Source organism: Gobio gobio (assembly GCF_949357685.1).
Source record: "Gobio gobio genome assembly, chromosome: 7".
Classification (NCBI taxonomy): Eukaryota; Metazoa; Chordata; class Actinopteri; order Cypriniformes; family Gobionidae; genus Gobio; species Gobio gobio.
In genome coordinates, this window is record NC_137103.1 from 36387020 (window position 1) to 36508170 (window position 121151).

Below are 121151 nucleotides of genomic sequence, written 5' to 3' on the forward strand. Positions count from 1 at the left end.
GTTGAATCACATAGAGAGAGACGTATGGTACCTTTGAGATTTTTTCCCACAGTGGCCCCAACATATTTTTAAATGCCACTTTCTGTAAAACACATTTACATTAGATACAAAATATCAAACCAAATGGCACCTGCAAACAAATGATGCCAGACCTGTGAGCAGAACTAAAACTTCTTTGAAACTTCATGTGATATGAACAAGCTTAGTGATTCAGCCCTGGGTCAAAATAATTATGTATTTTAGAGAAATATGAAATATTTATTTGAGCATCACTTTTTTTTAAGAACTCTTCATCTTATAAAGCTAACGGTTTTCCTTGGTGTGTCCTTGTGGTAGTTTTTATGGTACATTATGCAAATCTGAATCAAATGAATAATATTAAGGCTAAATTAATATTTATTAAACAAACCAAAACATGTACTTATTAACATCTGCATTTCCCATAAGGTGTTATTTTTAATATCATATTGCACTTAAGTGAACAAAGCAATTAAAATACATTGCAACACTGATATTTCAGAACACACACACAAACTTGGTACACAAACCTCTTATGCCCACACAATAAAGGCTAAAGTAATAAAACAAAAAACACAAATAGCAGCACAGTTTCAAGTTAAAAAACATATGGAACAACATATACAAAGAAACGTCTATAGTCTTTTTCTCTCTTTTTTGGTCTAAAATCATATATTTCTGGTACTGCATTCCAAAGCTTTGATCTGTAAAAGTAGCATTCCTATGTTCTCCATAACCACAATGAACAATACAGACATTTTATTTGCTGTCATGTATAGAAAAATCAAAACATTTGTGTTTACATTTCTTTTATTCATTTGCACACAGCATCTGTGGATGTAGTTTTTAAAAGGTGCTACAAAGCACAGACCAGAAAAAGGCTTCTTCCTTCTTCTTTTTTAACAGCAAGTGGTTCAGGGATTTAAAGACCACTAGCGTTTCATTCCATGTGACTTGGAAGTCCTGGCTTCAGAAATATTCTCCCAGACAGTAAAAGTTTTAATGAGGACTATACAGAAATGTGTGAAACAAATACTGACCCATTCATTTAGTCTTCCTGAAACTGTCTTGCTGCATAATGAAGTTCCATACTGGATTGGTGTACAAACATTCATAAAGTCTTTATACTGCTCCATTCCAAGTCAAATGGGAGCTGAAGTATTATAACCATCATAATTAGACAAGCAATCGAAGTATGAACAATTGGGTGCAATCTTGTGACTTTTTTTGTGACGTGAATCTTCCTTCACCTTTAGAGGGCGTACGTTTATTCAATATTTGCATGGCCTCTTATGTCTTGAGTTAATTTACACTTTTAACACACAATCTCAATCTCAATTGTTTTTTTTTTGTAACAATTACTTAATCTGGAAATCAATAAACCTAAGTCCCCTTCTTACAGTTATGGCTTAGGGAACAGTATGGATGTCAGTTGATTTTGTTTTGTTCATACTTTTATTTGCATTTGTAAAACACGGAACAGCATACTTACTATCTTTTTTTTGTATAAAAAAATTAGTTGTGCAACTCATCAAATGTGACAAAAAGAAAACAATAAAGGAAAAAAAAAACATTTTAAATATTTTACAATGTTTACAGTAGCAACTGCAAAATGTATATTCTATTGTATATGCAGATGAGGCTCTTGTTGTGGCGGCGTCTGCTAACCCTGAATTGTATAACATATCATTGAGAAACTACCAGAGACTACAGATTCTCAGTACAGACTGTCTCCATGCTGCAAGTTTGCTTTTTTTTAAGAGAGAGAGAGAAAGAGAGTGTCTTCTGAGAATCTCTACTGGCAACAGGCCTGGGCATTAAGAACTTGTCAGCATTTTTTTCCATTCACTATATCTAGCTGTTTTTGAATGCAAGAACACAGCTTGAGTGTACACCCCTCAGATTGCCAGTGTTGTAACTTTATATAACTCTGTGGTGTAGGGTTTGTTCCTTCACAAAGATGTTGCTTGGCGAATGAGCACAGATCCACCCTTTTCAGCTTTTGGATTGCAGTCTGTGTACACTGCAGTCTCAATTTCATTGCAAAAGAATCAGTAGAAATCTTGAGAAACCACACTGTAAAAAAATAATAATTCTCAAGTCAGTATTTTTTTTATCGTTTTATAATAAAAAAAATTTGACACTTGAAACAAGATAAAAATGCAAAATGTGTCAGCTTAATGAGTAAATGTAATAGTAAATGTAATGTAAAATTGTTTTGCTGCATTACATTGGTTCGGGAGTTTTTTCTGCTTAACTAATTTGAATATTAAGATTTTGAGAGAATGTTGAAAAGTTTGGGGAAGTACATTTTTTAATAAAAAATTTTTTTGAAAGAAATTAATACTGTTATTCAACAAGTATGTAATAAATTGATCAAAAGTGAGAGTAAACACATTTATAATTTTACAAAAGATTTCTATTTTTTTAATATATATATTTATTACAGAATCAAAACTGTTTTTTGTTTAACGTTATTAAATAAAAAATCAATACAACCATTCCAAAATGTGTTATTACTATACTATAAATGTTTATATTTTAGACAGGGCGAAATGGTTTTCACAGGAAATTGCGTACGTACATAATTCGTCCATGCGTGTCTCGTCACATCTGTAAATAGAGAAACGTTTCTCCAGCTATGGTGTTAGAGTGGCATAGGCCAGGGGTTTTCAAACTGGGGTCCTCCAGAAGGTTCTAAGGGGTCCCCAAAAAATTTCAGAGAATAAAAAAACACAAAGCAAATACGGACAAAGTCTACCGAACATTCTAAAGGTTTCATTTCTAAATGTTTCTCTCTTTTCTTGCCGTATACATACTTTCCAGAATTGTTGTATAAGTTTGCTTTGTATCTTTCTAGTGAGTTTTTCTCACTATAGTGCCTTTATCTCGCTCACTGGGGTTGTAAGGCGGTATTCTTAACGCAGTACGTGAGCTGCTTACATACATTTATTGTGAAAGTTGCTTATACAAATAATTTTTAATAATAATAAATAATAAATACTTTGAGTTTATACATCTAACATTAAGCATAGCCGATTTTGGAAAGCAGTTTGGAAACAATGTGTTGTATTTATAATGTCACACTTGCTACTTATCTAACAGTTTCAATGTTTTTTTCATACATAAAAATATCTAGATGGATTTTAGGAAGGGGGTCCCTCATATTTGGGGGTCCTTGGCATCATAAAGTTTGAAAACCCCTGGCATAGGCAAAGCCAATGGAAGGCAAGTCTGCAACCTCCGGCTGGGAAGTATGTAGATTTCACCTTGTTAAAAAGTTCCGCCTCCTCCACCATCCTGACTCCTCACTCTAGGCTGGGATATGGGGGAGTACTCTGGGTTTGGACAGCATGCCGAATACGCTTATTTTACATGTTTACTCTATTCAATAATTTGTAAGTGTGAACCTGTGACAACAACTGCCACAGGTAATAGGCCATTATTTTCTTATTTCTTAAAGATTTATTTTTGGCGTTTTCGCATTTTTTCAGGATAGGACAGTGAGTAGACAGGAAGTAAAGTGGAAGAGAGAAAGGGGGTGGAATCGGGAAAGGTCCACGAGCCGGAAATCAAACTCGGGTCACCTGAGCTGTCCACAAGGCTATCAGCACAGACGATGGGACATTATTTTCAACTTGACTGCAATGTTTTATTCTCCGTCATTCAATGCATTTTGCCTGTACACAAATTATGTTATGTCATCACAGATTAAAATCTATAAATCAAAATATGTATTGTATTTATAAGGGGAGAAGTCTCAGCACCCAAGGCTCTATTGCCTATGGTGTAGCCTACAGTGTCTTTGGGCGGATTGCTAAGGCGGATTGCCAGCAACAGCCATTAGGATTGTTTGTGATTTGGTCTTAGTGACTTAGGAGTCCTCTTGACTACCCCTAACTTTTCACAGATTTAAGAGCTGGTTTTAGCACTATAATGCTTTGAAGAGCAAAAATTTAGGAGTCCTAAAATTTGGACTGACACGCCCATTATAGACTTTCTCCTAAATCTGCAAGTTAGGAGTTACTTTTAGCCTTAAGTTGTTTTGTGAATACGGCCCCAGTTCATTTTCTTCTGATAATATTTACTGGAGAACAAGACAAAAATACTGCTCAAGGCAATGATTGTTTGCAGTGCTACAGGCTTCATGCCAAAAGAACTCATTAGAATGCTAAACTGAAAGATTCCAAAATGTGACCTACTCTTCCTCAAGTGGCCCGTTATGTCCTCTGTGTCCTAGTGCATGTTTCCAAGAGGTATCACCAACGGACCACTTGGCTGGCATAGTCCTCAGTTGTGGTGACCTGAGGTGGGTTTTCCACACTGGGCTGTTTTCTCTGGTTGACTCTGCGCTCCCTAAGCCAGCGTCTCTCTTCCCGCCTCTTCAATCTCTCCTCCTGTCGCTCACGCTGGCGGATGAACTGGTATCTCTGCAGGAAGAGGTCCTTGGCAAACTCGTACAACTGCATATCCAGGAAATTCAGTTGCTCTATACGGCTGCGCATGTCATCGCGCAGCTCCACATTGGCGGCGCGCGTGCTGTTGATCTGTGTAAAGGCTGAAATGAACCGCAGACGGAAAGTGCGCTCGAACAGGTACTGCGTCTTGCGCTGGAACTCCGTCAGGCCGTAGAAGGCCATGTTCTTCAGGTTACTCTTGGCGCTGGCCAAGAGAATGGGGTTCCGTTCACTCTCGTTCATGGTGGAGAGGTTGTAGCAGCCCACCAGGCTGAGATCGGCCAGCATGCGCACCTGCCGGTTGTTGGCCAGGTTTGAAGGGCAGTCCATGAACTCGTTTAGAGTGACCCCCGACCAGTCGTCTCCGTTATAGCAGGTGGGCAGCTCGTCCTGTGTGGGAGAGCGGCCGTCACACATGTGAAGGGAAGTCTTCCAGGTGGCACCACGCTGCACGTGCTTCCATTCACTCAGGTAACGTGACACAGGGTCTCGCAGCATAGTGATATAGTAGAAGTTCCTGGAATGATAATCACAACGTTACTTCAGGGAAGTTCTCTCCTTATTTTCTCTTTAACAATTAAGTTGTAATTCATAGTGTACAACAATGCGTTAAAATTCTCTTAACTAAAGGTTAGGCCTGCATGATTTGGGGACAAAATCTTCTATTTTTGTTCTGTGCTTGTTTATAGGGCTTGACAATTTAGCAAACATTTTGTGAACATATATCAATATGGTAATAATAATATTATGTATTATTATTACTACTACTATAACTACAACTAAATAAAAACGAAATAAGAAATATTACTATTGTATTATTTTACAGTAAAAAAAAATATATAATAGAAATAATGTTATTTTACATTACAACTGTGAACCTCATTACAAGTATGGGAAGGTTGGTGCCACATTGATGTCACATTCCCAAATGCATGTTAAAGCAAATTTGTAATTGATGTTATGGAACAAAACACAAATGTCTCTTTGAGTAGCGTTAACCACAGGTCTTATTTTAGTCATAAACTAAAAAACACTGAGTGGGACTTAAAGGGTTAGTTCACCCAAAAATGAAAATTCTGTCATTAATTACTCACCCTCATGTCGTTGGACACCCGTAAGACCTCCGTTCATATTCGGAACACAAATGAAGATATTTTAGTTGAAAGCTGATGGCTGAGAAAGGCTTCACACAGGCCTCCATTGGCATTCAGTACATTGACACTTCCAAGATCCATGAAAGGCACTTAAAACGTCGTTACAAAGTCTATCTCACCACAGTGGCTCTACAATAATCATACAATGCGATGACAATAGTTTTTGTGCGCAAAAAAAAATCAAAATAACACCTTTATCCAACTTGTTCTCGACTTCCGTGTGTGCCTCCACGACGCATGCGCGAGAATATGACGTAGCGCCGGTGTTCGGGAATCGATGAAATACACACTTAAGCCCCATTTTGAGCACTACGCCGAGACCTAAAGCACGATCAATGTAGAATTCAACAGCTTAGACACGCGCGTCTTCCTCTGCTCGTAAACAAATCGCTTCTGGGTCATATGTCCGAACGCCGGATCTGCGTCATATTCTCGCGCCTGCGTCGTGGAGGCATACACGGAAGTCGAGAACAAGTTGGATAAAGGTGTTATTTTGATTTTTTTTTGCGCACAAAAACTATTGTCGTCGCATTGTATGATTATTGTAGAGCCACTGTGGTGAGATAGACTTTGTAACGACGTTTTAAGTGCCTTTCATGGATCTTGGAAGTGTCAATGTACTGAATGCCAATGGAGGCCTGTGTGAAGCCTTTCTCAGCCATCAGCTTTCAACTAAAATATCTTCATTTGTGTTCCGAATATGAACGGAGGTCTTACGGGTGTCCAACGACATGAGGGTGAGTAATTAATGACAGAATTTTCATTTTTGGGTGAACTAACCCTTTAAGAATGGACTTAATCGCTAAATGTAACGTAAAAACATACTTTATTAATACATTGCTAGAACACAATTTGTCAGGCTGGTACAAGTCCTCTTTGCAAGTTGCTAGCAATTTAATTATTTTATATTGTAGAACAAATGTTTCTTCAAGAACTGTAAACCACAGGTTTATTTTACTCTTTACTGAAAGCTGAAATAGTAAAATGAGTCAAAAGATTCCAGAGGGTACCCATGGAGAATTAGCCTTTCTGGTAAGCAAATTAGCATAATGAACGAACAGCTCTATTCTGCTGAGCTTTATGTGTTATTCTTTATTTATGGAAATCTGTGATAGCCCTTATCAACCTGTCATCTAACCTCAACATTTTCAGTCATACAATGTAATTCAATAGCAATTTCAGCACAGAGTGGCTGCAAAATGGAATATGTTCTTTTTATACACATCACAGCGTCTCTTATAGAGAAAGACCATGTTCTCAATCCTTGTAGGCCAGAGGACAGCCACAGGAGAGTGAAAAAAAAATTAAACATCAATTCATTTGTCTTCAGCATTGCAGCATGGAGGATATTTGTACGTTAGTGATATACTGAATAAATTACGTGAACCAAGTGTGCCGCACAAGTCCTGAAAAGTGAAGCCAACACGTTTAGATTAGCTGGTCCCAGTATAGGTCATAAACCCCGCCCTCGCCATTTAATCGAATGGGATGTGAGACAAACTAAACAATCGAATAACACTTCAATTACATTTTTTTCCAAAGATTTTAGGTCGTTTTTATCATGCTGAAGTTTAAAAGTTCAGGGTTTTTTTTAAATAAGTTTGGTTTTAGTAAGTTATTTGATGCTATAAAAATGTGACGTCATAATTGAAATCTTCTCTGAGCGAAGTAGTCACTGAGGCACCAACGGACTTTTTTTCGGGATTTTTCAGGAGGAGATTGGAGCTTTAACTTTAATTTCTATATTTCCATAACTGTTTATTTCAACCGACATAAGGAGTTTCTGCGGGACTGTGGGCATGGCCTTGATACCGCGGCTCCACTTCAATCTCAAGATGCGCAAGATGTCGTGCCATATTGGGACATTGGCGTCTGCAATGGAAGAAAGTGAAGGTGTGTCACAATTTATATGACAAAACGCAAATTGGGACACACCTTATGGGGCGGTCACACTGCACTTTTCGTTCAATTGACTTCCATTCAAATGCATGTTTCGCATTTCGCTGCTTTCCAAAGTTGAAGTTTGGTGAACTCTGACCTGCGAATTCACATCACGTGAAGACGTAAGACCAGTAGAAGCTCGATACATCATGGTGTGACCTCTTGGCTTAATTAAAAGAACAATATTTTTCAGTAAAGTCGAGTAGATTGTATATTTTTTTTTGTTACATTCTACCAATTTGGAGTCTTTAAAAAAAGGTCAAAATTGTGAGACATAAACTCAAAATTACCTTTTTATTGTTTTATTGCGTGGCTTAGAGTGCTACTGCAGAACTGTCATTTTCTGCCACCAGGCTCTGCCCACAAAACACGTCATTGATGTTTGCAAACACCTCATTGGTCTATTACTATATGTTCTATGTTGAATTCATTTTTATAAGACGAGAACACAGAATTTCCCATTTCCAACCCATTTTTACAGAGACTACAATAGGCCAGATAGGCCTCAAATTAGCAAGTCTTTCCCACGACTTAGTCACTTGAGTACAACGTGGCCACAGTTAAACCAAAAAAAGGGAACATTTTAATCAAATGTGGCCATTATTTTTTTGTGCTGGGCTCTTGTATTTGATACTATAAAGAACAGGCAAATATACAGCCACAGATCTACATTCAATAAATTAGATCCCTGTTATCTTTTGCGCTTACGTTTGAAAAACACGCGAGGGAACAGATGCCACCAAAGTGTTATTAACAGCAGGCCGATGCATTAACGAAGAGAGAGGAACCAGGCACAGTCATGGTCTGATGGAGAATGGGACTGAAGCAGGTGGCGACTGCCTCTGTGCTGGGAAGAATAGTGAATGAGGCAGCTCTGATGTTCCCCCAGAGATGACAGACACATGGGATAGAGAACACAGCCTCTCTCTCACCTTCTCCGACTCCAGAAGCTTTCAAGGGCTTTGACTAAACTGTACCTCTGACAAGATAGTTTGTGTTTTCTAGAAATGTGGGATTAATTTAATACCAGTCCATGTCAGCCAATGATCTGCAGGATTTGTATTACAGTTCTAAATTGAACTGTTATTTTATTATTATATACTATACTATTATAGTATTTATTAATATTTTGAATTAGCTTTTATTTAATATTTTCAGTTTTCTAAAATATAAATATTGAAAATATACATTTTCAAACTTGCGCTTGTGTTATTTTTATTTGTTTTTTATGTCTATTAGCTTTCATTTATTTTGGTCACACTATATGATTCATTTTTCACTATTATCTAACTATTAACTACAACCTTTGCCTCAATAAATTACTGCTATTAGTTAGATTAAGGGATGTAGAATATGGTCATGCAGAATAATCCATTAATGTGCTTTATAAGTGTTAATAAACAGCCAATATCCTAGTAATATGCATGCTAATAAGCATCTAGTTAATAGTGAGAATTGGACCCTAAATTGTAACCCTAAAATGTTAACTTTATTTTTATCTCAGTTTCAGTTTTAGTAACATAAACTTATTTCTATTTTTTTTTTTTACGTTTTTCAACTATTGTAATACAACTATTTGTAATAGTTTTAGTTAACAAATACAATTCTGATTTAGCCCATTTGAGGAGTTTAAAGTCTGTGTGAACCGGAAGTTGACTTTAAGTATTTGGACGTATTTCCAAGTGAAAAGGAATACTGAATAGAAGGCCAGTTTGATTTTAGGACGTTCACAGATGTTTTATCGTCAATCCGACATCAGAGAAGAGATTAAAAAGACATTCTGTGGATAGATTTTCATGTGGGCTAGTGATGAAATGGCTAGTTATTGAGAACAATTTTGGTTTCATGCAGACTTTATTGGTGAAATATGTCATTTACCGGTATTAGCCTTCCTTGTTTCCCTTTGTTCAGACAAACAAACACACTGTTGGCTGAACCAGAAGTTGACATGCCAAAAAGAAAAAGAAAAGTTGATATTATTTGTAGTGATGTTTGTAAATTAATCTGGATTGGAGGAAGTATTCTAAAAAGAAAGAAATTTTATGAATTACTTTTAAATATGTGAAAATACTACAAAGAATATGGTGAGGAAGTATACATAGAAAGTGATGCTCAAATTTTGTAACTGTGTCAGTGGAAAATCAGTAGCTAGCATTACACAATGATAATGTTGTGTGGGAGGGGAGACATGTCTTGGGTTTAACGCACACACATACAGTATAGAGGGGTGTCAGGCTGTAGGGTGTGATTAGAACCCTGCCGGCAGCAGCTGTATCCGACTCGTCTTTTAGTGGGTGGAGTGCAGACACTCTCTCATTAGCCTGTCCCAGGGACACAAGCACATGCAGGAAGCGGTGTCAGAACAAGCCGACTGCAAAAAGGTCATAGTGAGCGCCATCAGCGTCACAGTATATTAGCCTCAAACGGCTCCAGCCTGGCCCTTAGAAAAGCCAGGCGCAATTGTGGTGAGCCGTGCTCATTTCTTTCTGCTCGATGATAAATATTCAAGTCATAGCCCACAAACATTCCACGAAGCACCCATTTCTGCCCACAAAATGTTTCTGAATAACTGTGAAATGTCTTAGAATCTCTCTTGAATTATAGTCATAATCTCTTGACTTATAGGAATAATTGAAAAAAATCAATTCAGCGCTTTTCAAAAAAAAAAAAAAAATTACGGCCAAAGTGCTCCAAATATGATGGCACCCTTGCAAAAGACTGTCTTCTTAAAATATAAAGACATATGTTGTACTGTGCAGGGGGGAACTTTTGATATTAAAGTACTTTAAAAATTGTATTAAATGTACAATGTATTAAAGTATTAAAGCCAAACAAAATTATATTACAGAAATATTATTAGGAAAATACCAGTTTGATTCAAATAATTATTAATCATTTAATTTCATATGGATAGCACTTTTCACATCAAATATTAATATGAAATAATATATTATATTTAAAAAATGAATTTAAAATCCCCCTTGTGATCCTTGAAACCAAGTTTAAAACCCCTGCACTATTAGTTTTCAAATCTCATTTATGCATTCGTATTGGATGCGTATATGGACTCTATATCCTTTCATTGTACACTATACATTAAAAAATGTGTGGTCGCTAAGATTTTTCTTAAGAGTTTCATATGTTCACCAAGGCTGCATTTATTTGATACAAAAATACTGTAAAACAATAATATTGTGTGCTATATTATTGCAATTTATAATATAAAGTTTAAAAAAATACAAAAATAAATATAAAAAATATATATTTTTTATTTTAAAATGTAATTCGTTCCTGTGATGGCCATTACTTCATTTCTTCTGAAATCATTCTAAAATGTTTATTTGATGCTCAAGAAACATTTTTATTATGATCAAAGTTGAAAATGGTTGTGCATTTTTTGGTTGATAATTTTTTTTCAGGATTCTTTGATGAAAAGTAAATTAAAAACAGCATTTATTTGAAATGGAAGTCTTTTGTAACCTTTGATCATTTTAATACATGCTTTCTGACTAATTAGGACATTTAAGTAGCTTTTATAAATGTGCCTTAGAAAAAAAACATTACTGGTGTTGTGCATCTTGAGACAAAACAATGCCATTGACATATTTGACATGTCAGTTCAAGTTACTTTCAATTAAAACAGCTCAAACATGCATTTTAGTCTGGGACTAGACTTAAGCCTTGTCTGTGAAACCAGGGGTAAAAGTTTTAATTTCTAAAAGTATTTATATTTTTTAACAATATAGTGTATGCAAATGTAAAAACATCAATCGACTTTTCTGAAAGAAAGAAAAGTAATTCAGGTTTGGAACGACATTAGGTTGTTTAGTTTTGAGTGAACTATTTATTTGAGGAAAGTTTGCAGCAAACAAGCAAATATAGCCCAATCGTTCATCTAAAGTAGACAAAGGCAAATGTGTTTAGAGATAACATTTGGTTTACCAAATGTCTGAACTCAGAATCCCTGTGAAGCTCTTCAAATCCAGGGAGAGCGACTGTGGAGTGGAACAATATGTCTCAATAACACTCAGTTGTCAATTGACTTGAAGCGACACGCCAAACACTGCTCAGCACAGCAGATTTCACAGAGTGCAGTAACTACAGGAAGCGTGAAAACAGGTAAGACTGAAGAAATGAAATGTCAAAGAGCATTAATGAGTGATTCTAGAAAACTCCTCTGAGAATCTGCAAATAGACATGTGACGTTCAAACTAATGTGGACCCTTGGTTTTAAATGAAAATACCAAAAGTGCTACACATGGAAAATAACATCATTAATATCTCAATTGTCTCCTATACAGTACTGAGATTAAACCGAGAGCAAATGGAGCGTTTCACTTGCATCTTCCGCTTCTCAGATTGTTCTATGCACCATCACTTCAAAACTTTATATTGTAATTAAACAACAGAGAACTCAATTAAATCTCCTGAGCTATGAAAGTGTAAGTCTTTTATACTGCTACCCAACTAAATGCAATTAACCGAATAAGGTACAGTACCAAACAGGAACAAAAAAGTACTTTCTAATAGCATTATGCTAACTGAAACTGTCCAAACAGAGCTCTCCATTCTCTAGCTGTGTCAGTTTCAGACCTATGGGGTTTAAAAGCCTGTAATTAGCCACAATGGGACAATCACACTCTGCTATTGTCTATCCAATTATGCTACCAAAGAGCCAAATATGTAGCCTATATATGCTTGATACTAATCTTTAACTTTCTCTTTTGACTTGACAAATGCTTACTGCTGAGGAAAAAGGCTCGAAAAAGCCCAGTCTTTTGTCTGTTGCTTGAAGTGTTGAGACTTCTTAAGTGGCCATATCAGCTAAGAGAGAGAGAGAGAGAGAGAGAGAGAGAGTAGAACAGACCATTTGCTTTAGTACTCCTTACAGGAGGCATTTCATAGCTTATTACTTTTTGTATGTGATACAGCAGTTTGATGCAGCTGCAGAACACCTGTTCTTCTGCAATAAAATGTCCACGAAAACTTGGATGTGCACATCTTTTCATGTCTGACCTTGCTGCATGAGATGCAGTGAAGTTCACAGCCGTCACACACACGAACACCAGCAAAACACAAAAATACACACACAAACATCTGTAGGGCCTAAATAGGGTGAGGCTTCAAAGAGTAATACAATCTACCAAAAAAAACTAACTATTTTCACTTTTTGTACTGTTGAATTTTTGAAAATAAATGTGCATAATAATATAATAATGTGCTATACAGTTGCAAGACAAATGTGAACCGCTTGCAGAATCTGTGAAAATGTGAATCATAAACAAAATGCATTTTATTTTTTATTTAGTACTGTCCTGAATAAGATATTTTACATTTAAAAAAATTTACATATAGTCCACAAGACAAAAAAATAGCTGAATTTATTCAAATGGCCCCATTCAAAAGTTTATGAACCATTGATTCTTAATACTGTGTCATTACCTGGATTTTTGTTTCGTAATGTAATTTTTTTCTTGAGTCTCTTGTTTGTCCTGAGCAGTTAAACTGCCCAATGTTCTTCAGAAAAATCTTTCAGGTCCTGCAAATCCATCAGTTTTTCAGTAGGCTACCTTTTGCATATTTGAAGCCTCTCCAGCAGTGACTGTATGATTTTGAGATCCATCTTTTCACACTGAGGACAATTGAGGGACTCAAAAACAAGTATTAAAAAAATATTCAAACGTTCACGGATGCTCCAGAAGGAAACACGATGCATTAAGAGCCGGGGTTGAAAACTTTGTTGAATTTGAAGATCAAGGCAATTTGTACTTAATTTGTCTTCTGTGCCAAAAATACTCCTTCCGGTTTCTCACAAGTTTCGGAAAAAGTTTTGGAGTATGGATCTGCGTGACGTCAACAAGGGCAGAATGTCCTTGTACAGGCCGTACGGGCTCTTCTCCCGGAAGGGCCCGCACGACCAAAGCGAGAGAGCAAATGCACGCCCATTAACGCGATTTGCTCGGCTTTAGGGAAGCCGGCTGCGCTGCAGTCACAGGACTTCACGAAATCAACAATGTCACCAAAGAAGTGTTTTTTTGGTTGTCAGGGCAAGACAACCCTGTACAGCTTCTCAAAGAACCCAGCGTTAATGGGACAGTGGATGGAGTTTGTTTTTCCGGAGCAGCAACGGAGTTGTGCAAGTGTTTTTGTTTGTTCCCTGCATCTCGACGACGATCGTTTTATAAACAATGCCCAGTTCGACGCTGGATTTGTAGCTCGTCTAATGCTGAAAGATGGAGGGGTCCCAGCGATTAAGGTTCACGGTCGTGCGTTGGAAGAAGGCGGTGAGTAAAACTGCTTCAAATGTCTTTGATTTGTTAGCTATCAGCGTGTAAGTGCACCACAAGTAAACAACATGACGTGCAAAACTGTTCCGCTTGCTACTGCTAACTTTAAGTCCTTATAAACCTGGTTTATGTTCTCATAAACCATGTGTAAACACACACAAATGTTGTAAAACTCATGCATGACAAGCCGCTAAGCAAATATGCACAGTTACAGTACATACTACATTAGGGATGCGTGGTATACCGGTACTGGGAAAATACCGATATACATTTTATTTCAAACGGTACAATATCATGTTTTTGCTCATTTCGGTATATGCTGCCGTTCCGAAGTTGCTGCCACCCAAACTGACGCGAAAATGCCAAATGTGGCAACAAAGAACAAAATGAATACAGCAGTTGAATCTCACTCAACACGCCCCAAAACTAATAAATAAAGAATGGAGTAGACGTGAAATTTGGAACTTTGCTTATAGAACTGATGAAGAACCATCAAACCTTGCCAAGCATTGGTCACTTGCCCATCCTGACTTGTACAAGACATTAAGAGATAGACAGGTTAGACATTTATTTTCTTTTAACACTGATCAACGCACATATAAGATTGTATCGTTTAAATATAATGAAATCTCCAGCGTTCGTTTTTTGAACCAATGACGTTTAGATTTCATCATATTTGCATGCATAGCAGGCTACTATTGCACTATTTACATTCGCGTAAGACCTAACCGACTGCGTTTATGTGACAACTCACTTTTTTTTACATAATTTTGTGTGTATTTGACTAAGGAAAAACAACTTAATTTGGAATACGCAAGCTCTTTAGGCCTGTGTGTGCTTTGTTGGTATGAGCGCAAAGAAAACTCTCTTAAAGAGCTCCCATCCCATGAATTAAGAAATCGCTTGCATGTTCAAATTGGCAAGGTTTAAAAAGTCTTTTCCGTCTTAATTAAAAAAAATTCCGTCATCTGTCCTGAAACGAAAGCGAAAGTGTTGAATCGGAGCTTGCAGATTGCTTTTATATTTCAGGTGCGATGTCTTTTTGAAGCAATTTGCTAATTTTGAGAGCTAGGGAAGGGAGTATTGCTGAAATTACTTCGCACAAGAAAAGTTTTCAAATGACTGATTTGATGTGATTCATTTAATAATAAACTTTTGCGTTAATTTCCCGCATTATAAACCCCAAACTTGCAAGAGTGAGTAAAATGATGCGCAATATCTGTGCCAAAATTCAGACCCTGCATGGTATCGACTTAATATCGGTACTTCGGTATTAGATTGTGGTACCGTACCGAAGCCAAAATTGTGGTATCGAGCCATCCCTATACCACATAGAGATGTCCTGCTGTAGTAGTTGCTGCTGCTGCTGCTGCTCCTGTTCAATTTCAGCCTCCGGATCAGATTCTGGATCATATATATGTGTGGTTGAATCTGATTGATAGTCAAAGTGAATTTAGGATAACGTTTTCTTAAGGATGTCACAGCTTTCAGACGCCCTCAACGCAATAGCTGCACGCACTCATGGCTGTTTAGCTCCACCCACACGATGCGCCTCCAGCCACTCTTTTTTTCCGGAAAGACTCTGTACAGCGTATCTTTTTTTTTATAAATATGATAAAACTAAAGACTTATCGGAGATATGAAGGATGCAATACTACTCTAAAGGTATTCAAGATTTACATGAGATTGACTGAAACTGAGTGTTTCACCCCCCCCCCCCCCCCAAATTATTCACATTTTCACAGATTCTGCAAGTGGTTCACATACTTTTCTTGCAACTGTATAATAAAATATATGGCTTGAAGCAGACAGACCATTTAATTTACACTTTAATGTTATGATGATAACTTATACGTTGGCCAATATCATAAATCAAATCAGTTTTGTCTGTTTTGTATACATATTTTCAGAGTTTTACAAGCTGCAAATCAGACATCAAAACTACTCTAGAAGGCGCAGGCTGATAGGTCCTTAATTCAATCTGCTTGCAATCATTCTCAGCTGATTGGTTCCTGCTGTATCAGTAGCCAATGAGCTTGGTTCTCAACTTGCCAGTGTCTGTTATAGCAGTCTGCAGCACACTTTCAGAAACCCTCAACCTTCCCCAGCTACACCTGTATAGATCTGCTACAGGTAATTAATGTATGCTATTGTGCAGCAGCAGTATGTCTTGCTCACAGCAGCGTGTCTTTTATGTATTGGCAGTAGCAAGTCCCGTACTAGCAGCGTGGCAGATCTTTTCCACCAAGACCAAACATATTAACATTGCCATATCCTTTACAATGCCAAACACTCAGTGTTCTCATGACAGAACTGGTTATTACCTTTTGAAACCTGCCATAAAAGAAGAGGATCACTTATAGATATATTAACAATGTATTTTGCACAGTCAAAACCTTTGAACACAGTTTGCCTAATAACTTTTCAGTCGATTGTCTGTGGACAAAGGTATCTGGCACATCCGTTGCAAATATGACAGTAAAGATTTTTGCTTAGGGTAATGTGTCTTCTTCAGTCACCTAGGGAGATGTATTTACAGTACACAGAGACAGCATTATGATTGAGGCTGAGAATGCACTCAGCACCTCTATTGACTTCTGCCCTTTCCTCATTCAGTTTTCTTCCTGAGTCTCACAGCCATCAGTTCTCCAGTGGGACCTCAGACCTTTCCTGTAAAGGTTGCTGGATTAATCACGCCTCTGATTCTGCTTTATTTCACACAAATCTGACCCCACCCCCCGTCGCGCTTCAATCTCCTCTCCTCTGCTCTGCATCCATCTATCACTTATTCTGTCATTGTCCTCGTCTCCTGTTCTATTTCCTTAATTATTGGTATCAGATATGACATTTTGTCTCAGTACAGGGATATTTTCTGTGAAATTATATTCGACCAGAGTCATACTTGCTGATAAACCTGCGGATAAGGAGGATCTTTCAGTGCTGTCTGAAGCGAAGAACAGAGGATAATAACAGTACTAAAAATAAAAGTGATTTTCATTGTAAACAAACTTGAGCTCAGATCTGTATCAGAAATTAAAGTGTTGCTCATGAAGACACAGTAGCAGGAAAATATATGTATTGTTATGACAAAAAAAATATCTGTCTCCATTTTGTCGGTGGTATCTTTCCTGTCTCCATTTCCGGTCCTAAAGAACCTGCCACTGTAAAAAAAAAATAAAAAAATAAAAAAAGTGGCTGCCTTAATTTTTTAAGTACAATCGACTTGGATGTTTAAGTAATTTTAACATACATTTACATTACATTAAACTGACTTTAAAGGTGCAGTGTGCAGTGTGCAGGTGCAGTGTATAGCGGTGTGGTTCACTAGCGCTCTGTAGAGAAGTTTGTCCATTTAGGTCTACTGTAGAAACATGACGGCGCAAAATGGCGATTTCACTGTAAGGGGGACCTGCGTTGTCTAAAGATTGAAATGGCTCATTCTAAAGTTAAAAAAAAAATAACAGTTCATATGTAAGGTTTTTATACACCACTGAAAATGTATATTAGTTATGTATATTATATTGCATTTCTGTCAACAGATCCTCATAAATACTACACACTACACCTTTAAAATTAGTTGAATCTTGTATAACAAAAAAGTTGAAACTTTTATTTTGATAAAAGTTATTTTGATGATTTAAAGCAATTTAAAGACATGTTGTCAACCTATTGATCATATAATTTTTTTACAGGAAAAGTGAAAACCTTCTTAATAGTTTCTGTAGGATTCAGGATGTATATATTGTATTGTGTTGAGTTATATACAATAGATATTGAAGAATCTATTAATTCTGCGGGTCATATGGAAACTCAACATGCAAAAAGTTATACAGACTATTTCAACATTGGAAGGGCTACCATTAAGGCCGCTACATACTCCGCAAGAACAAGATGTGAGAACAAAATGACGTCATTCTCGACACATCGTCTGAGCAGAACTTTCTTATTGTGGGTGTCCGAGAACTATTGTGTGATTGGTCAGAATTTTTAAGTGGGCGGGGTTAATGCAGAGAAACTGAGATGTTCGGTACCTGCATTTCTCGTGAAGTATGCCAGAACGAACTTTGTTCTTTTTCTTGCCACCTTGAGAAAACGAACAAATTTCTTTGTTCTTGCAGAGTATGTACCAAGCTTTAACAAATGTATTTTCCCTTAAAGGGTAACTAAACCCTAAAACAACTTTTTTTAGTTAATGATCTGCAAGACTGGGGCTTTATTAGTGGTGTTCATTGATTCGGGTAAATGTTTTGACATTTGGGTATAAAGTGTTTTAATTCTACAATATATGGTGTAAAACGTAAAAAGTGCCGCCCTCTTAAGGTTGAACGGTGGCTACTGCTGTTGAATTTCCCTATTGGATGTTGTTGGTCATCGTGACGTATGTTGGCTCTTCCAACCGCTCACTATCCATGCCCCTGGCACGAGCTCACCACGCCCTAAGAAATGTTTTCCTGTATTGATCACATGAGAACGGCTTCACTCCAGGTGTCAATCAATCCGTCACTGCGGGTCTCAGGTGCACGCCCCCCACTCAGCCTGCTCTGATCAGGGGTTGAGTTACCCTTTTTTAAAGTCCACACGAAGCAGAAGTTGTGCTAGTCTTTTCTTCCCATATTGTTATGTATCCGAGAGAAACAAATGTATAGGGCGTGACTTGATTTTGTCCATTGGGAATTGATTGGATGGTTGCTGTGATCTCATGTGAGTGACAGGTTATCCCACCCTCGCGCCAGTAAACAGAGAAGAGATGTCGTTGCAAGAGGCAGGTGAAATAATTTTGATTAAAGATTACAAGGGAATACACATGAATAAAAAACAAGAGTTGTGAATTTTGATTTCATTGTGACTTTAAAGGGATACTTCAGTGCTGGAAAGATGAATGTGTATTTAAACTGGGTCATTTATGTAGTAGAAATGTGAATTTTTTTTTGAATTTGGTGGCTTCTAGACTGAGAAAAGACAGAATATGTATTTTTGTCTCATGTGGATGAAAGACAACAACTCCCAGAATGCACTTGCTTCGCTGCCCAACGAGGCCACTCCCAAAGCCGCAGCCACTGGTTTATCACTTGCCCACCATGACATCGCCCCAACCGTCGTTTTGATTTTCATAGTAATAAAATAATTTAGTTCGGTTAGAGAATAGACTCAAGAATTAAACAGAATTAACAACTGAACGTGTCTATTCAATAAAGTGTGAGTGAGCCGAACGAAAGTCACGGCACAGACGCAGCAGGAGTCAGATTTCATTCATCACAAGAGCGAAGAGCTGAGCAGAGCAGAGCTGAGGTAAGCGTGGCAGTCATTCACAACGCGCGTCCAGTCTGCCGCGTTTTCAGATCATGCCTATGGAAGCTTAACTTTCATTGGATTTCATTGAAAAGTTGAAACACTCACTTTGCTCCACACCGCTCCGTTATGAATGCCCGAGCTGAGCGGCTGTGCGCATTTACATTCTGTGAGCGAGATCCCTCCCCTGTGGGCGGGTTGATAACATGCGGAACTAGCTCCTGTAGTCTAGCCCCTGGACAAAAAATCCTCAGATGACGCAAAGTGACGATATTTGCGTCATCTGAGGATTTTTTCCAGAAATAAAATGCATAATTATCTCGTCTCAGGGGGACATGAGGGGGGAAAGTAAGATAATTTTAATATACTACCAGGTTTCTACTGATACCAAGCTTAATGCTAATCGCTGAAGTAACCATTTAACTGTTCTTTAATTAATAGTTAAGCTCAATTATGTTTTCAGCTACCAATAGAGTATAGTACTGACAGATGTTTATCAAAGGAAAAAAAAAGGGGAGACAAAAATGCTATATCTTTCATATTTCATCAACAAAATGGCCCAAAAGGATATAGGCTAAATAGTGGGAAAATGAGAACACTACACTCTAAAAAATGCTGCGTTAAAAATAACGTCTCGGTTACGTATGGTAACCCTCGTTCCCTGAAGGAGGGAACGGAGACGTACGTCGGACGTACCGACGAATTGGGATCACTTCAGGGAGCCCCTATCAGCTTCGAGATATAGAGAACAGGCCAATGGGCCATTGGCGTGCGAGATTTGCATCTCGCGCTCCGCCCCGCGCCGCGGGTATAAACAGGAAGCGAGAGCGAATGCACGCTGTTTTTCACTGAGGAGCTGAACTTAGTGGCTCAACCTGCAGTGATGGTACAGCAACTGTGGCGACGGGACATACGTCTCCGTTCCATCCTTCAGGGAACGAGGGTTACCATACGTAACCGAGACGTTCCCATTCAGTCGGTCACGTTCGACGTACGTCGCACGTACCAACGAATTGGGATCCCCTATGGAAAACGCCACAGTTACTACCACTTCCAGCGCCCAGCGATGAGCCCCTCAGACCCCGATCTGATGCGGGCGGGAAAGTTCACGCAGGGAGAGTCCAAGCTGCTGTTCCGCAAGACCCATTCAGCTGACTGTATTGGATAACGCTGGGAAAGCGTGCCTGTGAAGGCAGCTGCGGAAGCCACATCATGCCCAGAGGGAGTTAACATGTGGAGAATACACGTATGGGCTGGCCGTGGGCAGCACAAAATACGGAAGTCCCAGGGGTGGCCCCGGCCAATTCGTGGAGGGGGACAACACGTACCTGGGACGGCAGAGGAGACTCTGCCGAGGGAAAGACACGGGCTCGCCGTAGGGAGCCGTACCGTGGAAAAATACACATATGGGACCGCCGTGGGGGTCACTACATATGGAACCCAGCCTAACACAAGTTCCACCAATGCATACGAGTGTTAGACCTGGCGTCGAACGCTCCGCCACGTCCGACTGCCGCGGGTTGCGGAGGACTCAACAGGGTTCGCCGATCCGGGGAACTCGACTGGAGCAGAATAAGCGCACGCATCCGTCTACCATAGGGGAGGGAATGGCGCAGCAAGCCGACACTAGAACGGGCACTTCGGTGTTACTGACTATGGGAAGTGAGCACACAGGAAGAAACCGGCTCTACACGGAGGCTATAGAATCTAGCGAACGTGTTAGGTGTCGCCCAGCCCGCAGCTCTACAAATATCTGTCAGCGAGGCGCCACGAGCCAGCGCCCAGGAAGAGGCAACACCCCTAGTGGAGTGGGCTCTTAACCCGAGCGGGCAGGGCACGTCTTGGGACTGATAAGCCAAGACGATGGCATCCACTATCCAGTGGGCCATCCTCTGCTTGGAGACAGCCTTTCCCTTCTGCTGTCCTCCGTAACAGACGAAGAGCTGCTCTGAGGTCCTGAAGCTTTGCGTTCTATCCACGTAAGTCCGGAGAGCACGGACGGGACAGAGAAAAGCTAGGGCTGGGTCTGCCTCCTCCGAAGGCAGCGCTTGCAGGCTCACCACTTGGTCCCGGAAGGGAGTAGTGGGAACCTTGGGCACATATCCAGGCCGGGGTCTCATGATCACATGAGAGTTACCGGGCCCGAATTCCAGGCACGATTCGTCAACCGAAAATGCCTGCAGGTCCCCTACCCTCTTGATGGAGGCCAACGCAGTCAGGAGTATTGTCTTTAACGACAGAATTTTCAACTCAGCTGACTGCAGAGGCTCAAAGGGTTCTCTCTGTAGTGCAGTTAGCACCAGAGTTAAGTCCCAAGAGGGTATGGAGGGAGGACGAGGCGGATTTAACCTCCTCGCCCCCCTAAGGAACCTGTCGACCAGATCGTGCTTACCTAGAGATTTTCCATCTACTAGCTCATGATTAGCGGCGATAGCGACAACATAGACTTTGAGGGTGGAGGGAGACAGCCTTCGCTCCAACCCATCTTGTAGAAAGGCAAGCACAGAACCGATCGAACATCTTCGGGGGTCTTCTCGGCGAGAAGAGCACCAATCGACGAACAGGTTCCACTTCAACGCATAGAGGCGCCTCGTAGAGGGGGCTCTAGCGGAGTGATGGTGTCAACTACCGCTTGCGGTAGGTCACCTAGAACCTCTGCGTCCCGTCCAGGGACCAGACATGGAATTTCCAGAGGTCTGGACGCAGGTGCCATAGGGTGGGAATCTCAGCATCATCTTCATTTTGAACACATAACAGCCCTCTCTCCGATGCAGCGATTGACATCTGTCCTCTGCTAGAGCCCCAAATGAAACGCTGGGTCCCCTTTCAAGGACCAGCAATCCCATCTGTAAGCTACCAGCAGACACGTGAGACAGTGGGCGTGGCCGTGAGACGGCACACGGCGCGCTGAACACTCAAGCCCTTATGAAAAAGGCAAGACGAACAGCGCGCCGACGTGGCTATGCTCTCATGAGAGAGCATAGACCACCCACGAACACAGTCTCAACATGCTTGCGATGCGATAGAGGAGTGAGGGGCCTACAGAGATGTACGCGGCGGGGAAGCCTCACTGTAATCCTCAGGCCACCCAGGCTTATCAGCCAAAATAGTCCCCCCTCCGGTGCACCAGAAAAGAGACTAGATCGGGGTATAAGCGAAGGGACTCAACCCCGTTTGAGGCATCATAGTCTCGACCGCGCAGTGGTGAGATGACCAGCGCGTCGACGTGATCCCGTTCCCCTGAGAGAACATGGATCACCCACGACACAGTCTCAACATGTTTATGCGAGAGGGATCGTGGCCGTCAGGACAGGAAACAACCGCATCCAGAAACGCACGAGTGGAATGACGTCTTGAAAAAGACGCAGTGTCACACCCGTGTTGCTCTTTTGTGAGGAAACGCTCTTTAAACAGTGCTGAAGCACCCAGGGGAAGACCGCGGCAACACACAGGTGGTAAGTGCAGTCCTGTGGTGCACTCACTGAAACAAACGCCCTCACCAAACCGACAGTTGCTGTGAGAACAGCAGTTTGTTATGCTGATGCAGCGGTGAACATGCGGTCGCGCTGAATGTGCCTTTTCGCCAACACAGAGCGTCCTTTTCGTTCTCTGGAGCATCTCTCTTGCAGATAGGCTCTCTTTTAGAAAAGCAGTCTTGCTTCATCAACGCCGTTCTGCTCCGAAGTGAATGACAGCGTGCATTCGCTCTCGCTTCCTGTTTATACCCGCGGCGCGGGGCGGAGCGCGAGATGCAAATCTCGCATGCCAATGGCCCATTGGCCTGTTCTCTATATCTCGAAGCTGATAGGGGTTCCCTGAAGTGATCCCAATTCGTCGGTACGTCCGACGTACGTCGAACGTGACCGACTGAATGGGAACCCAAGTTATTTATAGGTTGAATTGGGTTGTTTTAACCCAGCGGTTGGGTTAAATGTTTCCTTAAAACAACCCAATTGCTGGGTTAAAACAACCCAATCGCTGGGTTAAAACAACCCAATTGCTGGGTTAGTCCATTTTCAACCCTACTTGGGTTATTTTTAACCCAGCATTTTTAGAGTGTACTTTCTCTGTAAATTATAGTGCTTAAAAATCTCTTCAAATAGTTCTTGGAAAAATCTAACTGAAGCTCTGGCATCTACAAACAAGCTACACACTTCTGACTGAAGAAATTTCCCAGAAAACTTAAGATAGCTTTCACAACTCTAACATCATTTTTTTTTCCAGTCCAGTTTGTTAATAACAAATCTTTGTGCTTTGTCTCCGTCAAATGGTTTAAGGCTGTTGCTTTTCATTGTTCTTCTAAATGTTGTGTCCAGCAGTCAAAAGGTTTTTTTATTCTTCAGATCTGCGCTTGCCTCCAGTGGATCCTCAGGCCAAACAGTAGCTGTAATCCCAATACAGCTCCTTAGCACTTCTTCCCTCAGGCCAGAAACTGCATTACCATCTACATGCTCAATCAAGTTCAAATGCTGAAGAAAACACAGTCCGATGCAAACGAAGGCATTTAAGGTAGAGTCAACATAACATGGCAATTGTAACCTATTTGACTTACACAACGTGACATATTTAGTGAAAAAAGATATACAAAAACAACAACAAAAAGACTGCATCATGAAAAGTTACATAACATGTGGTCAGAGGGCACTGATGACATCAACTAAAACAGAAAGTCTTTTTAAGAGGAAGAGCAATTTAAATTTTAATAAATATTTTTATGAAAGACTAAAAAGACAAACATTTTTCATCTTTATCATAACATGCAGCGCAATCGTCCTCAACAGAATCAAGACATGAAAATGATTTTGAGACTCGAGGATGATGGATACAAGGGTAAATGCAAAAGTAATGCATATTAAAGAAGTCATTGCACTTAAGATTTTACATTTTGCAGTGACATTATAATAGACGTGCTGCCCTAACAGCAGAAATGACATTCACGATCCTCAGTCTCAATATCATTAGTGCTCGTTCTGGAACGCAGATACAAAGGGAACCATATAAAAAAGAAAACTGACAGAATTTTCCTTGTACAATAACATTCGTATATATTGTAATGTCTCCTAAAAGCTCCAATTAACAGTTTCAGATGAATGTTAAAGAGAAATCATGACAAAAAGGTTCTTCTTTTAGTGCATTTGAATTAGCATATGGTTATAATTTATGGTTACTGCTGAGAGCTTCTGTCAGGTTTTACTGTGATAAAGTGAATATACATACTAAAAGTTTGGGGTCAGTAAGATTTTTAAGAAAATAATACTTGTATTCATCTAGGATGCATCAAATTGGTCAAGTAACATTGAAGACATATTTCAAATAAATTCTGTACCTTTCTATTCATAATTGCATCACAGATATATGACGGAATATATTGCCAATATCCTAGTAATATGTATGCTAATAAGCAACTAGTTAATAATGAGACCCTCAACGAAAGATTTACTCTTATTACTAATTACTTTCTAAATCTCATATCAACCTCGACCATAAACGTGTTTCTGATAATGTGTCATGCAATATACAGTTTAGAGATGATTGGACATTTGACAGCAGTATGCAGCAACTGACCAATCAGAGTCAAGTATTTCAGAGCCATGTAGCCTAACAAGTACATTTATCAACGAAATATTATTTGTGTTTATTTGAAATGTTGTTTTATCATGCTGCCTACTTTCACCAGTTATCAGGAAATTGTTTATTACACTATTTCAAAAGCAATTTAGCCCTTCCATTAAATTCTCATAAATGTCTTGAAAACCCCGAATGATATTTAATAACCAAAAGAGAGTTATATTTTGCTATTAAACATTCAAGCTGACTGAAGTTGTTTTATTTCCTACTCGTACTTATCCTCTTTATAGCAGTTTAAAAAGGCATACCAAATCTAATAAGCCATCTGGCAAATGGAAAATTAACCAAACCATGAGAAGATATGGAATCTGTGCTCATCTGCAAAATAATGGTTGATGCTGTCCCTAAGTGAAAGTTTCCCCAAAATAAAAATAATTGGATAAACTTCAGACACTTAAAAAATGTAGCTAAGTACAGTAACAAAGTAAAAATACTTTATTACTGTTCCCCACTGCTAAATATTTCAACATTAGAATTAGTCATCCGTCGATCTCTGCAGCTTCAATCACGACACAAGCCAGATGAAACTAACCTGACACATGACTGAATTGTGGATACAAATGTATCCAACATACGCTCATCGGTTTCTTCTCTGTAGTCTTACGCTGAAACAGTAATGCGCTCATTTCTGCTGCTCTGCAATCTTCTCCCGTTGTCGCTCTTGACAGAATGGAGTGAGAGCCTGGAAACATGCATTATTTGTAACGAATATCATTCCCTAATGGTGCCTGTACTCCCTCTGGCAGACCATAATGGACCGTTTTCCAGACTCTCTGAATCTCCTTCTGACTCTTTGATTGTGACGGAATGGGGACGGCATGTCACCTGGGAAGAAACAAGAGGAACGAGGGGCCCTTCATTTACTTGTCAGGAAGCTGGCATTAAGGTTAGCTGACATGGTGCGCATACTGAAAATGGCACTCGTTGGCAGTTACAATGCAGCAAGAAAAGCCTGCCCTTCGACCCAAGTGCATCACGACAACCGCATCACTGTTCAGAGCACATAAAGGTGGATTGGGTACTCTTTCCCTGCTGAAAAAAAAAACAAGCTAAATATATCTTGCTATTCTTAGCAGATCTCCCAGGGCTGAACGTCCATGTTCTTTGACTCATCCTGCTTTTACCATCATTTAAGTCATAATTAAAGGAATAGGTTCGCTCAAAAATAAAAAAATTGTCATCATTTACTCATCTATGTCGTCACAAACCTCTATGACTTTCTTCTTACAAATGTAGATATTTTAAAATGTTTTCTTGTCCATACAATAAAAGTCAACAGGGCTCAGTCAGTGTTGTTTGGGCAAAACCTTTGAAAACTTTTTGTGGAAATGACATGATGAGCAAATGATTTTTTTGGGTAAACTGCCCTTTAAAAGCAATTGCATGTTTGTCAGTTGGCAAAGATGGTGATTCAGGTTTGTATTCTTCAAATCCTAGGAGCACGGAGAAAATAACACAACGTGAAAGCCTGCAGTACGTGCTATATACATACAGTATTGTGTTCCCTTTGAGAGGAAATAAGTCTGCTTTTGTGTGAAACACATGAAAGCACTCAATACATGGTGATGGCATACTTTTGGTTCTGGAGGCTCTCACCACCGCCAATACGTTTTTAGAGACTCAAATCATCTCAAGTTTTCAAAAGGGACTGGACCTTCAAAATAACAAAAAAGAGTCAATCGCTGATTGGCAAAGTCACTGTAGCTGCTGTTAGAAGCTCTGGGTGCAATAGAAACAGCCAAGCTGCGTCCCAATTCACACACTATCCATCCTAAATAGTATATGAAATGATAATGTGTCCCAAATCGTAGTATGTTCAAATGAGTATTCCAAAGATACCCGGATGGTCTGAAATGTAGATCCGTGCTGCCCTTCAAAAGACCTACATTCGATTCAATTAGAACTACAAACACAAATAAAAAGTGTTAAAAAAAACTACCAACATGACGGATGTACGAGTCTAGCGGATAAGTAGAGAGGTTTAGATAAAGGGGTCTGAGTGATTATTTATCAGTATCTAACCTGACGAAAAGATTCAATGTTATCCACATTATATTAAATCTGCAACAGTATCGTGAACTTTTGTAGATGTTTGGTCATTAACTTTTAAATGCATCATTATGCAAATTGCAAACACATGAGGGAAATCTCTGCAGGGAAGACCCACGACTGGCAGATCAACGTGCTACTACATTTCTCAAGAGTAGGAAATTAAATTAAATTGAATGTGGAGGATTTTATCTGTGACAAGATGATTGACAGGGCAGTTTAAACGGTGACAGGATGCATGTAACTAAGTGACAGAGCGTTAAAGACGCAATTATGACAAAGTAGTATGTCCCAAAGCTGGCCTATTCTGCTACACACTACAGAATTCGACAGCACCGCCACAAACATGAGAGTAACAGTGTTCATTAATGCCTTCAGACACATTTTCTTTCTAAATTGTTTAATTCTGTTTATGCATCAGTGTATCAAACCAGTGACTAAACGATCAACTTCACATTTTTTCTCTTAGTAGCATGAACATTTTTTAAATTGTGATTAAACTACAGAGAGCGATCAAAGAACACTCTCTTTATAATGTTCGGAGCTGTCAATCACACAGCGCGAGTGTATCTGCACACTTGCCGAAACTGCCGTTATAATGAATGACGCTGTTACACTGCACAATGAAGCTCTTACTGTATTCATATCGATATTGTGTTTTCTGTTGGTTGTGGTGAAATCATTTCATGAGAGAAATGAGAAGGGTCTGACTGTTGAGCTGCAGAGCCACAGTTTTACCCCACAGCAGTTTTGCCTGAGCATGCGCATTTCGTCGTGAGAGTTTTATAAAATAATATGTTCACACTTTCAGCCTGCTTGAAATTAAGTTTTATTTGAGTTCAAGTTTATGCATTTATACCAGGCAGAATTCATCAACTTGAGGAATTAGAGTTAGCTTGACTTTAGACTAATAATTACCCTTTGAATGTCTATTCCAAAGATTGTTTGTTATTCCAGGCTTTGAAATATAAAGTGTGTTTATTATACCTAGCTGTTCGTTTTTGGAGAAAAAACTTAAAAGATTAAAGTGTTCATGACACAAGCATTGTTTTATTTCAGTAAAGGAGCCTGAAGGCCTGCGAGCAACAGCAGACGCAAAAAATAACAGCAGGAGCAACAATAACCATTAGACCACAGAACAGTCGCTAAGATTTAAAAATGAAATATGACAGCGTGGGCAAAACTACTGTGGTGAAACTGCGCATGTGCGGGCAAAACTGCTGGGGTAAAACTGTGGCTCTGCGGCTCTGCAGACAGATATTATTGGGAGAAATCGCGTGGCAATGACGAGATCACTGCATTCATGTGATAGACTGTCTGTCATCTACTCAATGCTCATCACTGCAACCTTTCATGTGATGGGAAAAGATCTAAAAAATAATGCTAAACTTTTCGTTAATCTCGACAGCTGTAATAGTAAAAAAACGTAGTAAAAGTATTCGCGAGGGGTTCCACATTGCAAAGATGTCAGCCAATCACAACAGTGGGTGTTAACACCGAAGTCTCACAGAAGACACGGCCCTTCAAACAGAGAATTTAAGCCAGAGGGCTAAAATCAGGATAGAAAAAAGCCTTTTATTTCTAAATTATGACATTTTATGATGTAAAAATCATACTAACACTATAAGTACACCTAGTAACATCGTTAAATCACAGCTAATATTTGCATTTTACCAGAAAAGACTGTCAGTTTTAAATGTGTATATCTGATTATGGTTGATTTTGTTGAATTTTAGTCTAAAGCATATAGAAAGTACATAAGCATTTGTAGCATATGAGACGCCTCAAAGCTAAAATACATGAAACATCCACAAGAAGTACAATTTTAATTTCATAGGGGTTTTAATGATGTCTCAAACAAAAAATTCTTTGTTGTGCGGGAACATGAATGTAATTACCTCACTGGTCATTTAGGCCCACTGAGGTCAAGGCGGGAAAATGAAAATGGCACATTTCACAGAGCAGCAGATTGAGTTTAGCTTCACTCAGCATAAAGCTGAGTATTTGCATGCAGTGTATTAGCATTCATTTTGCGTGGGAATCAATACCTTTGCTTACCTGCTATCAAACCACCAGTAAAGACTGGTACACAGAGAGAGAGAGAGAGAGAGAGAGAGAGAGAGAGAGAGAGAGAGAGAGAGAGAGAGAGAGAGAGAGAATAGAAGGATAAAAGAGGTTTAATCTGAGATCTGCGGCTCAGTCGCATGTCTGTTTCCTGGCAAATCTGTCGAACCGCAGAGCGCTTGGAAGGGGCTAATCTCCATCCCGCCATTTGGGAGGGGTGTGTCTGCAGTTTGGGATTCCTCAGAAGTAAGTCTGGCAAAACCTCTATCATGGGGACATTTTTAATTAAAAAAATTATAAATTTGCTAAAAAGCAACAACAAAAAGTTATGAATTTGAATGAATTTCCCACCAATTTGCCAAAATGCAAAATAGTTACAAATGAATGTTCACTGAACAATCTGTGTATCTGCATACTAGTCTAAAAGAATATTATAAATTATAGTAATTATAGTAAAAATTATAATCTTAATAATAATTAAGTCATCTTAATTAACAAAAAATAAATACAACATATTACAGTGTCAATTAAACAATCAAGTTGGTGTAAATAAAATTAGATTTATAACTTCCTTAATTAAGTATTTCATAGCTATATATAAAAAATGTGCAGCAATTATTTAGCTTAGTCCCTCAAAATAATCTATTATATTTGCTGTATTTTGGGATGCCATGCTTGAATGGTCTGCCTCACATCACTCCACTGAATGTCAATAAGACTGAGAGGTCAGGACTCTAACATGGCCATTCTGAATTTATTTAGTTTCAGCCACTATGTGTGTGATTGATTCTGGTGTTTTGGATCAATGTCATGATCAGCAACTTTTTGCTGGGAGTTTCAGTTGACAGAAAACACACCCAGCAATTATTTTAGAATGACAAGAATGTTGGTAGAAAGCAAGCAAGAATGCTGTCATATTTTCTGAATGCTTTCTGGCAGTCCACAATATGCCACAGTGCTTCTTGGGTTGACATTTCATTCTGTAACGTTGGGCAGATTTGAACTTATATGCTTGTATGTGATATTTTACATTTGCATAAGCAATCTCATATCACTTGTTTCTGCTTCTTGCCGTGTTTTGATCCAGAGATTCTGTACTATTTCAGAAGATGTGTAATAGCACTCCCACTGTATAACAGTGAAAACAAGGATAGCTAGAAAATTCAACCATGGCAGGGAAAGAGAAAGTAAATTATAGAATTATAGAAAGTCAATTCCTATATACACTACCTGTGGACTATTCGCTATAGCCTACACTAAAATTCCGATACTCAGAATTAGGAACATATCTGTTTTCTTTACAAATCAATATTTTCAAACAATGTAAGTTTATAAGACTTTAAAAAGTATTTAATAGGCTACTCAATCAAAAGATTAAACACAACTAAAGCCAAGTACACTTAGAATACTTAATTATACTTTTACGTATATCTCGATCAAAAGATTGAGTATAAGTATAGGCCAAAAATATACTTAGACTTTTCTGTATACTTAAGTATAAGTGCAATTTTAAAGAGATAGTTCACCCAAAAATCACCCTCAAGTCATCCTAGGTGTATATGGCATTGTTCTTTCAGACAACATACAAACGGAGTTATATCAAAAACGTCCTGGCTCTTCCAAGCATTATAATGGCATTTACTTGTTGGTTCCTTTTTGAAGTCCATAAAAGTGCATCTATCCATCATATAACTGCTCCACATATTATATTTCTGAGAAGTATATAATAATTTGAATATTTTTAGTTTAAAATAAGGATACTAATAACACACTTGAATAAACTTCTTTTTAGTAAGTGTGAGATAAGAGATTGATTCCTGAATCAAATTTTAATACACTTTATTTGTTGAAAACAGCCTTTAGTGCTAGTGTTGATGCTATTGATTACTCTTTACATCTGATATTATAACCACATATTTCCACATAAGTGCCCCTTCTCTGACATGCACACTTTCACCAAACATTTCTAAGATGATAAACAGCTCATATTTTCCAACAAACTCACTTTGTAGTCCAAAGAAAAGTTTAATTGTATGTCCTTCCCAGAAGGAAGCCTCAAGCAAATGTGGTAAAACTCAACTTTCTCTGCTCATAATTTAATTTTAATGAAAGTTACTACCCTCTCTCTGACCCTTATAATTAAACGGGCACTCGGGCAGTTACTTGCATTACCAAAATGTTCTGCTAAAAAATAAAAAGCACCCAACACAACATAATAATAATATAATAATAATAATAATAATAATAATAATAATAATAATAATAATAATAATAATAATAATAATAATAATAATAATAATAATAGTAATAATAATAATAATAATAATAATAATAATAATAATCATCATATTTAGCAGAACATAACTTCAGGGCTATAAAAAGATATGCTCACATGTGGCTGTCAAAACTAGACAGCCTGAGAAAATTGATGTTCCTAAAAGTACACACCTACTTCCACCCTAATCTCCCTGCTGAAGATAACAACTTAAACCAGCCAAAGCTATAGTTAGCTGGTCTCCCAGCCAGGCCAAGCTGGTCTGGCTGGTGGGTTTTAGAGGGGTTTGAGCAATTGTCAGCTGATCAGGCAGACCATCATAAACCATCTTAAACCATCTAACAGAAGAACAACTTTACCAGACAAACAAGATAATTGGGCATATACACTCCAGGACATATTTTTTTCATTTTATGGAGAAAAAAAACGTCAATTGTGAAACATTACCTTCACTCTACTTTTGAAATCCTACCATCTGGGCTTAGACTCACAATTCCTATGGCTAGAAAAAAATAGCATATGTACAAAAAATTGTCTGTTCCAATGGCCCGGAAACCATCTCAAGCTGGTTTAAGGGTTGTTGTTTTTTTCACTTAAGACTCTCCAACATCACTGAAAAAATTGGTGAGAAAAATTCTTTTTGGTGTTTAAACTACAAACAATTAAACAGATTAGTGTGGAATTCATCAAAAGGTCACATTTTTGGTGCCTGTGTTCAAGTCGCCGTCCCTACATGAGAAATTTCAAAAAAACCTCAAACAAGTGAACCATTCTCTCACAAATAAAGAGTCCTAGACTGTGGCCAACAACACAAGTCATTGATAATGAGAGAACAACAGGCTATGTTAAACACTGCAGTTATTGATGTTGTGTGGAGCGGTTGGGATTCGGGGATAAGCGATTTGTCCCTACGAGCTTGTCGCCCTGACTGCACAGAATACAAAAGGCATGAGTGGGGCCAAGAATCTGATTGTGACAAATGAAGGCGGTTTCAAGGTGTTCGCTGACATTCCCTTTGGAGCACTCAGATGTGCCCGGGCTGGCCCTTGCCTTATGCTCTCTGAATGACGATCTGCATCTTTATGGCTGAATTCAAATGAAGAAACAACTTCTAAATTGCCAGGCAGATCTATGGCCACCCTGTGGATGTACATTCACACAGGGCCTCGGCGTCAACGTTTCTCATTTACTTTGAATGGGTGACGTCATGCGTTGCCAAACTTGTGGGTTCCATTGTGGGTTCCATTCCATTGCAACTGGCGTTGCTCGCAGCAGAAGTTGAAAAGTTTTCAACTTTTATACAATTATAAAATATATATATATATATATATATATATATATATATATATATATATATATATATATATATATATATATATATATATATAATTTATTTATTTATTTTAAATACTTTTTATTTCACTGTAAAATATTATAATAGTTATATATGTTAATTTAGTAATAATAATAATAATTGTGATTTTTTTTTTTTTATAATTATAATTATTATTATGTTTCAGTCTTATTGATATATAATCACAAAATCTCTGGCCAAATTGTGCAGTTCTTTAAACAAGCACAGCAAACCTAGTGATTAAAAAAAAAAAAAAAGTATTTTAATCACTTTATTGCAATCACAAATTTTATCAGAAAGCAAATAGCAGATTTGTTTCCCAAATCATGCAGTCCTTTATGATATAAATTACAGGGTAACAGCATGGTTGAGATATGATATACTTTGTAAAGATAAAATCGAAACAAAACAATTAAAAATTTAAGCTGCAAGCAGTGATGAAAGGGCCCTCGCAAAATGAATTTTAGAGGTTTTGATTGGCCATTTTACCCATGTCCTGTAAGAAAGGGGAAAAAAAGATTTATCTCAGTTGTTTCTCCTAGACAACAATGAGATAAAATTGAGCACAAATGGAGATATTTACTTACATTTCCTGCTCCATTATAGATATGACGCATAACAACATGTTGATTATGTTAACCAACAACATTAGGTACAATTTAGATTTGTGTACTTTATGATAGAATATCTAAGCATATTTCAAGCACTTATACCTTCATGCACTAATTGCACATCCTTGAAAGAGCGTAGTTTTCTAAATTTCTTGTTTTGTTCAAGGAAAGGCACAGAACCCTTGAAGAAGCTTTGAATTTTTAGTATAATACCAAAGAATCTGGTTGCCATCCTGAGTCTGAACTTCCCCTGGACAGCATTTTCATAGTTGACAGGATGACCACAACATTTTTCCATGAGCTTGCATGACAAAGTCCTGTCTCATAAAAGCACATTTCAGTATCTGTTTTAGTCTCTTATCTGAAGGAAGTTGAGCTGAAGGTCTTTTAGAAGACATAGCTTCAGGTAAACATGAATCAAACTGGGATTAACAAAGAATCCTAAAAAAAAAAGGATCACAGTTTTCACAACTGCTTTCAACAATAGTAATAATAAGAAACGTTTCTTGAGCACCAAATCAGCATATTAGAATGATTTCTGAAGGATCCAACACAATCTCACAGCAATTCGTAACTATTTTACGTTTTGGCAAATTGGTGGCTAATTCAATCTCTTTTGTACTTTTTCATATAATCTGTTCACACCCCTGTGATGTGTAGGTTTAGGGTTGGTCCTTCATAATGACCTTTCTAAAACTTGTCATAATTTTTTGTACGATTCACATCATAAGATTTTATACGAAATCGCCACCTCGTACTGCTGTATTGCGAACGCAAGGCAAGGCAAGTTAACTTTGACCTCAATACCAAAACTACACCTGGGAAATAATTGGACACAAAATGTTGGGAGTTGAAATATTTTATCTCACTCACTTGAAATTAACGTGAAGCTTCCGCGAAGAAATGTTCGCAGCAAGTGGCTTTGAGCCAAAGACGAACAAACAAGTTCAGACAAGGCTGTTACGGGTGACATTTAAGGGATAATAATGTATAGGCTATTCATTACACATATTACACCGATTTTTTTTTGTTGGACAAATTGAATTGAGATTAATGTTTTAAATCATACCTTATAAATTCATTTATACAAAGCAATCGTCCAGACAAGATGATCACAACAATATTATAGTATTATTAATAGAAAAGTCCTCTGATTTCATTTTCAATACAATCAAAAACGGAGACGCAAGACGGCAAGTTGCATTTGAATGAAACGCGTCCGTTGTGATGCATGGATGTGTGTTATGTTATAATGTGTTGCTATTGACAACGGTCATTATAGGGAAGGAAATACCACAGAATAGAATCTTGCGTAAAAAAAAAGTGCTGCTTGTTTTATTTGTTGTTTGTTGATTTGTTGAAATGTTTTCAGTGTGTGCATCATTTTTTGAACACTTCTAATTTGAACAAAACTGTGATAATATTGATAACCGTGATCATTTTAGTCACTATAATCGTGATATGAAATTTTCCCTACTTCACTGTAAGGGGACCCGTGGTAGGCCTATATGTAGATAGAAATGGCTCATTCTAAGGTAATAAAAACATGTAAGGCCTTTATACACCACTGAAAATATATTTTTGTATATTATATTGCATTTCTGTGAATAGATCATCCTAAATATTACACAATGCACCTTTAAGTTTTCCCATGAGATTAGAAGGATCATGTGACGCTGAAAACTGGAGTAGGCTAATGGATGCTGAAAATTCAGCTTTGCCATCACACAAATGGTTGTGTGATACCCTCCTTAATGTCTGACCCTGATGCAAAGCCAGACACATGCCATCACACAGCCCCTAAAATAAGTCTTTTTCACTGTCTTCTCCTCAGTGAGCAGAAGTTTCAGTGGCAGCCTGCAGGAGGAAATGATGTCTGTGCTGCTCGGCTGTGTCCTTGAGCCAGACTGGATCTGACTCCTCCGAGCCTAATTACCTCAGAGCATCCATGCTGCAGAGCATTTCTTTAACTGCCCTCTCCTCCTCTGTCTTTCTCTTATAGCACTCTGAGTGCTGTTTGCTGGTTTTGCTTTGCTATTATTTTCTTGTCTTGACTAAGCTATTGTAATATGTTCCTAAAGGAGAGGTAAATGTTGTTTATCACCACGGCACCAATCCACTGCCGCACAAATGAACAACACAAATGAATGTTTTGTGGAAGGAACTCATGAAGTTTACTTATTAATTACTTCCACATCGGAGCGGTCTGTTTATCTTTTGTTTTGTTTCTTTTTCTGTCATGACTCATGTGTTTTCGCCGTCTTTTTCCTATTTCTCATAAAACAAATGGCCTTCAGCCTTTCAAAATATGGTAAAAATATGTCCAAAATGTGCAGTTTGGAGCAGAGCACATTCCCAAAATGCATTGCGTTTAAATTGACCATTTCCAGTGTGAAAAATAAACTGAAGTACACTGATAAAAATTATTATGTAGTAACCTGTTACTACAGAAAGAAAATTCTACATGAAAAAGTTAGTTAAAGGGTTAGTTCACCCAAAAATGAAAATTCTGTCATTAATTACTCACCCTCATGACGTTCGACACCCGTAAGACCTCCGTTCATCTTCGGAACACAAATTAAGATATTTTTGTTGAAAGCTGATGGCTGAGAAAGGCTTCAGATAGGCCTCCATTGGCATTCAGTACATTTACACTCCCAAGACCCATAAAAGGCACTTAAAACGTCGTTACAAAGTCCATCTCACCACAGTGACTCTACAATAATTTTACGATGCGACGACAATAGTTTTTGTGCGCAAAAATAAATCAAAATAAAGACTTTATTCAACCTCTTCTTGTCTTCCGTGTGTGCATCCACGACGCATGCGCGAGAATATGACGTAGCGCCGGGGTTCGGGAATCCATGAAATGCACACTTTAACCCCATTTTGAGAACTACGGCGAGACCTAAAGCACGATCAATGTAGAATTCAACAGCTTAGATACACGCGTCTTCCTCTGCTTGTAAACAAATCGCTTCTGGGTCATGTGTCCGAACGCCGGATAATTTTCATTTTGGGGTGAACTAACCCTTTATGGCAAGAATTTAAAAAAAAAGTAAATTCTATATTAGCAGAAAATAAAGCGTAAATATAAATCATGCACTGGGACTTGAATAATTAATAAGGTTGATTTTCTTGCTGTTTTCCAGCTCTATTTACACTGCTGTCATCCTTTGTTGTTATAGGTTTAGTAACTTGCCATTTTGTGACATTTGGAGTTAATTTTCTACTCAAAATGACACATTCATACTCAAAAATGATCCATCGAATGTGACCGTCATTGAATATTGAGCAAGTATTGAGGTCTCTGTGTTCGGGTAGGTACTGAATTTTCTATTATGCAGTGGATATGGTGTCTACACAATATCTACTGTATTATTTACTTAGATGTTTCTGAGTAAAGCATACACTTTGAACGTGTAGTTTTATTCAGTGTTATATTGTTACAGTAAAAAGTATTGCAAAGAAAACATCAAATAAGTAGAAATTACTCGACCTTTTACTGGCCAAGTTAAAATAACTTATGTTCTCTGTTAACTTAACTTAGTTCTTAACTTAGTAATTTCATATGTAAAATGTAATTAAAAAAATGTGTGCAAGCACTTGCAAAAGAAAAATTAAGTAAATTTGACTTATTGTTTTTTTCAGTCTAATACCCACCACGATTTTTACCATCTTTCTTCAGGACACATTATGTAATCAGACTGTGAGTTACAATTAACTTACATAAAATAGATTTTTTTTTTAAATCCACAATAAGCATCTTTATTTCTGAGATGATAACGGTGCCAATCACAGAAAGTAAACATCATTTTATAATTTCTCGAAAGTGCAGTTTTTTCTTTGTGCAAAACTTTTTAATGAGAAAAACATTACAGAGTGCACCTTTATTTAGGATATTATTGTGTTAAATTAAGGCTCTGGAGACAAATCTTGTGATCCAGTATAAATACCCTAGCAGGAACAATGCATATACCCTATTCAGCTGTTAAGTATAATTAAAAACTTTATTAATAGTGGGATTACTGCGGAAGCTTCAGCAGACCTAATTACAATACTTGTAACCCCGAATGAGTTTATCGTCCCTGACACAATTTCAGTACACTGTCAACAGTTAATTCAGGGAGACAGTCATTTACTCCCTGATGTAAAAACAGACTGTAAAATGTCTTTACGTGATGCAAAACTTCATACATATTAGCAGCAATGCAACGCAGTAACTTATTACCTGTGGGAATGCATTTTTGGGTGAACTTTAAAATGGATGTACAATTTAAATAACTTTATTCTATTTTAATATATTTTAAATGTAATTAATTCTTGATATGGCAAAGCTACATTTTCAGCAGCCATTACTCCGGTCTTCAGTCATGATTCTTCAAAAATCTTTCTAATATGTGACCCTGGACATAAGGGTCCGGGTTTTTTTTTTATTGAGATGTACACATCACCCGAAAGCTGAATAAATAAGCTTTCCATTGATGTATGGTTTGTTAGGACAATATTTGGTTGAGATACAACTATTTGAAAATCTGGAATCTGTGAAAATCGCCTTTAAAGTTGTCGAAAAAAAGTACTTAGCAATGCATATTACTAAAAATAATATTTTTTTTACAAAATATCTTAATGGAACATGATCTTTACTTAATATCCTAATGATTTTTGGCATAAGAGAAAAATCGATAATTTTGACCCATACAATGTATTGTTGGCTGTTGCCACAAATATACCTGTGCGACTTATGACTGGTTTGGTGCTCAAGCAAAATGTTTTATCATTATCAATGGTTCAAAAGAACAGCATTTATTTGAAATATAAATCTTTTGTAACATTATAAATGTCTTTACTGTCACTTTCGATCAATTTTATTTGTCCCACTTTTCAAACAGTTATTTACACATAAAACTCATTAAAAGTGATATGATCATCACACAAGACCAGTTAGCCCAGGAAAACTCTTCCCGAGCCACAGACACCAGTTTCAGCCTGTGTATTAAGAATTAATACGGCTCATCTGTCTATTGATTTGATGGCCGTGAATTACTGGTCCAGCTTTGATGTCATTGTAATGCCACTGTATGAAAGATTCCAGATAAAATTATTGAAGCTTTGGTACATAAGCCTGTTATTTCAGGGGATTACTGGGACTGAAGCTGAACGATCGTTTTCATTCTCTGTTGCAAAAACTGGATTACCTCTCTACAATTCTGCCCCCTTCCCCGGCAAAATCTAGAACTCATTTGATTTCCTATTGCGGTCGTGAACTCTCTCCAGTCTGCAAAAAAGAGAGAGCTGAAGTGTGCGTATGAGTGAGACTAGGACTTCCCAGCTAACAAATAACAACTTCCACATCAAAAGCATGTCAGAATATTCACCATCTGTTCTCATGTCACAGATATGTACTGAAGAAGAGACACTGTTGTCTTGTGAATAATGAAACACCTTCCTCATCTGATTTTATTGATTTGAAGAGGCTGTCATGAAATATTTTACATTCTGGAAAAGATAATGACATGCTCAATTCCGCACAATCTAACACACAAATTTCAGTCCTCTCACTATTTCAAAAATCAGCCTTAATGGTTGTCAAAGTATGAATCATTAACTCTAGCCGCCTCACATTTTAATTACTCAGTTACAATTAATGATGAAACAGCCCGGTCTCACAAGGGAAATTTTGCTGTAGGGATATTTAACTGCAAACCCATCAAAACAACACTTCTATTTGGATGTATTTGATAAAATGATTGTATTTTAACTAACACGTGTTTGAATATTAAACATAACATTAAATTAACTGCTGTTTGTTTCATTTCAGTGTTAGAAAAAGCACATAAACTTAGTTGCTCATCATTATTCCAAAACAAAAATCCCTTTTGTGGGGAAGGTTCCAACTTTCCATCAAACTCTGAACGTTCACTTTTTAGGAGTTGTTTAAAGGATCAGTTTTGCCACTCAGCCGATGTGTTGAAACGCATAAGTGTGAACGCAGTATGCATAAATATACATAATTTGCAGCTCATCTGTATATTTGTGTACAGTGATGACAGAGGATGGTGTGCTGTGTGCTAGTAAGGTTTGACGGCCTTGGGCAGTGCTGAGCGCTGTGACGACGATCCCCTCTCCTGTGAGCAGGAGATAATCCTGATGCATGCTGGAGACCTGGATGATTCCACAGCCCTGCAGAGCTGGCCCGTAGCCCGAACACAAGCTCACACACAAACACACCATCAAGAATGCAAAAAAATACACCGTTAAACGCTGTATACTACACACGTGCGCGCTCACACAAATAACTGATAAATCACACATAAACAAACAAACAAAAATGGTCCCATATGCACACAATCCTTCACAGATCATGACATCGGGGTAAAACACTCGCCATTTAAGTGGGAATATAACACCGCTGTCTGTGCATCTGCCATGCGCTTTCATTGCCGCCACATGAGGTGCCACAGCGTGATTCTCATGAGAGAGATTTGTGTGTGTGTGTGTGTGTGGGAAGCCGAGAGCCAACAGTGATGGTTCCTCCTTACCTCATTACACACAAACATCTCAGCTAACAGTCAGCAGGACAACAATGCCACTGCTGATATATTCTCCTATTTTCAGCTCTAACCTGCATCTCTCGATCCTTCATATATTTATTTATTTTCATTTTATAGCCTAGGTGACATTTACTCTCCAGCTCCTGCCTGGTATGATTGTGATTTGTGTGTAATTATAGAAAATATGTGGGCCGAAATTGGTCTTTTCCACAAAAGTAACTTAAAACGGGCGATCTTTCTCTGATATTAATAGTTTAATCTGATTACATCCCTCAAATGTTCCGGTAATTGATTTGAAATGTAATATCTCGCATCGAATTGATCCATGCTCAGTCCCCATGATGCTGCCCTCCAGAAATTGTGTGTCAGTGCTACCCTCAGAAACCATAATCGATACCAGAGAGGAATTTAATCCAACAATCTATAAAACATCTTGAGCAGGACTGGAATCGATAGTCCTCCAGTTGCATTAGAGGTTATACCACAGAACGGTCCCGAATCGCTAAAATGAATGCCAGCGAACAAGGACCAGAACAATCAACTGCATCAATCAGCCAATTAAGTAAATCAATCAACCTGTTACATATTTGAGGCGAATGAAATGAATTTGTCACACTGCAACAACCAGACAAATAATTCACCAGTGGTCGTGATCATGATTGTTTCCTCAGGACAAACATGACTGGATGGATGCAATAAGAAACTGTAACCATAGAAACTAAAGAAATTCTCTGCAAAATGCTAATTACTAACTGACGCCTGTGTTTGGCTAATCTATCATTTACTTAATCAACATAGTTCAGAAGTCAAAAAAGAAGGCGTCCTATTCAATAAGTGTCCTATTTGATCATTTTAGAAACAACCCTGTGGGCAGATTTACTAAAAAAGAATCACGTCCATCATTTTAGTGAGTTGAATCTTTGAATCTTGTTCAGTAAAATGAACAAACCTTTATTCAAGTAATTTCTTCTCGGAAATTAAATTACAATAGCCAAATTCCCCCAACAAGTCTACGTATGTCAACTTTCATCATAATCCGATTAAAGGGTACATAACACACATAGTTTCTGCCAATCTCATATTAATCTTGAGAAGCTACCTATAGAGTAGTATTGCATCTCAGAAGAGTCTTTAGTTTTATCATATTTATAAAAGACAGATACGCTGTACCAATTATTTCCGAAAACAGCCAAGCTACAAACACAATACATCATGGCATTATCCCTGGATAACTTTCGATTAACAATACGTTCGTGTTGTTTACATTATATGCACTTACGTGCTGATTGCCAACAAAACAGACATTTGATGCAGTTTCACTCACCACCTGCGGTTTCGACTCATGACCGAGAACAAACAATCACACTTGCAGAACTCCGTTGTTGCTCCGGAAAAAAAAAACTGCATCCACTGTTTCCTTAATGCTGGGTTTAGGAAGCTGAACAAGGTTATCTTTCCCTTACAACCAAAAACACTTCAGTGACATTGTTGATTTTGTGGTCAAAAACTGTCACAATTCACCAGTGTGAGTGCCCGACTGCCCGTGAGTCCGGGGAAAGGATTATGGGTAATGTAGTCTATGATGGAATGACAGTGCGGGTTGGAGTGCCCTCTAGTGGTGATCACGGGCACCCACACTGGTGAATTGTGACAAAAACGAAATGATAGTGCTGCCGACGGCTTCCGTAACCCGACGTTGATGGCTGTGCTTTTGCTCTCGTTCTGGTTGATGTGCACACGCACTCATCTGGGAGAAGTGCCCATACAAGCACTTTATGACGTCATACATACTTATTCAAATCCTGAAGGAGTGTATTTGGCACAGAAATACTCCATCATACAGCCAACTCATTTTATTTTTTATTTTTTTTTACCATGTTTAGCATGAGAATCCAACTCTTTAACAGTGTAAATAAGTCATAATAGCATTAGACCCCCCCCCCCCCCCAAAGGGAATCATGATAGGCCTGATTCCAGGCAAAGACGAATTTTGAGGAAAGATTAATAATTAATTCACCACTGAACTGCGTCTTCTTGTCTGAGTCGTTTGTTCATTGTTGTGTGACAGCCACATGCATGTACAAGAAACCAAAATGAACAGTTCACCTCTAGAGTCTACTTCTGTCCTAGTCAATCGTTCTTTTGATATGTGACAGCAACATAGGCTCTGAAAATGACAAAGAATGTATTATAGTTGACTATAGAAAGTCTGGGAGCTTGTTTTTCTCAACTCAAACTTGCCTTAAAGCAGGACCAATAATACCATACACAGTAAAAAAATATCACCCTTATAATCATTTCTGTTTTCTGCACATAGCCTAATCAATGAACTAATCAATTCATAAAAATAAAAAAATCTGCACATGTGGTCACAAAAACAATGAACGAATCACTCTATGAGAAAATCTAAAAGAGTTGTGCAAAATGAATGAATCATTCATAGGCCGCCCATTATTACCCCTACTTATTCGCCTGATTCAAAATAGGAAATCAGATAACTGTACAAACATGGCCTCAAATGTTTTGGGAAGTGTTTTATGAATAGGATGAACTCCATAATGAGCCTAATTTTTACATATAAAAATGTATGACAATTACTTTACAAAACAGCTTTGACAACACATGCGACCATTGTAATTAATAGTTACTGTAAGCATGCAATTTGGAAGATAATCTGCTTCCTCTACAAATACAAACAAATGCCCAATAAACCTAATACAATACAAGCTAGTTAAGATAAACTAGCTACAATACAACTTTCAATGCTGAAAGAGGTGAATTGAGACTTTTTAAAGATCGATTTTGAAGGGGGAAAAAAGCATTTTATCTCACTAACTCCTGTTTCTCGAAAGTTGAGTTTTAGCTTTGTGTATGTCCTTAATCATTACATTTTAAAGTTTTCATTTTGAGCCAAATTAACCTGCCAAGTGTAAGCCATCACACCAGATGGACACAGACGGATCCTGCAGCGCTTGGTGCATCTGCTCAATTGAGCTTCAGACGGAACGTCACACTGAGGTCGTTCATTACTCACACTCGTCACTCATGTATCCAGAACCCAGATTTAGACTGCTTGTTTGGCCCGAGATGACAGATCTGACGTACAAAGGCAGATGACTGGCCATAAAATTGGAGAAACTGGACAACCCTCCAACATGGCTAGGACTTAACAAACGTTCTTCAAGTTCATTTTCACAAGCTGTCAAGAACGCTGAGGGGAGCAACAGCACTGTACCTCTCTCTTGACAAAACGTTGACGCGAACGTACCCACGACTCCCTGCTTGTCTAAAGCCGCGTTACACCTATCAGATGTGAAAACTTAAGTATGTGCAGAGCAGAACAACTTGTTCAAGCAGAACATTACTGCAGGCATCACTCCTGTAAAAGCTGATGAGCTAGTGCTGGTTAAAAACCTTTGCTGTGGTGTTTAAAAATCAGAAAATTATATAATTCGGCATTACATTCTGCAGATTAGTTAATTGTATCTAATAGGGGGTATTTCACACATTTTAGGACCCCTATAAGAGCAAAAAAAGAAATAAAATAGGACGTTCTGTTCTGAATTTCGCTGCCCTGACATAACATTAATTTTCTATTGTTAACAGGGGAATAGTGCATGATTTGGTTCAAGAAGGTGCCTCAGGAGATGTCAAGTTCATCACTGCTTTGAGGTCAAGCTGAAGTGTTTGCTACCTAGAATAGACTAAAATTAACTCAATTGAGACCGCATTCAATGAGACCTATCCACTGCAAAGTAAATGCAATTTAAATTGCGGTCTACTACTAACTAAGGCCCAATCAGACATTACATATTTCTAATAGTGCATGCTAACAATTGAGTACATGTGAGCTTGTGAAGTTTTTCGTTTTAGTTAGGCAGAGCTGAGCATTAATGATTTTTATAATTTGATTTTATGCTTTTTATGCTGTGATTTTTGCTTGATACATTTCACTTAAGCAAACTTCAAGTATGATTCTTTTCTGGGGGAAAAAAGTGAGGTGGGGGAGACCGGGGCGACTGGGGAGAAGCTCCAAGAGCATCAATTCAAACACTGGAGATGCAATACAGTTTGCATCTCCCATCAATTCTCACCATCCAATGTTCATCTCTGCACTGTGAAATGCTTTAATGCTGTTGAATCTATTTATTTATGCTGTTATTTATAACTAATACATTTTCAATTTCAACTGTTTTATGATAATTTTCCCCTGCTATACGCAAGACTAAAGAGGAAATTGCATTTTCAATGCCTGTGAAGGCCAAGTCTTAATATTAATGTAGGAGAGAATAGACATAGGAGCTTGAAAATAAGGTATTAATGGAGAGGATGCTGTCACAGAAGACATTAAAACTTCAAAAAACACTCAATTGGAGAAGATTAACTTCTTGCGAAGAAGTGGAGTGACGGTGGAGTTGTGATGTCTTCTGGAAAAATAGAAAATGTCTCTACTAATGATCTTAACAGATATGACAAAGAAAAAACAAGGTCTAATGTAATTTATATATATTACAAGTTGTGATACAATTTCCCATCCAATTTTTCAGTGTAGTACAACTTTAAATGCCCATTAATTTGCCTTTACTGGTGCTTGGCAGTATATTGTCTACATAATTATCCTCAAATATTTCACCAGAGTGCCACTCTATTCTACAAAACTGTCTTCAAGAAACAAACTGCAAAGGGAGGAAAAGTGTTAAAAAGAAGATGGTTTTATTTCCTTATAAGCGGCTAGATTTACAGAATTTGTCTGGTGGATTGGTGGTCTTTGAGCAAGGACTCAACAAAAACAGTGGCAGAGAAAGTTCATCCAGCCATGAAATTGATTCTGTAATAACAAACAAGGGGGATCTGTTTCTCTCTACTGTTAATCAAATCATTTCAGAGAAGATGAAAGTAAAATCATTAGCTTCCAGCCATACATTTCATTCACTACTAACCTGTTGTCCCATTAACCCTGAAAACTGCTCAATAGCTAATTAAGGCAATTACTCTGAGCATGACATGGCACTTAATCATGAGTGACGGAACCATCTATATTGGTGGCTTCATTATCGTTGGCAGCTTTCAGTTGGAGCCATAATACCAAGACTGTGCAAAAAACAAAGAAGTACAAATGAATCCTTCTTAGCTTTAGGCCAAACAAGTAGTAGATGAAATTTTGGAATGTATCTGAATATGCAGCCAATAAGATGTAACCTAATTTTCTATCTGCCAGTGTATAATCTGAACATAATTACTTTAAATTCCTCTACTGGGACATCAAGAGCTGTATTTGCAAAGAAAATGCATCTAAATCGAGTTCAAACATCCCTCTTCTTGGTCCTGAAGAATCTGGTGCTGTCTTTGTATCTTTGTACTATCTAGTACGCCTGCTGTGGTCTGACATCACTGTGGTCAGCGCTTCCTCTGAGAGCACAGTGTGACAGACACTGCTCAGGGAGGCCCTGTTACAAACCATCCACAGTGAGAGTATTGATTTTTTTTTTTCTCTGTCTCATCAAGTCGCTCTCGCCAGGACTTGAACTCAGAGTTGCTCTTCATACAACAGCCCAGTGCACAACAAACCAAATTTGTGCTACAATGTCAGTGCAGCATTTTTTCACATCAGTGCTAACCCATTGTTTTTTGGACAAAGTACAGTTTTTGAGACACGTACCATGGTCATTTTAATGCTGTAATTGGGTTGACAAATTTCTCGATTTTAATCTTCATTGGTTTAATTGATGCGTGAACAAAACTTCACTTAACCTTGTTTGTAGCGCACCTCCCATCCACTAATCGCAATTAGCTTTGTGCTTTGCTACGTTTGATTTGAAAACCCTGCTGAAATATCTGCCATAAACCAGCATAAATTCCATGCTTTTCCAGGCTAGTGCTTGAATAGTGCTGTTCAAGCTGGTGAACGAGCATAGTCATGCAGGGTTTTATTGTGAGTAGGCCAGTTGTCTGTATGCACGCAGTGTTTTGGGGACAAGCATTGTTTTTGTTAGCACATTTCAATATTTAACACATTAATGATGTAAAGGAAAAACAATATAAGATTGAAACATTATTTATTGTCAAATCTAGTTTTGAAAAGTAGTGTTTTGAAAGTAGAACTGAACATATTAATGGGTTTAGTCCCATTAATATGTCATCTGAATTTTTGAGTAACAAAGAAAAAATTCAAACTGGTAAAATGTGAGGATTTGTCCCATTTCAAAGGATCTGTACACAAATCAGTTAAAAAGAGCTAGTGCACATTGCAAAATAAAACATTTAGAGATATGAAAACATAGAAAAATGCCAAATAAAACCATAATCATAAGCAATGACATTTGTTTAATAAAAGGGGTTACGAGAAGAGCTCATTCAATTGTACCTTTGAAAGAAATAAAGACAATACAATGGTATTGTCAATGGTTTGTCAAGACTTTATTAATAAATCAGGTAATTTGGTAGTCATGTCAAAACGTAATAATTTGATTATCTTACTCTGAGTATTTCATTTGTTATGTTGGTTGTGATGTTGAATAAAGCATTAAAAACTGAAGCAGAGTAACATGTCAGCGGGGAAACATCCGTTTCAAAACAAGAGCTTGTGAATAAAAATCGAAACATAAAATCTGTGTCAATACTTCTTGGACCACCATGCTAATATAAATATTATTCACAAGTATTTATCAGACTACATTATCATATTATCACCACAGTAGATTTTTATGACATGAGCTGTTTACAAAAAGTATGAACATGGGGGAGTTGACATACAACCACTAAAAAAGGTCTTGAAACCAGTCAGGCATCATTTCATAAATAAAAAAAAATGACCATCACCTTCATTGTATCATTTGCAGAACATCTTTCTCTGATCCCATCTTCACTGGTAACAGATGAATGCAAATTTTGGGGACAAAATGTCTAACGGTCATTTCAGTAGCCCTCAGTCTAGCGACAGTGGACACGGACAATAAATATTTCCAACAACTCCCAGACAAGATGCATTAGCAGAAGGGATGAAAGCCTTGCTGGACAGCTTTAACTTTGATCTGCCTTCATTAAACAGGAGCGCTGGACAGGTTTATTGCTGTGATTGCAAGTGCTGTGCAGTAATTAAGCGCAGCACGAGTGTTACCCTCCTCTGCATGTTGTTTGTCTTCTTTACATGGAGCGAGAAACCATTTATCAAAGTCAGGTATAAACAAGGTTCTGTCGCTGTTCATTTTGAGTTTCAAAACCCATAGGAACCATCTTGCAATGCCAGTGTTGATAAAAAAATTAGTTAACGTGGGCAGAAAAACAAACAGAGAGCGAAAGCAAACGCATTTCCTTTATTTTAAAAGTGGTTTATTATTTTATAATAGCCTAGAGAAAACTGTTCATCAGCATAACCTATATTTTACTATCCATCAGATAATGAAAGACTTCATATAGGCACTTTGCATTACTTCTTTGGAAGTGGATAAAATGTTAATTGTTTATTCATTATTATTTATTAATTATTAATTTAAGCTTATTTTGTAGATATACACTACCATTCACAAGAAGTATCTTATTTGATCAAAAACAGCAAAATTGTAAAATATTATTACAATTTAAAATAACTGTTTGTTATTTGAATATATTTTAAAATGTAATGTATTCCTGCAATGGCAAAGCTGAATTTTCAGCATCATTACTCTAGTCTTCAGTGTCACTTGATTCTAACATGGTGCTCAAGTTACACTGTATTCATATTATAAAATATTAAAAACACTTGTCCTGCTTAATATTTTTTGTGGAAACTGTGATACATTTTTTACAAGATTTTTTTGATGAATAGAAAGTTCGAAAGAACAGTGTTTATTTGAAATATAAATATCTTTACTGTCACTTTTGATCAATTTAATCCATCCTTGCTTAAAGGGTTACTTCAGCGATTTAGCATTAAGCTTTGTATCAGTAGAAACCCGGTAGTATATTCAAATTATGGTCCTTTCCCCCCTCATATCCCCCTGAGATGAGAGAATTATGCATTTTATTTCTGGAAGAAAATCCTCAGATGACGCAAATATCGTTAATTTTTTTGGCCGAGGCTATAGACTACAGCCAGAAGGAGCTAGTTCCGCATGTTTTCAACCCGCCCACCCGCTCATGAATTCCTATGAAAGTTTAGCTTCCATATGTGATCTGAAAACGCGCCAGACTGGACACGCGTTGTGAATGACAGCCGCGCTTACCTCAGCTCTGCTCAGCTCTTCTCGTGATGAATGAAATCTGACTCCTGCTGCATTTGTGCCGTGACTTTCGTTCGGCTCACTCACACTTTATTGAAAAGGCACGTTCAGTTTTTAATTGTAGCGTCTGTTCTCTAACTGAACGAAATTATTTCATTACTATGAATATCAAAACAAAAGAGGGGTGGTGCCGCGGTGGGCAAGAGATGTAGGCTAACCAATAGCCGTGCTTTGGGAGTGGCCTCGTAAGACAGCGAAGCAACTGCATTCTGGGAGTTGTTGTCTTTCATCCACATGAGACAAAAATACATTTTCTGTCTTTTCTCGGTCTAGAAGGCCCCACATTCAAAAATAATTTCACATTTCTACTACATAAATGACCCTGTTTAAATTCACATTCATCTTCCCATCGCTGAAGTACCCCTTTTTTTAAAAAAAAAAGAAATTTTAGGACAAACACTAGGACAAACCCTGCTACTTAAACATGACTCTATTAATTCTCCTGAGCTATTAAAAAGCTGAAACATTGTATTAGAAATCTCCATAACACTTGCATATGTTACACAGCTGCAAATAGTCACTTATGATTTTATTTTGTTCATGATAATGAAGCACTGTTTGAAGGGCTTCTTTGTTTTCATGCTACTAATAAAGAAAGCAGCCTGATGACATTCTACTCATCAATGTGGCAAACCTCAGGTGGCCATCTGGAGTCTATCTGTATTTGAGTCAAACAACAATTCTATGCACGTATGCTGAGCTAAACAATGAATTCATCACACAATTAAAAACTAAACACATTTTGCATGACTGACCATGCTGCAGGAAAGTGGCTTTTAACTGCTGTTCCCTACGGGACCCTGACACTCCCCTACTGAGATGTACAGCCACACGCACACAATATTTTCTTATCAGGCTGAAAGTCTGTACACCATGACTACACTTTCCTTTGTGATATTACACAACACTGATTAGTCCATAACACTGTACAGTATATTTCATGATAATGAGGAAGCTTATGTTCTGCAATGTTATGGACTGGTTTAATCCAGCAGTTGTTTTCTATGCCATTAGATGCCACAGACACACTGCTCATCTAGCATCTGATGTATGTTCCTAGATTCTAGTGGTGGGGATTGTGGTTCATCCCTAGTTACTCTTTAAAATCTTTTAAATCAGTTCACCAAAAAGATTTGTTCAGTGGCCCTTTCTGCAAGTTCAGATTCATTCATCCATGAAACATTCCATTAACGGATTCAAATTGCCACATACAGAAATACACGCTGTCATTCATATTCTTACAAAAAAAACTCAAACGATCTTTTCAAGCACATGAGGTTTCAAGCACATGATGAGGTTTAATTTGTCATATCTCAAGTCCCGGAAGTAGGCTAGGCCTACTAAGATAAAAGTGTACCAGCCTATTATGTAAACTAGTGTCAACATAATTTAACATGGTTATCTGACATACATCGCCATGTCTTTTTACTATGCATTAGTCAAGTCACATTTATTTATATTGCGCTTTATACAAAACAGATTGTTTCAAAGCAGCTTCACAGTAAGGAAAATAAGTGTTAATTTAGCAAAATTCATCAATTATATACAAATTCAGCTGCAAAGCAGCTCTACCGAAGACAATAGTATTCCGCTCAGTTTAGTTCAGTTCAATAACAGTGTCGAGACTCTCAATCATATTCACACAAACAGCTAGTCAAACTGTATTTGCAATATCATCTTTATGCCACAGACAAAAAATGTATCACAAAAGTACAATATGACAATAGGGCCCTATCATACACCCGGCACAATGCGACGCCAGGCACGTGTTTTTTGCTAGTTTCAGCCCAACGCAGTTATCATTTTCACGTCCAGTGCCACGTTGTTTAAATAGCAAATGCACTCGCGCCCATCTGTTCGCCATAGGCTTGCTGATCAGAAAACAAGGTATGTTCAGGCGCATTGTTAGCTAAATGCTATTTTGAGGCAACTGAAAACGACTGCACCATTGACCAACAAAAACCTGGACAATAGCGCTGTATTTTCTGTGTTATTTAAAGGCCGTGTTAGTAATATGCGCCTATAGGCGGATGCACAATGTGCGTGCACACTCTGTTTGTTACACACACAGGGTCGAGCAGCTGCACACAAACATTTTTAAATATTAAAAATAAAAGGATTCCCCTCTGGAGAAGCGTTCAGTCTTTCCGCCATGTAAATAGCGAATCCGCCATGGTGCATAACTGGCTTTTAAAAGGAATGGGAGATGAGACTCTGATTGGTCTTTTGCATGTTACGGCCTAAACACACACGACTCATTAAGAGACTAGGTACAACCAGTGATGGGAATAACGGCGTTATAGATAAACGGCGTTACTAACGGAATAATTTTTTTCAGTAACGAGTAATCAAACAAATTACTGTTTCTCCCGTTACAACGCCATTAGCGTTACTGAAAAAAAAACGCGGCGTTACTATAATTGAGCTCACTGAAGCGGTTTTCATCCGAACAGGCTCTGTCAGTCGGACCTGCAACGTTTTTCTTTCTCTGGTTGGTTGGTTGGTTGGTTGGTGTGTGTGTGTGCGCGGGCGTGCATGTCATGCACGTTGGGGGGTGGGTGGGGTGGTACACATAACTGATGATGATTGGTGGGTGGGAGACAAGGTTGCGGTTGATAGGTTGAGTTCACACACACACACACACACACACACCTATGACACACACGCATATGCACCGACACACACACCAAGTCCAAAGATTTCAAAGGTAGCTTTCGTAAACTGGAAGTATAAGCGCTACTTTTCCCTCATTGAGGTGAAAGGTAAGAATGTTTATGTAACGTGCAACTTAAGCCAGGAAGAAAGAGTCTCTCCACGTCGTCCAAAGACTTCAAAGGTAGCTTTCGCAAACTGGAAGTATAAGCGCTACTTTTCCCTCATTGAGGTGAAAGGTAAGAATGTTTATGTAACGTGCAACTTAAGCCAGGAAGAAAGAGTCTCTCCACGTAGTGGCTAAAAACCCAGGCGATAACGTGAACTCCACTACCAATGGAGTAGTATAGTACTGATAGGCTAATATTTACACAATATTTACACTATAGTAGGCCTACTGATAATATTTACAATGAAGTATTGAATTTGATAGGTGTCTCTCACATTGTCCCACAGCAACATTACAATAGTGTACATTAATGTACAATGTTTTATAACAATAATTTATTCTATTTAGTGTCCAATTCATTCATTTAACATATTTAATATTGGAGGCATCCAAGTTAAAAAAAAAAAAAAAAGTAACTCAATAGTTACTTTCCCTGGTAATTAGTTACTTTTATAATGATGTAACTCAGTTACTAACTCAGTTACTATTTGTAAGAAGTAACTAATAACTATAACTAATTACTTTTTTAAAGTAACGTGCCCAACACTGGGTACCCTTTTGAACCATGCGTCTAGCGCAACGCCAACCATTTTTTCCATTGTTAAACTAGTAAAAGAGGATTCGGACATGCCCTAAGTGCACCTGCACCATACGCTTAAAATAGGGCCCATAATGTTGCAAAACATTCCAACTTTTGATTTTGCATTCTTTTGCAAATAATTAGCCTAATGCATTAAATTATTTAATTCTGAAAGTAAAAAAAACAGGGTTCAATCGTTACCCCAGTAAATTAGTCTTTGCCAACCAACCTTTGCAACATCCTTAAAGGGGTCATAGAATGACATTTTTGTACAAGTTAATATGATTCTTTAGTGTCTAAATGAAAAGTTTGTAATATACTTTAATTAAAAATTCTCATTAGTATTGTAAGAAAACACTCAATTTACCTGGTCAAAACCAGCTCAGTTTTCAGCAAGTCATTTCAGTGTATGTGACTTTAAATGATAATGAGCTTTGCTCACCCCGCCCCCTCTGCTCTGTGGGGCGTTTGGTTCGACCCGACACAACACCACAACACACGTGGAGTGTTGCCTTGACAACATTTGAGGGTATATTTTCGAGAAATAATGGCAACGGGAGTCTCTGAAGACACATCTAAGCAACCTTATCAATTTGAACCGGACTCGGACCAGGAACAGATGACGAACCCATCGAAGTTCGAACAGGACGTTTCTGAATGGTTGGTTAACGTCATGTCACTTTGATCTATCTTTGTACTGGCAGAGTAGTGTAGTTGCTATGTGTTTACTGATGTGTTAGTTCATTGACAGATTGATGTTATGTTATAAGATTTTTTTTTTTTTTACATTACTTCTTAATCAGTAACAGACACCGTTATAAACCATGTACAAAAGTAAGCTTAGTGTAGTGTTACCACGTTAACTTTATCACCCGAGTACACAGTTTGTAATAACAAACATAACGCGTTGTTCATTATAAACGTGGGATTATGAATTATATTGAGAACGTCATATACAGAAAGCATGCCGTAATGTAACTTACCCTGTAAACTTTAGCCTCATTCATCGTGAAGCGTGCAAGCGATTTGCAAAGATTAATATAAAGGTTAATAAAACGTTACACTCACATCTTCGATCTTCCTGAGGTGCAGCAGGAACACGATCCTTTTTTCAAGAGCAGCTTATTAGCAAAACCTGCTTTATACTGACGCTCGTTTATAAAGCAGTCTGCTGAGAAATGATTGCGCAAACATTGACGTTGATCGGGGGAATATTCCCTTCTAAAACAAAACTCAGCACTGCAGCCACTGGGTCTTCAGCAGTTCGGATTTAGGAACATCAAAATGACTGCTATGTTCGTTATTACACCCAAGAACACAACACCACAATCGCTTAGACGCCATTCTGCTCCAGAGTATCAACAATGGCGGACTGATGACAGCTCGCTCAGGGCGGGTCTGTGTTGAAACGCTGCTGTCAATCAACAATCTTAGGAGGGGCGTTCACCGTGTAACGTCACACGGTCAGACGGCTCGATTTGAGACAGGGGAAAATATATAAGGAGATTAAAAAAAAACACTGGATGTATTTTTATCATTATAGGATGGTTGTGTACAGGCACTGCCAACACACATTTCCGTATAATCAACTTGTAAAAGTGCATGTACCATTCTATGACCCCTTTAACAACAAAAAAATAGAACAACTTGACAACCATCCACAAACCTGGTCTCGTCCTATTGGTGGTATACAGTTGGCCACACCTCAAATGTTGCCATCATTTTATTAAAGTCTTATATTGAAGGCAAACTAAACATTTCCAAGCAAACCTTTGAAGCTCCCAAATGAGGGCATAGCCTTGATAAAAACGAGAACACACTTAATAACACACTTAATTCCAAAAATAAAAATGATCAAAAAGCTATTTTATTTTTAAAATAAAACATTCCCACTAATTATTATTATGCAGAGATAAAAGTAAACAGATCCCAGGATACGATGAGCATGAATTTAGCTATTGATAGTGCCAGGCTCTTAGCCCCCCTACACCACCATGGAATGTGGAATAATTAGTGTAATGTTTGAACTTCTCTATCTCCTTCTTTATCTTTATATGAACATGTTTTTCTATCCACTTATTTAACTATTTTAAGCTTGCTGTTGTCATGATAAATTTCATAACACACTGACCTACTGTCGACATTCTGAAGTGCACATCGGATGCACATTTTATTACGGAAGTGGAGTAAAGAGTAGAGTGTGTTTGACTTGAAGCTGTATGACATCAAAGTATATGGAACCGTCTGTTCATCACTCTTTCTGTACTTTGATGTCATACACTGATCAGTCTACACAGCGCCACTTCAAGTCAAACACACTTTAGCAATACAACTAATCAGCGCCTCCGCTCCCACCACACGCATCACGTGCTGCGCGTAGGGCACCAAGTGCCGAGGGGGCACCACAAGAAGACCCATTACCCTTTTTTTTTTTTTTTTACTCAGTATGTGATATGGCTGGTCATGTGATGGCAACATAATATCAATGCCAATGTGGGGAGAGCCCACTCCGGGTGCGCTTCACAAAAGCAACTATGGTCGCAAGTTCCGTTATTACCAATACAGTTCAACAATACTTGAGACACCCAAAAAGGAAAATTACCCTATTATTTACTCACCCTCAAGCCATGTGTATATGACATTCTTCTTATAGACGAATACAATCAGAGTTATATAAAAAAAAGTCCTGGCTCTGCCAAGCATTATAATGGCAGCCCAAAAAAGTGTATCCATCCATTATAAAAGTAATCAACATGGCTCTGGGGGGTTAATAAAGGCCTTCTGAAGCGAATTTATGTTTTTTTGTAAGAAAACTATCCATATTTAACATGTTATAAAGTAAAATATCTAGCTTCCGGCGGACCGCCTTCTGTATTCAACTTATGAAAAAAGCGTGACTGATGTGACCATCAGACATCGGACGTAGTGTAATACATTCCAGAGACTGATATATCATGTAAGTGCTCTTAATTATTTCATGTGAAATTTGTTGTTAATTTGCAACATATTTCTGAGTTGCCAATGTTACATAACAAAAATTGTATTTCCTAAAATTCTCAATTTCTCAAGTAAGGAAACTGCAGGTTGCACATGAAAGTTTGTGCACTTCTTTGATCACACTATCAAACAACTGACACAAACTCACAAATCAGATACATTTTAAGTTCTGTGCTTAGTTCAGACAAACATATCAAATGGTCATGCAAATGTAATCTGTGTCACACAAAGTTGCCTATTTATAAACATGCAAATTTAAGATGCAATCTGGACGGCAATCTGCTCACTGAGATCATACCCCGTTCTCAAGCACTGAGCTCTCAGCATTCAAAACCACTCAACGCACATGAAAATATCCAAATACACCATAGATATTTTAGAACAACCTCAACAGTCCCAAATTCAAGTGAAAGAGCTGCCAGATGTGACGCAGAAAAAGAGAGAGCCCTATAGGAAATCAAAAAATAGATCTCTTTAATGTCTCATATATTTCTCCTCCAAGACACCTATGAGATTACACTGAAAGCAAATGGAGACTGAAGGCTTCTGCTTCTCACGTCTCTATAAAGCTATAAATGATAAAATGTCCCTTCCGCACAAATATCACCGAAATAAGTTTCCTGAGAAATCACACCTGTCTCTGTGACAGGGACGTTGATGTTTAGCCAATCAGAAGACTTTGAGATGCTCTCGGTCTGTCGGTCATTTTGGGTGTTCTGCTTTTTTTATATATCTTTGGATAGCAGAATTTTGAAGAAAGGGGGTGGTCTAATTCATTGTCTCACTTAAGTTAGTGAAACTGCTAACATCACTTGCAGCACCATTAAATTAAATATAATGAGAAAACATGAAAAGGGATAGTTCATCCAAAAAATGTAATTCATTTTTTACTCATCCTCGTGTTGTTCCAAGCCTATCCCTTTAAATGTATTCTCAGGGTTTGTTTGTTTGTTTTTTACATTAAAATAAGTTTTACACATAAATTAACAGACTGCACTTTTGACAAATATGATATGTTCACTCACATTAAGTAAAGATTCATTTCAGCCAAGAAATCACCATCATGTTGAGATCCCCTGACTAGCTGCATCTTGAAATTTGACTGAGTTACCTAATACCAAAGTGCCAAATGCCAATGTATAATGCATATGTATAATATGGTATTCATATTAACCAAACAGCATTTCATATTAAGTACACAAATCCTATAAGGTACATCAAAATTGACAGATGAGCTGAACAGTACAGGTCGGTCATTTATAAATCTGCGGATCAGATTAGGTGTTATGAAGGGGACTCTATTTTGGCCCATTCCCTGCAGCCACCCGCCCACTCGTCACATCATTTACCTGTCAGCGGGGCCACACCAAATAAGGAAATATGACATTTCACCATGTGGCGGTGATGAATCACGCTTGTAGTGACTTACTTTGTACAGATACCTTTGGTCAGGCCTGACTGATCACAGTTGAAAAATAACACGCAGGAAGTCTCTGAGCTGGCATTTTCTCTGTCACAGTTTGATTTGTCAATCTGTCAAATAAATAGGGCTTCAGGAAAGTGGTGGAGAGTGCGACACTAAATTTGCACTGCACTGGCATCCTTCCAAAATAAAAAGACGATAAAAAATAAGACTCACTGGTATAGACTTATGGTTACTGCGCAAATTGAGTTATTATTGTGTGACTGCCTTGAAGAAAATATTTTTCCTATAGCATCAAATCATAACCATCACTGAACGAGCACTGGTTCTTTACCATGTCTGCTCTATTGCTAGAAAGATATCTCAGAGATCTTGTTTCAAATACTAGATCCCAGGAATAGACTCTGAATCTAATAACTAGACAGCTCTGAGAAATCTTTTGGCTTCAAAATACGCTTTTTAACACAGGAAATAATTTTAACCCACAAGGATACCAGAAAGGGACTGTTACACAGAGAAAAATCCACCCACAAGAATTATGCTGGTAACACAAAACCAAAAGTTTGTCCGCCTAGAATAGCAGTCCCACCACTGAAAAAATGTCATAATTTATATCTCTGCTTTTAAACACTGTTGAATGTCTTGTCCCATAGTCTTCCATTGAAAGTGCATTTTACTGCAAACACAGATTTAGCCTGTTTTTAAAAGAACAAATAACAAGTCACACATCATTTTCAGTGGTAATCGGCTGCAGAATCTACAAACCTGGGGAGTGCAGCACAGTAATTACAGGGGTACATGGTTTTCTAACAAATGACAGTAATTGCAGCTTACAGTATAAAGGCCGCCACAGTACAAATATACATGTCTATATTCCAAAGGGTTCAGATTCAGAAGTAAACAGTGTGATTCCCAGCAGGCCTCACCTCCATGTGTGACTCATCTGTTATCAAATGAATGTCTATCACTCTGTGCTCAGCTTGATCCTGCGGAAAGCCTGCAATAAAACTTTAACTTCTGCTATAATTATGAGAACAGTTAAACATTAACTTTCCCAAAGCTAACATATAAACCATGGCTTAATCCAACTGATATGACCCACGTTAGGTTGTCAAAACAAATAAATGATTGAATTCGCCACAATGGCACCAAATTAGGTAGCTACACTCATTTAGGATTTTTCGTTCAACCTTTTATTTAAAAACGGTTCTAAAAAAGTTTTATAAAAGTTTTTCTTACCTTACCTGGCGATGAATAAGTACTGTATATGGAGCCGACAGCCGAGAATACGTTTTTGCTGACAATATTTAGACAAATTTGTGTCACACGTAACATGTTTTCTGGATGTTTCACGAATTAATGGGTTCTTTTGAGTTAATCGTTAAAGTGATAGTTCATTCAAAAAAGAAAATTCTGTCATAATTTACTCATCTTTATGTTGTTAACCAGACACCCACTGACTTCCATAGTAGGAAAAAAATATTATGGAAGTCAAACCAACATTCTTCAAAATATCTTATTTTGTGTTCAACAAAAAGAAACTCATACAGGTTTGGAACAACATAAGGGTGAGTAAATGATGACAGTTTTTACTTTTGGGTGAACTATCCCTTTAAACAGATTAGCAAAACAAAACTGACTTCACAGCATAACAAATATCTCATAATTAAAGTGTACTCATTTTACAAGGTGTCCAATAAACTAGATTCATATTTCCTTGTTTCTCTATAGTCTCTATAGACATCAGCTATAAGTCAAGGCTTAAGTTATGACTGCGGCCAATAAAAGGCCAAGAACTAGACTATTGGAGAGTCATATATGCTATAGCAGCATTTTTTGACAGCGGTGTCAAAACAGCTGAGCGTCTGCTCTGGCAAGACCTGTCTCATTACACTGAGTAGCTTTCACAGTGCACATCAGCCTCTCAAGATTCAGGCCTATACAGATTTTCATCAACATGAGGAGATGCATCTACACTTCCTGTCCGGAGAACTGGTGTCAAATCTGACTTAGGAGGTAATAAAACGTTAAACCTGTGGTTTGTTAACCATTTCAGGGGGAGAAATGGGGCTAGTTTAACCTTTGTTTAACAGAAAGCACATAATGAAGTTAATTAAACAAATTAACCCATGTGTGTCAATTAACTGAAATTATAGCTACTGTACAAATCATACAATACAGTTTAATGTAGTAGAACAGAGATACAATAATCGAAAATCTAAACTGAATATTGATTAATCGTACAGCCCTACTACAGTTTTTGGCTAAGGGATAGTACGGTCTGTTCTTTAGTGGGGATTTTTCAGTAACAGTATCGCCATTAGGGGGCAACAAGTGACTGTCTTTGAGATATTAAATCATTGGCTCCATCTGAAATATACAGTAGTAGGCAAATGTGACAAAAGACAGTATGTCCGAATTCACAGTACTCAAAAAAAAGTAGATGAATACCTGGATAACCTACTACTTCCGGCGAGATTCTGAAGTATGCTACTGGCTCAACAGTGGACACTTTACTATCCCACAAGGCCACGGGAGAGGATTTGTGAATGGCAGTGAAACAACGTAACTGACGCTGGTAGGTCGCATGATAATGACTGCACGGCAAATATAGTACATCCGGATTACATTCATACACACATTCATACTAAGTCGTGAATTAATTACTCTTCCAAAATAAGTACCTAGACAGAGAGTATGCAATATCAGACTCGTTGAACTGGTTTGTTCAAAAATACTGATTCGTTCAGGAAAGATAAAAGTGTCTCTTTAAAGCTGCGTCCAAATTCAGAGGCTGCATCCTTCGAAGGATGCGGACTTCAAAGGCAATGCCTTCGATGTCCACGAAGGTCGTAAAGAGTGTTGCTAAATGGGACGGTCTAGCCTACGGAGAATTGTTCAAGGCCAGTGGTTCCCAAACTGGGGTACTCGTACCCGCAGTGACAAAGGTGGTACGCGAATAAAATGCTGAGTTTTGCAGTTCATTTAATTCTGCCCCACCTTGAAATTACATTCAAACCGACCATGTATTTCTAACAGGTACAATGCCGTAAATACATGACATCCAATCAAAATACCACATCTTTTGTGTTCAAAATTGACTGCATCCATTTCCACACAAGCAGCATGCATATGGGTGCATATACGTTGCGTGCAGTTAAAAAAGTATGTTCTTCTATATAGTATGAATGTGTAATCCGGATGTACTACATTCGTCATTATCATGTGACCTACCAGCGTCAGTTGCGTCCCTTCCCCTCCATTCATAAATCCTCTCCCGTGGCCTCATAGGCCCTGTCCAAAATGGCATACTTCATGTGCACTTTCGGTCTTGTGGACTTACAATGGCCGCTGCGTGCGCGTATCCGTTAAGTCCACGAGACCGCAGGGTGTCCCATTTGTCATTTTAGGCCTCAGAAGGGTGCTCGCGAGCGCCCCCTTTGAGGTCGATATGCGCCCTCGATGCGCACTTCTGCCGAGCCCACACTGGTGTGAGCTACGCAGCGGACTTCTTCCCGGCAGTCAAAGCGACATTACGTCGTGAAAATGCGGACTCAGAGGAAGGCCATGATGGTTTAGGGTGCCATTTGGGACAGGGCCATAGTAAAGTGTCCATCGTATGTACACTTCAGACTCTGGTCAGAAGTAGTAGATCATCCGGGTACTTTCGCCTACTGTTTTTCGAATACTATGAATTCGGACATACTACTCTGTTGGTGTACTGTTTTTCGTATGCTATATAGTAGTGAAGTATTCAATTTTGGACGCAGCTAATGATTCATTCATCTTGCTTCGTTACTGAATGAATGACTCGATGACTCTACCTACTGGCAGTTTTAGTTTAATATTTCAAAGAATCACTTCGTTTTTATCATCGTTGCATATTTCTCTTTTTTTTTATTTAAAGGTCCCATGGCATGAAATTTTAATTTTATGAGGTTTTTCAACATTATTATGAGTTCCTCTAGCCTGAATATTGTCCCCAAGTGGCTAGAAATTTTGATCGGTGTAAACCGAGTTCTGGCTGTCTTTCTCTGCCTTTGAGAAAATGACAGCTCAGACGAGCTGATCTTGAATTTTCCTGTTATGGCGTCATAACAGGAACGGTTACCTCCCTTTCATCCGCCCAGAGAATTTGGCACGCCCATGCGTAGTGAACTCAGGTCCATCCGTCTCTCTGGCAGGCTCGTGCCTTGTAGACCTCATTAAACCACGCCCCCTCCGCTACGAGATCTAATACTCATTTCAAATCCAAAGATGTCAGCCAATCACAACAGTGGGCGTTTTCACTGTCTCACAGCAGACACGCCTCTTGAAACAGGGCATTCAGCCAGAGGGCAAACATCAGTATAGAAAAAATAATTTCTTTTATTTCTAAATTATGAAATTTATGATGTAAAAATCATACTAACAATATAAGTACACCTCAGAATACATTATAAAATAAAATAAAAAATCCATGCCATGGGACCTTTAAAACATTAATGTTATAAAGGTATTTTATGGTATAAAAATTGTTTTAAAGTAAAAAAAAAAATGCACTGGAAAGTCAATTTTGGCCTCCATCTGTTGTATCCTTCATTTGGGACAGGAGCCTTCGAATTGGGACAGCCTTCATCGCGCTGCTGTGACACCTTCGAAGGATAAAGCCTCTGAATTGGAAGTTTTTTAATCATTTATTCAAACGATTCGTTCAACACAACAATTCCAGAATGAAACGCCACGCTTATTTTTCATTGTGATTTAAATATTGCATAGTCTACTGTGTTTTCCCCCTAAATGCAGTTAACACATTTTAACAATATGCTGCATCGAACACCACATTGTTTTTTAAAGTGCTTTAAGCCCTTTTTAAACAGAAGCAGTTGACTCAAAAGATGCACAAGAACTTTCCCTCCCCTGTAAACCCAAATTTTCACAGCAACTGGATTACAGCTTTTGCTCCGGAGAATATGGCGACCTGGATTAATGACACGTGAAAGCAATCTCCAGACCCTACCGCGTCTAACCCACAAGGGCATGCTCAGCTCTGCACCTAATAAACATCCCATACCAATGAGGATGCACAGGGCTTGAGCAAGTCTCTCCAGGCTGTAAATCCAACAAATTTAGTTCCTGCAGCCCCATGCATGCAAACAGAGAACCTGCAAAAGCTGACAGATCTAGCTGAAAGGATCTGAACATGACAACAGAAGCCATCTAACAAGCGCAGCGATGTGTGGTACATACAAGGAGGAACATGAAGAAGAATTTAAAAGGTGACAATCAAAAGCGCTTTACTTTCTTTGCGAAAGATGGGTGATGACATCTCTGTATTGATCTGAGCCCATGCAGATGCTGACAGTCCCTAATTGTGTGTCTCTGTGTTGACTATAATGAATAAAATATCATACAAAGAGTGTTATTGTGCCAAGAGGATGTCATCACTTTCTTCGTGTGAGTAATAATGGCCCATTAGTGCAGCTGCAGGTTACTCATTACTGTGATTGTCTGGGAAATGAGGAGCTTGTGAATCTATTTGTAGTCTAATTGTTGAGGGGGAGCAGAGGACCTCGGCTGTTCGGAGGACTGAATGTTTGGCCTTCCATAAGAACAATGAGAGATTTTTCTAGGTCTCATTACATTAGCGTGAAAGCCCTAACCACAAAAGCCATGAAAACTTAACACGCATTCAGGCGTACACGCAAATAGACTGTTTTAATATAGATGAGGTGATGTGTTAATAGATAATGTGACTCTGTTTCACCATATGCAGAGGACAAATTTAATAAAAACAAACAAAACTTTTTTTACACAGAAAAATGTCTAGATAATCAGCATACATGTCTATATACTTTGGTTTGTAACTGTTCTCACAACATTGGCGCTACACTTAAAGGGGTACTTCAGCGCTGGGAAGATGAATGTGTATTTAAACTAGGTCATTTATGTAGGAGAAATGTGAAATTATTTTGGAATTTGGTGCCTTCTAGACTGAGAAAAGACAGAAAATTGATTTTTGTCTCATGTGGATGAAAGACAACAACTCCCAGAATGCACTTGCTTTGCTGCTCAACGAGGCCACTCCCAAAGCCACGGCTACTAGTTATCACTTTCCCACCATTACACCGCGCCCATTGTCGTTTTGTTTTTCATAGTAATACAATCATTTTGTTCAGTTAGAGAATAAACACTACAATTACTGTAAAAACTGAATGTGTCTTTTCAATAAAGTGTGAGTGAGCTGAACGAAAGTCACGTCTCAAATGCAGCAGGATTCAGATTTCATTCATCACGAGAGCGAAGAGCTGAACAGAGCTGAGGTAAGCGCGACAGTCATTCACGACGCGTGTCCAGTCTGGCGCATTTTCAGATTGCATATGGAAGGTTAACTTTCATTGGAATTCATTGAAAAGTTGAAACACTCACTTTGCTCCATACCGCTCCGTTAATAATGCCTGATCCGAGCGGCTGTGCGCATTTACATTCTGTGAGTGAGATCTCACCCCTGTGGGTGGGTTGAAAACATGCGGAAATAGCTCCTTCTACTGGCTGTAGTCTATAGCCTCTGGCCAAAAAATCCTCTGATGACGCAAAATGACGATATTTGTGTCATCTGAGGATTTTTTTCCAGAAATAAAATGCATAATTCTCTCGTCTCAGGGGGACACGAGGGGGGAAAGTACCATAATTCGAATATACTACCAGGTTTCTACTGATACAAAGCTTAATGCTAAATCGCTGAAGTAACCCTTTAATATTCAACAATATTATTGATTTGACTGCACTGACACTATTGGATGAGAACTGAACTGAGCTGGATGATGATGTCACTGTTTTCTGCATAACTGCTTTATAGATTAAATTAACTAATTTAATAATTGATATTCTTTACAACAGGACTGAATCAACACTGAACTGACTTCAGCTGAACATAATTTTTTCTTTTAGAGATGCTGTACTGCTGAAATGAACTCTGTTCCCATCATTGAATCATTTTCCTGTTGATCACTGTAAAGCTGCTTTCAAACCATCTGTATTGTATAAAGCGTTATAAAGATAAAGGTGACTTGACTGTGTGCTATTCAGAACTACATTTAGAAAGCTTTTTAAATTAAATTCCTGAATTTGAATTAAGATGGCAAATATGGTTTGAATGGTTGGATGGATGGATCCTCTTCCTGTCATTCGGAATCAACTTTCTGTGTGGCCAATTCATTTTTAAACTCACACTCACATGAATTGAGAGGGAGCCAATTCTACATTCTGCAAAACCTGCTACAAACATGAATGATACACTTTGATACTGTTCGAATCAATTGGATTTCAATTTTGGATATTATGTAAGGAATAGTAAAATGCCAAAATAGACCCTCCTTCGCCATAATGTGCTCTGAAACTTTGTAAAATGCCTTTTGACCTTTATGCGAGTAACCGACAACACTATGAAATCAGTGTTGGGCAGAAAAACAGAAAATCGCTTTAATGCTTTTGTGTTCCTAATTATGGACTAGCTGTCTTGGTGTTTTTTTGTTTTGTTTGAATGTTTTCTTTAACTGCAAACTAGTCTGTTTCTGTAAACATGTGCAGATAGTTTGCGGTGCCTTTAATCTCAGAACCTGTGTGCAGTTGGCTAGTTAATTGCATCTCATTTCACAGATTGCACATTCGTGACTGCCCAGAAACTCCATTTGGTTATAATGTCAGAGGACTTGGCAAATTTAATTAGTGCTAAAATAAAAAGAGGCAGAGAGAGGTCCTGAAGAGACGCAGAGCTATGAAAAAAAAAACAAGAAAGGAAGGTGAAAAGAACTAGTCAGGGTTTTTTCCATTTCAGGGGGCTTTATCGTCTGAACAACATCATTTAAATTGATGTGATGCCTTTGGGTATAAAATACGTGAGGTGGGTTGCACCCAAATAAAACCCTGTTAGGGTCTGAAATTGATCTTAATTGCGCCGTTATATGGTTGGTCAGTTATCATAAGATTAGCATCTTTAATTAAAAACAACTCTACCTTTCGCAACCCATTTTACTTAGGCAATATGTTGTTTTTCTGAGTGAAATAGGACTTGATTTTACTTACGGCGAATTGACTGGCTATTATTTGAAATAAGGTACGTTCACACCATTACGAGATTCCGACTTGCAAAAAGCATTCACATCCTCATAGAACTCTTAATTACAACTTGTAAACTCTGAATTTTCTGAGAGCTCCGAGCTTGCCGTTGATAGTGTTGCCATAGAAACGCATAATTCCGAGTCCAAGGACATGAACAGCTCCAAGTAGAATATCACAATGTGCATTAAAATGGACTACTTTTACTTTATTGTTTCAAACCAGCTCAGCAAGATTCTTTAACTGCAAGTGAAAATTTTGACCGTATAGAAGACAATCAATCCAGAATGAGAGACAGAAGAAGAGAAGACTCTCTCTCTGAAGAGATTGCATCAACTCTCCCTTCACATCGACTCTAACAGTGTCTGTTTTTCAGCTCTGACATGGCTGACCTTTCAGGCTCTATGATGTGCCCGCACTGCTCCGGACCAGGCTGAAAAGGCCACACCATGCCAGAGAAACCAGGCTACCACGTTATAACCCACCATCGCGACATGACAGAACAACTGCATGCTCACAATAAAAAAGTGCAAAATCTCTTTGTGCTACTGCAATAATCTTGATGATTAGATTATGGAATACTGTGAGTGCAGCAAGTTTCAAGAGTGAAGGTGGCATTTAAACACAGCAAAAATAAAACCTCCTCCAAGCACACAGAGATCCATCTTAACTGAAATAAAACAGAGCTGGGTATCAGGATGAAAATTTCATACAGTCACCACTTAGCACATGTGGTTCAGAGAGCAAAAGCGTCTGTTGTCAGAAGAGATTTATTTGCGTCTCTTGGTGTATCTTTAGAGAAGCAATGCGAAGCAGCATTTTGAAAGCACAGAGAGAGCGAGCCAGCGATGGATTTATGTTTCATTTGGGCATTGGTTCTTTCCCACATACAGGCGGCGGACTCCCAGAATGAGCTTGCTGATTCTGCAGAGATGAATCATATAGCTGTGGTCTTGCAGGTTTAGGGTACGAGTGTGAATATCTCTTCAGCCAATGAATGTTTCCCCTGTGAAACTTTCTTAAAAGCAGAAAATTATTTTGTTTTTGTTTTTTACAGCTGTTAAAACAGTATTAAAATGAGCAATTTTCATTCATCATTACAATACAATAAACCATATAAACAGGCCAAGCAACTAATTAACTTGATCCATTTTGTTTGGCAACTGGTTAATTAATGATAACAGAGCAAAACAGATACAGACACAGCCAGCTGTGTGTGTCAAACATAATTCATGGACTAACATTAGATCAGCAAGAAGCCAAAGGTGACGACAAAGCTATTTTATATGCCATTTACAAGAACAGCTTTCGCAGGCACTAAAAACACATATGTCTTTTCTTCGTTGGGCACTTATAAAAGTGAAAGTCTGCATTTTTTCACCATATCAAGCCATCATTATACTTAGTAAACAACTAAAATAACTTTTTAATAGCTTGCTTGTCCAGACTGGCACTGTCAGATTTATAGATGGGAATGCTCGACGGCTCTGCTCGGCTTTATGATACCTCATTTAAAGTTCATTACAGCGCAGCCTCTCCATCATTTAAACGGGAATACAGAATCTGGTAAAGAGAGCTGTGGTCACAGAGACTGTACAAAATAGCATTTTAGGCTTGCCATTTTTTCATATTGACTATCTCTTTGTTGTGCGTTTTGATGTGTTTACCATATGTTGGGTGATAAGTTAATAATATCTCTCACATTAATAATATCACTGTCACATTAATAATATCACTGAGTGACACAGAGGGGCCACATTCAATGAACCCCCAATTATAGTGCATTTTCTGACAGGGTAGATATATCTATATAAAATCGTATGCAAAGAAGATTTACCTTTACAGGTGGAGATGACTAAAATACCTTCTAAAAAGTGATAAAGTCTATATTAAAACACTGCATTACAGACATGAGTAAGGGCATAATGAATGACTAGGAGTCTAGGAAACTACAAGGGACTTGGATTTAGTAAAGGCACCACAGAATTCATAATGCTCAGATCTCTTTTGTAGACACTGTATTCTCACAGTGGACTAACTTACAGTATGATTATAACCACTGGAGTGATTGATTGGCTTCTGTGGTAAAATCATTTCTCATTCAACTGGTCCAGAATTAGTAACACATCAGTATGTGTCAGAGGAAAAATATTACCTTCAAGTTCAACTTTAAGTATAGTTTCAGGGATCCAAAAGTGGTTGGCATGAATTTGGCCTTAGCCTGTATGTGAATGCTCCAAATGAACTCGGACCACTTTAAATCGAACCGGATTGTGACACAAAGCTTTATAATATCTCTCTAATAATAATAATTGTAGATCCCCAAAGCAAGTTCTTTATATAAAGTAAACTGAAACCCCATTCACAAAATGGACAAAATAGGGCTTTTTTTAAGGCCAGAGACATTGTGTGTGCAAATAAAACTGGGTTCACTATACTTAAAGGGGTCTCAAAACTCCCTCAAACTACATTGCTCTTAAAGTAGCATAAAAGTAAAAAAATTCAGACTTAAATATATATATATATGTTGAAGCCTACTCCATAAAAACAAAACAAAACATAAATAAAACAAACATTATTAGAGTACGTTTTACAATAAAATACTATTTTGGCACTACTTGACATTGAAATTGTGACATTTATTAGCAATTTCTGAGTGAAAATTGTTTCCACACCATTTTTTCAGTGTATGATCATTTCAATATATTTATAATTTTTTTTGTATTATTAGTAGTATTAATGAGATATGAGCCCACTTTTCTAAGAGTGTGAAACTAATTTTGGTCTAGGCTACTTAAAGAGGTCTGAGTGGATTCAAGTGTGAAAACCCCCTCAGACTACATGTTACACTTCATCATTACCTTCATTAGAAGCAACAGAGCGGCAAATTAATTCTCCGAATTAGTTTATGAGAGAGAGGGAGGCGCGTTACCTCTTGCGCTTTGGAGACTGCCTTTTGTCCATAATCACAGGCACGCAGTTGGTCAGTTCAGTCCAGTCTGCGTGCAAACCGCAACTCCAGCCCGTGGAGAACCTCGAGAAGAGCCAGGACTCCTGCTTACCGGGCCGGTGGCACGTGCATTTCTTCTGTCCCGCTTTACAGTCGCACGGCTGCTCCAAGTGAATATTCCTGACCAGGTGCCTGCCAAATGTGGTTCCTCCTGTCTTCTGAATGTGCAGAAACACAATCACATCATCTCCCCTGATGTTGAAATCGACATCGCGTGTCAGATCGCGCTCTGTGAAGTTGAATTTGGACGCGCATTTAGGTGAGCTGTCATCCTCCTGGTCCTGCTCCCGGTACAGGTCATCGGTGGTCGGGTCTGGAGTGGGCAGGGCACCGATGCTCACGAGTTTGTCTCCTGTCCTGAAATGGCAAGCCTGACCGCCTGCCGGACAAATATACTGGTACCCAATCATAACAAAAAGAATGGCTAAAATCGGGATGAAAATCCATTTGTTGGGTTTATCATTCATTTTAACACGATGACATTTTTCATGCAGTTAGTGTGAATCAGGATCTCCTCTCCAGGTCTTCTTCCAGGACGTTCGCGCGGGATCCAGCCCAAAAGCCCCATGCCACATGTTGATATGGTAAAAGGATGCGCGAAAGTGTTACATCCAAGTCTTCACATCAAACTTGCTCTCTCTCACACACAAAGTTGTAAAGATAGTGTAAGTCACCAAGCATCATAACCAAATGCTGTTCAAGAACCGAACATCGTGGTAATATAAAGTATGACTTAAACTACTAACGTCCGTTCGCTCTGTGCAAAGGAAACGATTCCAAGTGTCTCGTTGGACTGTTTTATTCTGCGGAATGTCCACGCACTCGCGATGAGTCTTCGCTCTCCAATGTCTCCATCCGTCCCGCGACGCGCATCAGCGGGATTATGCGAAATGATGTCAATGAGACGAGCGCCTCACTGAAGAGACACTGTCGTGCCAGTACAGCACGAGCTCTTTCGTAGCACGCGAACAATTTCATCTGCACCTGGTCCCACTCCAGTGCGCTGGTATATTCAGCAATAGGCTATACTGAGAGAATTCACGGTGTGCATGTTATTATTGTCTTCACAGTTCTCTGCGCTATGCAATCTTTGTGCCATATCACTTTTGGGAAAATAGCCTACTAAAGGAATGTTAGGCTATATCATAATTTGAAGCCGACTCTATATTTGGTCGAGAAGCATATATAATCAAACAGATTCTACACTCTAAATTTAAATTCTGGACATTTATTTTATAGCTATGTAGTAAACTGTCAGCGTTTATTGTTAATTTGTTGAACATTAGGCTACAATGAACTACCATACTTTGCACGTGCATGTCTGTGTGTAATAGGCTATAGTCAAATTATATTTTAGTCCTATCTTTGCAGATGTATATGCCTAATATTTTGATTTATATATAGGCCTAACATTTAACCTACTTTTTAGTCATTACATTTTAATAGGTATCATTTGAACTGGACATTGATTCTTTATCACCTATAGGCTACTGCAAAATTTTGTTTTTAAAAAAAAATCCTTCATGCAGCATATTTCACATTTAAATTTTTCCCTGCAAATTTACTATGGACATGTGTTTTATAGTCTTAAACTTCTTTTTTTCTTTTAAATGATTATGTGTTTTGTATTTTAAATGTGGGTTTTGGTCTTTGATTTAACCATTTACTTTTTGTCAGGTATGTCTGGACTCGGGCAAATTCACTTTTTTCATATGCAGCGCCCCCTTTGGTTTATTAATAAGAGTGCGAGCTGAATACTATTGTTTAGTTCTGAAGAAGAAAGAGCTTTATTGCCAAGTATGTTTGCACACGCATGGAATTTGTTTTGGTGACAGAAGCTTCCGGTACACAGAGACAACAACAGTAGGCTACAGATAGTAAAAATACAAAATAAAGATAGCCTATGCCTATAGCCTATAAGAGTCAACACACACACACACACACACACACACACACACACACACAAACATATATATATATATATATATATATATATATATATATATATATATATATATATATATATATATATATATATATATATATATATATATATATATATATATATATATATACAATGTATGCAATAGCTATATTATGCAATAAAACGCATGCAATAGGCCTATATTATGCAGTAATTTAACATAAAAGCACCGTTTATGTTTTATAGCATACATAAAACAAATCTAATGATATCTGTGATGTAAAGTATCACTAACAATCAAATGCTGCTAACAACATTAAATTAGGCCTAAGTTTAAAAAGTATAGGCTATCTGAAAGTTGTAGCCAAATATCCTAATTTGTTTTAACAGAAATTAATGAGATGTAACATGTAGCTATATCAATGTTTTGGGTTAAATTAATCAAACAGGCAAAAACCACTGTGTGCTCATAACATCAACATGAACTTCACATTCAGGAGCTCTACCCTACCGTTATTTTCCTACTGCTAGTTGTCCATGAAAATGCCTGAACAACCAACTCCTGCATACAACTTCTAACATGTTGATGATGTAAGATATTTCACTGCCATAATAACTAAGATCACCTTTATTTAAAATATTAGGCCTACCAGTCGCTGAACTGTTGACGCTTTTTTACTCAAGCGGAATTAATGTATCGCTTTCCCATATGTGGAAGAGGGAATTAAAGCTGCAGGACCCCTCAATGGCGGCGTCCTGTGAAACTGACGGGTAGTGCAGCGGCTCAGTGTCCGATGATATAGGTGTGTTTTTAAAACATATTCATAGTGTATAACACAGAAGCAGGTCGCGGTTTATTGTAGTTGAAAAATATGTCGTTTTTAGTCTAGAAAGAAACGGTAATAGTGGTTTGTGATACATGTCTTTTATGTTGCCCCCCATCTTATTGTTTCTTCATTCGTAAAAAATGACCCATCGTAATCATAGTCTTCATCTGATTTGCATACATTGTATGAAACGGGCAGTGATGCTGATGTCTGTGAAAGAATGCAACAATGCAGCTAATTGACACACAACGTTACATTGTAGCTACGTGGCGTTTTACCTGACAGTTTTAGGCTTGCTGTATCTTCTTAAATGAAAAACGTAAGCTAAAAACTTGAATGAAAAAAATAGGGGGAGGGGGTTGTATTTCGTTTAACAAACATTTACTCTATAGTGAGGGTGTGTTGTCTAGCTATGGTGTAAGTTCCTCTTATGGCAACTTCACCATATACATTTTCTGATGTATTGACGCTTCTAGTCATTTTGAAATGTATTCATCAATCATTGTGTAATAGACCAATGTATCCTAAGGTTATTGTTTAAAGGAATAACAGTGTTATATTGAATGTTCTTTTAGCAGTGTCTGATCATGAGAGTGGTCTTTGTTGTGCTGGTCTTGCTGAGGTTCCAGCATGTGCACTCAGCACCTAAAGGAGTTGTCGCCAGTCTTAAGGCCAAATGGGCCATGACCCCTCTCCTGCTGGAAACAAGGTGGGCTGGAATCACAATTGTTATCCTGTAATTCAGTATCTCACTTGCTACCTTTCCTTTTTAAATGGCCTTACCTTTCACTTCATGCATAAAAAATAATTTCTGTTAATTGTACTTTACCAATATCAAGATTTTAGGTTCAAATTATGTAATGGAAAGTGAATATTTTAGCTGCTTTAACTAGTTATTCCATGTGGTCTCTAAATGTATTAAGGAATTAAAAAAATTGTAAGTATAAGAATTATACAAAATTATAATATTTATAAAAATTGTTTTAGATGAAAATGAATTTGAATTTGCTACCTTAAAGTAAGCAGCATGAAACAGAAGTCGCGGTAGTATTTTTTTCCCCTATTGGGACGTATATCTGAGTGCACTCAGACTTGTTGCCTCTGGCTTGGCGTGCTCAGTTGGGGACACTACATTTTTCTAAATTTTTCAACTAAATATCGAAATAAATCTAAGTATTAAACTAAATTAACCATATAAATCAAATTACTGATCTAATTACTGATCTAAAGCCCAGACTGCCACTCTATGATAATTTAAATGAACTGATGACATAACCGTGTTTTCCAGAATGGCTAGACGGCTGAATAAAATTATGCTGCATTATTTTCCTGTTTAACACTGTAAAGCTGCTTTGAAACAATCTGGATTGTTAAAAGCGCTATATAAATAAAGTTGACTTGACTTGAATAAGAAAAAAGATTGGGCAGGACTTGGATCTTGTCGATTGGGAATTGATTGGGTTGTTGGATGACGGATGGTTGTGGTTTGTCAAATCTGAGCATTTTCTCTTACTATGATACTTTTAGTATGCAATATTGTGTTTCATGCTTCATGTTTCATGTATCTTGGTTGTTTTGTAAACCTAATTGTGTGCAGCGAGTTCATCCGAGAGGATGGTGACGAGAAGTTCTGGCAGTTTGTCGATACTGTGAAGGAGTTAACTGTTTACAAAAATGGAGGTAATGACCGACATTTCATCCTCTCTGCAACGATTCATAGTTCACTGAGTTGTTCACATGTGTGATGGTGTTTTGTTGAACTACATGTTGATTGGTAATTATGCAGATATTTACTTTCCTATCTCTAGAGTCTGTCCGGTCGTATTATAACCTGATCATCAAGAAAGCTGGGCAATTTTTGACGGATCTTCAGATCAACCTGCTGAAACTGTCTCTTTCTCTCAGGACTTACTCACCAGCTGTACATGCTTTCCAACAAGTGAGTTATTTTCTGTATATCTTAATGATTTCAGACAAATAAAACTGTTTTTCTTAAGCCCTATTCGGACGGGATTAGTTTAACATGGGGAGGTGGGGGTAAAGTAATTATTACCAGAGGTTCTCTGTGATTTTAGTCCCGTCTGAATGTGCCATCTCGGTAATCATTACGGACAATGTCAGTAAAGATTACGGAGACTTTTACCTTCTGTAAAAAGGTCCGGAAAAATGACCTCGGGTAATACTAATCCCGTTCGAATAGACCCGCTGTCAAAATGTACGGTAAAATTCCGTCATTTACTGTTTAAAAGTAGTTTTTGGTGCGTTTTGCAAGCATGGAGCCGCTTCAAACAGCACTCTGTTGCGTTGTAGGTGGTGGGACAACTCTGTGGCAAACCTCCAGTATTTTCCGCATTCCATTTAAACCAAAAAGAAGATTGAAAGCACTTATTAGAGGCACAACACTTCTTTTAGCATTACATTAGAATATTTTTTAATATTCATATAATATAAAAATGTTATTTAAGACTTTTTTAAATATTCCGAGATTAAACACAGCGTTTCCTCCCTGCTCCAGTTTCGCGTTTTTCTTGTTGGCGTGTTTGCTCACGTGATAACAGGAAGCAACGTCATACGACAAGGAGGTTACTGTGGTGCGTAAAGCGAGTTACCCCTCCCACTTTTGCTAGTTTTACTGAGATGTCTTATCCCTTGCGAATTGGCCATTAACATTACAGACGTCCTGAGGTAAAATTACTTTACTCCCACCTCCCCATGTTAAACTAATCCCGTCCGAATAGGGCTTTAGAGTACACCACCACCAACATATGGAAAGGCTTCTTTTATTTATTTTTATTTTGGTACATTTAAAATGACAGTCACTATTTGGTTTACCTCATAGACAGTATTGTTAACTCTTTCTTTTCATTCTTTAGATAGCAAGTGATGAACCTCCTCCAGATGGCTGCTCTGCTTTCATAGTTGTCCACGGTCAAAAAGCCTGCAGCACCAAGGATATGAAGAAACTCTTGAAGACGGCAGCAGGCAGGTAATGTTAACCAACAATATATTGTATTCAGAGATATTTGGTGATAATTTATGCCCATACATGTTTTCATGCCAAAACCAATTGCTTTCTCATAACATTTTTTTTTTTACACACTTCTGTGTGTCCTATGCAGGCCAAGACCTTACTTATACAAGTCTGACCACCAATACCCAGGACTCAATGAGACAGACCTGCCTGTAGCTGTTCTTTATGCTGAAATTGGCACCAAGGAGTTCAACACTTTTCATAAGGTTCTGTCAGAGCGGGCACAGGAGGGCAAACTCATCTATGTACTACGACACTTTGTGTCTGTGAGTATTAGCAGTGTTGTGTCACTTATATACATGTCTTATTGTCAGCTGTGCAACTGAAAACTTAATCTTGATTTTATGTATTGGCTGCACGATTATGACAAAAAACATAATTGTCGATTATTCCCTTGAAATTGTAATTGCGATTATTAATTATGATTATCACAATTTACATTGAATGATGTTTTGAATGGCATTATACCATTGTTTGAAGCAACTGGATGCCATATTTTTATATGAAAATAAACAAGCTGAAAACACTCTTCCTGAAAAAAAACTTGTATTGCTTTTCTATAGCATTAAGCCTCAAATGTCAACTATACATTGGTTTGGGTTCTTCTTTAAATAAATAAAATAAAAAAAGATTTAAAAAAAATATGCATGGTATTAGGATGTTATATTAAAACTTAAATTAAAACCATGAAAAAAATATTGATAACCTGTAGAAAGAAAAAAAAAACACATCACAGAATAATAAAGAATGAACAGAATTTTTTTTTTTTATTTGCACCCTTGAACGATTACGTAATTTTGGCATCTGTAATTGTAATCACGATTAGAAATTAGATTAATTGTGCAGCCCTAGTTTATATACTATATATTAATTTATTAAAGTCTGTGCAATATAAACATAATATAACAATACACACTGATTTCTCTCCACAGGAGCCGAAAAATGAAAGGATGCTGCTGTCTGGATATGGTGTTGAACTGGCAATTAAAAGCACCGAGTACAAAGCCATTGATGACACACAGGTTAAAGGTATCATACCATGTTAAATTTCCTTTTGTTAAACAGAATGGATAGATTAAGGTAATACATGACTGAACTCAGTAACAGTTTTTTTATAATAACAATAGTCAGTGTTAAGAAATATACTTTAAATTATGAGTAGCTTGACAAGCTACTACGGTTCAAATGTTTGAGTTCAGTAAGAATTTTTTGGAAGAAATGAATATACTTTTACTCAGCATGGACACATTAATCAAAAGTGACAGTAAAGACTATTTCATATGCTGTTCTTTTGAACTTTCTATTCATCTATTCATCCTGAAAAAAAAAAAATTTTCCACAAAATATTGTGCCCCTATTATTCTTTTTTAAAGTTTCCTAATTCTGTTTTGGAGGTTTCCAACAACAGGTTTACAAGCATCAAAGGTCAAATTATTTTTTTTTCTTCTCATAATATACATTGCACATCACCACAATGTTCAATGATTCTCAAACAACTCAATGGATGAATCAGTCTCTCTAATTCCTTCCTTTCAACAAGCCTACTCTGCTCTGATTGGCCAGATGGCCCAGTCTGTCTCTGTTGTGATTGGTCTACCGCATACAGCGTGTATTTCGGAAACAAACGCCCATTACCATATCTGAACTCCATCTCCTTTCAGGAGACTTTCTGTTCCTTCCTAAAGCTCAGCGATAGTACACACTGTAAAGACAGTAATGATGACGTTGATTTTACATAAATCCCAGCGCGAGTCCGAAACGATGATGAAACAATGGAAGAACACATTGAGCCTTGAGCAGGACGTTTCTCAGTGATGCTACTCAGTTTGAGGTACATTATGAAGATGTTTCAACTGTAATTCCCCACCATCAGCATTAGCGTGTGTGTGTGTGTGTGTGTGTGTGTGTGTGTGTGTGTGTGTGTGTGTGTGTGTGTGTTGCACATGTGGGAACTGTATCAATAACAGTGCATACATTAGCCCAGCTGATGTAAACATTAACGTTTGCATAACAAATCTTGCTCAATCCCTTATTTTTACTCAAAGTAGTAAGAATGACAGACAATCTGCATTAATAGACACAGTTTTAGGCAATACTGCAGCCCACAGCTGATTTACAGTAGTATTTCAGTAAGACAGTAATAAAGTGAGTTAGCCGGTTAGCCAGATACTTACACAATAAACACATTGTAGAGCACAGCGCCTTCTCGAAATTATGCTATCCAGTATCCGCTGCAGTGTTGAAGGTTTCCCTGATCTCTGCACGGCGTATGCGTGCAATAAGTGGATGGGCAATATGCAAATGTTTCGTTATGGCGTCACAACGAAACAGCAAAAAAATATTTGTTTAATTGACTCAGTTGACTCAGTTGACTTTCAGATTTAAAACTTTGCAGGATGTTTTCATTCACTTAGAACTAAGTTACATCCTACATGAAAGGTAATTTTCAAAAATCCATATTAGGGGCTCTTTAAGCAGGACAACTGTTTTCAACATTGATAATAATAAGTTTTAAATGATTTCTGATTTTATCAAATAAATGCAACCTCAGTGAACATAAGAAACTTGTGAAACATAAGAAACATTGAAAAACCGTACTGACCCCAAACGTTTAAATGGTGGTGCAGCTTGAAAAAGTAGTTGGCTATAAACAAAAGTAACAATATTGAAAAGAATGAATTGAAACTGACAGGACCTGCATTTGTTTGCAGAATCCAAATCAGCCACCACCGATAATGAGGATGAAAATGATGAAGTCCAAGGATTTCTGTTTGGGAAATTGAAGTAAGCACTCTGAATTTTTTTGACTCTCTCGTACATTTATATCTAGCTATAGATCAAAATGAATATTGTATTGCATTGTGGTCACTTTTGGTAAGTGCTGTAGTGCACATTATGTGAAAAAGTTTCCTCCTTCACCTCCAGAAAGTCTCACCCAGAGCTTCAGGAGGAACTTGGAGAGCTGAGGAAGCATCTACTGGAGAGCACCAATGACATGACTCCCCTCAAAGTGTGGGAGCTCCAAGGTGGGCTGGCTTCTGTTATTGATGGTACTCTCTTTCCGTGTTCTGGACTCTGCTGCGTCACCCAGTGAGATTAAACCGATCCACATGGTTCCTGGAGAGAACTGTCCACTTGATGAATTAGGAAGCAGTGGAAAGGTTGCAGTTTGTACCCTTTGCTTGCTGCAGTGATCTGTCCTACTCCTGTTCTGACTTCTGAACAGATGCTTATGTCCACAGCCAAGTTCAATTTTGCACTGTGAGATCTCGAGCAAAAATGGCTAAATAAGAGCCGTTTTAGTTTTGTGCTGATAGATAAATGAAGCAATTTATTTTACTTGATGTCAAGAGCTCTCCATGATGGCTATTGAAACGGTCGGTTGATTTTGTAATAACTTTGAAGTGGAATTGTAAAATCCAGTGACATTTTTTTTGTTTTTTTGTCCAGACTCTTTAGACTAGTTTAAAAATTATGCTACATGGCAACCAGTCATAATATTTTCACTCATCAAACATGCATCAAACAGTTTCTTAAATGTCTCACCCAAAAATCTAAATTGTACTCATCCTCATGTTGTTCCAAACCTGTATGATGTTCTTCTTTTCTTGTAACACACAAAGAAATGTGGATTCTCTGTTTTCTATGCCATAGCAATGGATCTTCATTATTGTAATTAGTTATAAAAATGAAGCTTTAATTATTCAATGATAATCTCAGAATTTAAGATTTATATTAATTCATGAATCAATAATCGCTGCTTTTGCATGAAGTTTTAGGGCAGACTTTTTTTAAGGCATCTCTTAAAAATACAATACGTTCTTCACAAAAATTTGACTGCTTTTATGGTGCCTTTGCATTGTGAAGCTTGAAAGCTCCTGTCCCCATTCAGTGTAATTGCATAGAAGAGAACAGATTCTTAAAAAAAAAAAAAAAAAAGTTAGCCAACCATTTAGATTTAGATTTTAGTTATAAATAGTTTTAACTTAATCTTACATTGAAGACATTCTTCATGGATTATTGGCTTCTTTAAAAAAATGCCTTTTCTGTCTTTCCAATAGACCTCAGTTTCCAGGCAGCTTCTCGGATCATGACTGTGCCAAAGTTTGATTCTCTCAAATTGTTGCAAGACCTGAGCCAAAATTTCCCCAGCAGAGCAAGGTAAAAATTCTTACATTCTGTCTTGGTGTCTCTGAGAGAATCCTAGCCAGCAATTAATACCTCTTTTCAATACCTTCACCAGAACTCAAAAAGAAGAAAGGAAATGTATTTCAACAAATGGCTGTTCTTTAATGAATCCAATAATATTTTTTTTAAATGATTTTCATATCAGTTTTTACAATGCTTACATTTATCTAAATTAAAGAACCTTGGGAACAAGTTAATATGTAACAGTTATTGTTGTGAAATATTCCACTATGCATTTTTGCATGTGTAACGGCACAGAATGCATGCATATGCATTATGTCTAGGTCATTTTTAATGTGTGGCTATGACTTTTCTTCACTGCTGCTCTAGACAGCTTTATGTGCACTGTTCAGAATTTGCTGAGTCAGACATACTGTGGTTTACTGTTTGTCAGCATAGCCGATATGGCATCTAAGAGAGAACAGGTTTTCTGAGATTAAAATGGGTTTTTATGACTGTTCTGGGATGTTGGCTAGAGCTGATACTCACTGTACATGTTTTACTGTCCCCACAGATCACTGACAAGAGTGGCTGTAAACCAGAACATGAAAAAAGAAATAGAAGATAACCAAAAGGTAAGTTTTTTTTTTCAACAACTTTTCTGATGAGCACTGTAAAAAAAAAAAAAAAAAAGTTTCAATCGCAGCCATGTGGACCCCAAATTTTCCGATTATTTTTTAATTAAATGGGTCTCAGATGATAAATCCATTACAAAAATTTTAAGAGTATTTCATCATATCATATGTCCATAATAAAATATTGAAAATGAAGTCCATACAGTGGTGGTGTAGCTTAATAGGTAAGGCTTGCTGATTCAAGCCCCATAAGAAGTGAGCCATGACCCTTGATCAAGACACCCAACCCCAGGTTACTTCAAAGGGACTGAACCTGAAGAAGCTGCTTTGGATAAAAGCTAAATCCCACTAAAGCCCACTGAATTCATATTTACTTTGCAGAGGCTGAGTGAGTCGATGGGGATCAATCCTGGAGATGCCAGTCTTTTCATAAATGGAATACATGTTGACCTGGACATTCATAACCCTTTCAGGTATCATCCCAGTACAAGGTTCTTTTTTTGCCAACTGGTTTCTGTCTGCTGTTCAAAGTAGTAGTGTGTATTTGGCACCACTAACATTCCCCAACATGTTTTATGCGTGTGAATCACATACTGTTTGTACATTCTCAACTGCTCTGTAGCATCCTGGACATTCTCAGAGGTGAGGCTAAGATTCTTGAAGGTCTTCATAACCTTGGCATCAGAGGAAACAGCATTAGTAAGTTCCTGCATTTACCAACATCAACCACTGTAGAGGACAGCTACGCACTGGACATCCGCCACTCATCCATTATGGTGAGACGCTAATGATTAAAATGTAGTTGTAGTGCTCAACAATGCTCTACAAATAAAAGTAACCTTATACTTTCACTGTTCACATGAATGCTTTCACAATTTAACATGCCTTGTTGCCTGGTTTCTAGTGGGTTAATGATATTGAGAAGGACTCCATGTATCGTCACTGGCCCTCAAGTCTCCAGGAGCTCCTCAGAGCAACATTTCCGGGTGTTATTCGACAAATACGCCGTAACTTCTTTAACCTGGTGAGTCAACTTGCCTGTGAGTTGATTATAGTCTAAGCTCAAATCTAGCTGTGTGCACGTTTATGCCCTGATAAATATTTGTTTAGGACTGCAGAAGACATGTTTTTTTGTGAATTTTTTAATTCTAGTTCTAATTTGTGATCTTTCTGATGTGTATGACACACTAATTGATTATCTTAATAAATAATGTTAATTAAATTGTAATGTTTAATAATAATGTTTTTTAATCATTTGAACGATTGAAAAATGGTTTTCTTTGCAGGTTTTGTTTCTTGACCCAACACAGGAAGAGAGCATTGAGCTGGTCAAATTAGCAGAACTCTTTTACAAACATAACATTCCCCTCAGGTATGTGTACTCAACAATAGCATTTAATACATTTTACCTCAGCCTTAATATTTTTTTAATAATGCGACTTTCTGAAATATGTGATTCTTATATAATGAAGTGTATAATGGACCATTGTCATATAATTTCAATTCAAATCAATATTTTATCTCCGTTTTTATTAGGTATTTATTATCCCTACTTAACATTCAGCAAACAAACCATATTATATTATTATGAGCCCTTTGGTACTGTTAATGTATGTTTGTTAATTTACTGTTAATTTAAGATTTTATGTCAGATTTGATATGCAATTATGTTTCTGTGTCTCTTAGGATTGGGTTTGTACTGGTTGTCAGTGCAGATGATAAAGTGGATGGATATTTGGATGCAGGTGTTGCTCTCTTAAGGCTGTTAAACTACATCTCAGAAGAGTATGACGAAACACAGGCTTTCATGTCTATGGTGTCAGTGAGTATCTTTGTGTTTTCTGTGATGCTCTTTTAAATCAAAATGACCTCAAATCAATGTTATGTTTAAGGTTCTCCTTCACATTGAGTGTCATATTTTAAAGCTTGGTCCATATCATGTACTATAACTGATATATTCAGTTATAACGTACAGGTTTTTTTGTTCAAGATGTACGTTTTATGGACGAGAAAGGGAGGATATCCAGAGACATTAGACTCTTCTCCTTATAAGACTGAATGTAAAGCACTATTTTGGCCATTTTATACTAATGAGCTTTTTTATCACATGCAGATATATAACAGGGTGGAAGTCGGGGAGACTCTTTCTGTGGATACAATAACTGCATATCTGAAAAAGAAATTTCCAAAAGCAAATGCTGCAAGAATTCTTGGAGTGGACTCAAGCTATGATGACAACAGAAAGGTAATGCCCATACATAGGGCCCTATCATACACCTGGTGCAATGTGGTGCCAGGCACGAGGCAAGTGTCATTTTCACGTCCAGCGCCACATTGTTTAAATAGCAAATGCACTCGCGCCCATTTGCTAGTCTGAAACCAAGGTGTGTTCAGGCGCATTGTTGGTGTTGCTATTTTGAGGCAACTTAAAACGACTGCAGCATTGACCAACAAAAACCTGGTCTAAAGTCAATAGAGCAGTATTTTTTGTGTTATTTAAAGGGCGCGTTAGTAATATGCGCATATAGGTGGGTGCATAACGTGCGTACACTCTGCTTATTACACACACAGGGACACGCAGCAGCACACAAACATTAAAAATAAAAGGATTGCAATGTAAAAGATTATTATTGTGTACATAAAGATAAAAATGCCCACGTCGTAATAGCTAGTCATTGCATGTATCAGAATTATCTATTTGCAGTAATGACGAATTAAATTGGCTACTTATTTAACCAAACGTGGCAATACACATGTATTTAAACTGACTAGTCAGGTTGAGGGTGTCTATATTCCACCATGTAAATAGTGAATCCACCATGGTACAAGCGCAACTGGTTTTTAAAGGGAATGGGGGATAGACTCTAATTGGTTTATTGCACGTTATGCCCAAAACACACCCATTACTCATTAAGAGAATAGGGACAAATCTTTTAGACCATGCGCCAGGTGTTAAACTAGCAAAAGTGGATTCGGACACGCCCTATGTGCACTTGCGCCATGCGCTTTAGACCATGCCCATAGTGTTATATGTTTCATAACAAATATACCAGGTAAAACTGTAGTCTGTTAGCATTTTTTTGTATTTTTTTTTAGTACAGTCACAATAAAAACAAATTTTTGTGCTAAATGCAAAATAAAGAAATCAAACATGATGCGCAATCTGCAGCCTCTCTGTCAAAGACGTTCATTCAGATAGTCTTCAGAAAATGACCTCTAGCTTAGTGAATACTTGTCTGACAAACATGACACATGTCTAAAGAAATGCTGAAATGTCAGGTTTTAAACACTGTAAACCAAATCAAAAACAAATATTCTGTGTTTATGTAATCCGTTTAAAAGCAGAGAGATGTTAGTCGTTCCTGAGTGGCTCATTACGCACTAATGCGACCACGCCCACGAAGAGCGCGCTCTATTGAGATTCACATACTGAGGCTCCGGAGGCGACGCCCACCCATCACATCACACATCAGCTCAAACAAACACATCAAGTACTGCATTTCTACTTCAGCTACATCGTTTTGAGACGCGTTTAATAATCCTGGAATAATTCTCCATGAAAAGCTGTTCATTTATGGAAGCAATGATCCCCCGCTGTGTGTAAGTAGGCTAAGTTTACTCTGTAAGCATCTGTGAATATTAAACGCAAAAACTTGCGCGAGGACGCACTGAAGCTTTCTTTGTTTAAATTAGCTCAAAATTACTGTCAGATGTTATCCGTATCCGGTCGGCAAAACACAGAACACATCTTCCTTTTTTACGAATGACTTCAGTGCCGTAACGTTCTTTGTTAGCTGGGATTTCACACGGAACGGTCACAACTCTGCCGTCATTATGTTAAGCCCGCCCACCTACTCTATACACGCTGTGATTTGCCTGACTAGAGTCTGTTTTTTCAAGCTTGCAAGTCTACGGAGAGTTGCTAGACGACCCTGGCTGCAAATTTCATTTGCTGCCGCTAGGGTGCGTCTAGATTTCTTGGCTAGCAGTGTGTACTTTTTTTGTTACATTTGCAGAGGATTATATACAAAATAATACATTAATAAAGTCCACATTGCATTTTTATAATTTTAAATGAAAAATAGAAAATTCCTAGGCACACATGAAAATGAGACTTTATTTTGAAACCCAGATGTCAGCGTCTTTATGAACGTTTGATATTATGTGTTTTTTCAGGCCGGAGGAGCATTTTACAGTAAGAGTGGATTAGGTGCCCTACCAGTGGGTTTGTTCAATGGTGTTCCTCTCAGTAGTGAGGAGATGGATCCAGAGGAGCTGGAGACGGTTCTGCTGCAGAGAATCATGGAAACTACCAACTTCTTCCAGAGATCTGTCTTTATGGTGCGGTATTGTTTTTCTTTAAGATAATTTGTATCAAATCTGGCACAAAGGCAGTGAAGGCCCTTTTGACTTTGTATGTGTCTGTAGTCATGACTGTGTCATGTTTGTCTATAGCAAATTCTAAGGAAATTCCTGTCATATACAGGGTCAAATCACTGAGAGTGTCGATGTGGTGGACTTCCTGATGGAGCAGGCCAATGTAGTTCCTCGTATCAACCAACTGATTCTTAGCTCTGAGAGACGATATCTGGATTTCACTGCCTCACCAGGTAGCCCTTTAATGATCACCTGACCCAAACCAGTGCCAATATTGATATTAGTCACCTTACCATCATCACAGTCACAATCACACTGCAATCTCCATCCCAACATTGTCACATTACTATCAACATTTCATTACCAATATTTTCTTAATGTCCCTTATTAACTGCCTTAAATATTTCTGTTATATGATTAAACAAATAGTTGCCGATGATTGGGATGACACAACTATGTTCTCATACTTGGACTCCAGAGACAAAACGGCAGTTGTCTCAAAGAGAATGAAGTATTTTACCAAAGATGGTGAGTCTTATTTTTTTCTTATACATTTTTTTTAAATTTATATAAAATTGATTTTTATTCATATTTCTTTATTTTATAAAATAGCATCCCAGCAGCCATCAGTGGAGTGTTTGACAATGCACTGCCAGTACTGCGCCTATAGTTAACATCGCATGTTAGTTTAATAATGGTACTTTCAATAATGTAACACACATTACATGTAGACTTCTTAACTCAAAAACTATCCAAACTGTGTTTGTTTTCCTAAAAAGCATTATTCTTAAGTAGCTTCTTTTTCTTCTCTCATAGAGGAGGAGGTGTTGTACGGAGTGACAGTGTGGATTGTAGCAGATATTGAACAGCCCTCTGGGAGGCAATTGCTCCGGAACGCCTTGAAACATATGGTGAACTACTGCAGTTTTTATTTCCAATTAGTTGTATCCACAGGAATCGCATCTTTAGAGAGCAGAGGCACATGTGCATTTTAGTAATTAATCTGAGAGTAATTAATCTTTTAAAAGCATTCTTGTGGTGTTGGTTAATGAACAAAATCCAGTGGTAATGGACCAATTTTTTATATATTTTAATTTTTTTTATCATATTATGTTATTATATAATACATATATTAATATATTTGGGATAAAGCCGAGACCACCATTCAGAGCAAGCCGAAGGCAGAGCATTATAAAAAATCTAATCTCAGAACAAAATGAGAATATTATTTCAGATTACATGTGAATTCAAAGTTTTGAATAACAATACATTTTAAAAATGACAGTGATATTGTATCATGACCCAGATATTCATCTAGTTTATCTCTCAAATCATTCTTTGAGTTCACAAATATGTTCTTATGTTTTATATAGCTGAATAACGGTTTAACAGACTAGTAACATTAACAATATCATACATCTTACTCCCAAAATATGTGTATGATGTTCATTGCTTTATTTCAGTAAGTAATCTGACCCAGGTAATTTACAACATTCAGAATGACATAATGTTACTGGTTTGTTATAATCTCCTTTTCAAGAGAGTCTCTGATTCACAGTGTTTGTTTGCAGAAATCCAGCAGCTCCAGTTGTCGTGTCGGGGTGATCAATAACCCCATTGGAAAACCCACGGAGGACAACAGCGGTCTGTACCGAGCCATCTGGGCTTCTCTCCTCACCCAAAGCAACAAGAACACGCTCGACTTCACCCTAAAACTCATCAAAGACGAAAATGTTGAGCTCCTCAAACAAGGCACCAAGATTAAGCACTTACTTAAACAGGTCAGTGAAGTGTGAAATACTGTGTCTGGGTAATAGGGAATTGTGTAGAGTTGGATTTTAAGTTGGATTTATCTTTACAGACCTGTTCTTTTCTAGCCTTTTTTCTTTTCCTGTTAATTTATGTCACCTTGAGTTTAGCTGGCAGACAATGACCACATACACACTGCAGCTAAATTCAGTTGTCAATTCAACTTTTAGTGCTTAATCCTGTTCTGTATATGTGTAGTGCAAGAAATCACTGGGAAAGCGGTACAAGTCTTGACTCATTTGTGTTGCCAAATCTTGCTAGAAAAACAGCGAACAAGAAAAAGCCCAAATGTCGCAACACGCACCTGCTCACTTGAATAACATCAACACTATTGCTGAGTATTTTCTCCTCCAAAAAAGACAGTCTCAAAAATGTGGTTTGAAATTGCTGTTGTTTCTGACATCACAAACTACCTTGTAACCAATCACGTCAACGTGCGATATGCCAATATGCACCACTCTGACCACTCTGAAGCAGGGGGTCTCGAGAAGCCAGGTTATCCTGGTATATTTTTCTGTTGATATGAAAAATCGGGAACATTTAGCAATATTGCAGGTGAATTATGTATATGATGTATATTACGATGTTATAATGAACAATATGCCTTTCTATTTAATATTGCATATTCATAGATCCGCGTACACTCAGTGAAGCAAGGGTGTAGAGTTACATTCAAGATATTTTAAGGCATGGGTACATTTTTATTCAAAGGAAAAAAAATTAAATATGTAATTTTGGAGATCAAAGATGATTTAAGTAATGCATTCATTGACTACAGGGTGACTTTAAATCACCTGACATCAAATACAACTTTTATTGTTTCCTCCTGTCATCACCATGATAAAATTGCACAAGCAAGGTTTTCTATAGTGTCTCCACCTAATCGCCAATGGAAACCCCTCAGCCACATGTCATTTTCTCAGACTTGCAGACAACTGCGTTTCTGGGAATTGCTACCCTATACCTTGTATAACCACATTTGGAATCTAGGGTCTTATTGACAGAGTATTGCAATTCTCAGAAAGATTGATTGGTCTGTCAAGCACATGGAGAGCTTTGTTTTTTGTTTTTTTTGGTTCCTTCTTTCATCTCGTTTTTTTATTGTCTCTCTCCCTCCTGCTCCCTCTATTTATTTCCATCGTAACGCATTAGATAAGAGAAAGCGTTCCATCCTACCCAGTATTCCTGAGTTTATTAGTTGAAAATGGTTGGAGAGAGAGTTTTGTGGTTCCCTGAGAGCTTGTGCCTGAGACCTGTAATGACTCTATTATTGGATGGAAGGGAGAGGTGTTGTGCTGATATTAGCATTTCCTTCCTTTTCATAAGGGCCAAATGTTGAAAACACTAATAATCTGACTCTATGCAGCTCATACACCCGAGATTTGTTATCGGCGCTGAAGCCATTTTTTCATTACATGCCTGATAAATGAAAATGTTTAATGATTGATTAGAGCTACACGGTCTCCAATGGCGGCACATTTTCCATTGGTCTAGCCAAATTAATACTCCTTTCAGAATACTCCTAATGATTGCACTTGCACAAATGTGCCCCCTTTAGTTGTCAATAACTCATTGATTGACTATTTCCTCCTTGCAGTGTAATCAAAAAACAAACTAATGAGCCAATCAATTTGTTCTTTCCACATTTCTTTTTACTACACTTCGGTCCAAACCCGAGGTCACACGAGATTCAACCTCTCTTATATCATTAGTGTGATTTCAGGAAAATATTTATTACGAAAATAATTATTCCTTATTCTGTGACTCTGAATATTCTCACTATAGAGAGAGGGAGAGGGAGAAGACGGACAATGTGGCCTCTTTCATCAGGATAATGCACCCTGCCACAAAGCAAAAAATGATTCAGAAATGGTTTGAGGCGTTGACTTGGCCTCCAAATATATCATATTGCTTGTTTTCAACATTAATAATAATAAAAAGAAGAAAATGTTACTTAAGTATATTAGAATTCACTTTGAAAGATCATGTGACACTACAATGGCTGCTGAAAATTATACCTTTTTCCACGGTAGTTAATGTGTACCTTTTCCAGGTATTTAAGTGTTAAATGTTTGTTTGATCTCCTGTAGGGTATGGACCATGATGTCTTTGAGAAGAAGTTCAACACGATGGAGGTGGACTTCTTGCTCAGCCAGCAGAAGTACTGCAAGGAAGTTCTGAAGCTGAAAGCTGGACAAGGAGCTGTGGTCAGCAACGGCAGGGTGAGATTCACAAACACTGCTTCCTCCTTTAGACACCTCAAGACAATTTCCATTGGCATTATGAAATAATGTATAGCCTAATGACCTACGGTACAGATTGCTGATCTGGATGATAAATAGTCTGAACAGTAAGGTCTCACCAGTTGGTCCCTCAGATGGGACTATTTGTTTTGTTGACTCAGTATTAAGCAGTTCGCTTGGCCTGTCCTAACCTGTGAGGAGAGGAGGAGAGAGATGAAGTCTGGCGTTAATTCACTAGCGTCCACTCAGCAACCTCCGCTGCAGGGGTCACGGGTCATATGGAACCGCCGAACTGTCATATTGCTGTGCTTTCTCAGCAGAGTCTTTGTTGACAGACAAGCACAAAATGGGCCGCAGCCTGAAACAGCAATGACGCGTCCCATCATTCTCCAACACACCAAAGTGATCCCCTTTTCCTTTGGTTTTATAAGATAATAAATGTGTTATAAAACAAAACAAATAGATATATTTTGTGGGAAGTTTTCTGTGCATCCAGAAATCTGCGTCTCAAACAGATTGTGTATACTGAATTGAGCTCTTTCTCATCTTCTTGCAATTCAACAGATATATTCAAACAAACTTATGTCAAAATGCTGATCTTGGCAAGTATCCTGGTAAATATAGTTATGTTTTAACTTAACGTAAATAGGCTAGTTGAGAAATAAAATTGTATTCAATTAATATAGTTTAATTGTATATTCATTGGATCTGTGCTTAGCATTAGACGTTAGCATTAAAAAATAAGTAGGAGTGTGACGAGATCTCCTACTCTCAAGATTAAAAAGTGACGAGCTCTGCAGCGCTGTTCCCTATATACAGAGTACATGTGATCACAAATCTAAAGCGAAAGTAAACGCAAGCTCTGTGATTCGCGCAAATTAGGCAACATGCAATAGCCTGTCTCCCAATATCAAAGCTATATAGGCTGGGTTGAGTAGTTGTAACCACCTCTTAACTCTGGTCTCTATTTGCACTTTGAATATTGAGTGTACTTTTGATAATGGTTGCTTATATTCTTATTATTTGCATTTAATAAGACATAAATAAAAACAAAAATCAATATGTTTTTTCTTAATGTTCAATTTGTGAACATGAGTTGAATTGGGTCATACAGCCTCAAACAGAAGTTCTGGAAGCTCATAATTCATGTACAAGAGGCTCGTGTGAAATCATACAGGAGAGAAGCCAGTCAGTTGAGTTTGTGGAAAAACCTCTTAGTGCTTGAGTATTGTTATCTTTCAATGCATATGATAATTCATTCTAAGAAAGTAGAACTGAAATTACATTCAAGATGATTAGTTAAAACATTTCAAAATGCTCCTGCAGACAATTTTTCCAGTCATGAATTTTGTCATTTGAGAATTTCTTAAAAATACTGTGCAAAAATCTTGTCTTGTTCTCGTGAACCCAATCTCGTGTCTCGTCTCGTCTCGTGAGCTAAGTGTCTCGTCACACCCCTATTAATAATAATTTATGTATAAATATATTCGTATTATATTCTTATAATAATATAATGTATTTATTATAAAAATGTTTAGCTAGAGCTTAATTGGCTCTAAAGTGCAAAAGGTTAAATGTAACCGTTTTTCTCAGAAAAATGACATGGTCTGCTAGCCAAATGAAAAATGAAAAGATGCAAAACAAAATTAGCAAGAAATGGAAAACTGGTTAAAATTCATATTGTGTTAAAAAAAAATCAAGTGTACTTTCAGGGTGAAAACGCATTGATATTAAAAGCAAAAGGTACAGTCTGGCAGTTGGCCTTGCTTTGATTAGCTTAAAAAATGGTTTGCCAATGGCATGCATATAAATGACTGTCTCACTCATATGGATATTGGGGGTTTATAAGGGTTCTGGGTGTAGATGTTTGAGGTGGTAAGCGCACATGAACTGACACTTTGGAGCCATTGCCTGTGATATGCCCGAATTTACAAGTGTAACTAACAATGTGGTTAACATCTTCACTAGATCCTGGGTTTATTGGACGAAGAGTTCAGTGTGGAAGATTTTCATCTGCTAGAGAAGATCACACTGGGAAGTTCAGCAGAAAAGATTAAATCCAAGATCAAGCAGATGGACTTGAATGCCCATAAGTATGCCCAGTTTTTGTTTGTCGTCCTAAGCCGATATGTTTTTAATGTAAAATAATTTATTTGTGAGAGGGAAACTGAAACCTGTTATTTCTCTTCACAGGGCCAGTGATCTAATCATGAAAGTAGACGCTCTCCTCACTGCATCACCTAAAGGGGAGCCCAGAAAAGATGTCAAATTTCTGAAGGACAAACACAGGTGCAGTATTGCAGTATTTCTTTACAGTGTTTCGATTTAGTTTTTACATTTTGAAATTTAAATGATACATTGCACCAGAACCTCTTGCTGCTTTTGTAACTGCAAACCATAGAAAATAACACATTGCTTATATAAGCTGTTTAAGTATCTCCGTAATGCTGTTGTTTGCTATTGTACCTTTTTAAATACAATTTTTTCAATGAATCATTCTAACATGAATGGGTCTGAAATGAAATGGCAAGTTGTCTATCCAAATTGGTCAGACAACTCTCTCAATGAAAGTGTGACTCAGCTACATATCCAAACATCCCACCCCCGCCACCTAACTGTGTTGCCATAGCTATGATTAATCTCTTGTCATTTATTTATGCTATTCACACCTACTTGCGACACTGAAGTAGTCCATTTGTAATATCAGTTACTTAACCTCTACTTCATGTTTTCTCATTAATGCAACACTTACTTTCATTACCAATGTATCAAGCTGACCAGATATGTTTTTCAACAGCATTCTTCAACTGGCACAGCGTGAAGATGAGGTGTTCTATGATGTGGTTGCCATTGTGGATCCTCTCACCAGGGATGCACAGAAGCTGGCTCCTTTATTGGCTGTACGTACAACTTTGGTCACATCTAAGAGCTTATCGCAACTCAGGCATGTGTGTGCTGTGATTCAGTTGAGAGGCCGTGTGCTGCGCTTGTAATATAATCATTCCTCGTCATTGCCGGAGCTTCCTGCATCCACACCAACATCAAGTGGACAGCAAGTGTTACTAGCTAATAACTGTTTCAAATGAGAAAAAGTAGTGGCACTTTATGTCTCAGAAAGCTGAATCTTACATTGAGACTCTTTTAAATTACACATTTTTTGTTGTTGTTGATTGTTGAAATCTATTACTTCCTGGAATGAAAATGGAAATCCGCCACTGGAATCACTATACAATTATTTTTTTTAACCGTTATCCATTAATTGACTGAGTTTCTATGCCCTGCCCATTTTTTTCTTTGCATTTATATTTTACATTTATGCATTTGGCAGATAGTTTTAAATCTTGAATTGTATTTAAGGTATACATGTAATCAGTTTATGCATTCTCTGGGAATCAAACTCATGACGTCGGTGTTGCTGGCACCATGCTTTACTCATTGGGCTACAGGAATGCACAGGAATCTTTTCATGTAAACCCCCTTTTTCTATGGTCTGTGTATCTTTTATTTATTTATATATATAACCATTGTATTACATCCTCTAAAGTCATAAAGAACTTGAAACATGCACGATTGGCTCAATTGTATGCAGTTATGTGGAATGTGACCTTGAGTCTTTCCTCCTGAATCTTGTTGTTTGTGAGAGTGGGTAATAACCTGGCCGTCTTTTCTGTGTGTGCTGCAGGTGCTTGGTCAAGTGGTCAATATGAAAGTGCAGGTGTTCATGAACTGTCGAGCCAAGCTGTCGGAGATGCCCCTGAAGAGGTGAGAGCAAAAGCTTAATTAAACTTCAACTCTGAGATTGTTGGGGGAGACGCGCACACACACACACACACACACACACACACACACACACACACACACACACACACACACACACATTCATACAACAGCCTATTGCTGTTCTCAGTCTGGGCAAATGCACCAGGGTAGATTTTTGTTATTTTTTGTTTTGTTTATTTTTTTATTTTTTTGGCGCTTGATAGCCACTTATCTCTACATTTTACAAGAGCTGAGGTATAAAAAAAGATGTTATGAAAGATATTTAAGCACAACTGCACTGATTTAAAACACCTGCATTTCATAGAAATGTATGTGAAACAATCAGAGAAATTGTTGTGAATTCATGCTGCCGGAAATGCAGTCTATAAGCCTTACTAAAATATTTATTTCTAAAAAGCTGTTGTTAATATTGGAAGAAAGGGGTGGAGTAATGTAAACCGTAATCAATGACTGTTGGTTTTTATTTTTTTCTCTCTTTAGCATTATGTACACATTTTCAAAATTTAATTGATTTAAATCCCCAAAAAAAGGTCAGGATTAGGAGCTTGAAAATATTTTGCCATAGGATTCCAAGCTATTTCCACCTTAAAAGGACAAATTACAACAGACCACCAGTTTATTTTACAATCAATATCTTATACATTTCCTTTGTTTTTCTGGCAGCTTTTATCGATATGTTTTGGAGCCGGATGTTTCCTTCTTTGGTAACAACTCCCTTTCCCCTGGTCCTATGGCTCGCTTTACTGAAATCCCAGAATCCCCTCTGCTTACTCTTAATATGATCACCCCCGAGAGCTGGATGGTAGAGGCAGTCAGGAGCTCATATGATCTAGACAACATCCACCTACAGGAGGTATGAATTCCATATAGTATTTATACATTTACCAAATCTGAGCCCTTTGTTTTCGTTGTTGTTGATTTGTATTTCATATTGCACAATAGCTTTGAAATGGTTGCATTTTTATGATACATGAGTATTTTGTTGTTCATCTTTCATTGACAAATTTTACCTGTCATGCTTAGCCAGGCCTCTCTGGAAAGAGATGTTTAGCATGAGTATGACGGATCTTGATTTCTTCTCCTTCTGTATGTTTGTCAGGTCAGCGGTGTAGTGAATGCAGAGTATGAGCTTGAGTATCTACTTTTGGAGGGCCACTGTTTTGACCTGTCCACAGGTCAGCCTCCCAGAGGACTTCAGTTTACACTGGGCATGACACAGGAGCCTCTCATGCATGACACCATCGTCATGGCCAACCTGGTGAGTTTGTCCCTCTTCTTGGCTTTTTCAAAATATACAACCCCAAATCAGAAAAAGTTGGGACCGTATGGAAAACGCAAATAAATAAAAAAAGTGATTTCTAAATTTACTTTGACTTGTATTTCATTGCAGACAATATGAACAAAAAATGTCATGTTTTGTCTGGTCAACTTCATGTCATTTGTAAATATGCATCCTTTCCTGTCATTCAGACCTGCAACACATTTCAAAAAAAGTTGGGACAGTAAAACATTTACCACTTTGTAATGTTGCCATTCCTTTTCACAACACTTAAAAGACGTTTAGGGACTGAAGACACCAAGTGATGAAGTGTTTCAGGTGTAATTGTGTCCCATTCTTCCTGCAAACAAGTCTTAAGGTGGGCAACAGTACGGGGTCTTCGTTGTCGCATTTTGCGCTTCAAAATGCGCCACACATTCTCTATTGGAGACAGGTCGGGACTGCAGACAGGCCAGTCAAGTACCCGTACCCTCTTCCTCCGCAGCCAGGACTTTGTAATGTGTGCAGAATGTGGTTTTGCATTGTCTTGTTGAAATATGCATGGACGTCCCTGGAAAAGATGTCTTCTTGAAGGCAGCATATTATGCTCCAAAATCTCTATGTACTTTTCAGCATTAATGGTGCCTTCACAGAAGTGCAAGTTACCTTTGCCAAGGGCACTGACACAACCCCATACCATGACAGACCCTGGCTTTTGGACTTGTTGCTGGTAACAGTCTGGATGATCCTTTTCTTCTTTGGTCCAGAGCACACGTCGTCCATTCCTCCCAAAAAATACCTCAAATACTGATTCATCTGACCACAGTACACGTTTCCACTGTGTGAGGGTCCATCCCAGATGCCTCCGAGCCCAGAGAAGTCGACGGCGCTTCTGGACACTGTTAACATAGGGCTTCCTTTTGGCACAGTACAGTTTTAACTGGCATTTGTGGATGTAACTACGTATTGTGGTACTTGACAAAGGTTTGCCAAAGTAGTCCTGAGCCCATGTGGTGATATCGCTTATAGATGAATGACGATTCTTGATGCAGTGCCGCCTGAGGGATCGGAGATCACGGTTGTTCAGCTTAGGCTTGCGCCCTTGTCCTTTACGCACTGAAATTCCTCCAGATTCCTTGAATCTTTTAATTATGTTATGCACTGTTGAATGTGAAATATCCAAATCTCTTCCTATCTTTCTTTGAGGAACATTGTTTTTAAACATTTCAATAATTTTCTCACGTATTTGTTGGCAAACTGGCGATCCTCGGCCCATCTTTGCTCCTAAAGGATTAGACCTTTCTTGGATGCTGCTTTTGTACCAAATCATAATTACAATCACCTGTTGACATCACCTGTTTCAAATCACATCATTATTTAACCATTTTACCTCATTACTAGCCCTAAATTGCTCCTGTCCCAACTTTTTTTTAAATGTGTTGCAGGTCTGAATGACAGGAAAGGATACATATTTACAAATGACATGAAGTTGACCAGACAAAACATGAAATATTTTGTGTTCATATTGTCTGCAATGAAATACAAGTCAAAGTAAATTTAGAAATAGTTTTTTGTTTTTTGCGTTTTCCATACTGTCCCAACTTTTTCTGATTTGGGGTTGTACATTGTATTGCCAAAAGTATTGGGACACCCCTCCAAATCATTGAATTCAGGTGTTCCAATCACTTCCATTGCCACAGGTGTATAAAATCAAGCACCTAGGTATGCAGACTGCTTCTACAAACATTTGTGAAAGAATGAGTCTCTCTCAGGAGCTCAGTGAATTTAAGCGTGATAGGTTGCCACCTGTGCAATAAGTCCATTCGTGAAATGTACTGTTATTGGTATTATAACAAAGTGGTTGCAATTGGGAACAACAGCAACTCAGCCACTAAGTGGTAGGCCACGTAAAAATCACAGAATGGGGTCAGCGCATACTTAGGTGCACAGTGCACAGAAGTCACCAACTTTCTGCAGAGTCAATAGCTACAGACCTCCAAACTTCGTGTGGCCTTCAGATTAGCTCAAGACCAGTGCGTAGAGAGCTTCATGGAATGGGTTTCCATGGCCTATCAGCTGCATCCAAGCCTTATATCACCAAGTGCAATGCAAAGCGTTGAATGCAGTGGTGTAAAGCACGCCGCCACTGGACTCTAGAGCAGTGGAGACGAGTTCTCTGGAGTGACGAATCAAGCTTCTCTGTCTGGCAATCCGATGGATGAGTCTGGGTTTGGCGGTTGTCAGGAGAACGGTACTTGTCTGACTGCATTGTGCCAAGTGTAAAGTTTGATGGAGGGGGGATTATATTTTCAGGGGTTGGCCCCTTAGTTCCAGTGAAAGGAACTCTTAATGCTTTAGTGTACCAATACATTTTAGACAATTTCATGCTCCCAACTTTATGAGAACAGTTTGGGGATGGCCCCTTCCTGTTTCAACATGACTATGCGCCAGTGCACAAAGCAAGATTCATAAAGACATGGATGAGCGAGTTTGGTGGGGAGGAACTTGATTAGCCTGCAGGAACTTGAGTCCTGACCTCAACACGAAATCCGATCATCTTTGGCATGAATTAGAGCGGAGACTGCGAGCAAGACCTTCTCCTCCAACATCAGTGCCTGATCTCACAAATGCGCTTCTAGAAAAATGGTCACAAATTTACCATAAACACACTCCTAAAACTTGTGGAAAGCCTTCCCAGAAGAGTTGAAGCGGTTATATCTGCAAAGGCAAACTCCATATTAAACCCTACGGATTAAGAATGGGATGTCATTAAAGTTCATGTATATGTAAATGCAGGCGTCTCAAAACTTTTGGCAATATAGTGTTGTGACAAGCAGGGCAGGGTGAGCCGTGAGAGAACGGCGCGAGACCGGTGGCGTAATTGCAAATGAGCGTCACACCGGTCTCGAATCTTACTGTCGTCGCGCCTCCTTTTATGCAGCCGTGCTCCTCCGTGAGATACGATACCGGTGTAACGTGCAGGTGATACTCATTTGCAATCAAGCCACAGGCCTCGCGTCATTCTCTCATGGCTCTCGTCCGCCCTGCTTGTCACAAGTGTATATTGCATTTATCATTGTAAAATGGAATTTTCCTAATATAGTAAGTGTTACATGGACCCAAAATGAGAATTCTCTAATTTATTTGCTCACCCTCATGTCATTCCAAACCTGTACGAGTTTCTTTTATCTGTGGAACATTAAAGCAAAAACTAACCCACTTGAAACCCACATTGTACAGGGCTATTTCCAGTTGAAGGCCAACCCCGGCGCATGGATCCTGAGGCTGCGTGAGGGCCGCTCAGAGGACATCTATCAAATACAGGCGTGAGTGTTTTCTCTTCACAGATTTACATTTATATACTACTATTCCAAAGTTTGGGGTCGGTAAGGTTGGTAAAAATGTTTTGAAAGAAGTCTCTTATGCTTGCCAAGGCTGCATTTGTTTGATCAAAAAATAATGTCACAAAATACTATTCTAAACACTGGAATACACTACATCACTTTTGCCTAGATTTTTGACACGCGTATACAGTACATGTATATGTGTGTATATATAAATGAGAAGATTATAAATTATAATATATGTATGTATATGTGTTTGTTGTAAAGTTAAAAAGAACAGCATTTATTTGAAATAGAAGTATTTTGTAACATTATAAATGCCTTTACTGTCACTCAAATTAATGCGTCCTTGCTGAATAAAAATATTCATTTATTTAAACAAGAACAAAAAATCATATTGACCCCAAACCTTAGAATGGTAGTGTACATTTGGCTTACTTTTTTCCACAATGATGTACATTTCTTTCAAACTATGGATTTTATCAGTGCATGCCCTGGGAGTCAAACCTGCCATCTTGGATTTGTTAGCAATTTGCTGTAGCAGAAATACAGATGCTATCCAAAATAAAAAGGCAAAAAGAAACAGCCACACTCCAAATTAATGTTCGACATCAAACTCTCCAAAATGCTTATCCTCAAATGTATTTATTTTTTTTTTTTTCAGATGTTCCGATAGTAGTTCTTTAAGGAAAACCGTTTCTTCCAGAATTTTGTGAGACAGTGAAATTTATACCCCATTCATGCGGGTTCAAGTTAGAGTGCAATGTCATTTTTCACACTGCTAGTGCGATTATTCATACAGTCTGGGGTCTGGCACACAAAGAAACCAACAGAAAGGAAAAGAGTGTGTGTGTGAGGAAAAAAGAATCTCTCACACACACTGACTGCTAAATGAATGGGAAGGCAGTGTTCCTTCAGTGTGTAATTCATTGATATCCTGCTCTGAGGAAGTGCAGCCTAATGGATCCAGGGTTTCATTTAGGATGCTGAAGCTAACAGCACTCTGTGTCCTGTATTGCTAGACATTTATCATGCTTTTATTGTCAACACAACTTCTTACTGAGACCAAAGGAACTTGACAAAAGGAACTCTCAAAATAATTCCAGACAGTATTGAATTGTGAGACATTGTTGAGAAATCAGAATAATGTTTTTGCAAGGCAGCTTGTGTTCTTCTCTACTTCTCTTCTTCATCGTTTTCTCATCCTTATTGTTGTTTTTCTTGTCCCTCTTCCTTCTCATCATCTTCCTTCATCCTCTTGTTCTCTTTAATGTTGTTTTTGTTTGTCAGTTTCATTACTTTTGTCGTTGTAATCTTTGTTTTGTTCATTATTTTCTTCTTCTCCGTGTTGTTCTTGTTATTGTTGTTCTTCTGTTTATTTTGTCCTCATTGTTGATCTTCTGTTTATTAGGGGCCAAGCACCGAAGGAGCATAAGCACCTATTCTATCTGTTAGTGGTGTTGTTCTTAGTCGTTGTCTTCTTCTTTGGTGTCTTCTTCTTCGTAGCTTCTTCATCATCTTCTTCTTCGTAGCTTCTTCATCATCTTCTTCTTCGTCGTTGTCTTCTTTTTCTTCATCATTAGCTTCTTCCTCTTCCGCTCTTGAAGTCTATGGCAGGCAGCCCATAGAACCGTATGGTAAAAAGTTGTGAAATTTGGCACACAGATATAGGGCAGTCCGAACATTAACCACATACATTTTGGAGTCTCTAACTCAGTCCTTCTAGCGCCACCAACTGTTCAAAGTTTCACTTAGCAAATCTAATCGTGATTCGATTGCACCCTGACGTCTTTTTCCCCACATTACTTTTTTTTTTTTTTTTTTGAATTTTCCACAAAAAAAACTCGTCCAAGATGGATCATCAGATTTTTTTCCAAAATTGCCTCACATCGTCTTAAGACCATGCTGGCAAAAAGTTAAACGATTTTTGATAAATCAAACCATTCAAAAATAACAAGTGAACAAATTCAACAAAGTGCATGTCAAAATGTATTTTAAGCCTGTTAAGTGTGTTTTGACTAAACTTGGTACTTGTCATCACAAGCATTACCTGATGTTAGTGCCACCTACTGGTCAGGAGATAAGCAAAAATTGCCATTTTTCATATAATTTTTGAACGGTGTGCCCAAAATGAATGATACCCAATTTTCCCATATTGGCCATTATGGGTGTTAGCCATTTAGAATTTTGTCATAAATTTCCTTTTTTTTATGCATTAGCCGCCGTATCATTACAAAACTAATTTTGTGTCATCAGGACCATGCCCTCAAGGTACTCGCCACCTTGTGGTCAATTTATTATGAAATTTCAAAAAAGGCTAATAGCTTGATTAATTTAGCCTGTTGTCATGAAACTGGTCTTGATAGATACCTTGAGTCATACAAAGTACAATGATACAAATTATGCCTTATTCGATCGATCTTTCTGTCCGCCATTTTAAATTTTAAAACTACTTTTTTAAATTACTTTGAAAACCTACTTTTTTTAATTCTTGCTAGACTATTGGTCCAATTTTCAACAAATTAATTTTCAACCACATTTTTTTGATCGGCTCAGATCATCTTCAGACCATGCCGGTAAAAAGTTATTTGATAAATTATTCAAGATTATTTGAAAAACCATTCTTGACTAGTGTATCAACAAATTTGGCATGGTATCAAGTTGATTCTGAGGCTGTAACTCTGCAACTCTTTGCCATATTGATACCAAACTTTGTGTGTCATTGTCTCCTCACACTGACCACTCAACATCAATTTGGTAACAGCGTCACCTATTGGTCAAAAATTATAAGCAATTTAATCATATTATATTACATGCTTGAATTTATGGTTTTTTTCAGGCATTCTTGTTCTTCAGTTCATCTTGTTCTTGTTTTTGTCCTTGTTGATATTCTTATTCTTCTGTTTATCCTGTTCTTTTATTTTGTCCTTGCTTAGTTTTTTTTCTTCTGTTTATCTTGTCCTCTTTGTTGTTCTTATTATTTTTTCCTCTTCCTATTTTTCGTGTTTTGTTTGCCCTGTTTATCTTCTATTTCCCATTTATCTTGTCCTTGTTGTTGTTGTTTGTCATCTTCATTACTTTCTGTGATCAATTCAACTCAAACTGCAAAACCTATGGACTCTATTCAAACTGTTTGTAGATAAAGGAAGCCTCATAGATTTATTGTTACAGGTCTTTAACTTTTAACATGCTTCATTTGCTGTGTTGTGAGCACTGGTGTTTCCTTCAGGAAGTGCAGATATCGTTTATTGGTGATTTTATATAGTGTTGTGTATGTTTTAGGCATGATGGAACGGACTCTCCTGTCGATGCCAGTGATGTCATTGTGGTGCTCAACAGCTTCCACAGCAAGATCATCAAAGTTAGAGTAAGTGTTGAAATGTTACTGTAGTACTCGCAATCTATTAACAAGCATTTACAGACTGTGCCTTCATATAAAACACTATCGGATGGAACTAATGAAAAAGTAACATCTGTTGAAATATTAGGTCCAGAAAAAGCCGGACAAACTCAATGACGATCTTTTAAGTGAAGAAACCGAATCAAAAGGCATTTGGGACTCAATAACCAGGTGAGTGTGATTTTTGAAGCACTAATCGCATTTTGGATCAAATCTTTAAAATCCAGAGTCGAACAACACCATAAAACAAGCAAGATCTTTGCGTACGGCTATACCTGCATAGAATATGTGGCTGCAGATTTGTACAGAATTTGAAAGTACATCATCAAGTTTCTATAAATATCTTGCGTGCTTTATTTAGTAAATATTTTTGGCTAATTTGATAACGGACACATTAATCAAGTCCATTCTACAGAATAATCAGTGTGAAAAAAATGAGCAAATCCTGGGTAGGCCTGCCTGTGGCTATGTAAATACACACCCTTCACAATTCAAAAGTTTGGGGTTGGTCAAATTTTTTAATGTTAAGTTTCTTGTATTAATGTATGCCTTTATTTCATCAAACATACAGTAAAAATACTAATGTTGTGAAATACTATTACAAATAAAATAACTTTTCTATTTTGAACACATTTTGCATGGCAAAGTGATGCAAATAACTTTCAGCATCATTACCTCCTGTCTTCAGTGTCACAGGATCTATTCTGGTATGCTGATTTGTTGTTCTTATTAATATCAATGTTGAAATAAGTTGTGCTGCATAATATTTGGAAACGGATAAATCTTATTCAGGGCTCTGTGACGAATATCAAGCATTTATTTGAAATGGAAATCTTGTATCATTATACTTGTCTTTGCTGTCACTTTTGATTAATGTGCCATTGCTGAATACAAATATTCTTTTCTTTAAAAAATTGTACTGACCCCAAACTTTGGAACGGTAGTGGATATTTTTTTAGGGGGTTTGCATTTTAACTAACAGCTCTGTTGATGACGTTTTATGATCTGTCTCCTTTGCTCATTGCTGTCTTTGTGAAGTGTGTGGAGTTCTTTGGAAAAAAGGTAGGGAACTTGATCTGTACTTTTTATTACGCTTTTTTTTTTTTCTTACTCACTTTTTTTGCATTAGCAACTGACACAGCAGAATTTCGGTTTGTAAGCGGTGATCTATCTCTTTCATCTCCTTCACACATATCATTCTCCACATTTAGAAATAGTTTGCCAGGTTGTTTCGAAATTCCACCTTATCTCAGCAGTGTTACATCACCTCCACTCCACTTGATTTAACAAACCTAGTCTCGCCTTCTTTGTTTTTTTTTGGAAAGAATGTGGCTTAGAAAGGGGGGCCGAAATGTTCCTAAGGTGTGATGCTCTAATGTTAATATCTGTGCAGAGGCAGCAGTAGGTGAGATTTTGGCTAGGGAGGTTGTGGAAAGCTACAGATGGCACTTGTTTTATTTTGTGGCAATGATGGAAATAGAGTTCTTCAGGAATCTCTCAACCTCCTTAGAATATACATACTGTGAGTTGCTTAATAGATCAGCAAACTGTTTTTGAAGTCTGTGTTCTTCGTCATCAACTTATTTAAAAAAAAAAAAACACTTGTGCTGAACCAACAGAATTTAGTGCTGAGAAAAGGTTTAGCATCATTTGCTTGCTGATGCTTCTTACTTTGTTTTGATATTTTGTTACCTAATTCATTGACATTCATAGACTTAATGGGGTTTAAATATTTGTCAGTCAGCAATGAGAGTATGCTCAATAAGATTACCTTTTTCACTCATTTATTTAACTTTAGCCTGTTCAATCAAGCTGTTTGTTGAACGATTAAACCTGCTTATTTTTTCCTTCTCCAGGAATAGTTATAGTTTTTTATTTTTTATTGAGCAATTTAACAAAAGTGATATTAAAGATGTGGGGCCAGATTTACTAAACAGGGCAAATTAGCATGAGAGTACAATTCTAAAAAAAGCGCCGACGACAGTGGAAAGTTCTGCATGTGATCTACTGACGACACATTGAAATACTGAAGAACACAGACGCAGCCGGATCATTTCCATAATGACCAATGCAATCTACCAAGAGCAGCGCAAATTACCATCTAGTTTAAGACACTAATACCAGTAAATTGACGAGAGCAAGCTTTAGTAAAGTACCTTGCATGATTCATTTAAATACTCTCCTATAAATTTTGCGTCAGAAAGGGAAACTCCTACAAATGCATATGCATTAAGGTCAACCTATAACTAAATAACCTCAAATAACACATTTTTCACTGTGTCTTTAGCAAAGACAGGGTCGTCAAAAAGAGGGTTTGCGCTGATGCAAGCTGTTAGTAAATCTGGCCCATAACAGCACAACTGTTTTCAACATTGATAAGAAGTAATATCTCCTGAGCACCTAATCAGCATATTATAATGATTTCTGAAGGATCATATGACACATGATTAGATAGATAGATAGATAGATAGATAGATAGATAGATAGATAGATAGATAGATAGATAGATAGATAGATAGATAGATAGATAGATAGATAGATAGATAGATAGATAGATAGATAGATAGATAGATAGATAGATAGATAGATAGATAGATAGATAGATAGATAGATAGATAGATAGATAGATAGATAGATAGATAGATAGATAGATAGATATAACAACTTTTTGAGAGAAATTAAGTGTGTTTTGGGGTGTCTTGCAGCTTTGCTGGTGGGCCAAGTGTGGATGATGTTGACAAGAAGAAAGACGTTCTCAACATTTTCTCAGTGGCCTCTGGACATTTATATGAGCGCTTCCTGAGGTAGGATCACTACATGTATGAACGCAACCACATCAGTGTTGTCTTTAGCTTCTCATGTTTATTCTGCTTCCCCTTCTTCCCCTTATAGAATAATGATGCTGTCTGTCCTTCAGCACACAGCAACTCCTGTCAAGTTCTGGTTCCTCAAAAACTACCTCTCCCCCTCATTCAAGGTAAGACTGCCATTCTCCGTTCACTGACTGACTGATGCAGTTTTTACACCAAAAAAATAGCAAGAGCTGGCTGAAATGACAATTTCAAGTCTCAAAAAATGTTTGAGAGCCAGGGTGCACAGGTTTTTAAATGACAGATGGTAATATTTTTCTTTGATTTTTAATCAGTCTACGAGAAATTTACAAATGGACATTTCTGAGCAACTTTACAAAGTTTATGGCTTAGTTTATTGCATCAGAATTGTTATTTTTATTTTACATTTTATAAGATGTAAAAAAAAAACTGTGCTGCTTTGGTCTTAGTGATTTTTAAATTTCAGATTTATTTATACATTTTTGTGCTTGTGCTTGTTTGTAGCGCCAAAATTCTTGATTATATATCATGACTAAAATAAGTTAATACTATAATAATATAATAAAGACTATAATAATTATCTTTTTTATTATTGTTAAATGAAATATTTAAGTAAATGAGAAATATTACTATTATAATATTTCAGTGTAGAATAAAAATTGAGTATTAAAGAAAAATTATAATAATGATAATAGTAATTTTATTCTATAGTACAACTGTAAAATTACAATACAAAAGTTAAACCATGAGTAGAGCAGAAGTCTATGCAATACATGCTCCAACATGAATCATTAAATGAATGGCTTGTCCTAATCGTAACCAAAGAAAATGAGCAAAAATTATTGATAAATACATACTTCTATAGTTTATCCCCTTATGTTTGTGTGTGTACAGGACACAATCTCTCACATGGCGAAGGCATATGGTTTCCAGTATGAGCTGATCCAGTATAAGTGGCCCCGCTGGCTTCACCAGCAGACAGAAAAGCAGCGCATTATCTGGGGTCATAAGATCCTCTTCCTGGATGTGCTTTTTCCCCTGGCCGTGGACAAGATCATCTTTGTTGATGCTGATCAGGTGACCTCCCACGAGAAAAACAACAGTATTTTATTTTAAATGTTTCATCCACCCAAAAATTTTAATTCTGTCATCGACACATCCTCTTGTTCATCATATTAAAAGGATCATGTCTCTCTGAAGACTTGGATTAAACTGTTCATATGTTTATTGGGCAAATTGAACATTGCATTGTGGGATACGTCCTTCGGATGAGACGTTAAACCGAGGTCCTGACTCTCTGTGGTCATAAAAAAATCCCAGGATGTCCTTCGGAAAAAGAGTAGGGGTGTAACCCCGGCATCCTGGCAAAATTTGCCCATTGGCCTCTGTCCATCATGGCCTACTAATCATCCCCATATACTGATTGGCTTCATCACTCCATCCCCTCTTCACCATAAGCTGGTGTGTGGTGGGCGTTCTGGCGCAATATGGCTGCCGTCGCATCATCCAGGTGGATGCTGCACATTGGTAGTGGTTGAGGAGATTCCCCCCTTCTATATGTAAAGCGCTTTGAGTACCCAGAAAAACGCTATATAAATGTAACAAATTATTATAATTACAGTATTCTGCGCTGTGCTTTGTTGTATACTGTACAATTTGACAGATTTAGTAGTAAAATAGTAATAGTATGTTTATGTTTATCCATAGTGATATGCATCAATTTCCAACCTGTGAATCTGATTTAACAATGCATGTCTTACAGTTTGGCATTTTTTACGTAACACCAGCCAAATTAATTCACAGGCCAACAATTCATCCTGTTAGCGCATTAGCAAATAGTGATATCTTCTAATTGCAAAACAAGACGCTGTGAATGCTTTATATTTAGATTGTCAGGGCAGATTTGAAGGAGCTGAGAGATCTGGATCTAGAGGGCGCCCCCTATGGCTACACGCCATTCTGTGACAGCCGAAAAGAAATGGAAGGCTACCGTTTTTGGAAGTCTGGCTACTGGGCCTCTCATCTTGGACACCGGAGATACCATATCAGGTTAGACTGAGACAAATCACATTACTGACCATTGAAAATACAGAATATCACTTTTGTCTTCAAAATTCTAGAATGCTATAACATTTAAACATTTTGTATTGAAAGAATATATGATATTGTGAGAGATGTAATATTCCATAAATGTGGCCCTTATCATCCAGTGCATTATATGTGGTGGACTTAAAGAAATTCAGAAAGATCGCAGCTGGAGACCGGCTCAGAGGGCAGTACCAAGCCTTGAGCCAAGATCCCAACAGTCTGTCCAACCTGGACCAGGTATTAACTTGTCATATCGCACAAGACAGCCATATGTTCACAACTAAGGAAGGACTTTCATGCGATTTGAATGTTTCTCTTTGGGTTTTGATGCTAACAGGACCTTCCCAATAACATGATCCATCAAGTAGCCATCAAGTCCTTACCTCAGGAGTGGCTGTGGTGTGAGACCTGGTGTGATGACAATTCCAAAGCTACAGCCAAGACCATAGATCTGGTTAGTATGCATTCACAACACACTATCTTTCAGCATGGGAGACACATTTGGAAGGTAGGGAGAGATAAATAATAAAAACTGTCAACTACTGTCATGAACATGCAAGTAAATCCAGGAAACGGATGTAAAAATGTAAAAGAATACCAAAATAGGAATGGTTTATATAGCCATTTTAAATATGAAGGTATTGTCATATTGCTGACGTTTCGGGGACATATGTGGTGAATTTGCATGACCAACCTGAACACAAGCTCAATCTTCATGAGGAATTTTTTCGCCCTCACGTGAAACATTCAATTGCACAGATTCCTATTTAAATAAATGGGTAATACCTGTGAAATTTCGCCCCCAACAATAAGTGTGACCGCATCTTGACTCTTTTTTAATTGCAATTGTTATGGATTAAAGTGGTTTTATATACATGTAACAATTCTTATTAGTACTTACAATAAGGTCTCCGTTGTTAAAAGTAATGTATTAGCAAACATGAACTATCAATGAGCAGCATTTTCTACAGCATTTATTCATTGTTAATGAATGTTAAATGTTTGCTCATGTTCACAGATACGACTTTTGATTTTAAAAAATGTAATAGTAAATGTTTAAATTAACAGTTACACTTTATTTTACGGTGTCATTGTTACAGTGTAATTATATATTTAAATACTGAGTAATAATAATTAACAACATGTACTTACTACTTGCTATAGGGTTAGGGTAGGATTAGGGTTTGGTTGAGGGTTAGTTGCATGTAATTATGCATAATTTACTGTTATTACTATGGTAAGTACATGTAATATATGTAACAAGGACAATGTAAAATAAAGTGTTACCAAATTAACTAAGATTAATAAATGCTGTAGAAGTATTGTACATTGTTAGTTCATGTTAATGGATACAATTAATGTAGTTGACTAATGTTACCAGACATAATGAGACCTTATTGTAAAGTGTCACCAATATACATTACAGAGTTTAGATATTTTATATTTTCCAGCATAACGCCATGTTTTATTTGGCATGGATTATATTTTTAGCAATAATTATCCAATTACTTTTTCATTTTATGAAAAGTTGCCTTGCAGACGATATGCGAGATGATAGCAGGTTGAAATGCCTGCAGTCTGATCATCCCCAGATTTCTTCATTCCCACCCTGGCTTACGCACATACACATAGCGACAAAAATAGTAGTCTCATTTACACCCTCTTCCTCCCTGCCGGCTGCTCCTGGGAGGTGGAGAGGGAAACGTCTCATTAGAGACGGCAGTGAGGGAAATGTGTGTGAGGGCTGCAGCTCACTCACAGCACAGGCTGGACTCACTCTCTCAGCTTCAGAAGAGTGCTGACTACTGAATTCCATTCAGTGCTATCACCTCATTAATGTATACCAAGTTTAGTTGTGAAAGTCTTTTACTTTATGTTGTAGGGGTTTATTTATACCATAGGCATAAATTGCAGGTGGTAGGGGTGCGACATGTCCCCACCACTTTTTGCCAGGGTCAATATTGTCCCCACTACTTGCCTAATACAAATGAAACCTCTCCAGTTGACTAGCAGAGTATTCATTTTGTTCGTTTGTTAAATGAGATGCGATCTGGCGCTTCTGGCGATCTGGTGTTGTTTTTGAAATCATGATGAGAGTTCATTGCCGCTGATATCAGGGGCAGAAGACAACAGTGTTCTCTTGTGGCTTGTGCACAGTCTTCACACAGACGAACGCTTCAATCTATCGCTTAACGCCGTTGCAGAGATTCTCGATTTCATTCTGGTGAAATCAGAAAACAAAATGCACACAAATGTGTCCTTGCTCTTGATATACAATCACTGATGAACATCTTTGGTTTTAATGAGAAAAGAAAAATGATATACGAAGACTGACTTGAACTCAGAACTTCTGACATGCTACCAAAAGCTCCACCACCAGAACATTAGGGCACTTGAAAATGTATTATGGATCTATGTATTTATTCAATAACGTGAAGAATCTTGGGACTAACAAAATATTGTATTAAACTCAATGTACTATTGGAATTGATTTCTGGACATAATGATCTTTTTCTGCAATTGTTATTGTATATATCTGATACAGCATTGTATTAGAAACTCTCACACACACACTCCTGTCCAACCCACTGTTTAAAGCAAAGATTTTTCTCATACTGTAAGGGAACAATTGTTTTATTAATTTCTTTTATTTTCTTGCCAACTTGTGGTTGTAACCACTCCATATTATTATTACTGCTTTACCATTCCGTAATAATGAATAGTTTTCTCTTGTATATGGTGCTGCTAATACATTTTGATGGTTAAAGATAAATATTGATCAGTTGACAAGAAAAGCCTTTGTAGAACCTTTTAAGTAAATAATGTTCATTGCATCTAGCCTGGCGTGGCCAAACTCAATTCTAGTCAGAATTTGAGTCTGGTACCGCTCCATTGAGCTTTGATTATGGGGCGTGTTTCAACCGAGCCAGGAAAGACCTCAATTGGATAGACCCACAACCAATCAGAGCAACGGAGCGACGCGTAACGTTAGTTGTCAAATGTCAACAGAACTCAACTGCACTGTGTTGCCAAGTCCGTGTTTTTCTCCATGTCCGCGGGTTGAAGCGACCCCAATTATGTGATTATATAAACCCAGGAATGCGAATTTTAGAAGGCAACCTTGCCAAAATAACATATTTTGCCAACCAAACGTTTTGAGTAGCAATTGTGCGCGACATTGCAAAAACACTTGGAAACCCTGTCTGCACGCACGCATGATTAAGTAACGTTACAAGAAAAACATGAGTGTAAACGATCTTTGGCAGTAATAAAATAATTTAAGGATACACAGAGTACTTACCAAAACACTATCATCGTTTCTGAGAGAAATAGTAAAGGTGAACGCATATACGAACAAGTTCTCCGTTTAGGATAAGAGCAAATTCAACCCAAGAGCCTTCGATGACGTGGATGATGACGTTACTGTTGATCATCTGTCCATCATCGTCTAAAGCCCGCCCTGACAATTTCATTGGTCCGAACAGTTTCTGTTCGGGCATAATTCCTCCTCTATGGAGCGAGTCCAGACCGAATTGCCCGAGCAAAACATTTTGTGGGCGGGGCTAAATTCGGCTGGCATCCAGGCTACATTGCATCATGAATATTGAGTCTTTTAATTCAGTCATACAATTCATCTAGTGTATTTATTTACCCATTGTTTGTCATTAGCTGTTTCCTAACATATAAAATGTATTAAAAGCTATGAAGATTGTTCTTGGGGACTAGCATGGTTGCTGTTTCATTTTTGTGCACCTTGAACTAATTTTTTTGGTATCATTATTATGTAAATCTGACAGTTGATCCATTTTTTTGGATTTCAGGATAAACCAGAGCAGCATTTGTTTGAAACAGAAATCTTGTGTAACATTATAAATGTCTTTTTCAAATGTAATCTATATAATGCGTCCTTGCTGAATAAACAACAAAATCTTACTGACCCAAACCTTTTTAAAGGGATAGTTCACCCAAAAATGAAAATTCTGTCATCATTTACTCACCCTTAAGTTGTTCCAAACCTGAGTTTCTTTCTGCTGAACACAAAAGAAGATATTTAGAAGAATGTTTGGAACAAAGCAGATAGAGCAACTATTGACTACCATAGTATTTTATGATGTATTTATATAAATTATGACAGAATTTTCATTTTTGGGTGAACTATCCCTTTAACAGTAGTGTACAGTTTTAAATCAAATCACTGACAGTAATTTACTATATAATTTACTGCAAAACTTTTCTTGCTTGCATTATCATCACTGCCATAATAAAATTCAATAGCTCACATCCCTGCCAGTGAAAAATATGGACATGCTTGACAGTGTACGTTTCTCATGATCTTAACCTTTTGAGGAATATTCTTAAATGCCTGAAATAATTTGTTACTAGTTGTTGAAACTGGTGGGTTCAGACTAAGTTAAGTAACCAGTATGAGCTCCGATGTGGTGTGCTTTTAGTTTTGGCGTCATTTCTTAGTTGATGCAACCTTTTTTTTTTACTTTCTGTGCCAGTGGCACAACGAAAGTGCCGTTATGTTGTAAAAATGTGCTTTATGACTCAAAAGTCATTAAAGTGTTGATATCAAGCTATATTATAGATGAACGGCATTGACAGTTTTCACTTGAAATGCTCAAGAAATGAAATAAGGCCACTCAAGGCCCTATTGGAAAAGGTGGAAGGAAGTGTTTTACCACCACAATTGACTGTTTTCTTTGGGTTGATTTATTGCAGTGCAATAACCCAAAGACCAAAGAGCCAAAGCTGAGTGCAGCCGTGAGGATTGTTCCAGAATGGTCTGAGTATGACAATGAGATAAAGCGGTTTCTGAAACAGATGAAGGAGCAGAAGGAGGAAGTTACCCACGGTAGACCATCACCACAGCACACAGGTGAGAGACTTTGTCATCACTAAAATGACTATATTTTTTTCAGTAAGCCTTGTGATTAAATAAGTTCATGAACATCATTTGTTTTTTTTAACAGGCACTCAACGTGATGAACTTTAGCACTTGATGTTTGCACCAAAACTTCCTGTGAATCTTGAACTCAACTGAACTCAACACAACACAACAGAAACACTGAGGAAATACACACAAGGAAACATATTAATGGTCATTTTTTATGCATATAATTTTGAAAGATGGTTCACTTTGAATTCTTTCTGACTTCAAGATGTAAACTGTATACATGACATAGTTTTATATAAATTGTTGACAAAAAGTAAAGAAATTACAGTGTTATCTGATATTTTTGGCCAGTCTGCAAACTCGCAATGGCACTGGTGTATATCTGTAGTATTTATAAGAGGAAAACATGCCAATATTGTGTACATTAATCCAGAGAAGACGGTAAATGTAAATGTCTTTTTTGTAAAAACAAATTTCAGTAAATATTCTGTCACCCTGTTTTATCAGTCAGTGTTTGCAAATGAAGGGTACCTGAGATTTCAAATGGTTGGGTAACACTTTACAATAAGGTTCATTAGTACATTAGTTAACATTAACTAATAATGAACTGCACTTTTAAAGCATTTATTTATCTGTGTTAATTTCAACATTTACTAATGTATTATGAAAATCTTGCTAACATTAGTTAATGCACTGTGAACTAACATGAACAAACCATGAACAGCTGTATTTTTATTAACTAGCGTTAACATGGTTAGTTCATGTTAACTAATGCATTAACTAATACAATATTATTGTAAAGTGTTACCAATGGTTGCTTTATAACAAAAGGTCTCAATAAATTATTGCCTTGAAATTTTTAGATACTGAATAATCCGAAGCTCTCAAAGATGTTTATTCCCAAAAGAAACCATACAATTGTAAACCATTATGGGAGAAAAATCCAAGTTACTGTATTCATTGCTGTCAGAGTTTGTCAGCTCTGCAGATCCAATCTCCAAAACTATCTCTGTATTCCAGGTATTGAGGCGGATCTTTTACATTCCCTGTTTTATTTATATTGTTATATTACATTGTCTCTGTACATGTTTGTTTCTATGCCTCGATGTTCAAGAATGTGGATTTTCTCAGGAATAAAGTGATATTTTTATTCTGAGAAGGATAAGTCATGACATTTTTAAATGTCTAAAACAGACAAAAGCAACCTATTCATTTAAATAAGCATTCATATCTCTTTAATTATTTACAGCATTTTGATTCATAGAAAAATAGTGTCATTTTCTATGTACATATTCTCAGGAATGAAACAATACGTATGGATGTTGCTTGGCAATTAACCTTGCACTCTAGATTGTAAGATCCCTGAAAATAGAGGAGCTGCTTCAAAAAAACAACCGTTAGCAAGCGGGATCACTTGACAGCCTGTTTTAAGGCACTTGTCATGTCAGAACCGTGCCAATGGGCAGGTTCAGAGGGTGCCAGTCCCTATTGGCTGACTCAAACACATATTCAGGCCCTAGGTCCTTTAAGCCGAGCCTTAGTTGAAACCGAATTTGAAATTAAATGGTCCAGATCCGAAAGGATTGAATCCCTGGAAGTTGTCCCAGCCACCGTGGAAGTTGTGATGGTGATGTCCTCCCCCCTGCTGACTCTCTGGATCCATGGGATCCTCGCCCTGGTCAAACTTACTCCTCATCTCTGCAGAGAAACAGAAGAACACGACTATATTACCACAGGAATTTAACCGAGCAAAGTAAAGTACACCACATGTGGCACTAAAACATACCTGGGTCGGTAAGAACTTCTTTGGCTTGAGCGATGTCTATGAACTTCTTCTCTGCCTTTTTCTTTTCTTCTTCATCCTGGAAGTTGTCTGGATGCCATTGCTGCGCCAACTTTCTGTATGCTTTTATGATCTCTTTCTTTTGGGCAGTTCTGAAACCACAGCAGTTTAATAAGAGTGTTTATTAATTTCAAAATGAGTATTAGGCCTCTATATGATAAACAGATGATAGAGAGTTGTAGTATGTATTATCTAACCTCTTCACGCCCAGGATCTTGTAGTAATCTCTCTTCTTGGACTGTTTGAGGAGCCTGTGTGCCCTCTCCAGACCCTCCTTGATCTGCCGGTCATTCTCACTATGTTCTTTAGCACTCTCAAAGTCCTTAATGGCTGCCAAAAGAACAATTCTGTCACCAAACCTGATCATCTTAACAAAAAAGGCATTAAAAGAAGCCAACCTGTTTATTCTTTAAAGGAACACGCCAACTTTTTGGGACTTTGGCTTATTCACCGTATCCCCTGTAAGTCCATACATACAATTTTCATCTCCGTGCGTGCCATAACTCTGTCTGACACACCCACCGCTAGCCTAGCTTAGCACAAAGACTGGAGGTAAACGGCTCCAGCTAGCCTACTGCTCGATAAGTGACAAAATAACACCAACATTTTCCTATTTACATGTTGTGATGTGTACAGTCACAGCGTGTACAAATAACAAGGTCACATGAGACAGCCATCTTATAAACGTATACATACTGGGGACTATATTCTCAGAAGGCACAGCACTGTTCTACTTCTGCGGAGTGCGGAGTGATTTGCTCGCAGCACCTGAGAAGCCCCGCGGTGAGGAGCAGAGAGTTCGCTCAGAGTTGGAGCAATTGAGTCAGCAAGTTTACAATCATGGGTGTTCGCTGTATTGTAAAGAACAGCGACAACAAACAGGAGAGACCAGGTAATGCAATGATATTTCATAGAATTCCAATCCAAAACGTGACCTGATGAATCTATGACTGCTTGCTCTGAATATAGATCCAAACACACCTGTAGCCATCATCAAGTACCATCGAGTTTGCTCAGAACATTTCACAGAGGACGACTATTTTGAAAAATATGGAATTTGCAACACGGACCATGAAATGTGTGCTGAAGGATACGGCCATCCCATCGGTAGTACAGACCGGACAAAGCGGCTCACCTGCGGCTGCGGTAAGTGTTCCGTTATGTTTTTAGACGACTAGCCTACTGTAACAGTGCCATTAGCTAGATCTAATGTTACGGGTGGTCACTACTGTATTGCAGTTGTTCCCGTGCTCCATGTATCCCCTGTAATGTTAGTATTGTGTTGTCACGAACGCACTCTGTCACAACAACAATAACAAATGAGCGTTGCCAGAGGTAATTCGCTGTTTTGTCTATCAGCTTCCAAAGTTTGTAACTCCTCGTCTGTGTATTCTGGCTCAAAACGATATGGTTCTGGATTTTGGTTTGATACCAAGTAAATCCTCAGACAATTCCTCAAAGTCAGCCATGATAAACAGTCACGTTCGTTACTAGCTACCTAGTCACGTTGGTTTTGTTGACGGAAGTAACAACGGGGCTTCTCAGGTGCTGCGAGCAAATCACTCCGCAGAAGTAGAGCAGTGCTGCGCCTTCTGAGAATATAGACCTCAGTGTGTATACGTTTATAATATGGCCGTGTCTCATGTGACCTTGTTATTTGTACACGCTGTGACTTTACACATCACAACATGTAAATAGGAAAATGTTGGCGTTATTTTGTGACTTTTTGAGCAGAAGGCTAGCTGGAGCCGTTTACTTCCAGTCTTTGTGCTAAGCTAGGCTAGGCTTGCGGTGGGTGCGTTAGACAGAGTTATGGCGCACACACGGAGATGAGAATGGTATGTATGGACTTATCTAACTCTGGGGGATATGGTGAATTCGCCCAAAGTCCCAAAAAATTGGCAAAAAACTGCTGAGCATTAACATATAGCAACCTTAAAAATAAATGAGCTTTTCAAAAGCCTTCACTGGTCTTAAACAACATTTGAATTTTGTATGCAAGGCCAATTGCCATATGTAAGCCCAATTCTTTAGGTCTTACTAAAATTATAATCACAGAATAATTGCACATAATGCATTTATTTATTCCATTATTTTTCTATTAATAATATTTTAACTGCATGCCCTATGTATTAACTAATATGACTAAGTATTAATAAAATATAATTACAATTGTTCCACTTTTTTAAAGAATGTGTGTTTTTTTTTTTTTAAGTAAACATATCTGGTGAATCCAGAGCTACCTTCGTCATATTGGTCATCCTGGAGGAAGGCCTCCGCTCTGTCTTTCAAAGCATTCACATTATGAGGGCCTGCGTTCAGAACTTCACTGCACACTGAGATGGCTCTAGCAGTTTGTTGGTCCTAAGGAAAAAAGACCAAAACATATTCACCTTATTCTATCAATTACGCACAGATGCAGTGTATGCTTTGGTAGATGGCGACACCTTGTGGTCATGGAGCTCAGTCTCACCTTTGACAAACAGTGGCATATGCGCTCTTTGGCATTAAGCATGAACTGAGGAATATTTGGTTCAGTCTTCATAACAGACTCATATTTGCTAACTGCATCACTGTACCTGTGGATTTAGAAAAACAACCATTTAGTTGTCAATCAATGCATGTGCACCCCTTTCACAAGTTCAAATAAAGTCATTTTATTCTTTGACCACTTTTATTCAGTATTAATAATATCAAAAAGTGACAGTAAAGACTATTCAATTTCAAATAAATGCTGTTCTTTTAAACTATTCAATGAATTCTGCAAAACGATATATAATGGTGTCCACAAATATTAAGCAGAATAACCATTTTCAACATTGATAATAACAATAATAATAAGAAATGTTTCTTGAGCAGCAAATCAGCATATTAGAATGATTTCTGAAGGATCAGTAATGATGCTGAAAATTCAGCTTTGAACACAGCAATAAATTACATTTTAAAATATATTACAATAGAAAATAGTTATTTTACATTGTAATATTACTGTTTTTACTGTATTTGTAATCAAATAAATGTAGCCTTGCAAAGTATAATAGGCATCTTTCAAAAACTTGAAAAATTTGATTTGACTAAATATTACAGATCCCATACTTTTGAATGGTAGTGTTCATGTATAATATTAGTATTACTATTGAATTTTATAAATATTTTGGGACATACTTCTGCTGCTGGATCAGTTCTTCAGCAGCCTGTATCTGTTTGTTGAGCTTCTTAACTTGTTTGTAGTGGCTGAAGCACTGCTTATGATCCGGGTCCAGTTTCAGACACTCCCTCACCTCACTGCACACAAAAAAGAAACTCTTAAATCTGCATCCAAAAGTTTATGAAAAAGGATGAAAAACAGGATGTCACTCACTTTGGACATAGTGTGGCAGCTCCAGTATGTACATTTATCTTTGCATTTTGCGGTTCGTTTCACATACTATCAATTAAAACAATGTAGGCCTATATTGCATTAATAATAACCACATGTTGACTTACTTGAGGGACATCTCATGGTCTCCTAGGTTGTAATAGATGGTGCTGAGCTTGTAGTAAGCCTGAGTGTTGTCACTTTTGAGTTTTGAAGCGGCCTTGAGGTCACTGATGGCTTTGCCCATTTCACCCAACTGAATAAAACACTCAGCCCGCATCTCTCTGGAGTCCGCATCCCAAACACACGTCTGAGAAAATGACAAGCAAATGTAATCCATTGTTTGTTTTGTATTTTAAATATGAATACTGTTGACAATTAATATTTGTTCTGTAAAGCAAACTAACATCACATTTCTGAACAAAGAGTGCTCTTATTGAGCACAAAACAATTTTTTTGCACCAGGACGAAACCAGGATAGATCACGACACCTACAGGAACCTCTAAGGTCAATACAAACTTTTGTGTCACTAAAGGGAGGGACATTATCCAGGTCACTGCTATTTTAGTATCATTGATATACCATTATAAAGTCTGTTAATATTTTGAATTAGATTTTATGTTTATGTTTATATTTTTGTTTTTACTTTAATAGTAGGGGGATTTATTTAATGTAATTACATAATTAAAGGATGGAGGGTTTAAATTTAAAGAAATTACATATTTAAAGCATTAAAGGGGATTTAAGGGAATAAAGAAGAAATAAGAATGGTAAAATAAGTTCTAGATCTAATTATAGCCTATATTGTTGTGAAGTAATTCATGTAAAAAATATTTTATTTAAAAATATGTACGAATATCTCATCACATTTTGTTATGAATGTGAATTTAAGCGATTTAATATTTTCAATTCAAAATAGCAAAATTACATTATAAAAGTTGAGTAGTTTGCATCACTGTACGTTACTGTGGTTATCCTTAACCACTCCCCTCCAACTGTTAGTCTGCTGTGAGCGAGAGAAGGAGAGGAGGAGCGCTGAAGTAAAACCCTGGCCTCTATTCAATATGTCACAGCACTGAAATAAAATCAGTTGCAACTTCCGGTTCATTGGGACTTTAAAAGGACAAAATAATCGCAGCGGACATTCAAAGTGATTTTTTGTTATGAACATAGGACTGACCTGAAGGAAAATGCTAAATCTGAATTCAGGTAATACACTTGGTTACTCAATCTCTCGCTCACAAAAATACAGTAATCTTCAATGAACAATATCAATGAGAACAAACATATGTTTACCTTGCCTGAGTGATTGCTAAGGGTGTTGTGTAGTTATACAGAACCGTTTGGTGAAGTGGTCATAGCCATGTTTTATCATGAATCAGAATCAATTGATTATTTATTTTTTTAATCGTGATTAATTGTACACTTATTGTAAAATTAAGCATATGCCATTTATCTCTTTCAACACATTAATTTTGTCATCATTTACAATATATCCAGCAAAGTAAACCATCAGAAAACGATATTATAGCGAAAATAGTTTCAAACAAAGATCACAGCAGAACCATAGCGCATCTGATATGACTGGTATAAAGTTGGCTTTGCGTTAGATATTCACGATTTTAAGGACCGTCTCTAAAGTTACATACGACATTGGTATACACATTTCTAACTTCAATCGCATTTGAAGAGAATGACAGTCATAAAACCAACTGTAAAGTGTTTGTCTAGGTGTCAGGTACGATGCAAACCTTTTATATTCTGATATTTAATAAACTGTCAAATCACATGAAAATATGGATAGGCTATGTATTTTACTTGGCTACTGTATGGTCTCGTACACAAAAATGCTAGATTTAAATGTCATAGCTGATAGAACACTGATGAGAATATTGCTTAAGAATAAATTATATTTACACCAAAAAAATCTAAAGGAGCTTTACACACAACCTTATCAAAGCTAAACAGGCATATTTAATGACCTGTCATGTTATACTTTTCTGGCCAGTGAAAAAGCTGAGTGGCTAGTAACTTTGGGAAAACCACTAGCCACAATGGCTGGAGAGCAAAAAAAGGTAATGTCAAGCCCTGATCCAGTTAACGTTTATTTTGTTTCAAGTAAAAGTTTTTTTTATGATTTAAGTTTTAGCTACGGATAATAACTTGATCCAGGTTAACTCACATCAATGATGATGTCGAGGTGTGATGTGGCTGAGCCGTAGTCTTTGCGGTCGAAATCATTCTGTGCCTGGGCCACCAGTCTCTGAATTTCATCAGATTTCTTCAGCTGGCTCTGCGCCTCCTGTTCTTCCCTGCTGCTTGGGTTTGATTTGAGCTGGATCAAAGAAAGAAAAATATGTCATCCTTGAGAGAATGAACAGGTAGTAAGCATCAGAACAGCAAAACAGTTTAAGTGTGCACTGTGCAGGTTAAATGAAGCCTTTGGGGTATTAGACTGGTAATATACCCCACTGACTGACTCAACTAAGAATACTCTGGAGAGGATGAGGGCACTTCAGGGAGACTTAATTAAATATTGTGTTTCCTCAATTTGTGTGAAATGTCAACCCCTATGGCATCATTTATAAAATAGGTATGACTTCCACAATGTGTGTGAATCCTTGCATGTAACTATTTTAAATATAGACCCTAAAGCACTACCCCTCATCACAAGTGAAAGACGGCTGATAATAACCAGCTTGTGTCTGACTGGTGCGTCTCTAATGCTAACCAAATGTCACTCACCACTTTTTTGAAATCATTTTCTGCTTCATCAAGTTTGCCATGTTTCAGCAGTAGATTTCCTCTCTGAAGCCTAGCCTGTCGGTTAAGAAGAAACACTGGTTAATTTCTGGGTTTTGGTAAGTCATTTAAAAATATTGTACATATTTTTAGAGTGAAATGTTTCTGAAAACCCACCGATGTGAAATCCGGTTTAAGTTCAATGACTTTGCTGAGGTCTGGTAGTGCAGATTTTGACTTCCCCATTGCTAGGTACACAGTTGCTCTCCTATAGTATGCCATGTAATTTTTGGGGTCGCCGTCTGATAATTAATTCAAATAAATTAACATATGAATAAATCTACACACACTGAGCAGTCAAAGCTGCATTCTGTGGACAATGCGACATTGCATCATTACACACAAGATTTAATTTGGGTTGTCATGTAAAAAGATCCAGTACTCACCGACAGCAGCGTGGAAGTGAGATAGAGCATCAGCCAGCTGTCCTGCAGCCAGAAGCTTCTTCCCCATCTCCAGATGATTCTCAACACCACCATCCTTCCCACCATTAACTCCTGCAATACATGTGAAAAGCAAATATGTTTGAAGTCTAGAATGAACCAAATAGTCTAACAAGCAATACCTGCATCATGTATTCAGTATTAGAGACAGGACACGAGTAGTGTAGTGCACATTAAAGTTAGTATGGCATAGTGTGTCCACTAGAATTGAGTAGATTCCACTTGAGTAAAGTACATTAGAGTCAAGTAGACTAGAATAGTAAACATTTTAGTTAAATGCAACAGTGTCAACTTCATTGTTGCAGTGGAACCAGTGTTTCAGCAACAGAAATAAATACTTTAGAGTAAAATAGAAAACACAGTAAAAAAATTAAATACTCCAGACTGATTAACACCACAATAACCATCATTAAGGTTTAAAAAAATGCTTGACAGTAAACTCTCCTCGGCTTCGTTTCTGGACTAATGTGACAGTTCTCCGTATGTACTCTATGAGTAGCATGTTGACATCTAAATTGTTTATTTTTTAAGAACAACAACGTCACTTTCTCTAAAATAAAAAACTGTCATGAAGACGAACGTTTAACGTTAGTTCACTACAAACCTGGTTAAAAACATTTCTTATAATTAACCAGCATTAGCACTGATCACTTACCTTCGTATCGAAGATCAATCAAAACTAGTAAAAGAGGAACGTAGCTTAGTAATTTGTGCGCCACTGGACTTATGGCAACCATGTTTTCTTCTTCCTTTCTCCGTCAAATCACTGATTTTATGTATAAAGTTCCTAAAGACACGCCGAGCATTCGCATAGCTGTCAGGCCAGCAGACATCATGCCCACTGGTCGTGGGTCCCTCTGATTGGCTCATATTTCTCTAAACCCCGCCCACCACGTTCTGTTCAACAGAGACTAGCCACGGCATCATTATTTTGATTATGTTTGCGCATGCGCGCGCGACAGTAAGTGAGTGTGCAGATTGTTGGAGGGAGAAATTAAGTCGTGATGTAGTAGCCTACTGTAATTTGTTACTTTTTTTAGAGGACTCTCAGTTATTTGGCGTCTGTAACTGGATACAACTAGGAAAGTCTTCTAAGCACGATTGGGATAAACTGGCAGAAAGGGGCATAGTTGTCTAGTGATATCTAAGCTTGTTCCAGTTAAACCAGTTGTACCAGTGTTTTCATGCTTGAGGTCATTATGAAAGGAATTTTACAGCAATTTCTGTCCTGGCAACCACAGTAGAAACATGTAAACATTATGTACAAGGTCTTAAAAAATATGTATTTTGTCTTAAAAAGAGAGGGAGACCAATTTTGTCACACAAAACATTTTAGAGACAATCAGGAATGATTGTTTTCAAAGAGAAATCAACTAATTAGAAAGATGGGAGCATATTATGCAATAAAGAAGACATTGCTAATAGGTAGAATTCATCATTTGTCTTTGACAATGAAACATTTGCCATTAGAAATAGATGTACTGGCAGTGTTTTATCAGCTTAGTAATGGCAATGCGGTTTTCCAATCTGGACAATATAAACCACTTTCCCTTTAAGTGACATGAATACTATAAAAGGGATGATAACCATGAACAGATCATAATCACATATTGAGTCCTGTAAGAGGATCCAGAGTCTAATTCCAGGTAAGAATGTCATTGTCATTTTATGAATGAATTCTATAACTGGATTAATGTTCTATCTAAAGGCTGACTGCTTGTTTTCTGGTTTTCTACTCTTTGAAGTCTATGGCTTTGTTTGTTGCAGTGTTTCTCAACGGGTGGTTCACGACCCAAAATTTGGTCGCAAGACCTTTTGAGTCGGTCGCAGTCGCACAAAAAACATAATGAGATTAACTTCTGCAGTGTGATTACGAGCTCATCACATTCAAATTTCGACTTGAGAGGGCTCAAAATTAGAGTTCATGTCTAATTTTTTGAATCGGAAACTATATTTGCGATTATTCCAATAGCACGTGAAGTGTCAGTTAACATGTCAGTTATTATTCTTCTAATGTTATTTCCATAACGTGTTACTAAATTAAAAAGTCAAAAACAAACTTCTGTCCGGTCAGTCTGGCTTGCCGTGTGCACTCTTCAAATGCGCACACAAATATGGAGACAGATTACAAAAGACATGCTTTAAAAAGTCATTTTTAATGTATTCCGTTAGATTACACATGTTTGTAACTTAATCTAAATACTCTGGAATACAACACACACGGACCACCAAACATATAGGACTTGGCTTTTTTCACAATATTTCTTGAAGGAAAAAATGCAGACAATCTTAATGCTCAAGAAGGCAACACAATGCATTAAGATCTGGGGTGTGTAAACTTTTTGAATTGGATGAACAGGGTAAATTGTACTTATTTTGTCTTCTAGGAAACATGTCGTTATTAACTTCTGAAGGGCAGTACTAAATAAAAATATAGGATCTTAAAACAAAATAAGAAAAATGTACACTTCATCCTGTTCAAAAGTTTTCACCCCCAGGCTCTTAATGACTCTTAATCAATTGTTTCCACCACTAAATATAACAATAAAACCGGTAATTGCAACTTTTTTTTTCTCGCAATTGTGAGTTTGCATATCTTACATTCCTGACTTTTTTCCTCAGAATTGCAAAACTTAAACTCATCATTGTGAGTTATAAAGTCGTAATTGCATGATATAAACTCACAATTGTATATATATAGTTGCATGTCTGACTTTTCCTCTCAATTGCAATTTTTTTTATCATGCACTGCCTTTTTTTCCTCACAGTCTAAACTTCAGAAAGCTCTTATGTGACCTTCTGACCTGCTATTATATGCCCTTTGCACCCATATTTACAGCTTGTAAGACACAGCTAGTAGCCTACTAATGATCAGCATTATAATGTGCAGTTTGGACCAACAGGTGTGCAGTGTGTGTAAGTACTGTAAGTACTGTTTTATGCTACACTTGCGAATGTCAGAAAATAAATAAAGGCAAGCACCCAGATATCAAAAGGACAACTCCTTTATTTAGACAAAGCACTGGACTAAAACATCAGGCTGTATTTAGGCAATGAGAAAATTACATAGTGTACTGCACATACGGTGAGCTGTAATCCTAATCAATTTATTTAAAAAAAAAAAACCATTCACACACAAAAAAACCATGCAATCCACACCATGACACCCATAAGGCGCAACCCTCCCCGCTCACACTCCCAAACATGGGATAAATGACAAATACACACATTAAATCATAAAGAGCGATTTAAAAACACTTCCCTTGGCCCAGATCAACAAGACCCATCACAGGGTGTAGAACAAGGGAGAAGATTATTCCTTACAATCAGTATCGACTGTTGACAAACACATAAAAGCACATCTCAAGTCCACGTTGTCATCATCTCATGTTTGGTGGAGCAAGCAGTCCTGTAATCAGCCATGGAGCCGTAGGTTGAACAATGAAATGAGTGGCAGTACTCTCCACACAGAGGGGTTAGAGTGACACTAATTAGGCAGACAGCACTATCGCACATTTACCCCACAGGCTAACTATCTTTCTTTATTCGTCTCCGAAGGGCCTATTGCCCCCCAAGAGCTCTGAGATCACTTTCCCCTCATTAGGCCCCATCCCAGCCAATTTCAAATTCACCACTCTACACAGGAAAGATATTTACACACCACAGTAGGATACATTATTTGCTGTGGTTATGAAATTCTTGCATTAATTTTTTTTTATCTTAATAATGATGTATAAATTATCTTGAATAAATAATTTGTGGAGTATCTGAAATCCACTTAGTATCAACACAGCCTTTAGCTGTTTGCATATTCTCTTCATTAACTGATAAATGTCTGGTAGAAACAAATTCCCAGTTTTATTATTTTATTTCTCCATTTTGATCGCATATTATATAGTATATGTAATATATTTATATCTTGATGTTGATAAAAAAAAATCAGTTCATACACCAACCCATTGTTTCTATGCTGCATAATAAAGAATTAATTATTTGGATCAATAAAGTTCCAAGTGCTGTTGAGAATATGGGAGAGCAGAGAAATAGTATTCCATAGCCAAAAGAAATTGTATGTGAAATTGATTTCATTAACCAATGAAACTGAATAGGCTCCATTCTCTTGAACATCTCCTCATCTTCATTCCTCAACCAGATGCTTTCCTCTCAGTCACGGGGGAAGAATGTTAGGAGACCAAAACATGAAATGCAAGTTTCAAAATAGTGCAGCAGTGGAAAGGTTTGTTAATGACTGTGGATCTTCTGACTGGGGTCAGTCTGGAACCCAACAACACAACAACAACTTTGGATTCTTCCACTCTCCCACACTACTGCTCAAAATCCGTCTTTTCCTCTTTGTAACCGCTTGGTTCTCAACCAAGAGACTGGGGCCCACAATAGGGGTCATCTGCTTACTCCTAAGGAGGCCACAAGATGACTTAAATTATACTTTTGGTCTTCTGAAGTCATAATAGCTTTATATAAAGAGAGTGGAAATTAAACCATTATTCAGTGAAAATTGTCCTTCCCACTATAAGTTAACAATAAAAAACACAAATATAATGTATTCATTACTAATGTCTCTAATGAACATGGACTGGTGAGATATGAAATGTGCAACCACAATGTAATCAATTGATTATGCTTTTAAGACATTTTAACAAGGGTGTTAATGGGGAAATGGATTATAATCGCAGAGACCAAAGCAATTTGCCAGAGAAAATGCAACTCAAGGGAGGTTGAGCAAAAACACTCTGTGGTTTAGAATGGAAAGTCTATCAAACGTGTATGTTAAATCTCTCAGACCTTCTTCTTTTTAATCATCAACTGATGAGCAACATCGTCAGTGCTGTGTGGATTTTCAGTCCGATTCCGGGTAAGATAAAGTATTTTAATGTGTTTGATATTGTCCTTAAATTGTCTGTATTGATGTGTTTATACAAACATTGCGATTTTTTTTGTGGACTTGTAGGAATTAAAGTTAACACAATTCCACTTGATATTTGTGAAATATTCTTATTTGTATTTATTCTTATCTCAAAACAATTATGGATAAGAATGTACCTGCTGAAATAAGAGTTGTTTTGTATTTTTGGAAAATAATTCTAAACATTGAGATTCCTTTTTCTTAACCCTGTTTGCAATGTGTTTTCTCATTGTGATGCTTCAGTTTACAATACATTTTATTCTTTCTGATCTGTTTCAGAGACTTATTAATTATATTATAAACAGTCTAAAGGGAGGAAATTGCATTGGTTAGAGCAT

At 37.7% G+C, this 121151-nt stretch overlaps 3 protein-coding genes across 6 annotated transcripts; 1 reads left to right on the forward strand and 2 right to left on the reverse strand.

Annotated features, from left to right (window-relative positions):
* Positions 1-4277: 4277 nt before the first annotated feature.
* On the reverse strand, positions 4278-67334 carry hs6st3b (heparan sulfate 6-O-sulfotransferase 3b; the record flags this gene model as incomplete). Its single annotated transcript, XM_079822103.1, has 2 exons — positions 4278-4992; positions 66790-67334. The coding sequence occupies 2 exons, from the start codon at positions 67332-67334 to the stop codon at positions 4278-4280; spliced, it is 1260 nt and encodes a 419-aa protein (XP_079678229.1).
* Positions 67335-69511: 2177 nt separating this feature from the next.
* uggt2 (UDP-glucose glycoprotein glucosyltransferase 2) lies at positions 69512-108599 on the forward strand. Of its 4 annotated transcripts, none has more exons than XM_079822104.1 (41): positions 69512-69594; positions 70194-70327; positions 71216-71298; positions 71427-71557; positions 72492-72604; positions 72738-72915; positions 73582-73678; positions 75361-75433; positions 75575-75675; positions 76711-76810; positions 77352-77412; positions 77794-77885; positions 78035-78188; positions 78317-78436; positions 78699-78784; positions 79099-79234; positions 79526-79657; positions 81589-81753; positions 81899-82022; positions 82219-82317; positions 82606-82700; positions 83361-83570; positions 85689-85820; positions 87810-87934; positions 88035-88130; positions 88639-88741; positions 89524-89603; positions 90285-90474; positions 90721-90879; positions 94120-94205; positions 97506-97590; positions 97712-97794; positions 98662-98685; positions 100329-100427; positions 100516-100600; positions 101349-101531; positions 102343-102503; positions 102665-102779; positions 102880-102996; positions 107268-107424; positions 107519-108599. In XM_079822104.1, the coding sequence occupies exons 2-41, from the start codon at positions 70206-70208 to the stop codon at positions 107539-107541; spliced, it is 4575 nt and encodes a 1524-aa protein (XP_079678230.1). In that variant the 5' UTR covers positions 69512-69594; positions 70194-70205; the 3' UTR covers positions 107542-108599. The 4 variants fall into 4 exon arrangements, with proteins under 4 accessions (XP_079678230.1, XP_079678233.1, XP_079678232.1 ...); XM_079822105.1 differs by having other exon boundaries at positions 69536-69594; positions 70197-70327; XM_079822107.1 differs by lacking the exon at positions 98662-98685 and having other exon boundaries at positions 69528-69594; positions 70197-70327.
* dnajc3a (DnaJ (Hsp40) homolog, subfamily C, member 3a) lies at positions 107643-116747 on the reverse strand. Its single transcript, XM_079822109.1, has 12 exons — positions 116545-116747; positions 115833-115943; positions 115564-115688; positions 115390-115464; positions 114827-114979; positions 112772-112953; positions 112451-112570; positions 111759-111864; positions 111529-111649; positions 109483-109615; positions 109229-109377; positions 107643-109140 (listed from the first exon to the last, which is right to left on the reverse strand). Exons 1-12 carry the CDS (start codon positions 116624-116626, stop codon positions 108980-108982), a joined length of 1518 nt encoding a protein of 505 aa, XP_079678235.1. The 5' UTR covers positions 116627-116747; the 3' UTR covers positions 107643-108979.
* Positions 116748-121151: the final 4404 nt, after the last annotated feature.

Coding starts and splice junctions, on each gene's coding strand:
- uggt2 (XM_079822104.1), top strand. CDS start 70,206: ATGAGAGTGGTCTTTGTTGTGCTGGTCTTGCTGAGGTTCCAGCATGTG. Junction 76,811..77,351: donor AATTTCCCCAGCAGAGCAAG/GTAAAAATTCTT, acceptor CTGTCCCCACAG/ATCACTGACAAGAGTGGCTG. Junction 102,504..102,664: donor CACCGGAGATACCATATCAG/GTTAGACTGAGA, acceptor CTTATCATCCAG/TGCATTATATGTGGTGGACT.
- dnajc3a (XM_079822109.1), bottom strand. CDS start 116,626: ATGGTTGCCATAAGTCCAGTGGCGCACAAATTACTAAGCTACGTTCCT. Junction 115,465..115,563: donor TTAAACCGGATTTCACATCG/GTGGGTTTTCAG, acceptor CTTAACCGACAG/GCTAGGCTTCAGAGAGGAAA. Junction 112,954..114,826: donor ACCTCGACATCATCATTGAT/GTGAGTTAACCT, acceptor TCATTTTCTCAG/ACGTGTGTTTGGGATGCGGA.